The sequence below is a fragment of the Pinus tabuliformis genome, chromosome 4_2 (genome assembly GCF_031772625.1).
Source record: "Pinus tabuliformis cultivar Carrire ecotype Pingquan chromosome 4_2, CPIR1, whole genome shotgun sequence".
Classification (NCBI taxonomy): Eukaryota; Viridiplantae; Streptophyta; class Pinopsida; order Pinales; family Pinaceae; genus Pinus; species Pinus tabuliformis.
In genome coordinates this window covers 704,327,219-704,471,397 of record NC_142304.1, presented here as the reverse complement: position 1 = coordinate 704,471,397, position 144,179 = coordinate 704,327,219, and the positions used below count along the sequence as shown (strand labels likewise).

Sequence of the window (144,179 nt, the reverse complement as noted above, 5' to 3'; positions counted from 1 at the left end):
ATGGGAATTAATATTATAAATTAAAAAGAATATTATTAAATTAATCGATAATAAATTCAAGAGATTAATATTAAAAACTCTAAAATTTATATTCCTTTAAGTTGATATAATATTTCTTATAATGATTTCTAGATAAATTTATCAAAAAAATCACATGTAAAATCGACTTAACAAAAACCTAAACCTACTAAATCTAAAGAAAATTGAATTCCAAAAACTTAACAAGGAAAACTTCAAACAACTAAACTAGGCTAAACTATAATATATACTTGTTTAGGTAAATGGTTAGGTAATGGTTTCATCAATTCCATAACTAGAAAGGGTAAATGGTTAGGTAATGGTTTCATCAATTCAACTTTAATGAGTGGGAAGTATAAAGTGAAGGTATCAATAATGTTTATAGTTAGGTGATGGATGGTGGTTAGGTAATGGTTTCATCATTCAACTTTAATGAGTGGGAAGTATAAAGTGAAGGTATCAATAATGTTTATAGTTAGGTGATGGTTCCATCCAATCATCCTTACCTTAATCAATGGAAAGTGTACATAAACAACATTATCATTCATGTCGAGTGAATTATGGTGAGTACAATATAAACATCATATCGATTATTTTTATTTTTGTTGTACTATTATCTTAAGTGAACATAATCCTAAAGTGAATATTGGAAAGAGAAAGTAGGTGAGATCCTATGAATTTAAGAAAAAGTAACATTTCATTATGTTTTAAAAAAAATTAATGGTTTTTAAATACAAATGTTAAATATTTTGATTCTTTTTAAATATATGATTGTTGTGAAATTGAGTATTATTATGTAATTTTGTTAAAAAAATTATTAAAATTTAAATTTTGTATTTATCACATTATTATTTTTAATTAAAAATTTAGCTTTAACACTTTTGAACATCTCCCTTAGAGTATAATTCTGGTACTTAAAATTGTAATAATTCAAAATTCTCAATACATAAATCTTTATATTATATTATGAATTTTCTAAAATATATCAATATTTCTTTTTTAACATATAATTTTTTTCAAATGAATATTTATTATATGAAAAAATATTGTAGTTAAAGCTAGTAGTAGATTACATAGTTTGATTTGAAGAGTTTTCTATAAATTTAATCATTTATTTCAAGTAACAAAGAATAGATTACAATATATTGAGAAATAAATTTTTTTGGTTAGCCCACACGTGTTTTATTTCACAAAAACCTTTTATAGACGTGTAATACAAAAATACATGAAGTTAACTATAAACATGAAAACTACCCACTTCTTCCTTCTCATCATCAGAGTGAGGGGAGATCTACTTCTCAATGTCCATTGGGTCTCTTAGTTGGTAGACTATCTCTTCCTATTTGATCTTAACTTGGGATGAATGCTTTATGTACCTATCATTTGATAAAATTGATAAAATTTATTTTCAGATATTAAGTGACATGTTATAAAGCATGTCACACTCTACTTCAACCCTTTTCCTTTACTGGACTAACAAGTTCATGGTGTTTCCTTGCTAGCTGATGCACAAATGCTCATTTCTAGTGAATTTATAGGACACTGAAAGCATTCTCCTTCTAATGGATTGAATGAGGTTCTTGTGTTTTCTCATAACTATTTGAAACTACAATGTATCTGTGTTACCTATGTTGGCTAAACCTGCAAAATGGAGTTGATGTCAAATTGATAACTAATACTAGAATTTCTATTCAAATGGACAAATAAGAGGAAAACAAATTGCTATGAACCTAGAAGGTGGAGCCCAGAGTAATAATAAGAATATCACTGCATACAAAAAATAGAGACTCTGTCCTAGAATTGAAGTAAGATGAGTGAATTACCCACCCTAGAGCCAAGGTCCAAACATGTTTCCTCTATAAAGGTTTTCTCCTAAACTTCACTAAAATTCAAAGCCTTAACATTCACAAACCTATCACTGGGGAATTTTGAAGGGAATAAACCAAAAAATGGTGTAATGAGTAGACAACTATGACCAATACAATCTCAACAACTAAAACTAAAGAATCTAAAAAATGGATAAGATTTCCCTAGTGCCAAACCTTCAAATTCAACCATTATCAACTTACAAGCTTAAAAAATTGAGACACATAAAACAACACATATATTCCATTCTTTGAGAAACACCTAATCTTTCCTAAAATTATTTATAGGGAGTGAACTAAAGGGAGAAAGAAATTTGCAAAGAACCATTATCTGACAAGCCTAGTGGCCAAATCAAAAAGGTCCAAAAAATAGAGGCCATTAATTCCTCAACACCCTATCTTCAAACTTAACCACTATGAGGATAAAAACATTCCAATACAAATAGAAAAAGTAAAAAAACCACCCAAGACCAAGCAAATTACTTGTTAGATAGTCAGGCGCACCTATATACCGAGTGAAAGTGCACCCATATCCAAACCTTGGCCAAACCATTATACCATGGAGTCTATACCAAACACCACCCATGCATTCAATTACCATGAACAAGAATTCAATATGCACACAACAAGGTGTGTAATATGTCATCAGTTCACCAATCCCAATATCACTACAATGCATTGTAAAGATTTGGATCATGATTTATTAAATGAGAATGAATTGCATAGTTAATGATCTATTTTTGTAAGATTAGTTTTGTTGTTCTAATAACAATTACATATTTATAAACATGTGCTTTCTTCTTTCTTTTTGTGCTGAGGTTTCCTTAGTTGTTGGTGCTTACAAATAGGTGAATTTCCTTAAGTTTAATAAGACATTCATGAGCAAAATAGATTCAAAAACTATTAATGAACAACAAACATGTACAGTGTAGCAAACCATCAAAGAGACACATTAACACAATGTTTTGATGAAGGAGTTCACCCCTCTTGGAATACATCTCCTTGATCCATCTTCCATGGCTTGGGCCTCTATATTATCTCAATGTGGCAAAAATGTTGTTTACAAAGCTCTATGGCTCCCGATACCTGCACCAATATGTTCAAAAGGTTCAAATTAGCCTAAAACAATTCTTTTTGAGCTCAATTTGGTCGAAAATTGAGCAAATTATGGCTCAAACAGTCTTTCCTAGAAAAGCTCCAATAATTCTAGAATAACTCCAGTTAGCCCCGCCATTTTTGGAGTTCCCACCGAATTGAGAGGCCCGCCAAACTAACTATCACTCTTAATTGTGCAATTAATTAGATTAACCACAGATTAATTACGTGTTAATATTGTTTTGGTGCACTAAGCGCATTTTATAGGCACGGTTAGGTTGTTGACTGCTTGCGGCCTTCATATGCAGTTAAATATAAAAACGTGGCAATGCTTTTCAAATCCTACGCGGTGGTTTGTTGGTATGGTATGGAGTTCAGGGGGGGAGGTCACAGGTTCAAAACTCACCTCCGCCCATCCCATATACTTTTTACATATTAAATGTATGCAACATATATATATTTCAAACCATATGTATAAATATTGCGTTATGAATTTATCGTTAACATTTATATAATTTGGAACTTTGGTTAAATGTGGATTTGCGAATTTGAATATTAATGTTTAATATATATATATATATATATTCTACCTTGGATCCAACTAGGAAATTTCACCTTCACACAGCCAAACTGGCGAATCCGGAGGTGACACTTATCATAGACCCATTGGGCAAAAACTGAAGAGGATTCCCCTTGCTGACTAGACTGCTGACTGGACTATCGTATCATCATTCTATCATATTTTGCAAATTTTTTAGTTGTTTAGGAAAACGAACAACATGCCTTTTCTCCTTCATCCAGACTCTGTCTTTAGTGAAATGAATTGCGTTGTGATCGTCTTGACGAGACAGACACATTCGTATAGTTTTTGAGCCAATATGAGAAATTTGATTTTTGAGCTAAACACTGAGCACTTGATCATTCCTCCCCACTAGAAGCCTTTTGGACCCCAAAATATACTATTATCTGACAAGTAGATGAGGGTACAGCCCCCTCATCTTTTCAAGCTCGATCCAATTGGATTTTGACGAATTTGTTTCCTTGAGCTCCTCTCTAAGAAAATCGACATTCACTTTCCTTGAGGACCCTGTTCTATACCTGTACTTGTCTTTTCCCTTTTCAAGCTGATCTTGCACTGTTTGTTGCACCATTTTCATTCGTTCATAGAAACGCATGGTTTTGTCCATGTCGCCATCAAAAGAAACATCCTTCTTACCAAGAAGACATAACAAAATATAATGCAAATGGATGACAAATTTCACTACTTGGTTTTCTTGACTCAAGCCTGATTGTACATCTTGAAAGCATGAAATTTTCTTAACATAACTTTAATGTAAAACACAATGACGCCTTAATAAAATAGTTACATAACAAATAGGCCTAAAAGGAATAACAATTAATTTGTTGCTTATACCTCTTTTGTAACTTCAAACCAAGTGAAATTTTTGACAAGTATCCATCTAATGAAAGTGCATGGATCGCTGCAACTTAATCTTTACACCATGAAAATCTTCTGAATGAAATAATATGGTGAAGTTGCTTGCATAAACCTGAAACTCAAATGAACCTTTCAAGTTTGAAAGAGCATAAAAAAGAATTGGACTGATCTTTTGGTTTGAAGCAATGCATGCCTCTTGTTGTTTTCCTCCCCACTGGAAGACTTTTCACACACATGACAATGCATGCCAAGGAGCTTCGAAAGAAGAAATGTCAACAAAAACTCTCCTCCAACATTGGGTTTCTCCCAACAAACCTCTTATCAAAATGATGATCTTTGGCGTTGACCAATCAACAATGGCTCCAACTTGGAGAGGCTTTCCTTCAACTTACCTCCTCCGATATCATGGCCCAAATGCATCAAAGAAGTGAAACCCAACCTGTACTTTGATATATTCAAAACATCAAACAATTTTCCTTCATATATGACATGTGTATAGGAAGACTTTCTAAACATTTTTATGTCACCCAAGTGGACAATTTCTTCAAAAAATGACTCTGTTTTTCCATAATTCAAATACATGTATGTAATAGAAGTGCTACAAAGAACATACAACATTAAAATCCATACAAACCATTCTTGTATGGTGTTGTGTATATTCTTGCACTAACTTCTTGTTACAACTTTGGTTTGGCAAAAACTACTCCTTTTGTCCTCTTTCTTGAAATACTTACCATTCCTCTTTGGAAACATAACCATCGGTGCACAAAATCGCGTAATGGATGATTGAATGAGCCCATTGTTCAACAAACTTTTGTATTGCATTGGTGCCTCTACACTTTGCAATTTCATCAACCCTTGCATGCTAACATCACAAAGAGAAACTTCTTGCTGCAAAGATATTTCATGTGAAGTTTATTTCTCCTTGAAGGACATTTCTTTCACATCCTGAAATACTTCATCACTCTGATGAGCTGAACCAACCAAATTAGAATTGAAACTTGCATTACATGCAACAAGATTTTCATAAAAAACATCATCATTTGGCTTGAACATGAGAAGTACTAAACTTTTACTTGAATTCACTAGTCTTTTTACCTCCCTTGCATTGACCAAAGAAATGTTCAGCTTTTTGCGATGGGCTCTCACTATATACTCCACACCATCCTTGAACAAGTGGTACTTGTTTTCATGGTGGTAAAAGATTGCTTTCCGGTCATACAAATATGGACTACCCAACACCACACCTGAAATATCAAGCAGTACCACATCTAACTCTACTTCATCAACAAAATTTCTAGTGATTGCAAACTTAAACAAACATTTTCTTGTAACATGTAAACTAGTGTCTCTTGTTATCCATCCCAAAAGGTATGGTTTATGGTGAGGTACAGTTTCAAGATTCAATCTGTTGACTAAGTCTTCAAAGATTAGATTTTCTTGTGACCCACTATCGAAGAGTGTGTCAATCTTGGTGTGTTTAGATATGACCCTAACATGAAATAACTCAATTTGTTTCCTTTCATCTGGAGGAGTAGTAGTGTTACAATTTTGTGAATTAGTGCTTGCAATATCTTGTTTCCCTTTTGATTCCCATGACAGTGATTTTGTTTTCATCACCTAATTCAGAACCTAAATCTTCTTGAGTGATAGCAGTGGTTTTCTATTTCCCTTTATTGTTGAACTTATTTGGTCTCATTTCTGGATGCAATTTCTAGCAGTGGACTTCATCATGCCCCTCTTTGGAACAATGTTTGCATTTGATTTTCTCCCCTTATTTATTCACATTTGCATTCTTCTTTCCCTTCCATTTTCCTCCTTTCTCTTTCTCCTTACCCTTAGGTGGATTTTTATTACTATCCTCTTCATAAGTGTTCTTTCCTCTAGATTCAAGATGTGTGGCTTGCACACATACCTCATCTAAATTGTTTGGGTTAAACATAAGGATAGTATGTTTCAAATAGGAATGTAAACCCCCAATATATTTCAACAGTGTATCTTGGGAATTCAAATTCACTCCTAATAACAAAGTCCTTTTTCTAAACTCCTGTGTATAATCTTAGACTGTTTGGCCTTTAAGCTGCCTAAAATTCTGCCAACTCATAATGGATTTTTGCATACAAGCTAAAGGATAAAATTGTCTTTTAATTACAGAAACAAATTCAACCCAAGTGATGGAAATCTTACCATGGATTCTCATTTCTTCTTGAGTCTTTGCTTCCCACCAAACTAGTGCAATTCCTTCTAACCTCAATGAAGCCAACTAGATCTTTATGTTGTCTTCTTGAAGGTTCTGAAGTTTGCAGTATACCTCCAATTGTCAAATCCAATTGTCCAACTTTTCTGCATTCACCTCTCCATTGTACATGGGAAGTTCGAATTTTATGTCCAATTTCAGTAATGGAGTTTTTCTTTTTGCAGTTTTGGAATGAGTATGGGCAGTTTCAGTGGTGGTAGTGGAATATGATGTTGTGTAGATGATAGGGAAGATTATGAGGATGGTGGAGATGGAGGTGGCTTTCCACCATTCCCTTTGGAATCCTTCTTCTCATCCTTTTTGTCCTCTGAGGTTCCTTCTCCATGTGGAGGTTTAGAACTCTCTCCAACCATTTTGGTGTTCCTCTCTTCATAGAGGACTTTAACCATCTTAGTCAAAGTAAAGAAATATTTTTTAAACTCTTCCTCTTCTGAAGAGGGACCTTCAGGCTCTCTTTCTCCAGACATAATGGCTATGGATTCGGGCTCATAAATTTGTACTGATTGTACCTCTTCATTCTCAGTTGAAGGGAAAACTTGAGGAGCTTCAAGCGTAGCTAGATTTAGAACTTTGGGTGGTGGAGATTGTGGCCTTGTGGCTCTCCTTCTTCTGGGCATTACCTCTGGAGTTGCAACCAATAGCTTCCCTTCTCCTCTCTACAACTTTAACCTTGTAAAAATCACAATTTTGCAACCATTAAAATCCTAATTGCACAAACTCGAGCAATTCAACCTTGAGATCTGATACCAACTTGATATGTTTTTGTATGATTAGTTTCTTTGCACTAATAACAATTATAGATTTATAAACATGTGCTTTCATCTTGCTTTTTGTGCTGAGGTTTCCTTAGTTGTTGGTGCTTACAAACAGGTAAATTTCCTAAAGTTTAACAAGACATTCATGAGAAAAATAGCTTCAAAAACTAATAATGAGCATAAAACATGTACATTGCAGCAAACCATCAAAGAGACACATTAACACAATGTTTTGATGAAGGAGTTCACCCTCCTAGGCTACATCCCCTTGGTCCAACTTCCATGGCTTGGGCCTCTGTATTATCTCAATGTCACAAAAATGTTGTTTACAAAGCTCTATGGCTCCTGATACCTACACCAATGTGTTCAGAATGTCCAAATTAGCTTAAAACACTTCTTTTTGAGCTCAATTCAGTAAAAAATGATCAAATTATGGCTCAAAGAATCTTCCCTAGAAAAGCTCCTCTAATTCTAGAATAACTCCAGTTAGCCCCGCCATTTTTGGAGTTCCCGCCGAATTGGGAGGTCCACCAAACTAATTGCCACTCTTAATTGCAAAATTAATTATACTAACTACATATTAATTACATGTTAATCTTGTTTTAATGCACTAAGGGCGTTATATAGGCACGGTTAGGTTGTTGACTACTGACGGCCTCCATATGCAATTAAATATAAAAACATGGAAATGATTTTCAAATCCTGCGTGGTGGTTCATTCGTATGGTATGGAGTTCGGGTGGCGGAGGTCACGGGTCCAAAACCAACCTCTACCCATCCCATATACTTTTTCCATATTAAATTTATGTAATGTTATAAAACCAACTCACAAAAAGATAGAAAAGATAGATCAACGCCTTAGAATTCAACCTCTTCGAGGGGGCAACCTCCTTTACATTACACAAATGAATGATTCCTTGATGATCCAAATAACAAAACCTCCTTTCTATATATAGGAGTCTAAGGAGTCATAATATAACCCAGCCGACCTAACAATAATAATATAAAGGCACAAAAATAACAATAGAGGGATTCTATGGGGCACAATAATAACAATATGGGGACAATAGGGGCACAACAATATTAATAAGGGATACAACTACAATAGTAATGGGGTAATCACTAGTATTATAGGGACCTAACATGCCCCTCTCCTTCAGAAAAGTGTTGTCCTCAATGCTTGAGTAGTTCTGGATGCTTCTATATAAAATTCTCATCCTCCCATGTGGAATCTTCAGTGAATAAGTTCTTCCACTTGATGAGATACTCTGAAATTGATCGACTTCGTAGTAGTTGAGTTCTTGTTTTTGTGACTGCTTTCGGTTCCAATATAATTTTTCCTTCCTCGTCAAGTTCTAGCAATATTGTTTGAACTAGGAGCTTGTCGCCTATAACCTTCTTTAAACATGAAACATGGAAAACTGGGTGCACTCGAGAAGCTGCAGGAAGCTCCAATTTGTATGCCATAGTACCAATCTTTTGCAACACCTTGTACGAACCATAATACTTTGGTGATAATTTATTATCATTCTTAGCTTGCTTGAGGGACATTTGTTTATATGGTTGTAGCCGTAGGAATACCCAATCACCTACATCAAAACTTCTTTCGCTACGATGTTGATCTGCCTATTGTTTCATTCTATTCTGAGCCAACATGAGGTTATTCTTTAAGAGTTGGAGGACTTGTTGTTGATGCTCGATGTGATGTTCCACTGCTTGAACCTTAGAATTTTCTCTTAAATATGATGTGATGGATGGTGGCTAATATCCATAAAGTGCCATGAATGGGGTTATTTTTTTTGCTGTATGGAAGGAAGTGTTATACCACCATTCAGCCAGAGGCAACCGTTTGACCCATTGTGTCTATTTATCAGATACAAAGCAATGAAGATATCCTTCCAAACATTTGTTTACTATCTCAGTTTTCCCATCAGATTGAGGATGATAAGATGAGCTATGAGCTAACTGAGTACCAAGACAAGAAAATAATTCTGTCCAAAAATTTCCAGTGAAAATGGGATCTCTATCACTTACAATAATCTTTTGGTTTCCATGTAGCTTTTGAATTGTTTCCATAAATGCAGTAGAAATTGTATTGGCTTTAAATGGATGTGATAATGCACAAAAGTGTGCATACTTGGTAAGTCTGTCAACTACCACCATGATGACACTCTTTCCCTCAGACTTGGGTAAACTTGTGATAAAATCCATTGAAACCTCCTCCCAGCGTTGGCTTGGAATGGATAAAGGTTGTAATAGACACTAGGTCTTAATTGTTTCAATTTTATTTTGTTGGCAAACCAAACATTATGCCGCAAAATTTTGAATATGCGATTTAAGGCCATCCCAAAAAAATTCCTTCTTAACCCTATGGTAAGTTTTTAAAAATCCTGAGTACCCTCCTAAGGGAGAAGTGTGCAATTCCATAAGAATCTTTTTTTTGAGTTGGGAATTCTTATAGAGGTATAAGCGATCTTTATACCATAATGAATCATTTTGCCAGCCAAATGTATCCGATGTACAAGAATCTTGTTGTAACTTTTGAATAAGTGCCCACACTTCTTCATCATTCTTCCATTCCTCCCTTGCTTCGTTTATCCAATCTAGTTGGACAATAGAAATGGCACACAACAATGCTTCCACATCCTCATCCTTTCTTGAGAGTGCATCTGCCACCACATTTTGCTTCCCTTTTTTGTAGATAATTTCAAAGTCATAACCCAACATCTTTGTGACCCACTTTTGTTTCTCTTCAGAGGATAATCTTTGTTCTAAAAAGTATTTAAGGCTATCATGATCCGTTTTTACCTTGAAGTCTCTTCCCATTGGGTAGGGTCGCCATTTCTTAAGTGCATGTAGTATTGCCAACATTTCCTTCTCATAAATAGCTTTGTGTAAAAACTTTCCCTTGATTGGATGACTTTCAAAAGCAATGGGTCTTTCATCTTGCATTAAAACAACACCAATTCCATTTCCTGAAGCATCACATTCCACAATAAAGGTTTTTGTGAAGTCCGGTGTAGCTGAGACCGGTGCTTGGCACATTGCCTCTTTAAGATGTTCGAAGGCCTTTGTTGCTTTTGGAGTCCATGAAAATGCATCTTTCTTCAATAATGTTGTTAGAGGTGTTGCTATTCTCCCATAATTCTTAACAAACTTGTGATAATACCCTGTCAACCCTAGAAATCCTCGCAGATGCTTTATGGATGTGGGGATTTTCCATTTCTTAATGGCTTTAATTTTGCTAGGGTCTACCTTAACTCCTTCATGAGATACAATATGACCCAGATATTCCACCTCTTGTACTCCAAAGAAACATTTGGATCTTTTTGCATATAATTGTTTCTCCTCCAATAGTTGTAGCACCCTGTCGACATGTTCAACATGATCCTTCCAAGACTTGTTGTAGATTAGTATATCATCAAAAAATACTAACACAATTTTTCTAAGGAAGGGTTTGAAAATGGAATTCATCAAACCTTGAAATGCAGAAGGTGCATTGCTAAGGCCAAAAGGCATGACCAAAAATTCATAATGACCCTCATGAGTTCTAAACGTTGTTTTCGGAATGTCTTTAGTCTTCATTCTGATTTGATGATATCCTGAATGAAGATCCAACTTGGTGAAGTAAATTGATCCATGCAATTCATCTAGTAATTCATCAATGACAGGAATGGGAAACTTATCTTTAATAGTGAGCTTGTTGAGCTCCCTATAATACGGACACATGCACTATGATCCATCCTTCTTGTACACCAATACTACTGGAGCAGAGAAAGAACTTTGACTAGGTTGAATTATACCAGCCTTTAGCATTTCTGCAACCATACATTAAATTTCACTCTTTTGGGCATAGGGATATTTGTTCAGCCTGATGTTTGGAGGAACACTTTCTGGAATCAGATGAATAGCATGATCATGATCACAAATAGGTGGGAGACCTTTGGGAGTCTCAAATACTTGGTCATGTAATTTTGATATATCATGTAGTATTTCTTCCTCTTCTTCATGAGTCATGCTAGAGCTTTCAGGTTGCTTACTAGGTGTTTGCATTTTTCCTTGGGACATCAGTTACCGATAATAATTCTCTACTATTCCCTTTGAATTCCTTCAAAATAATTTTTCAAACCAAGCTTAAGCAAAAATTTAAAAAAATCTACACACCTTTTTTCACTTTGTAGGAGCTCGATATTGCCTCTGATGTATCTCTGTAATTTCATATCATCCAATTCTAAAATTGTCACCTACAGTAGCCCTCTGTGTCCTCTTTCCAATGCCACAAGTCTGATCCAAATTGGATTCTCCAAGGAAGAGTTATACCAAATCTCCCATAGTGACCTGATTATAGACTAGTTCAGTAGAGCAAACTTGTATGACATGCCACGTGTCCCTATTTCGACCTTTGGCTTTGAAAAATTTATACAAGAAACTATAGTCTGTCCTCTTTCTGTACCTTCTTATGAAATTTCAATCCGATGCTCAGAGAGAAAGTTATGACGATTTTCCCCAGGTCACCTATTTGGAATGTAATTCAGGAGTCTGAAAAAAGACCAACTTCCTCAGATCATATCTCCGCAAATATAGCGTGAAAAGCTCTGAAATTCAGACTCGAGGTTCAGTGCGATTTCATATCAAATGGGTTTCATTTTTCACTTCTGAAATGTCGCAGAAATAAAGTTATAGTGAAAATTCCACGATGACTTATTTGGAGCAGCGAAACCCTAGAATCCAAAGCTCTGATACCAAATGTTATGAAACCAGCTCACAAAAAGATAGAAAAGATAGATCAACACCTTAGAATTCAGCCTCTTCGAGGGGGAAACCTCCTTTACATTACACAAATGAATGATTCCTTGATGATCCAAATGACAAAACCTCCTTTCTATATATAGGAGTCTAAGGAGTCACAATATAACCCAACCGACCTAACAATAATAATATAAAGGCACAAAAATAACAATAGAGGGATTCTATGGGGCACAGTAATAACAATATGGGGACAATAGGGGCACAACAATATTAATAAGGGATACAACTACAATAGTAATGGGGTAATCACTAGTATAATAGGGACCTAACATGCAACATATATATATTCCAAACCATATGTAAAAATATTGCGCTACAAATTTATCTGTTGACATCTATATATTTTGGAACTTTGGATAAATGTGGATTTGCGGATTTGAATATTAATGTTTAATATTAAATTATATATATATATATATATATATATATATATATATATAGTTAAAAACTATATAATATAAATAATAATTATATATAATATATAATAATATTTAAATAAAAACAAATTCAAATTCCATCTTGGAGCCAACTAGGCAATTTCACCTTCACACATCCAAACTGGCGAATTCAGAGGTGACACTTGTCACAACCCCATTGGGAGAAAACTGAAGAAGATTCCCCTTTCTGACTAGAATGCTGACTGGACTGCCATGTCATCATTCTGTCCTATTCTGCAATTTTTTTAACTGTTTAGGAAAACGAACTGTAGGTCTTTTATCCTTCATTCGGACTCCGTTTTCAGTGAAACAAATTGTGTTGCGATCGTCTTGATAAGACAAACGCAACCGTATAGTTTTAGAGCCAATATGAGAACTTTGATTTTTGAGCTAAATACTGAGCACCTGATGAGTTAACCAAGATACTTAGGCGATAAGATTGACTCATCAACCCATTTTTTTTTACTGAAATTTGAGCATATTATATTAGTAAACTATGTTTTTTTGGTTACTTTCTTGCATATTTGTTATGTTGTTGTTGAATCATCCTTTAGAGTCTTTGGTTTTATTCATGAATTACAAATAACATTCTAAACGAATCCACATTAGAAAGCAAACATACCAAAAACAAATAAGTTCAGAGGGTTATAACGACTTCCACATAATAGATTGTGTCTTAAAGTCTCTTATATCCTTTTTACTTTGTGCAATAGGATATATCCCCCTCACCAAATTCAAGAAGGATTACTACTACACCCAGGATAGTTCCTAGGAAATAATGTCAAAAATGAGGGCCCCTTTATTATCATTCTAATTTCTCAGAGAGGTAGTCAGAGAGATTGTGCAATTAAATGTTAACTTGGTGAATGTAAAGGACTAGTGAGTTGTTATGTACTTAGTGAGGATAATATGGGGTACCTTGGGAGGCACCCAAGGGAATAATGAATGTAATGTGGCTATAAAAATGGAATATGCCCACTTTGTAAGTAAAAATAAATAATATAATAATAACATATATTTGGTATAAGAACCTTAGGAATACTCATTAGAAAGTATACTATATATGAGTATCATTTTATTAGACGTGTTCAATCGTATTGTGTTGTAGCAAGCTTGCCTTGTGGAGTGATTCCTTCCATAAGGAGTATTTGATGGTGTTACCTTACCTTAAAGGTTACTCTCTCTAAATTCTTAGTGTATTCCATGGTGAATGTTTCATGCTTATATTGGAAATTTTCATGGTGGATTTTCTCCTATATCTTTGAAGTTTTATGATAAGTGGTTTTAGAGTGCTTTCTTAGGCAGAAAGTGGGAAAATTTTGGGGCACATGTTTGGAAAAAAAAACAATAGTTATTTTTGTTAATTTTTTATGGGAAAAAGAGGAGGGAAAAATTCGAAACTATTTTTCAATAATTTAAATAATCCAATCCATTGAATGGATTCTTCTTGAAAAAAATATTAAATTAAAAAAAAAAATGTCTCAAACAAAGTTTAGGAAGTGTAGTTATCCACAATTGAAAATACGCATTTTTTAGAGCTTTCATAGGTGTGAATTTAACTTGTTGAATTCGTGTCAATTTCAAAAAAATTGTGCATAATTTTAATAATATAATACAAGGAATGAATTTCTCTCACAAAAATATCCAAATTTAAAAAAAATAAGTCATCCAAAATGGAGTCTAGGAGGTGAAGTTATCAACAATTGAAAATCAACAATTTTTTTAGGGTTTTTGCAAGTGAAAATTTCACTAGAAGAATTCAAACAATTTTTGTATCTAGTGATGACCGTGAGTTTTGTAGATTGGACATATTTTGATAGAGATAATATATTTCAATAAAACCATTTCCAAAAGATCTAAAGAACTGGAAAAATTTCATAGTCTGGGTTCTAATGATAAAGCCAAGGTGTACAACACAAGTTATGGTTAATTTACATCTCCGGCCTTGAACCCTAACTACATAAGAGAGCTGCATTGAAAAGTAAGTGATTCTCTTTGAAATTCCGGTTATGGTTTTGGGTTTTAAATATCTATTTTACAAGAAAAGATGATGGTCTTAATATTAAAGAAAACATAAACATAATGAAGTCTAAAGGGATGGAAATTGTGGGTATGAATGTATTTAAAAGATGATTAATTCATATGGTGGAACTCAATTAACCATATTAATGCATGGGAAATTATGGATGAAAATTTTGAAAAACAATTCGAGATAAGTGGTCTCATGTTATGAAGAAGGATAAGAAAATCACTAGGAATTTACTTTCACATGACAACTTCATATCATATGCTCATGGATGTATTCAACAAAAGAGTGCCATTTTTTGTATTAACCCTTATTGCAAGCATAATTTCATTAATGTTAACTTGGCTGAATTTTGTATGTTCCCACAAAAAATACTCAAAGCATACAAGTTGATGGTAAAAATATTCAATTTTTTAAATATTTGAAGGTTTCCCTAGATAAATATGTGTTGAATTCAGATGAAGTGGATATAGTTTTGGGATATCCTTGGATGGAATCATTGGGTAAAATTAATATTAATGTGAAAAATAAGTTTTTGAATCTTTATACAAGAAAAAAAAGATCACATTGTGGGATATGTCTCTTAGTAAACCAAAAGAGTATAAAGGGCTATATAAAGAAATGGAGAAAATAATTGTAGTACACAATAACATATCAAATGAACAATCCACAATTGAATTAGAAGAGATTGTAGAAGTACTTAAATAAAATCCAAAGGTAGGGCATGAAAACGAAGATGAAGGTAATGAACTACATGTTGAAGAGTTACATAAAGAAGAATCAAATGAAGAACTAGAACTCGAGCTAGATGATGAACCTATAGAAGCATTTGAAAAAAAGCACTAGGAGGGTTTTAAAAGGAAGAAAAAACTAATGAATCACATATTGAAAAATCAAAGAAAGAAGATCCAATAGCAAATGTTTCTATATATCTCCACCTATACCACTCTCATAAACAATAGTCATAAAATCAAGGGTGTGAGAAACTTACTATGGATCAACATGGAACTAGAAAAGAAATTGGTATGGAGGTAGAGCAAGGAATAAAAGTAATACATGGAGATATCAAAGCAGTGAAATGAAGACGTGGATCCAAAGGAAAAACCAGAATCAACATCAAGGAAATTTTATAGTTGGACCACACCTCCACATTTCACTAGGATGAACAGATGCTTGTGCATGATACCAATTGGCTACATTTCTCGATAGTGTTACACTAAAAAATGTCACCATGACTATTTACAGTTAGTATGGCTCTATCAACAGTCATGCTACCCTCTTAGGCAAGTCTTATGCCTCTGCTCTCCATGTCAAACTCCAAAAAAGAGAGAAAGTCTTTCTAAATGTATTTATCTCTAGGGACGCAGGTTCTCTCAACTTTACCTGCGGGGATGCACCCAATGTTCACAAGAGCTGCGTCTTTGGACGCTCTGTATGTAAAGGGGCAGGTGCGTCCCCCTGTAAAGGTTAAAGTGCGCAAGTTTCATCTTTAAAAAGTTACTTGTGGTCATTTCTAGAGCATTCTAGAAGGTTGTTCGACGTGTATTGAGCGCCTCCAGATGGTTCATGCACTCCTACCAAAGAGGAACTTATCCCATCAATAAGGGAGCTATCCCATCCAAAGAGGGGATTATCCCATTGATGGTGGACCTGATTAACTTCCTCTTGAGCACTATACATACAGGCATTGGGCCAGAAGGAGGAGAGGTTGGAAGCTATACATTTCTAAGGGTAAATGCTGCAGGAATTAGGACTCCCATTTAGAAGCTTGTGAGGAGAGATTGCCATCTTTGCTTGTTCTATTTGGAAGTGGGTGAGCTTTGTCAAAGTAAAGGAGAACTCTTGATGGACCCTGGGAGGGACTTGCACAACACCAAGGCTCAGGTTGTATTTGTTCCTTTTGTTACCTATTAATGCAAATGAGTCCATTCTTCTCAATAACTTGTTATTTATGAGTTGTTTCATGTACTCCTTGGTCTATGTGTTAAATATGTTTTATTCTATGAGATTATCAAGTGCTATTTAATCGTTTGATTGTTAGTGGATGCAGGTTTCAAAGTGAAGGAGGAGCTCATCCGGATCAGCGGAGCTGGACTGCTACAACAGCGTTGGATTACAGATAGGATCTAAACACTTGATTTCCCATATAGTAAATGCATGTTTAGAGAAGGATTGCTCTTGTTTGTCTTGTTTGTCACTAGAGAGTCTTAGGCTCCTAGGGAGGTTGGTTGTGTCCGCACAATCGACTCTTTCCGCCTGACAAACAGGCCTATTCATCGGACTGTGATTGATGAGGGAGCCTCTACGTGTATTATGTCGATTCAATGTTGGAGATCTCTTGGTTCTCCTTCGTTGAACCAATCCCCCACCATCCTTAAGGCCTTTGATGGCCGTGGGTTCCGTCCGTTTGGTATTCTACAGGAATTGCCTATAGGGGTAGAAGGTAAAACCGTTAGTCTGGATGTGGAAGTGGTTGATGCCCCTCTAGACTACAACCTTCTTTTGGGTCGAAGTTGGTCATATGCTATGACAGTGTTCGTTTCATCGGTCTTCAGAATAATTAAGTTTCCACATAACGGTAAGATCGTGACTATTGATCAGCTGACATACTTTTCATCCGACCCAGCCTCTTCAGAGAGTATCCAGCATGTTGGTAAGATGACAATCCCTTATAAGGACGTTGGCGTAGGTTTAGTTAAAGATTCTGGTTTACTGGGAACTTTTCCTCTCCCTCCAATTAGCGTAGACCCTTCATTTGCAACAATTCATATCATTACATCAGAAAACATTATTTATGATGATCCTTGGATTGTCCCATCTGAATCTGAGATAGACTCATTCGGTGATGCTATGCCTTTGAGTCCATATGAAATTGCTTATGAAGCTATCATGTCTTTTACCGACTCACGTTCAACCCAAATCGACCAAATGAATGTGGTCAGTGAAGAATCACTTTTCACCTCAACCTTAGAATGGATAGCGTTTCCCGAAGTCGTGTCATCTGACGAACAACTTCGCGAAATCCTAAGTGTAGACGATCTACCATGGGAAGATCTCCATCACAGATCTTTGTTTTTACCTAAGGATGATGCATTTGAAAATGATTTTTCATCTATTTTTACCGCTGAATATGTCAAAGATGCTCAGGATCCAACGAAACATTCTGATTCAGAGTTGAATTTAGAGAATATTTCTCGCACTATTCCCATTGATATTTCAGTGAAGCCCGGAATTGAGGAGAACATTCATATAGGTGCCGCATGTACAGAAGATGAAATCCAAACTTACAAGGCCCTATTCCAAGAATTCCACGACGTTTTTGCCTGGTCTTACGAGGAAATGCCGGGAATCGATCCTGCCATTGTTGTTCATGAAATAAAGACCTACCCGGATGCTAAACCCGTCCGGCAACGGTTGCGTCAGATTCACCCTCGAAAAGCGGCTGCGATTAAAGCAGAAGTCGAAAAGTTGTTGAAAGCAGGTTTCATTTATCCGATCCCGTTAACGGATTGGGTATCGAATATTGTTCCAGTCAACAAGAAACAAGGAACAATAAGAATCTGTATCGACTATAGGGATATAAATCGAGCTTGTCCAAAAGACAACTTTCCTACGCCCTATATCGATCAAATTATTGATGATTGTGCCGGAAGTGAAATGTTTTCCTTTATGGATGGTTTTTCGGGCTATAATCAAATCAATATTCTACCTGCCGACCAACCAAAAACAACCTTCATTTATCCATGGGGGACATTTGCTTATTGCAAATTACCTTTTGGGCTTAAGAATGCCAGGGCCACTTTTCAACGGGCGATGTCTTACGCATTTCATGACATCAAGCACATTGTGCAACCGTATCTCGATGATTTGCCTGCTCATTCTTTACGTCGAGCTGATCACCTTATCCACTTACGAGCAATCTTTATGAGGTGTAGGCATTATCGAATTCGGTTGAATCCCAACAAGTGTGTTTTCTGTATAGAAACAGGTCGATTGCTGGGATTTGTTGTTTCAAAAGCCGGCATTCGCGTCGATCCCTCGAAGGTCGAAGCTATCATCAAATTGCCTCCTCCTTCGAGTTTGCGCCAACTCCAAAGTTTGCAAGGGAAAGCGAACTTTTTACGCCGATTCATCCCAAACTACACCGAGGTCACTAAAGGTTTTACACGGTTGTTGAAACAGAACGCTCAATTCTTTTGGGACGAGATTGCCCAACAATCTTTTGATGCACTTAAACACGTGTTGACCCATGCACCGTTGTTGCATCCTCCCAACTACAACCAGGACTACTTCTTATACCTCGCAGCTTCGCATTCCACCATTGGAATGGTGTTAGTTCAAGAAGATGAATTCGGAGCGGAACATGTGATATATTATCTTAGTAGGACCTTAAATCCCACTGAGCTAAAATATTCGCATGTGGAGAAATTGGCCCTGGCAGCCGTTCAAGTTGTCCAGCGTTTTCTTCACTACATTCTTCTCCGTAAAACTACAGTTATTTCGGATTGCAACCCTATGATTTACATTTTGACAAAACAACTGCTAGGGGGCAAGTACTCTAAATGGATCGTTATCCTGCAAGAGTTCGACTTGGAGTCCGAGAAGTCCAAGTCTAAGAAATCCTTAGTTTTTGCGGAATTGATGTGTGATTTCCCTCGTGCTGACACAGAGACTGTGGCAGAGGAGTCCATTGCGGACGAATCTTTGTTTCTTATCAGTACTGTAGATCCGTTGTACGGAGATATAATCATCTATCTCCAAACCCAAACCTTTCGGCCTGAAGCTTCCAAGGCGGAACGTCGAAAAATTCGGTTTCAATCCCAGCAATACAAAATTATTGGAGATACACTTTATCGCCGGGGGGCAGACTTAGTTTTTCGACGTTGTTTAACTCACGAAGAGGCTGAGAGGGTTTTGAATGATTGTCACTCTGGAGCATGTGGCGGTCATATGTCTGGGTATGCCACAGCTCAGAAGGTGTTGCGCGCTGGCTATTTTTGGCCATCTATATTTAAAGATTGTATCATTGTAGTCCGGAAATGCCACAACTGTCAAGTGTTTGATCGCAAGATGCACGCACCACCTGCTCCTCTCCACCCTATAATTGCCGTTGGTCCATTCGCCAAATGGGGTATCGACTTTATTACTTGTAACCCTCACTCGGCCGGGGGGCATGCGTATATCATCCTCGCGGTTGATTATTTTACTAAATGGGCCGAGGCGATGCCTACATTCGACGCAAGCGGCAAAACAGCTGCAGTTTTCGTATTCAATCATATTATAACTAGGTTTGGTGTCCCACAAGCAATCATTACTGACCATGGGAGCCATTTTCGAAACATCATGATGACTGAGCTTACAAGCCAGCTTGGTTTGCACCACGATAGCTCTACTCCTTTTTATCCGCAAGCCAACGGTTTGGTTGAGTCTATCAACAAAGTTCTAGTTATCATGATCCGACGAACCATTGGTATTCATCGGTCGAATTGGCACAACATGTTATTTTCAGCGCTATGGGCATACCGAACCTCAGTGAAAACTTCAACAGGGTTCACTCCTTTCCAGCTAGTTTATGGCTTGGAAGCTGTGTTACCCATTGAATGCGAAATCCCATCACTTCAAATGGCTGTCGAATTACTTCCAGCTACTTCCGAAGAGGAGAAACGTTTATTGTACTTAGCTAAATTAGATGAGACTCGACGTGACGCTGCATTGGCAATCAAGACTCACGCGAAGCGAATGAAAGCTCAGTATGATAGAAATGTGACCCCTCGAAGTTTTTCGGAGGGAGACCTAGTGCTATTATATGATCAAGCTAACGATAAGCTAGGTGCTGGAAAATTCATTCCTATGTGGCATGGACCCTACATTGTAAAGCGAAAGCTAGCAAAAGGGGCTTATGAGCTGGTAGATTTTGATGGGGACTCTTTGGGTAAACCCAGAAATGGACTTTACCTAAAGAGGTATTATGCTTAAATGGTGGGTATGGAGAATTTTTAGTTAGGTTAGGTTTCCTTTCTAGCTAGTATGTTTGTTAGTTAGTCAGTATGCTTAGCTTAGAGAGTGTGTTTTTCATCGTTATTCTGACTTATCTTGGTTTTACTCTTGATATTGCAGATGTCGACGCCTCTCCAAACATACATTGGATTTGCTGATGGTGCTTGTCGTAGTACACGGAATATCTCTTCCGCAGCTTGGGTTATCTATTCACCCTCTGACGAGTTAGTTTCTATGCATGGGGTAAGCCTCGGTCAAACAACGAACAACATTGCAAAATACAGTGCAGTGGTTGAATTATTATCCCAATCTATTTCATTTGGAATTCGACGTTTGATAGTGAGGTTAGATTCTGAACTTGTTGTATTACAGCTTAATAGAGTTTATGCCATTAGAAATCCTGTGTTATTAAGGTTGTTTTGAGAGTGCGTCTCTTGGAACGTGAATTTGATTACATTGAATATCAGCATATTCCAAGGTCTTTAAATACATTAGCAAATGCAATTGCTTCTCGAATGTTGGACAGACATTTACGATAATCATGCAAGTAAATTTAAAAACATTTCATCACATATGTTAAACAAGATAAGCCAGTAATAGTGATATATATATATATAGATAGGAGTGTGTCAAAAAATATACATCGTCTTCGATCATAGGTTGAAAAACACCTTATGATCGGCAAAAATGATAAAGTACAAAAAGTCAAAAATGTCACATGTGTCTACAAAGTGACTAGCCAATCACTGGTGGTGCTCCCTATACGACACCACTGCACGGGCTACCTTACACAAAAATCTCCTAAACGGTCCAGGGACTGCGACTACATAGCGCTGAAGTCTGATAGGAATATCATCTATGGTAGTCTCAGGCATGTCCGCTGTCAGACGCTCTAGATCCTGCTCCAACTCAGCTAGTGACTCTGCAGCCGCGTCCTGTGGGGCCGGTACCGGTGCAACTGGATGTCTCCTCTCAAAAGGCAGGAGGTTGGCTGGGCGCTGTGGTCCAAAATCTGCATTTTGAAAATTTTTACTATCAGTTTTGAGACGATATATATAAAAAACAAAAAAAATACATAATTTGAAAACTTGTGAAAAATAAAGTACCTCTGTCATCCCATTGTTCTCCCTGTGGAAGAACCATGTCCGGATCACCTCGAAAATCTACTCCGGCATACGGGAAGTCTTGGATCGAAAAAACCTGGTCCTCTAACCAGTGAAAATAACTATCAGAGAATCGAACAATTGCCGCGCCCTCGTCAGGATGCCGGGCCATCACCGTAACCCATCGTATCAGCTTTGGCTCCCGAGGACCCAAGATATCAACAGTGAGTTCCTGAGGGATCAACATCAGAACTCTCTCTAAGGCAAAGCTCACAACTAGAGGCCCATATCCAAAGGTCTTCAGTCGTCCGTTCTTTGCCCTAGTCAGTTGGCTCTTCATATTAGCCAACACAGCATCACACCAGTTGAAAATGGTGCCTTGGTAACAGTCAATCGCCATCCGCATTTGGGACCCCGAGGCAATATGTAAAGCGGCTGCGCCGCAAATTCTGGTAACCGTGAAAGCTATAAATTTGAGTTCACGCAGAGAGATGTGTTTGATTTCCACGCCTTTCGCATGGTGTGCATTGGGTGTGCACCAATCCGCCCGGAGACTAGCAATGGATTGGCCACCCGGCCTAGTCCCGACTAGATTGAGTTGCTCGCCTCTATTTGGCAAGCCAGTGAGAAAGTATATGTCAGAGGGCTCTATCTCAAGCTGGTGCCCTCCGATGTAAAAGCATTGCTCTTAAACGTTCCATCTCTCAACCAGCCATTCTAAGAACCTCACCTGAGCCCTCATGCCAGGTATGGCCCAGTATTTATATAGCCCGCATGCTTTTAGGGCATCAATGGAAGGTTGATGTTCAATTGCGGCTAAATCAACGTCCTCGTGCTCTATTTCTCTCCAATCCAACATGGTGAGTGCCCTACACACCAAGAAACAATGATTAGAATTGATTTGGGGAAATTTAAATGGTTGATGGTGGAGTTTGGGGTTTCAAATTCCGCCTTTCGCGGGGGACGCACCCCGCGTTTAGAACACAGGGCGTCGGGACGTAGCTGGCCTGAAGGTGGGCTGCGTCCCCCGACCTTTTTCCTGTACAGGAAAAAGTCGGGGGACGCAGGTCACCTGAAGGGCACCTGCGTCCACCGCAGAGCGCACTTTGAAACCCAAAACCCCCCAAAAAATCAAAACTAAAACCTAAAACACAATTTTAATCGGATGAAATTGAAGAGTAGGATGTTGTAAAATACCTGGAAGAGACGGCGTTCGATTCTGATGGTCGGATTTTCTGCAGCGACCATGGGAAGTTTCTTGCCAAAAGCCCTTTTTTCAACCTCAACAGTAAAATGGTAAAAATGACATGGTAAAAAGTCTTTTTATAGGTTTTTTGGATGAATTTGTTCATTTTTCACCATGGAAGGATGTTTTCCGATGTATTTTTTCCTATCTTAAACAGGTATGAGTAATGTGTTGTTTTTGTGCAGGACAAAGGGATTTAGAGGGAAAATTGTCATTTTTCACGAACCAAAATATCAGAGTCATCTTTTAAGCCCTTTTTTGACTCCTAAAAAATGAAAAGATTGCCGAGCGTTTCTTTTACACTCGTTAAAACGGAATTAAAAGACGGTCCCCTTATAGCTCTTTTCTGACCGTAAAATCAGGAAAAGATTGCCGGGTTTTTGTCGTTTCAAACTCGATACGGAAATAAAATGACGTGTCCTTGATCGCTTTTTACTTTTCAAGTCAGTGGCACTAATTATGAAAGTACTCCTTGGTCGCAAGATCAAGCGGTTCCCCCAGGTATTATTTTATACTTTTTCGGGCTTGAGGGACACAAATTTACGAAAAAGTTCAACTTGGAGTCTTCTTAAGTTTTTCAGACTCTCTAAAATTGAAAAACGCTGAGTTTCTCCTATACTGGGCTCGTTAAACATTTCACAGTAAAGGACCTGTTCAATTACAAACAGGAACGAACTGCTCCTTCCTAGGGTTCGAATCAAAACTAGGTTGGACTCATCCGAAGGATGAGCTTATAATCAAGCATATGTTATCCTCCTCAAGCTTGTTAAAAATAAAGAGGTACTTGCTAGAAATGGTGGGGGAAAAGAGAGAAGAATGAGCCTATTTGTTACCTTTTGTCTCAGAAGAAACTTTATTACCACTCTTGAAAACGACACTTTTCATTCACCTGGGTTGGGAAATCTTTTACCTCACAGTTGATCAAACCACTTTGAAAGTCTTCAGCCGGGTTCCGGGGATTAACTTTGAGTTATTCATCACCAAGCCATCTGTCGTGTCGCTATGTGTTCAAGAGGTCTGCAAGCAAAAATTTCATCTGCAAAGTACTTGTCATCCATTTGACCATCCCTGAGTCAGTCCTTACAACAACATTTCTTCAACTTGAACAATGATTTCGTGTTGTGGGCTTGCCTGCAATGGGTCGCTTTCTATCGACATCAACACATTATCTAGAGAGATGGCTTAGAAATCGTCAGTACCTTGAAGTCTGCATGCATCAATGGCAGGTTTCTCGCCTTTGACGTCAGTTTACATCATTGACTTTCGATCGAAGGATTCCGTGAAATGTTCGACATCAACTCATTCATTCACATCTCATGGATTGTACTGGGTACTTTGAGAACCATTGACATTACTGGTGGTCTCTCTCACGCTTGTTAACAGTTTACATCATCGACTGGTAATCAAGTGGTTTCTACCATGTTCGACATCAACTCATTTATTCGCATGGCTAGAATCGTACCAATTCGGGAAGTAGAAATGAAGACCCTGGATCTAGTTTCCACCATCCAGGCTGCGAGGAGTTTTGTATTCATTATCTAAGTAGACTAATCATAAACAGATGGCTGCGTCCATACTGTGTCTACAAAAGTCTATGATTATGATGTACTGCAAGATCATTCCTGTATCAGAGTAGTTAGTCTGTTAGTTAAAGTTTTAATCCGAGTATGGGAATGCCTACCTCAGTGATGATATAATCTTATACATGTATTTTGTGTTGAAAATTGTAGGTTCTGACCAGGCTCTCCACGAGATAATCCTTGAAATGATAAAGCGCTTCACCCTTCCTAGATAATACAAAACCCTAATCTATTACAGGCTTCGCACTTTAGGGGGCAATCTGTTACACTAAAATATGTCACCATGACTATTTACAGTTAGTATGGCTCTATCAACAGTCATGCTACCCTCTTAGGCAAGTCTTATGCCTCTTGTTATAGACATTTTTGTGCCTAGCATCATGGAGCATGAAATGTCAATAATCACAGGGATCCTCAGTCCCTAAACATGTTGTTCTTACCCCTAAAAGAACAAGGTCATCAAACAACAGCACTTCCAATCAGTTCTCCACCTAAAAACACTTCAAAACAGGCTTATTTTGGATCATGTCAGCTGCTCCACTGAGCTTCTGCGCTGGAATGCAACTCTCCCTCCTTGTACCTGCGCTGGAAGTCAAGATTAATGAAGGCTACCTGCGCTGGGCGAGATTGGCCAAGTGGCATAGTTATCCTGCAAGGTGTCAACTGCCCAGGAAGCTTCCAAACTGACACTTGGTTCATGAGATTCGCCCTGTGATGAGTAAGAGGTACTTGATCACCATGTGTAAGCAAGGATCTCCAAGTGGACTCAAGAACTGAAGATTAACTGAAGAGGGAGAGGACACAAGGCAGCTTCATGTCAGTCTCAAGCTGACTCATCCTTTCTTCTTCTCTCCTATATATAGAGCTCTTCTATGAGGTCTAAGGAGGCTGGAATTTTGTGTAAAGCAAGGAGGTGCTGTTGGTTTACAGTTAGAGTTATTGGGTGATTGTCTTACTAGAGGTGAAGAGGAGAGTTCTTGCTGCTGGGGAGGTGCTGCTGGATTGGAGCCATCATTGGTTGTAACCTTCTCAGAACCCTGTTACTTCTATCAATAAAGTTTTGCATGTTCTCCTATATACTTGTATTGCATTGATGTATTGTATTTACATGTATATTTGATTCATCCTAATCCATGCTTCAGTTATGAGTACATGTATCTTGTAGTTTGCTCTCTTGTTTGTGCAGGATCTGTGTGTAGCTGGACCGGCAAAGAGAGCAAGGAGCTGGGAACAAGAGACAAAGAGAGAGGACAAGGATCGACTAAGCGAAAGACACCAGGTTGGTTAATCTTTCTTCATTCTCTCTGTACTTTCATAAAGGAAATCATCAAAACTTTACTTTCAGTTGTTGCTAAAGACTGTCACCTTTAGAGTAGGGATAGGGTCATCCGCATCGGATACTTTTCCCCACAACAAACTGGCGACTCCACTGGGGAACCTAGTATCTTGTTGGTGTTTGTAGTATTTTGCTATTCATTTCTTGAAGAAAAGAGTACCAAATCGAAAAGCTTTTGACTATATCAAAAGCGAAGTAGAGGGACTGCTACTCTTGCTCATTTGCTGAGCAAATTCAAGATTTAAAGAGCTAATCTACAAAAGACTCTTTACTCTTTGTGATAGATCTTCATCCTCTTGATCATCCCTTAGCCTGTACTTGACCTATAGCTTTTTATTTCAGCAAAAACAGTGCATTTTTGAGCTTTTTATGACCCGGAATTCTTTGCAAACGCAACTCTCGTGTGTCAGTGCAGGCTGTCCACAGGCAGTTTGCATTACAGCGCAGGTGCTCCCTTCGGGAACTGCGCTGAGAGTCAAACTGGCAGACTAGAACCTGCGCTGGTCCAGTTAGCCATAGTCTTGCTCAGCTTTCCCTTTGTGTCTTGGCCCTGTTTTCACTGAGTTTTAGCTGATTGCTTGCTGGTCATTGTACTTGCTGTAGACCACTTCTCCTTGACATTATTCCGCCTCAGTTGTGTGATGAAACTGTGAATGTTCTTTCCGTATTTCTTGTTTCAGTTACAGTTTCCCATTGTGAAAAGCGAACCAGTATAGCTGTGACCTCTTAGATCCTGAACTGTAAAAGTGTCTTTGTGATCTTAAGAGCTAGTTTTAATACTGTTCATGGCTGTTTGAGTTTGTTTGCTTTTCATTTCATGGTTTGAATCTATACATTTCCTGTGTTTTAAACAAGTCTATCATAAGGTGTCTTTTTGATTGTGGACAAGCTTGTTTATTTCTACTTGAAATTAGATTCAAAATTATACAACAGTTTCCTTTCTGTCTAGCATCAACATTAAGGATAACGAAAAGAAATACATGCATTGTGCATTTTGCATTTGACTGTATGCTTGACGATTTAGGAAGATGTGCATTTTAGTGTGTGTTCTTTGATCTGTGGAAAAAGTTGTCTTTCTTTTCCCTCAAGTAGATTAAGGTTTTCAAAGTTGAAAGATTGAAAAGATTTGCTTCTCATTCTTAGATTGCATATAGGAAGTTGTATATATACATCTCGTGGCGAACCTGAAAGGCAAACTGTTAAGAAAGATCAACATTAAAATAAACTCAATTTACATAACAACGCTTTGGAATTTAACGCAAACATCTAGAGGTCTAGGTAGAGACGTGTTCCGGCGTCGTTAAACATAGTGACTGTCGATCTCTACGAAGGTGGGTGATTCCTCCTGAGAGTCGGTGGCACTAACACGGACTTGAGCTCCCACGTACCGTCGCGTATATTGGGAGACCCCTATAGGCTTTTATCCTTTATCCTTAGGAAACCGTGTCGGTCGCCCTACTGATCGCGATGCAATGAACATAGCATTCACGAAGATCGACCACCCGTACCGTAAAACGTATTCTGTGGTTTCGCGAAAGGTTTGGCACACCCTCTGCCTAGATCTCCAGAGCAGTTTCTTTTGGCCTTTTTCAAACTCTATAACTGAAAAGTCCAACCGAGCATTTGTCACTTCGGGCTCGTTAATACATCGAAGGCAACTAGAGTCATCTTTAGCTTTTTCTCGACTCTTAAAACATGAAAAAGCAAGTTTGTGTCTAAAAGCGTCGTTAATAAAATTTATTTTAAGCGGAACATAATCACCTGTTATTCCCACGTTGATCTTTCAGTTGAAAAGTATGGAGCCCACCAACCAAGGAAATAACCTTGGCGGAAGTCCAAACCCTTCTCCTCTTGGGGAGATGTTGGTGCGCCTCATATGGCTACATTGTCACTTCCAGGATTGACAATCGGCCTCCCTGTATGGCTCTTTTCAACTAATGTGGTCCAGATCGCCACTAATCCTGAGCAGTCGAATCAACAGTCAGAACAATCTAAAACTACCCACCAGCCTTCCACTTCTTATGATACTTCCTCTGATCCTTCATCTTCCCAAGGTAGAGCTGGCAAAAGTCAGCCTCCCAAGGAGAAGAAGGAAAAGAAGAAGAGAGAAAAGAAGCAGAAGGAGCCTCTGGCGAAGGCGATTGGGGGCAAGCAGAAGAAAGCTGACAAAAACCCACACACTGCACCGACCGGGCCTAAATCGCCATGTGTCATTTGCAAAGGGATCCACTTCCATCGTGATTGTCCTTGTATTCCCCGGATACTAAGGGACTGGTCCCCAAGGTTGCACAATCCGGTAGCATCAACCTCTGGTTGTCATGTTGATTGCAATCCGTCGACTAATGAGAGTGAAGGACGAAGAAGGGGACCAAGATCACCCTGTCTATTGTGTGAAGGCAATCATGCCATCCACAAATGTCCATTCTTAGATGAGGCAAAGAGAGTTTTGGAAGATCGTCCGGTATCACCGTTACGACTTCCTCCTGGATACCAAAAACTCGTGCCTAATCCCTCGATAGTTGAAAATCCAGCTGGCCCGCTCAAGTGGTCAGCTGAAGTGTCGGTCATTGAGAATGAACCTACTGAATCTAGACCAGACGAAAGTCTAAAGGTCGAAACGGAAGTTGACCCGGTTCTTCCTTCAGAGGTTCTATCGTCCAATGACTCCGTCATTGAAGACCCGTCTTCAAATGACACCGTCGCCGAAGAGTCATCTTCATGCGACACCCTCACTGAAGAGAATAAGGATGACACCATCCAGGTTCTTTTCATCAGCACCGACTCCGATGAGCGTCAGGGCAATGCACCCATTCCTTTATCGCAGGAAGGAACATCATCAGAGTCATATCCGGCCGTATATTCGGTCCCACCACCAAGCAACCTGGTTGTATCCTTTGATTGGAATCAACTAGGCAGACCCCGGTTACCAGCCAGTGTACCATTCAGAATCATTGTCCAGATCTATAGAATGATCATGGCTGGTACTATCATTGATGAAGGGGCGTCTGTGAGTATCCTTTCCTCTGTTGCTTGGAAAGCACTGGGTTCCCCAGCGCTTTTACCTGAGTTGAGAAATCTCTCAGGTTTTGATAAAGGAACCAGTCGACCATTAGGGATCCTCCCCAATGTACCTGTTACATTGAAAGGGAAGACCATCGAGATGAACGTGATGGTCGTCCAAGGACCTTTGGATTATAACCTACTCCTTGGATGTGACTATATTTATTGCATGGGAGCGATAGTCTCCTCACTCTTTAGAGTAATGTGTTTTCCACACGAAGGAAGGGTGGTCAAGCTCGTAGACCAACTTTCGTTTCCGGGATCTCGCATCGCAAATAGTCAAATACCATTCCTAAATGGTCTGTTCACTCAAGATTCGCCTCCACCCCCAGTCCTTCTTCCCGATGAGTGCGAGTGATTCGGAAAGAAAGACTGGAACCCAGGGGGCATGCACCCTGGTCTGCTTCGGGCAGAAGAAACCCCGGGTATAAGGAAGAATTTCCGCAAAAGAATATGACTAGTCCGTACCCCGTCCATGGAAGGAAGTGGGGTTGTTCTAGAATAATATTCTTTTGTCAAAGTTATGTGAGTGAGATAATTGGATTCTCGCTCCCCTTGTCTAGGTAATAGGGACACCGAAGATGAAGACCGTTTGCGGTAACAAGTAGTAACCATCTTTGAATTCAAGCCTCGCCCATTAAAACGAATGTTTTGAAGGATAAGCAAGGGCAGCCTTCAAAGAGATTCTATTGCTACAACGGGTGGTCACCATCTTTAGTAACCCAACATTAGACATCGCCGAAGAAAGAGATTGATTTGCGGCAGCAAATCGAACCGTCTTTGGAATAATAAGAAAGAGGCAAGCCTCCCTCAATAATACCAATGTTTTATCTTTGAGTAGTGTTCTTCCATTGTCACAAATAGCTGTTTGTTAAAAGTGGGCCGACGGGAAGCCTGAGTACTACGTAAGACCCCTTAGAATAACGAGAAGACAAGTATCGTTAACATTAGATTGGCAAGATGACAAGTAACTGTGAACACCCAAAGAAAAGCAGAGGTAGGGGAGAGGAGGGGCAGCCTCAAAATTCTATCCTATACCTGGGGGCATGCAAACCTTCTGGAGTGCAAGCTAGGGGCGGTTATTTATCTGGTTTTAAGATTAGCTGTTTCCAAACTTGCATGAAAGAAGCCTGTGGGGCAAAAGTAAAATTTGCCAAAAGTGAGCATAGCTGTGGTAAGGCATAAGCTCTATAAAAATTGGTCCTTACGGGAGGCATTCTTTTTATGACTGGTATATCGAGCAGTTTTAGCATATAGTTCATGCTCGTTAAAAAATAAACGCAAATTCGAGCAGTTTTATGACTGAATTTATGCTCGTTAAAAAATAGAAAAGTGTGAGCAAAAGTTTCCCCCAGAGTTCAAGCTCATGGAAAAAATGAACCGGTAAATAGCCTTTTGAGATCGTAAATTCATTAGCCATAAGAACCTTGATCGTGTTTTCATCCATCACCTCCACTGTTTATTTGGCCGATCATTCACTTCCATTTGTGTGTTTACCTCTTTTGAGAAACAGCTGCGAAGAGTGATTCCACCTAGCCATCCTCGTAACACTGCCGTGATTGGAAAATTCCAATTTGTACCTGGAATCAATTGCTATCCCTGTTTATCACTCGTTCCTCAAAAGACGAGTCTTCTTTCAGCTCTTTTCACTGACTCGTAAAATATGAAAAGTTTGCCCAGTTTTGGCCTTCCAGCTCGTTAAATGACCGGAACGCTATCCCTCCTCTAAATTTTAATCTTTTTGGACCTGAGGGATTATTGCACAAAAGGATCGAGCGCTTGTCTTGTTCGGCTCGTTAAAAGTACCGAACAGCCATCCCTTCTGTATTGTTTTATACTTTTTCGGACTTAAGGGATTTGTTGACGAAAAAGAAATTATGGAGTTGACTTTCCGTACCTTTTCAGACTCTCTAAAAATGAAAAGGACCGAGTTTTCTTTGTCGTTAGACTCGTTAAAATGATTAAATAGCGACAAACTTGTCTTTAGACGAGAACGAGTTTCCCTATCGCTAGGCTCGTTAAATCATAGCGATGGGCTTGCCCGAAGGGCAGGTTATAGAACAAGCATATGTTATCCTCCTCAAGCTTGACAAAAATAAAGAGGTACTGGTCAGAAATGACTGGGGAAAAATTGGGAGAACATCAAAGTTTAATGGTAGCAAGTCACTCTTGAACATGACACTTTTCCTCCGTACCACATCGGGTTGGGTTGTTTCATTCACCGGTCTCATCACCATGGTCCTCGCCAAACCATCCACATTTGGGGTAATGCTACCGATCCATCGCATCAGTGTTGTTATATGTTCAAGAGGGGTCATTCTGAAAGTGTCAACCGTGTCCCATCCACTGCCATACATTATCCTTCATCCATTCATGATCGCCACCCTGAATCATATGTCACAGTTTGTTTTCACCTCAACTAAAGTCATTAGCTCCGTTCCGTGTCATTGCTGTGGGATTCATTAAGGCCCTCCTTTGATGGATCGCTTCTTGTCGACTTCAGCTCATTATCCAAGAAGTTGATCTAGGAACACCCCCATCAGTACTTTGAAGCTTGCATGCCTCAATGGCAAGTTTCTCACTTCCGGCGACAGGTATACATCAATGACCTTCGACCAGAAGGTTTTGCGTGGCGTTCGACACCAAGTCCTTTATTCACGCCACGTGAATTGTACTGCAGTACCTTGAGGGTCATCGTCATTATTGGTGATTCCTCTCGTGCTTGTTAACGGTTTTCATTATTGACCGGTAATCAAGCGATGTCTTTCCATGTTCGACTTCAGCGCAATTCTCACATGGATCGACTTGTACTTAGAGTGAAGATCGAACGAGTTTGAAGACCCCGGATCTAGTTTCATCCATCCGGGCTGCGATATATATTCAGGAAATATAAAAGCATTTGTCATGTACATCATTGCAACAGATGATCATCCTATTCAAAGGATGATAATTTCAGCAGAAAATTATCAGTCTACCTTCAGACGATCGTCTGTCATATGTACCAAAATGTATTTATAAAAGCTGAGCATGGGAATGCCCGCCTCAGCTAGATCATGAAAATAGAATGAAAAATAATGTATTGTATTGTATTGTATTACAGGGCGCCTCCTCAGCACTGGAATGAACTTCGGACCCTCTAGATAAAGCATTTCACCTGATAAACGGCCTCATACTTTAGGGGGCAACTGTTATAGACATTTTTGTGCCTCGCATCATGGAGCATGAAATGTCAATAATCACAGGGATCCTCAGTCCCTAAACATGTTGTTCTTACCCCTAAAAGAACAAGGTCATCAAACAACAGCACTTCCAATCAGTTCTCCACCTGAAAACACTTCAAAACAGGCTTATTTTGGATCATGTCAGCTGCTCCACTGAGCTTCTGCGCTGGAATGCAACTATCCCTCCTTGTACCTGCGCTGGAAGTCAAGATTAATGAAGGCTACCTGCGCTGGGCGAGATTGGCCAAGTGGCACAGTCATCCTGCAAGGTGTCAACTGCCCAGGAAGCTTCCAAACTGACACTTGGTTCATGAGATTCGCCCTGTGATGAGTAAGAGGTACTTGATCACCATGTGTAAGCAAGGATCTCCAAGTGGACTCAAGAACTGAAGATTAACTGAAGAGGGAGAGGACACAAGGCAGCTTCATGTCAGTCTCAAGCTGACTCATCCTTTCTTCTTCTCTCCTATATATAGAGCTCTTCTATGAGGTCTAAGGAGGCTGGAATTTTGTGTAAAGCAAGGAGGTGCTGTTGGTTTACAGTTAGAGTTATTGGGTGATTGTCTTACTAGAGGTGAAGAGGAGAGTTCTTGCTGCTGGGGAGGTGCTGCTGGATTGGAGCCATCATTGGTTGTAACCTTCTCAGAACCCTGTTACTTCTATCAATAAAGTTTTGCATGTTCTCCTATATACTTGTATTGCATTGATGTATTGTATTTACATGTATATTTGATTCATCCTAATCCATGCTTCAGTTATGAGTACATGTATCTTGTAGTTTGCTCTCTTGTTTGTGCAGGATCTGTGTGTAGCTGGACCGGCAAAGAGAGCAAGGAGCTGGGAACAAGAGACAAAGAGAGAGGACAAGGATCGACTAAGCGAAAGACACCAGGTTGGTTAATCTTTCTTCATTCTCTCTGTACTTTCATAAAGGAAATCATCAAAAATTTACTTTCAGTTGTTGCTAAAGACTGTCACCTTTAGAGTAGGGATAGGGTCATCCGCATCGGATACTTTTCCCCACAACACCTCTGCTCTCCATGTCAAACTCCAAAAAAGAGAGAAAGTCTTTCTAAATGTATTTATCTCTGGGGACGCAGGTTCTCTCAACTTTACCTGCGGGGACGCACCCAATGTTCACAAGAGCTGCGTCTTTGGATGCTCTGTATGTAAAGGGGCAGCTGCGTCCCCCTGTAAAGGTTAAAGTGCGCAAGTTTCATCTTTAAAAAGTTACTTATGGTCATTTCTAGAGCATTCTAGAAGGTTGTTCAACGTGTATTGAGCGCCTCCAGATGGTTCATGCACTCCTACCAAAGAGGAACTTATCCCATCAATAAGGGAGCTATCCCATCCAAAGAGGGGATTATCCCATTGATGGTGGACCTGATTAACTTCCTCTTGAGCACTATAAATACAGGCATTGGGCTAGAAGGAGGAGAGGTTGGAAGCTATACATTTCTAAGGGTAAATGTTGTAGGAATTAGGACTCCCATTTAGAAGCTTGTGAGGAGAGGTTGCCATCTTTGCTTGTTCTATTTGGAAGTGGGTGAGCTTTGTCAAAGTAAAGGAGAACTCTTGATGGACCCTGGGAGGGACTTGCACAACACCAAGGCTCAGGTTGTATTTGTTCCTTTTGTTACCTATTAATGCAAATGAGTCCATTCTTCTCAATAACTTGTTATTTATGAGTTGTTTCATGTACTCCTTGGTCTATGTGTTAAATATGTTTTATTCTATGAGATTATCAAGTGCTATTTAATCGTTTGATTGTTAGTGGATGCAGGTTTCAAAGTGAAGGAGGAGCTCATCCGGATCAGCGGAGCTGGACTGCTACAACAGCGTTGGATTACAGGTAGGATCTAAAAACTTGATTTCCCATATAGTAAATGCATGTTTAGAGAAGGATTGCTCTTGTTTGTCTTGTTTGTCACTAGAGAGTCTTAGGCTCCTAGGGAGGTTGGTTGTGTCCGCACAATCGAATCTTTCTGCCTGACAGATAGGCCATATTATATGGATTTTTCCCAGTTTTGAAGAAGAAACATGCCAAGGGGGTTGGAATGTAATGTACCTAGGGAGGATAATATGGAGTATCGAGGGAGGTACACAAGGGAATAATGAATGTAATGTGGCCACAATAATGGAATAGGCCCACTTTGTAATTAAAATGAAATATTATAATAGTAATGGGAATTTGGCATAAGAAAATTAGGAATAATCATGAGAATTTGTAAATACAAATGAATATCATTGTATTGGAGGCGTGTTAAGTTGTATTAACAAGATGGCTTATGAAGTGACTCCTTCCATAATGAATATTTGATGGTGTTACCCTAACTTAAGGGACCTTCTCTCTATATGCTTAGTGTATTTCATGGTAAATGTCTTTGGGATCTTTGGTGTTTTGGGATTATAATGGAAATTTTCATTGTGGATCATCTCCTATACCTTTGGAGTTTTACTACATTATCTATTTTGCAATTTATATGCAGGAAAATAGGTATTAAAAAAATGGTTTTGTATTTGTAATCTTAAGGATAAAAATTATGAAAATAATTTGAATATGTTCCAATGTTGGCAAGGTTTCTTAAGGGGATAACTTTAAATACTATGACTAAAAATCATTCAACTTGAAAGTAAATTTCACACTCTGACTGAAAATAAACCTCACATTTTGTTGAAATGGTAAATTTCTTAGATTAAACATAAATCACAGTTGTTGGAACTAAAATCACTGTAAGAGGAATTGAAAATAACTCACACGTGAATTGAAATCACTTGTGTTAGAATTGGATTCACACTTGCATAAATGAAATTCAAACTTGTAGAAAAGAAAATTATACTATCCTACCAAATTGTTAATATGACACTCAATTCATGATTGTGTAAAATCTCACAAGTTGTAGAAATCAATATATATATATATATATATATATATATATATATATATATATATATATATATATATATATATGAAAAAAATTACTTAGGAAATCATAGATAAAGTACTTAGGCAAAAAAAGTAATAATTGTGATTGTGTAACCTACAACAACAATTTGTTAATCACATATTTGTAAAGAAAACTAAGACATATAATATTAAATCTACTAAAGTATAAAAGTACCTATCTTGGGAGGGGGGCATGCCTCCTAAGACAATGTACTTAAAGCGAAAAATGAGTAACTATCCAATTAAATCATCACACACCTTGACAAGGAATTGAAAAACAAATATACACAAGTTATGTTCTGTTGATGGGACAAAGTGTACTGCCAACGACTAAGGGGTATCCTTGGTGTGAAGTCCCAATTAGTTCTCACATTGTTTGGGATAGGAGCCCCATCTGGTATGTGGGCCCTGCTACCACCATAAATGTTTTTTGCTCTTGGTTATCAAATGAGAAGGTGCCAGAGTGGGGTGAGAATGAAGTGCTTGGGCAGCGAAACAAAATCAGCCCAAGATTGACAAATTGCAGAAAGAGGTTTAAACAAGTCACAACAATGATAAGAAGAGATAAACGATGAGAGTGATTAGTGAGATAAAACCCCATCGGACATAATAAAAAGGAACATGCGAGAGGTCAATTGTTCAGTAGTTCACAATAAGTCATCGACATGGTAAGGGACAAGTAAACACAGATTCAAAAGCGAAACATACATGAAACCACTATGTATTAGAACATAACATCTTGCGTATATGAAAGCACACATACAAATATGGTGAGGTACCAGATAGCTAATACAACCACCATGAGTGAGCATGGGAATCAATGCCAAAGATAAAAGTAAATATCTTATTAATATGCTGCAACTTAAAATACATATCATGCAATTGGTCAATACCAAATTGTTAGAAAATTATATATTACGGAGCAAAGGAACACATAAAATATTGCAGAAATATAAACACAGAAAACACACAAAACAATAGAGACAAAGATATACGTGGTTCACCCAGTTTGGGCTACGTCCACCCCGAACAGCCAGTCCTTCCTTTCTATTATCCAGTAAAATTGTTAAACACACATGGACAGCAAGAGAGATATGAAAGATAAAACATGCAATACATTTTTTATTAACATGAGATATACATTTATAGTACAATATGTGACTCTTGGGTTTCAGATCCCAAGGTCTCTTGGACTGCTTTGGTCTATTTGGCTTCCACACTAACCCATTTAGGATTAGGTGTCCAACATTCCCCCCCTTAATCCGAAGGGTTATGTATGAGTCCAAGAAGAGAGCTGTAATACAAAATGTGCAAAAAATACATGGCAGCACTAGGCTGAATGTGCTCTATGAAATGTTGGTATAAAGGGCAGTGGTTTAAGGATGACCACCAACACTGGAACGCTTAGTGCAGTTCCCGGAACTCTTCCAAAACTGGCAAGAAACTGAAGTTTTCTGCTAGAGGAAGTGATCCTATTGTTTTAAAGACGGAAACCTTCAACCATAAAAGGGAGGTCTCACCCCGCATAAAAGGTAAAACTTCAACCTGAAAGGGGAAGTCTCAACCTGTGATGGTTTAAGGATGACCAACAACTCTGGAATGCTTAATGCAATTCCTGGAACTCTTCCAAAACTGGCAAGAAGCTGGAGTCTTCTGCTAGAGGAAGTGTCCCACATTGCCAACTGAAGGCATGTTCAGGCATCTTTGTCTCTGGCTACAACTCTGAAACTGGTGTGGCAGGTTGTGGCTCAGGCTCGCTTGATGTGACTTTGAAGCTTGTAGATGACCATCATTTCCCCCCCTGTCAGATACAAGGTGAGATGATGGAGAAAACTCAGCTGCAAGATTGTTCAATACTCTGGAACAAGTTCTAACATGTGTTTGGAATATCTTCTTGGTTGTTGATGCCCATTGCCAAGAAGCGATCCATCCAAGATGAATCTTTGTTCTTGCAGGACGTTTGTTTTTGAAGCATCTGTGTGAAGAATGGCTGGTTTTATGACAGTGCTTACATGGATGAAGATCAAAACAATGATCTTTCAGATGGCCAACTCGATCACAGTGTTGGCATTTCTCAATCTGTTGTTGTTGTTGTTGCTGTTGAGGTGAACTGTCATGAGGAACAGGTGAACTGTCATGAGGAACAAGTGAACTGTCATGAATAAATCCAGCACTTTGAAACTGAATGGGCTTTGAGTAGTCTGGAATATGAAAGGACAAGTCCTTGTCATATCCAAGACCAATTCTGTGCTTGTTGTGGACAAGCTGTTCCCAAGGTCTGATGATGGGCTTGTGAAGTGCAAACTGAGTTTCTACATCTGCATTTACAATTGCTTCTTTATTTGAATGAACAGTAACATTATTGTCTTGTTGCTGATGGGTGGTTGTATCAATGTTCTGAACAGGTTCAGAATGATGTCTATTTTGATGTAGCTTTTCTTGCTGTAGCTGTGATTCAAGCTGCAAAAAATCAATCTTTTCCTGTGCATTTTGTAGACATGTCTGAATTTCTGAGAGAAAATCCTTACTGATTTTGACTGTCCCATCAAGAGTGGAATGAATTAGGATATTCAGTAACTTTAATGCATCTTCAAGTCTGGTTATTTCCTTCATCATCTTATATATTAAAGAAACTGATCACGACTATCAACCAGAAACAATCACTCACAATTCAATGTCATTGCAATATCCTTTATAAATGTGAGCAAATGAGGAGCATGCAACATAAAAAATTACAATCAGCTCACCAAACTCTTTATACAGCAGTGGAATCAAGGAATGTCAAGCTCTATAACACTTAGCCCATCAATTCAACATCATCATCAGAGTCTATCCATCAGCGTATTCAGTCAATAATACTTGGTAATGCAAGACTTATTTCTGAAACCCTAGAATGTGAAATCATACTCCACTTCATCAATACATGTCTATAGATCAACAATGTCAGCAGTACCAACTCAATAGATGCTTTATCATAGGCATTTACAAAGAATAATGTGTCAATACTGTCATATCAAATCTCTAAATCTAATCTCTGTTTAATGCAAACAGTTAACAACACTCCTTGCATCAAACAATACAATCGGCATACTCCTCCAAGGATATTATAGATCCACGCATCCAAAAAACTCTGTGGGTCCTCGAAAAACTGCCTGTGTGCCGCACTGCATATTATTCATTTCAAACGCCATTTATAAGTAAAGTGGTCTCTCCAGAATCCTTGTGGAAGGCATAGGTAGATATCACTTTTCCTCCTCTATTAACGCTAACAATGATATGTGTATACACACCCAAGTGCTTGGCAAATGTGCAAAAGTCGAGAAGAAAAACTACTAATGGCAGGATCATATGATAGTTTCAAATACCACTGGACAACACGCATTCAATATTTAAAACACCGCACATTCAATATTAAAACATTGCATTCAATATATATCACTGTATATAACCATGCTACCAATATATATCACCGTATATATATCACTTTAAAATATCGCAAATGCAGTTTGATACCACGAACGCAAATCCAAAAAACAGATGTTTAAGAGCAGCGTTTTAAAAAGGAGTGTATCATTTTAAGAACTTCGTGTAGCCCTACAACAACAATGTACACGAAGATGCAGGGTCTTTATGCCACGAAGAAACAAGTACGCTGCATTTGGACTTAATACACCTCCCAAGACATTGTGCAAAGCACGTACTGTGCCAATAACCTTGTTTGAACCACTCAAACTGCCTGCAAGAACATCATTATGACCTGCAATATATTTAGTTACCGAATGGAATACAACATCTGCGCAGAGTGCTAACGCTTTCTGGTTAACAGGCGTTGCAAAAGTACAATCTATACAAACCAATACACCATTTTTATGACAAATCTTGGAAACCGGCTCAATATCAATACATCGAAGATAAGGGTTTGTATATCAAATGAATTAAGCCATCATTCTTCGAACAGCACTGGGAGCCAAAGGTTCAATGCGTTATGGATGCTACGTATTCATGCTCAGAGAGAATAGAGAATTCGAATCCAAGATAACAAATTCTGAGAAAAACTATGCCTGCATGTCCACCAATATTTCTCCAACCAACGCTTATGCCAAACTAACATACATACTCAACGACCAGTGCACATAGATTAAAAGAGCAGGTTTGATCACTCAATGCAGGTATTCACACCAGCATATTGCGTTCAACTATTCAATTTTGCATTCAACATACCATGTTCACCCCTAAAAAGGACTTCGCTAGTTGCATACAGCACATCTCTTTTGGGTCAAGCCATTATTGTTGGGAACCAAAATAACTCGAACAATGACAGACGTAATAAAGTAACCATCGATATGCTAGCACACAAGCATTCCAATTGATTCTGCATGTGCTTCAGAGCTTGGATTAACTACTACTGATGACCCTAAAGTACAGTAATAATCTACTCGGTAGACGATGGATCAATGGAAAGCTTCATGGTAGGTGGAACATGCACATTTAAAACACATTCAAAGTTCAAAATGATAATATCACTGTGCATTCAACATTCAAGTGTTAATACGACTGCGCATTCAAACTTTGTGACCTTGCCATCAGCCCGGAGCACCCAGATATGGATCTTTGATGTAACACACAGCCCCAAGAAAGCAAACTCGGTGACACCCGTCCAGCTACTTGGAAAGGTAATTCTTCAGAGAAACAGTGCTTACTCCGCCCTTTGCACACGGACCTCTCCAGGCTACATATTAGCAAAGTCGCTTGCAAATATAGCTATGTAGGAGTATTCACACAGGGCTTTGCACCCAGTGTTCTATCTTTGAAGCTTGTAAATCTAGCTCTGTTGTGAATCAACACAGTGGTTAATTTCACAGACAAACTACAAACATTCAATCATCACACAATACACCCAAACATGCGAGAACATAAACATAAGGAACGCTCCACACATTCAATAATCACACAATACACCAGTCTACCACCGCCTAGTGCTGCAGATCCAACGAATAAGCTCCGTAAGTCTCTCAATATTGATTCTCTGCAAGAAAGAGGCGAGGAGGATGAAAGAAAGTTGCAGGAAAATGGAATGAAAAGTAACGCCAAAGAATGTCTGCAGTCGCTCAAGAGGTTTTTAAATATTAGAGAAATTTGCTTGGATAAAAGTGGAGCAACGGATCCTGAATTTCCAGATGGAGCAGTTGCCAAGACGTGCGCGGAATGTAGAACAGACAGAACGCCGCTCTGGAGAAATGGCCCCGACGGACCAAAGTCTCTGTGTAATGCTTGCGGTATATACAATGTTTAGAAAAACGCAAAGAACGCTGCTACCAGGTCAGGGAGGTGTCAGTGCTGCAACATGGGCAGAAAATAGGAGTTACAAGAGAATCTAAAATGTCTATGAGACCAGCAGTGTGAAGAGGGAAGCGTATGGAGGCCAGTGGCGTATATGGAAGCCCAATAGTTTAAATTCACAGTTTTGTCAGGGAATAATGGTAAATCGCAGCACTATTATACCAGTGCGTAGACTCTGATAGGCCGCAGGTAGGAATATAATGCCTAGTTGCAGATCTGATGCGCTCAGCTAAAATAAATGGTCAGGTAATGAAGACTAGGCTAGCATTATTCAAGGCAGCTCAGACTAGTTGCTAAACCGTGAGAAAACTACACAGGCCACACATCATGGCTCTGATACCATGTTAAACACACATGGACAGCAAGAGAGATATGAAAGATAAAACATGCAATACATTTTTTATTAACATGAGATATACATTTATACTACAATATGTGACTCTTGGGTTTCAGATCCCAAGGTCTCTTGGACTGCTTTGGTATATTTGGCTTCCACACTAACCCATTTAGGATTAGGTGTCCAACAAAAATGAAGAGACACAACCTACAACAAATCCGCTGTAATATCCTCTGTTTTCTCTCACAGTCTCACCTCTCTATTTCTCGCCCACAGAATACACATCTATCACACAGCCTCAAATACAATGCCCTCATACAAAGAGAGGGGTTGCCTTCTAGGGAAAAAACCCTAAACTAAACATAAGTTCTACCATCAGATCATCTGCCTAATGAACAACCCATATTGACTAGAAATTACTATACTTTTACAAGGCAATTTTACATTTATTTTTGGCTTCGGGGGCACTGCCCCCGAGGCCCCGCCGAGGGACCGCTGGCCCCCGAACCCCCCAGCCGGGGGGGATGGGCCCCCCCGCACCCCACGAGGGGGACAAGTCCCCCCCGCACCCCCCCGTGTGGAGGGGTGTACAAAACTTCCTAGGGTATACATCCGGCTGAAACAAAGACCTCTGAACAATCATGCTCCACACACAACAATCTCCCACTTGGAGAATGATTGTAGCAACTCCACCGCTGCTTCATTTGTTGGACAATGACTCCTCTTTGGACCTGGATGTTTCTCATATTCATTGTCATCCTTGAAGAGCAATTGAAACTGAGCATGTTCTCAGTTTCTCCCTGGTTACAACTTTTGTTAGCATATCTGCAGGATTCTGGCTAGTGTGTATCTTTTCCAGCTTCAACTCTCCATCCTCCAACACTGATCGTATGAAATGATACTTGAGTTGTATGTGTTTAGTCCTGGAATGAAATGCTGAGTTCTTTGCAAGATGAATGGCACTTTGACTATCACTATATAACGTGCCCATATCATGCTTCTTACCCAACTCACCCATAAACCTTTGTAACCAAATCATTTTTTTACTAGCCTCTGTAGCAGCAACATACTCTGCTTCTGTTGTTGAAAGTGCAACAACACTTTGGATTTTTGAAACCCAACTGACATCTGTTCCTCCAACAGTAAATACATATCCTGTAGTGCTCCTCCTATTATCTCTGTCACTTGCCATATCTGCATCAACATATCCTTGTAGGGAGATGTTTGAACCACCAAAGCATAATGCTTGATTTGTGGTACCTTTCAAATATCTGAGAATCCATTTCACTGCCATTCAATGTTCCTTTCCTGGATTGTTCATGTACCTGCTTACAACTCCCACTGCATGTGCAATATCGGGCCTTGTGCAGACCATTTCATACATTAAGCTTCCAACTGCTGATGCATATGGAACTTTAGACATATAATCCATGTCTTCTTGGGTCTTTGGGCACATTTCCTTGCTAAGTTTGAAATGGCTAGCAAAAGGTGTACTAACTGGTTTTGCATTGTGCATGTTAAATCTTTTCAACACCTTTTGTATGTACTCATTCTGAGACAATATTAATTTAAGATTTTTCCTGTCTCTAGTTATTCTCATACCAAGGATTTGTTTTGCAGCTCCCAAATCCTTCATTGCAAATGAATTTGCCAATTTTCTTTTGAGGACATTTATTTCCTGCATGTTAGATCCTGCAACAAGCATGTCATATACATACAATAACAATATAATATAGCTACCATCATATTGCTTTTTCAAATAAACACAATGATCATAGTGATATCTAGTATAACCTTGTTCAGACATAAACTTGTCAAATTTTAGATACCACTGCCTTGGAGCCTGTTTTAAGCCATACAAGCTCTTCTTCAACCTGCACACTAGTTTCTCCTTCCCTTTCACCTCATATCCTTGTGGCTGCTACATATATATCTCTTCCTCCAAATCCCCATGGAGAAAGGCTGTCTTTACATCTAACTGCTCAAGATGCAAATCTTCAGCTGCTACAAGACTTAAAATAGTTCTGATTGAAGTCATTTTAACAACAGGAGAAAATATTTCATCAAAATCAATACCTTTCTTCTGTGCAAACCCCTTCACCACAAGTCTAGCTTTATACCTCTATTTTCCTCCATCTTCTTCCTTCAGCCTGTAAACCCATTTATTCTGCAATGTTGTTTTACCTGCAGGCAACCTGACTAAGTCCCAAGTCTGGTTATGTGCTAAGGAGTCCATCTCTTCTTTCATGGCTTGCTCCCACTTCTTCCTGGTTTCTACCTGCACTGCTTCTTCATAACATTCGGGTTCACCAGAATCAGTCAACAATAAATAATATAATGAAGGAGAGTAACGTTCAGGGGGTCTACTTATCCTGGTAGATCTTCTAACACCGCTTTCGGGTGTTTGGGGTGCCTATTGCTGTTGTGGTGGTTGTTGTTGTTGTTGTTGTTGATTATTATTATTTTCAGGCACCTTTACTTTTTCAGTGATTTCGTCAAGAACTGCGTATTCCTTGTTTTCTTTTTCTTGCTTATTTTCCTGCAACTGATTCTTATACAAGACCTTTTCATTGAATATTACATCTCTGCTCCTAATGATTTTGTGATTTTCATAATCATATAAGCGATAACCAAAATCATTAACACCATATCCAATAAAGGTACATTTCTTTGACTTTGCCTCAAGCTTTGTTCTATTTTATTTATCAATATGGACAAAGGCCTCACAACCAAAAGGCTTTAAAAAGGAGTAGTTTACCTTTTTACCTGTCCATGCTTCCTCCGGAACACCACCATCCAAGGAACTTGAAGGCCCTCTATTTATTAGATAAACAACAGTATCAACAACATCTGCCCAAAACTGTAAAGGCAATCCTGCATGCAATCTCATGCACCTTGCACGCTCCATGATTGTTCTGTTCATCCTTTCTAACACACCATTTTCTTGTGGTGTTCTTGGAACTGTCTTCTCTCTACGAATTCCATGCTCTAAACAGTACCTATCAAACTCTTTGCTGCAATATTCACCTCCATTGTCTGATCTAAGACACTTCAATTTCTTTCCTGTCTCAATCTCAACCAAAGCTTTCCATTTCTTGAAAGTATCAAATACATCAGATTTATTCTTAATACAATAAATCCAAGTTTTTCTAGTTGCATCATCAATAAAAGTAACATAATAACGAGAGCCACCGAGAGATGATACCTGAGCAGGTCCCCATACATCTGTATGCACAAGCTCTAATTTTTCATTCTTCTTTTCTTTCCCAACTCTGAGAAATCTGACTCTCTTCTATTTTCCATAAATGCAATTCTCACAGAAATCCAAATCAACATTCTTCAAACCCGGCAACAAATTCCTTGAGTGAAGAATCTTCATCCCCTTTTCACTCATGTGTCCGAGCCTATGATGCCATAATGCTGCATCTTCTCCTTTGGAAGTTAAAGCATTAACAGAGTTAGAAATACCATTGCATAAATACAATGTACCAACCTTTTAGCCTTTTGCTATTACCAGGGCTCCTTTGGTGACCTTCCAAGCTTTATATGTGAAAGTTGTCACACAACCTTCACCGCCTAACTGCCCTGTTGAAATCAGATTTTTCTTTAGATCTGGAACATGCCTTACCTCATTTAATAGCCATTGGTTTCCATTCTGCTGTTTTACAAGAACCTTACCCATTCCAACGATTTTACAGGGTTTATCATCACCCAGACGAACTTGTATAAAATCTCCTTGAACATAGTCATGAAAGTATTTCTTATCAGGTGTGGCATGGAATGAAGCCCCTGAATCTACCACCCAGGAATCAGTAATATTTTCGAAAGAAAGAATCAAAGCATCTTGTAACACCTCACCTGTCACATTTGCTTCATGATTGTTTTCTTGCTGTGCATCTCCTTCTTTTCCCTTCCGAGATCTACAGTCTTTCTTTAGGTGTCCTTTCTTTCCACATTTCCAGCACACTATCCCCGATCTGGACTTGGATCTGCCTTTCCTTGATTTACTGCGATATCCTGAGCTCTTTCCTCTTTCCATTTTTCTTCCTCTAGACTCTGCACTCAAAGCATTTCCCGATGTCTCACCGGAGCTTTTCCGTCGCATTTCCTCGCTAAGGATAGCACTGACAACATCATCAAACTTTAAAGTACTAGATCCAGAAACGGAGTTACTAATGGCCATTACCAAACCATTCCAACTTTCTAGTAATGAGCACAAGAATAACAGAGCTCTAACTTCATCATCAAAGTTTACCCCTACAGAACTTAACTGACTTGTAACTGTATTAAAATCATTTAAATGGTTTGCAACAGATCCACCTTCCGATATATTCATATTAAATAACCATTTCATAAGAAATACCTTGTTTGAGGCCGAGGGTTTTTCATATAGTTTCGACAACGTCTTCATCAAACCCTCTGTCGTGGTTTCCTTCGAAATGTTGAAGGCGACTGACGCAGCAAGGCACAACCGTATTGTTCCGAGTGCCTTTCTATCGAGAAGGTTCCATTCTTCGTCTTTCATACCCGTCGGCATCTTTGTTTTTCCGCCCAATGGTAGGTATAGATCTTTCTGATACAGATAATCTTCCATCTGCATCTTCCACAGTGAGAAGTTTTGGCCGTTAAATTTCTCGACCCTAAACTTACCATCTTCCGCCATTGCTCCCACTCGAACCAGGAACCCTTCTTTCCTGCGAGTTTATCAGCCAAATAGACCTTCGGCTTTGATACCAGTTGTTAGAAAATTATATATTACGGAGCAATGGAACACATAAAATATTGCAGAAATATAAACACAGAAAATGCACAAAACAAGAGAGACACAGATATACGTGGTTCACCCAGTTTGGGCTACGTCCACCCCGAACAGCCAGTCCTTCCTTTCTATTATCCAGTAAAATGAAGAGACACAACCTACAGCAAATCCGCTGTAATATCCTCTGTTTTCTCTCACAGTCTCACCTCTCTATTTCTCACTCACAGAATACACATCTATCACACAGCCTCAAATACAATGCCCTCATACAAAGAGAGGGGTTTCCTTCTAGGGCAAAAAACCCTAAACTAAACATAAGTTCTACCGTCAGATCATCTGCCTAATGAACGACCCATATTGACTAGAAATTACTATACTTTTACAAGGCAATTTTGCATTTATTTTTGGCTTCGGGGGCGCTGCCCCCGAGGCCCCGTCGGGGGACCGCTAGCCCCCGGACCCCCCAACCGGGGGGGATGGCCCCCCCCGGACCCCGACGGGGGGGACAAGTCCCCCAGCACCCCCCCGTGTGGAGGGGTGTACAAAACTTCCTGGGGTATACATCCGGCTGAAACAAAGACCTCTGAACAATCATGCTCCACACACAAAATTAATAGTGGAACATGGGTTGTTCATACCATTTCCCGATGCCAAACACTAGCCCTACTACAAACCAACTCTCCTAGCTACCAAGAGCTGAGTGGCCTTAGCTCTCAAGCATAAATCAACTATCTATATTGGCCTCAACTCAAGTGCTAAAGTCCTTGGCGAATGAGGCCTAAGGGATCATTTATAGAGGTGAGGTGACTGTTCACCTACCGTGACCCTTGGCCTCTGTTATGACCTTTCATCTACCCTCATGACTCTTGAGATTGCCCACTTCTTCTTCAGGCCACAATGATTATTACATGCCCAGTTCAGACCTAACATAGTGGCTGATATAATTTTGGGTGATATTTACATCATGATGAAAGAGATAGAGAGAAAGATGTGGAGGGTTATTGGAACCCCTAGAATGCTTGATGGCCAAATCTCACAACGATGCAGATGCTTGGTCCTGAAATCAATTCGTTTTCTTGCCACTATGCCTCACTTGCCTTCATCTATCTTCTGGTGATGTGCCTTTGAGTTTATTGAAAGGTTATTAGAACTTGGAAGGGACCACCTGGCTTACTAAAGGAAAACCTAGTTATGCAAGCTCCATGAGAAACCCTAATCCTTTTGTGTAGACCACTATTTGTTTTGTTCCTTCTATCTACAGGAAAATAACATTACTGAGACATAATTTCAAACAAATAATGATAATGGAATTACAACCAACTAATTTTAAATAATGGCATTAATAAATAATTAATCTAGACTTCTGTGCGGTTAGTTGTTGTGCCACAGTATTATAAATGCATGTGGCCTTGGGGGGTCTTCTTGGACTTCCTCAGATGTATTCTCATTTAATCTCATTAGATTGCTGGGGTTTGATGTTATTGAAAACTCATCAATTGAAACAAAGAAGAGCCATTTGAATCTGTTCCTCCAATATTGCATCAAAACTCAACACCGCAATATGCAACAGATGAGTTTCCTTAGTTACTAATGGCTAGGCATCAAGATCTGCTTCAGCTTAGAGAACAAAACACTTCATTTTTTCAACATGTCTTCAAATTTTCAACCTATGAATTGTTTCATGGTTGAGTCCAAGGAAGTTCCAAGAGTTTGCTAATGACAATAGGCCACTATTTGCCTGAAACGTCTTCCTCCACTACAAAACAGTCGTTATCTTTAATTAATTATCTAGATTCTAATGCAAAATTCTTTGCTGTTGTACATGAGGGCTCTTAGTTCGGTTCTGAACCTGATCAGTGCTCTTGTAGCCCAACACTTTTAATTCTAAAACAGAACTCCAATGCATCGAGCCTTACTTCTGCTACTTCACAACTTAATTTAACAATGTCTTAAGGGAGGCATAATAACGTCTCAAAATAGATTAATATAGTATCACACTTTCAGAAACCCTGACACAAATGCACTCAAATTTGCCTCACATCATCATGCAAAATTAAGCTCAGAAATAGTCCAAAATCTGTCATAAGAAAACCCTAAGTTCCTTCAAAGTACAAAGAGCTGAAAAATGCATATAAGCCAAAAAACTTGGATTGAGGGATCTAGAACAAGTTGAAGGCCGAAATAAGGCCTCAGAAACCGTGAGCATAGGAAAAGAACCTTTTGCAATGTGTTTACATGATCTTCTAGAGTTTTATTTTAGATAGCTCCAACGTTTGTCTTAGTCTTTGGTTCAAACTAGCCCTGTTACTGAGGGTCAAAATTCTCAGAAGGTATAGCCTTGGATGAGCCCTAAACAGACCCTCATAAAGCACATACCCCACCGTCAAAACAAGCTCTTCTTGACACCATATTGGTTATGTTTCCTCACATCACAAAGAAGATACCTTTGATGAGTGAATAGCTAAATACATGCTATCCTTAGGTCACAATTATGGTTGAGAAGTCGCATAGTCGCATTTTACTAGAAGTCGCAATTCCAATGGTCTGCCATGCTTGCGATCCTGCGACTTCCTATAGGAGACATTTAAAAATTGATTGCATAGTCACATAATAGGAGGAGTTGCATCAACCTCTATTTTATTCGGGAGAAATTTTATGACCTGGTGACTTGGGAGAGGTCACAGAGTCGCTTTTGAGGGGAGTCACACTATCCTGGAGACAATCTGGCTGCGGCTATGTGACTTAGAAATCTGGCCAGGGGTCGCACTATTGCACCCCTCATGGTAATATTTTCCATTCACACTCTCTATCGGCTTGTCCGAGGCTTTATAATGTGATTTTTCAACCGTTACATGATAGAGTGATCTAGTCGAAAATCTGGTGAGGAGTGATGATGTGACATCTATCCAAGTCACATTGTGGGAGTGTGATCATTCGAGTCACACATGGAAGATAAGACCTCCATGAAAGTAGAATTTAGAAGGTTCAATCTTGAGTTTTCATTCACAAATGAGAACAGGAATGTGATTTTCCAATAATGAAAGTGAACATCGTGATTCATATTCAAACGTGGAGACATTCCACTAATACTATTGTACCAAACTTCACTCACTTCCACTGCTGATGCCTGGTTTTCACATGTCGTTGGAGAATCACCGTAATATTGGTCTATAAATATAGGATATGAAATATTTTCCATATGCACATTTTGGTATCTGATCCCTTGACGATAGCCATAGCCACCCTGCCAAGTCTTAATCCAGAGCCCATTTGTGGTGTCATGAAGAAAAACCCCATCTACTAAGCCATTAGCAACATGAGTTTCAGATTTTCCCTTACCCAAGCTTCGAATGTTGATTCCATAGCCTAGTCCATAGTTGACATTTCAAATTACAATGTCAAAGGAATCACTGACTATGGAGATGCAATCAACCCCGGTTCCAATGAGGTTGTTGTTAACCACAACATATGTGGAAACTGCAATGTGAATTCCATTAGTGTTAGGACTATGTTCAGATGTTGTCACCTCCAGATTGTTTTCTTCTACCATAACATAGTTCTTGAAAGTAATGTGTACTTGTTGGTTGTTCTTCACAATCAAGTTCCTCACCACCAGGTAGTTGTTTGAATCAAATGTAACTGTCATTGGAGCTGATCGACATGGATTTTTTTTGTTGATCTTGCAGGATTCTGCCCACCATTTCTCCCCGCTTCCATAAATCAACCCTCCGCCCCCAATTATTAGAACATTTATTCCATGGAAGAGTAGTCAGTTGTTAGATTTCAAGTCTTCCCAAACGCTTGGATCCTCAGAGGTGATGATTGTTCCAGAAATCTTGACTGTGAGTGGATATTGACAGGGACCAGAGAAGTTGAGGGGCTTGACCAGGTAAGCATTTCCTCTTGGAACTAACAATATTGAAGGGCCTGATGAACATGATTCATTACAAGTTTTCATGAAAGCCTGGGTATCATCGGTGTATCCCTCTCCTACAGAACCAAACTCAGCCACATTCACTACTAGATGATTAGCAGTGAATATGTATGAACCAGTTTCCATCCCTAGCTTCTTGAGTCCAGACCTATAAATGCCACTGTGACTGCTCCTTATTAATTAAATATGTGCCCAATGCAGCTCTATTTAAATCCCTACAAAGAAAATGGGATAAAATTATTGAAACCATGAAAATAATTTCATCTAGAGGTGATAGTAAAATTGCAACTAAATTATACGAGTAAAAAAAGAGCTGCTCAAGTCCAAAAATCAACACAACATTTAGGCACCTTAATGGACTTATGAATTGCAAGCAAATTATGTGATGCCAAAAGCAATGGTGTGATTATCTATTTAAGGGCATCGAGTAAGATGGCAATTTGGGGAATCTTAATGCACTCGAGGGGATGAGGATCAATACAGAGAAGGGTTAATGCCATGAGGTATTATCACAAACCTTTATGAATATGTGTGATTATGCTTCAGGGTGAGTCAAGAAGAGCTTAAAATGACATGCATACTTCAATCACATGTCTAGCGTTACAAGGATGCAAGGGTAGTATATACTCTTTGCAAGCCCTAATGCACATGCTGGGGTGAACGATCCGCCAAGGGCTTGAGGAAAATACGCTATTTATGACTCCCATAATGATACCATGTGATGTCGAGGAGAGTGAACCCCTAGAGGTATGTGAATTTGGTGACAACACGAGTGGGAATCACTCTTCTAACAATATAGGGTGTCTCCCAAACCCTAATATTGTCACTCACATGGGAAGCCAACTTGAATGCATGATTATTCAAATATAGGACATCCACTGATCGCGACGTGTATCATGCGAATATGAGCTTTAAAATCACGAGATACTCTTAACACATTAATGAAACCACTAACCTTCGAAACCCTAATAGCTTGGGGTGAGTGGTGGGGAACCCAAAATTTTGAATATGCCCAAAAATCTGGGTGGTGTTGTAGTGGCTACAACATGTTCTTAATCTAGAAATCAAATTATAGAGGATTGTTTCAATACATATTTTTGTTGATCCCTTTTCTTGCAAGGGATCAAATTCAACTTCATAGGGACTTACTAAAATCCATCTACATTTATGTAGAGATCATACTCCTCTACTAATTCACTTAAATATTGAAAATAACTCAAAGTATAGAAATTTAATCATTCAACACAATCCCCTATGAGTGGACTAGGTGTTTTTCAAAAGAAATAAGGAAAAGAAAATAATATAAATATATATCATCACTGATTCATTTCACTGTACACATCCATTCAATACAATATGAGTACATTTTACATGAGAACATAAAATAAAGAAAATGCCCCATATTTTCAGATAACTTGATGAGCCTCATCATTGAGTAATTATATGGGTCTTAATTGGCCTTAATTCACCTCCTAGCTTAGTCAAACCAACTATTCTCACACCTTATTGTATACTTTTGATTATATTTTGTTTATGAAATGAGTTAGAGTTGGATATGTGGCTTTGTGGTCTAATGTGCATGTAATGTAGGTATAAAGGATAAAAGCAAGGAACTATGGCAAAGACCTTGGTAAAACTAGAATGAGACAACGGAAAGTAATTATAGGAGGTAAATCCTCCTCATTTACTACCCCTCCATTCGAATATTTCTTCACCATCTCGGAGTGCAAACAACCATCACTTTGAAGACTAGAAGATAGTCGAGCAAGTGAAAAGGATAGAAACCAATTTTTCTTGAATTAGAGGCCAAGCCTCCCTAATGCGAAGAAATTTGTTAGGGACTTCACATGTATAAATAGAGAGGTTTAGGACCTCAGTAGGATTTGAGACTTCTATTGTAAAACTCTATTTTATTTCTGAGCTAAAGACTTGTGACAGTTTTCTCTGTAATCCATGGTCTTTATAATAATAGTGAGTTTTGTTTAAGCCAGCTCTGAGTTAACTCCGAGGGCTGAAGCTCTTGGGTTAGGGCCCGACCCAAGAAACCAAAGCTCCTCTTTGTTGTACATGTATGCTAGCATAGAGTTATGTTCTGTTTATTTTCTTAAGTAGTTGCACTTTCATTACATCAATATAGCATAGATCATGCATGGTTTTCCTGTTCATCTGCTTAAGTAGCTACATTTGTTGTAGTTTAATTTCATTTATGCCTTCTTTCAGTTCACAGGTTAGTTAGAGGAAAAATATCACTATCAGGTTGTGCGCAGGTGTCTTGACCTCATCTCCTCCTTCTGGGACCATGACTTGAGGAAGGGACCCTTCAGCAGCCCAAAAAACACAGGTCTCTGGTTCTCGCATGGGCTATGGAGTTCACTGTTTAAAGTAGTTATTTGTCTACCCGAACTGGTTTTCTTTGTCATTTTCATTTGAAACTGCCTCCAGCACGTTCCTCATGAATCGCTTCCTCACCGTCCGATCACCAGCAAACCTTCACAATCATTGTCTGATTCACTATTTTGTCCAACGATTCCCTCGCATGGAGTCCACCACATACTCTATGAACTTTAAGTACCCACCATTGATCTTCCTCGCCTGATTCGATGGCTATCGCATCACTTGATCACTTTAGGTGCTTTAAACCCCCATCGTCAATCTACCTTGCCTGATATGATGGTTGTCGCTTCACCCGATCGCCAACTAGCTTGGCCAATCTCCACCGTTGATCAGCCTTGCCTGATCTAACGGCTATCACACAATCTCGTGTGGATTAGTGCATGAATTTTATTAGCCTAAGAACACGTGAGAAAAGTGGTTTTCTTGTGCTACGTGTCGCACAATAAGGCTAATCGTGTGAAATTTCCAAATATTGCTTACAGCTTGAAGGGTGTGCGAGAAACTACTTACCACCTTAGGAATTCGTTCCCTCATTTATGCATGTTTCTTTTCCCTATGATATGACCTCCATTGTCCATCTCTTGACTTCACCCGCATGATAAGATCTTAACCGTTCATCAATCTTGTTAACCTCGTTCATTCATACACTCACCTAACCCCTCACGACACGATCTCCGCCATTCATCTGCTTTGTTCCCTCGTTCATCCATCCATTCACTTAAGCCTTCATGATAAGATCTCCACCGTTCATCCTGTTAGTTAACCCTGTTCCCCCATCTATCTATGTAACCTCCTGTGATCCAATCTCCATTGTTCATTTTCCTTTCACCCGACTGATCCAACGATTCTTATGCACTATTGCTCCCTCACATCCTCCTTTCACTGATTTTGACCTTTGATTGCTTTTTCCGCTTGAAACCCAATTTAGCCTAAGTTTCTTTGTTACACCTTAGTCTAGTTTTGATGCTCTTTACTTCTAAAACTTAGATAATTAGCATTAAGTTAGTGTTAATTTAGCAATTCTGCTTAGCATAACTGTTTAATAGGTTAGTTAGGTTATGGTGTAATTTTAGCATTTCATGTTGTTTTCTTCATTACTGCAGTAGAGTAGCTCTCTCTTAGAATAGGTTTGCTATCCTTCCATCAAAGAATTAAGATTCTTCTGACCCTATATAAGTCTGGCTTGGAACCCCTGGGGTATCTCTCCAGATGTGCAATGACAATAGGCAATATCTTCACTTTTACTTGTGCATATAGCACTATCACCTCCAAGTTTTTATGAACCCCAGGTTGATAAGTAAATCTGGTAGCCCTGGGAGTTTCAACATTATTGTTACAATACCTAGGCTCATCAATTTTTGGCATTGTTGCCCGGGAGGTGTCTAAGTAGAAGTAATTATTTCTTTCTTCTATTTTCTAGTCTCCAACTTTCTTTTCTTCTACTTGTAGTCTTCAATTTTCTTCCATTAGTTTATTTCTGCAAAAGTAATCTAGTAGCTTCCTTTCTTTCATTTGCCATTAGCTACTTTCCTTCACATTATGCAAGTACTTTCTAGCTTTAAAGAAAATATTCCAAAATCCAACCCAAAAACATTTCCTTTCATGCCTCATAGGAATAGGGACAATTCAGGGAAATTCTTGTCAAATACCCCCACTTCATCCAACAGCCAACCTTCTTTCTTCTTCAGTGACGGTAAATTAGAAGACCCTTTAGGTGCGCAACCTTACCTATTTGAGAAACCTATAGAGGAAGAAGAAGAGGAAGAACCCATTCCTACTAAACCAATGTATGGAAACCGAAATGACAGAGGAAATAGAGAGAGAATTGAGGGTGCCTTCCCTATCAGAGAAACCAATGGGGACGCTAAGATGAAGAATATAAGCCCCTCTGCTCTACCCCATTTCCATGGCCGGACCATAGAGGACCCTGACACCTTCCTATTTGAGTTTGTTTTTATATCATGCCGAATGTATGACTCTACTAATGATGAGAAAAAGTTAAAACTATTCCCATCTACCCTCAAGGATGCAACATTGCACTGGTTCATGGGTTTACCTGGAGATAGCATCACAACTTGGGCTCAGATGCAACAAACCTTTAAAAACAAATATAGGGACTACTGTAGGTCAAAGGATACTAAAGAAGATATTTTTAGGATGATGATAGGCCAGGATGAATCCTTAGAAGACTATGAAGAAATATTCCAGCTTAGTTACAAAAGGGCCAGGTGCACACTTGACCCTGAGTCACTAAAATTGGTCCTACTTAGAGGTGTAAGGGAGGATATTCTAGATACCTTACATATGATAGCAGGAGGAGATGTCTACCAATTACCCTATGAGGATATTAAGACTCTCTTTAGAAACCATTCTAGGGCAGCCAAGAAAAAGGGTAGGGGTAGTCAACCTATGGCCAATACATCATCCTCCAACTTATCCATCAAGGGTGAAATTGGAAATATGCTGGAAGAATTCAAAAGTGATATGTTGGAAACCTTGGCCTTACAATTGGACACCATGAACATCAAAAGGAAGCAAGAGGAATCATAGAGATCCTTGGCCATCTTTTGTCCTAGATGCACCAGGAGGCATCCTAGGAATGAATGTCCATTAAACTATATTAAGATTTGCTCAGTCTATGAAGAAAACCACTCCACAGACAAGTTCCCTTCTTTACCTGGACTCAAATTTGTATATCAAGGAGCTGAAGGGGTCACTAAGAATCTTTTCTACATCAACCAAACGAGACCTCCTTGGCCTAGACCATACCAACATGGTATGCAAGGGTCATCCCATGCATATTACAACCCCAACCAAACCATAGCTATACCTTCTTGGGGACCCCCTTCTCATCCTTCTTATTAAACACCCCCTCCTTGGTCCTATGCATCTCAGTATGAATCCCAGCCAGCCAATGAATAATTTCAAATTTATGTTCAGCCACAACATCAATGGAATACCCCACACCAGGGGTGGAGGCCCCAATTCAACAATGTTCCAGCCCTATTTCCTCCACCACCTACCCAACCACAACTCCTGCACTCTGCTCCACCCAAGAAACCCCAGATTCCTGGCCAGCCAAATCCAAACCCAAACAATAAGCAGGCTCAACAAGAATACAGTGGAGAGACATCATACCCAACTTATGTTGTAGAAATCCAGGAGAGCAACCTAAGATCTAGGAGAATTCTCCCTGATAACTAACCTCCCTCTCCACATAGGGAGGTTGAGGAAAAGAGAGAGGAAAGCAACCTTAAAGTAAATCCACCTTTTCCTGAGAGATTAACCCAACCACTCCAGCCTAGACCAGAAGAAACTGAACTTCTAGGAGAATTGAAAAATCTATGTGTAAAGATCCCCCTTCTCCAGGCAATCAAAGATGTTCCCATTTACAATAAGCTAATTAAGTAGAAGTGCTTCAAGCATCCAAGAAGAAGAAAAAGGGATGCCCCTACCATTAATGCCATTGGGCAGTTGTCTGACTTAATGCTGGGGCAGGTAATATGTCCAAAATATTTAGACCCTGGAAGCCCTATAGTAGATGTCCACATCAATGACACCATTGTCCCACACACTCTGATTGATCTTGGGACTGCCATTAATGTGATGACCAAGGACAACATGCTCAAGCTCAACCTCCAAGGGTTTGAGAAAGACCACAACAATTTTGGAACTTGCAGACCATTCCACAGTCACCCAAGAGGGAATTGTGGAGGATTTGATGGTCTCCATTGACTCCTGGGAGTACCCTGTGGATTTCCTAGTTCTCCAGCCTAAGGCTAAGCTTATTGGTTACCCTCTCATCCTTGGAAGGCCATGGTTGGCCACAACTAATGCTTACATTAGTTGCAGAGCTGGGAATATGACCATCAAGAATGGGCATCTGTCCAAACAATTAGTCCTATACCCTCATGCTCAACCTACGTTAGAGCATGATTTACCTTTATGGTTAGAGGAGGAGGAAGAAGACGATGTTTATTCTGCCCAACTTTATGCTTTGGAAGCAATCATAGGAGGAGGATAACAAGATGAGGATGACTTAATTAAACACCTACTCCAAATTCCAACTCCTAGTTCACTTCCATTAGAAGAAGAAGTAAGGGAAACCCAGAGCAATCATCCAATTGACTTATGCTTGGTCAATTCCAAACCACTCCATGTCAAAACCATAGAATTTGGCCTAGAGAGAACTTTTAAAATTAACCCATCTCTTTCTGCTTTAGAAGAGGAAAAGCTATGCAATAGGTTGAGAGAACACCTAGAAGCCTTCGCTTGGAGTTATAAGGGAATGAAGGGAGTGAACCCCTCAGTGTGTACTCACCACATATACATCAAAGAAGGTTGCAAGCCATTCAGGCAACCACAAAGGAGGATGAATCCAGCCCTTAAATACATAGTCAAAGAGGAACTGCAAAAACTACTAGACGCAGGATTCATTTACCCTATGTCTGATAGTGAGTGGGTATATCCTTTAGTGTTTGTTATTTAGAAAAATGGTAAGTGGAGGATTTGTGTTGATTATGGGGAGTTGATCAAAGCCACAAAGAAGGATCATTTTTCCCTACCCTTCATTGACCAAGTACTAGATGGCCTGGCAGGGAAGAAGTTTTTTTTCCTTCCTAGATGGATTCAGTGGGTACAACTAAATACAAATCTGCCCAGAAGACTAGGATAAGACCACATTCACCTATTCTTGGGGTAATTTTTCCTATAGGGTCCTTCCTTTTGGCCTATGCAATGCTCCTGCCACTTTCCAGAGAACAGTCTCAAGTATTTTTGTTGAATTAGTACATGATACAGTGGAAATCTATATGGATGAATTTACACCTTATGGTTGTGATTTTCAAGAAGCCCTGACTAACCTAGGCAAAGTATTACACAAATGCATTGAAATGAATCTTTCTATGAGTCCAAAAAATTGTGAATTCTTAATGACTGAAGGGACTGTTCAATATCTCAGCAAGGACTGCAGGTGGACCCAAACAAAATAGCAATCATCCAAAGGGTCCCACCTCCACAAAATTAGAGAGATGTCAGGAGTTTCTTAGGGTTAGCTAGATACTACCGAAGGTTCATAAAGGACTTCAGCAAGTTGGCCTCTCCTTTGTTTGGGTTGTTGGCCAAAGATTCTGAGTTTATATGGTCAAAGAGCTATCAAGAGGCCTTAGACATTCTAAAGGGTAAGTTAACCACTGCACCAATCCTTAGAGGCACAAACTGGGCCCTCCCTTTTCATATTCATGCTGATGTCTCACACAAAGCCATAGGAGCATCCTTAGGTTAGGAAGAGGAGAAATTGCCCTATGCCATCTATTTTATCAGTAAGAACCTGTCAAAGGCTGAGCTAAACTATGTTATGACCGAAAAGGAACTCCTAGCTGTTGTGCATGCATTAAACAAATTTAGGCATTACAGTACAGGTTATCAAGCATTTGTGAATATTGATCATGCTGCAATCAAATATTTAATGAGAAAACCAGATTTGAATGCTAGAATTATAAGATGGTTGCTTTTATTACAGCGGTTCGATCTAACTATTGTTGATAAACTTGGTAAGGAAAATGTTGTTGCTGACTTTCTATCTAGGATGAATCTGCTTGCATGTGAAGAAGGAATTGTGGATTACCAGTTACTAGATGAGCATTTGTTTGCTATTTCAGTTCCCTCCCCATGGTTTGCTGATATAGAAAACTATTTGGTATCAGCACAGTTTCCACCAAACTTTCCCTCCAAAGAAAAGAGAAAGATAGTCAGAGAGAGCACCCCCTTCACCTGGATTGGTGGCAATTTGTTCAAACTTGGCCCAGATCGAATCTTAAGAAGGTGTGTAAAGGAAGTGGAAGTCTTTGACATCCTTCTGACCTGTCATGATGGGCCTTGTGGAGGTCACTTTGTAACAAAGAGGACAACATTCAAAGTGTTGCAAGCAGGATATTATTGGCATATTCTTCATCAAAATGTGAAAAAGTATATTAGTCAGTGTGATCGGTGCCAGAGGATGGGAAATCCTACTCTAAGAGATGAAATTCCCCTATAACCTCAAGTGACTTTCCAGCCATTTGACATGTGGGGCATGGACTTCATTGGGCCTATCAACCCACCTTCAAAGCAAAAGCAACACATCATTGTGTGCACTGATTATTTGACTAAATGGGATGAAACCAAGGAAATTAAGGTAGCAACAGAAGAAAATGTGGCTAAGTTCCTAAGGGAGAATGTATTCTACAAATTTGGGTACCCTAGAGAGCTAGTCACAGACCAAGGCAGCCAGTTTACCTCTAGCATGATTGAAGAACTGCTCAGCCATCAAAAAATCAAGCATAGGACCTCCACCCCTTATCATCCACAAGCTAATGGGCAAGTGGAGGTGACCAACAAGGCACTGGAGAACATCTTAACCAAGGTGGTGAGCAGCAACAGGAAATATTGGGTAGAGAGACTAGTTGAGGCCACCTGGGCCTATAATACAACATGGAAGACCACCACTAGATTTACACACTATGAGCTGGTTTATGGGAAAAAGGCTTTGCAGTCCATTGAGTTTGAATATAACACATTGAGGATGGCAGCCCAACTAGATTTGGATCTCAATCATGCACAGAAAGAAAGGTTGTTACATTTGAATGGCTTGAATGAATTCAGAATGCAGGCCCTCCTACATATAGAGATAGTTTAGCTTCAGAGGAAGATCTGGCATGACAAGCACATCAAGGAGAAGCAATTTCAAGAAGGAGACTAAGCATTGTTATATGATTCAAGGTATAAATACTTCAAGGGCAAGCTAAGGACAAGATGGCTTGGACCTTATGTGGTGGAAAGATGCCATGACAATGGTTCAATACAAATCAAAACTATTGATGAAGAAGCCATTCCATTTCTAGTTAATGGACACTGATTGAAAATGTACAAGAGGCCTTTATCAAAACAAGAGTTCATAGACAATATCAATAAGACAGTGATGATGGTGGAGCAATTTCTAGCTCCTCCCTCATCAAGACACTGAAAAAGAAAAAAGAATAAGGATTCAGGTGAAAACCTCCATGAGGCACTTGAGTCCCATATTTGGGTTGAAAACCTTGTGAGGCGGCCCAGGGCAGATATATAGGGTGAAAACCTCTCTGAGGTAGCCTAGGTGTTTTTAATATATATATATATATATATATATATATATATATAGTAAAAACATAATTGTTATTTGTAGGTGGGTGAAAAAGACAAGCAAGGAGCAAAGAGAAGATCCAAAGGGAACCTTGCCTCACATATATTCATCTCCTCCACTCCTTACCATTCATCCCTCCATCAATTCTATTGTTTTTCAATTCATTGCTTCAATTCAGGTGAGGATTATGTTTTCTAACAAAATCACCTCAACCCTTACTATCATCCCTGCATCCACATACACTCCTACTTCCTCTATCCATTCATTATAGCATCCTCACAGCACCATCCAAGAACATGATCAAGAAATTCTAAGGGAGACATAAAACATTGCCAAGTGGCAATCCAGGAGCTCCACATCAGCAACAGCATCAAATCCAGGAGCTCCACAGCAGCAATAGCTTCAGATCTTCAGTCACAGACACCTGCAAAAGCTAATAAAGCATCAGCAGACAACATAGGAGGAAGAAGAATGACCATCAGCAACACCTCTGATCTTTGACAACTGTAGCATGGCATCAAGACCATAGGTAAGTATCCCACTCACTCATATGCATCATTTGATCAAAATTTTTAAAGGTTAAGAGGTAGTTGGTTTATAGGTGAAAAGGTGGAAAAAAGGAAATTCTTTAATAAGTCAAAAGAGAATGCAAGAGTCAATAGGTACAACATTGTTATGGCAACGATTTGAGAATGCTTGAAGAATTAAGATTTGGGTAGAAACACTAGTTCACCAAAGCATCAGCATACACTATTTCTTGATGCAATCACTCATAGACTCCAGTAGCAAAGTAAAGGAAGGGAATTCCCAACAATTGGCCCACCATGGGTTGATCAAAATCCTCATTAACGATGCCCTCTAAAACCTCAGGATCCCTATAGAATGGTCAATATTTAGAGACTTACCAGTAGAGGATGACATCAAAACCCTCACCTATAATGTTAGTCCTTCTATTAGTAAGGAGGAGGAAAAACAAGAAAAAGAAGATACAGAGCTAGATGGGGATGAGATGGGTGAAGAAGAAACTAATATAGAGGAACATGCTAAAATAAGAGAAGGAGGATGATGTTGAAACAAGAGGAGGAAACAAAGGAAGAAATTGATGGAGATGTGAAAGAACAACAAAAGGAAGAAGATAAGATAAATAGAGAGGACAACTACAGGAAAAGAAAGACCAAATAGCATATATAGCAAGCCTCTCCTTGGAGGCCATCCAGTGTAGGATGCCAGCTAAATCCTATGCTATTTACTTCAGAGAACAACGGTTGCAATTTCAGATTAAAATACTAGCACAAAGGAGCACCATGCCATTTCAGGACTGGAGACAGTTTATTGATCTTTGTGATCAAAGTGCACTAAAGGATGGGGCCAAAATGGCTGAGTTTTACTTCCACAACATGACCCTCATAGACATGAATATTTGGGATCTTAATGTAGAGCTAGGAGATCTACAATTAATGGCTTTGGAATCATCGATGAACCATAAGAAGTCAAGGGCTGTAAAGATGAAAAGAATATTGGCCAGAGATAAAAATGGACCTTTTTTCATCAGAGCTAAACAATCAAATCCTAATGGCCCTAATCAGCACCCATAATCTAATTGCAAATGATCCTCAGCTGGCACCTAGATATATTGCTGCCCAAGAGCAAGCAATTTCTTATTTTGAGGATATGTTTAGACCGCTAAGATATGATAATATGCAGGCCTACAAAAGGAGATGGAACAAACTACCACACAACTTGAAGATCAGAGAACATCACTCCCCTCAAAGGTTGAAAGAGGCACTCAGTAGGACACCTATGTATAAGAAATCAATACAAAGGTTGAAGTTCAATTTGATAGGCCTAAAACTCAGTCCACCACTACTCCTAGGAATGCTAGAAGGGAGAAAAGAAGAAGAGGAAAAGAGGCAGTGGGAAGAATTAGAAAGGAAAGCAGGCTTCTATAAATAAGAAGAAGAGACCACAACAGAAGCATGGGATGCCAGAGAGGCTACTAGAGCCATGAAGGACATGGACATTCACTAAGTTGCTCAGAGGATGAGAAACACTTTCAGAAGGGGGTGATGATGAGCCTCATCATTGAGTAATTATATGGGCCTTAATTGGCCTTAATTCACCTCCTAGCTTAGTCAAACATACTATTCTCACAATTTATTGCATACTTTTGATTATATTTTGTTTATGAAATGAGTTAGAGTTGGATATGTGGCTTTGTGATCTAATGTGCATGTAATGCAGGAATAAAGGATAAAAGCAAGGAAAATGCAGGTATAAAGGATTAAATCAAGGAATTATGGCAAATACCTTGGTAAAACTAGAATGGGACAAGGGAGAGTAATTATAGGAGGTAAATCCTCCTCTTTTACTACCCCTCCATTCGAATATTCCTTCAGTAGCTCGGAGTGCAAATAACCATCACTTTGAAGACTAGAAGACAACCGAGCAAGTGAAAAGGACAGAAGCCAGTTTTTCTTGAATTAGAGGCCAAGCCTCCCTAATGGGAAGAAATTCGTTAGAGACTTCACATGTATAAATAGAGAGGATTAGGACCTCAGTAGGATTCATGAATTCTATTGTAAAACTCTGTTTTATTTCTGAGCTGCAAATACTTGTGGCAATTTGCTTTGTAATCCATGGTTTTTATAATAAGAATGAGTTTTGTTTAAGCCAACTTTGAGTTAACTCCGAGGGATGAAGCTCTTGGGTTAGGGCCCGACCCAAGCAACCAAAGCTCCTCTTTACTGTACATGTATGCTAGCATAGAGTTTTGTTCTGTTTATTTGCTTAAGTAGTTTCATGGTTTTCTGTTCATTTGCTTATGTAGCCTTATGGTTTTCACTATTTATTTGCTTAAGTAGTTGCACTTTCATTACAACAATATAGCGTAGATCGTGCATGGTTTTCCTATTCATCTGCTTTAGTAGCTGCATTTGTTGTAGCTTATTTTAATTTATGCCTTCTTTCAGTTCACAGGTTAGTTAGAGGAAAAATATAAATATCAGGTTGTGCGCAGGTGTCTCGGCCTCATCTCCTCCCTTTGGGACCATGAGTTGAGAAAGGGACCCTTCAGCAGCCCCAAAAAGATATGTCTCTAGTTCTTGCATGGGCTATGGAGTTCGTGGTTTAATGCAGTTATTTGTTCACCCACACTGGTTTTCTCTGTCATTTTCATTTGAACCTCCTCCAACACGTTCATCATGCATCGCTTCCTCACCATCCGATCACCAAAAATCCTTCACAATCACCGTCCGATTCACTATTTTAACCAACTACTACATCGCATGTAGTCCACCACTTACTTTATGAACTTTAAGTCCCCACCATCGATCTGCCTTACCTGATCCGATGGCTATCACATCACCCGATCACTTTAGGTGCTTTAAACCCCCACAATCAATCTACCTTGCCCGATCTGACGGCTGTCGCTTCACTTGCCAACTAGCTTAGTTGATCTCCACCATTGATCAGCCCCACCCGATCCAACGGCTATCGCGCAATCTCATGCAGATTAGTGCACAAACATTATCCACCTGAGAGCGCATGAGAAAAGTGGTTTTCGCGAGCTATGTGTCGTGAAATAAGGCTAATTGCATGAAATTTCCAAATATTGCTTACAGCCCAAAGGGCACACAAGAAACTACTTACTGCGCTAAAAACCCACTCCCTCATTTCCACACATTTCTCTTCCCCACGATATGATCTCCACCATCCATCCCTTGACTTCACCCACGTGATAAGATCTTAGCCGTTCATCGCTCCTATTAACCTCATTCGTCCATCCACTCACCTAATCCCTCGCGACATGATCTCTGTTGTTCATCTGCTTTGTTCCCTTGTTCGTCCATCCATTCACTTAAGCCTTCGCGATAAGATCTCCACCATTCATCCTGTTAGTTAACCCTATTCACCCATCTATCTACCTAACCTCCTATGATCCAATCTCTACCATTCATTTTCCTTTCACCCAACTGATCCAATGGCTCTAATGCACTATTGCTCCCTCACATCCTCCTTTCACTGATTTTGACCTCTGATTGCTTTTTCTGCTTGAAACCCGATTTAACCTAAGTTTATTTGTTACACCTTAGTCTAGTTTTGATGCTCTTTACTTCTGCAACTTAGATAATTAGCATTAGGTTAGTGTTAATCTAGAAATTCCTCTTAGCATAGTTGTTTAATAGGTTAGTCAGGTTATGGTGTAAGTTTAGCATTTCATGTTGTTTTCTTCATTACTGCAGTAGAGTAGCTCTCTCTTAGAATAGGTTTGGTCTCCTTCCATCAAATAATTAAGCTTCTTCTGACCCTATAGAAGTCTGGCTTGGAACCCCTAGGGTCTCTTGCCAGATGAGCAGTGACAACAGGCAGTATCTTCACTTTTACTTGTTCATATAGCACTGTCACCTCCAAGTTTGTACGAACATCAGGTTCATAAGTAAAGCTGGTAGCCCTGGGAGTTGTAGCATTATTGTTGCAATACCTAGGCTCATTAGAACTCTAAAATGAATTCATTCATTAAAGATCATAAAAAGTCATTAGAAAAAATTCACAATATTTCGTTGATGATTTAAAATTCTAGAAACCACAAATGATATGCCCTCATATAAATAGATCTCTATGAGTCAAAAATAATACTAAAAATTTTAACTTTTGAATAGAGTAAGTGCCTAAAGCACTTAATAAAATCTTGCCACTTAAATGTAAAATTAAAGGTTTTCATCCCCAATGGAATAGGATTGGGCTCTTGTGGACCAATTAATAATGGTAACAAAATTGTAGAAGGATTAACTATTGGAATGAATCCTCTCTCTTTGATTTTCCTACATCATCAATTGTTGGAGTATAGTTGGCTTTGTGTGTCTGTTAATCTAACCATTAAGGAAATTATTATGGATTGACAATTTCATTTAAATGTTTCCTTAGCCATTCTTCTATGTACCCCTTCATTAGTGGGACAATTATATCTTGCTTGAATCGACGAGTGTATTTCTTATTCTATTTATTTGGAATATGATTGTAGTTATTCAACACCTGATTGATGGTGCTCATTTCCATTAATTAATGTTACCAATCATTAATTAATCTCATCCTCTGGAAAATCGGCTAAGTTTTCAAATTCATTTACCCATGATGTTTCCATAACACTTAATTCTTCTTGCAACATGTCTTTTGGAATTAGCATAGAATCTCTAATCATTATAGGTCCTTGTAATTCATCAAAAAAAATTATATCCTTGAAGAAATTATTGTTCCTATTGTCATCAATATGTACACATTCGGAAATAACATCTTATAGTATTTTTTATCCTCACATATCATCCAACCTTGATTTGATTGATATAAGCCTTTGCTCACTCTTTTGGAAGATGTTAAGAATCACAATATTATTGATGAATATCATCTAGTCATTATTAGCAAAATTTTTATCATATTATAGATCCTTTGTCAAATATTCTGAAAAAAAGGAGAAATTACTATGAAAAAATTCTCAAATATAAATAAACCTCCCATGTTTCCTTGATAATGCCTAATCATTTATTAATATTCACTATGACATAGACTCTAATACTATTTAGTAATTTTTCTTCTTTATTGATCTAATGGGATGTGTCATATGTAGTTGTTGTTGTAGATTTTGGGCCTTGAATAGCCAATTGAAAATAAATCTCATTGGACATGAATTTTTCGGAAACTATGTTGTTATTGATGTCAATGCCATGGAGAGTGTAGTTGGATGCACAAAGCAAACAACTTGGATCAGTTAATGCCAGGGGAATTGAATACCACGCGGTGCCTTTGATGTCAAAATTAGGGGGAGTCCTAAGTGGATACATGTCCATGTTAAAGGGAAATTACTCAAGCCACAAGATAAGAGTACATGTAAGAGGTCAAGTAGTAGAGGAGAAACAAAGGTGTGATCAAAGGAAAGAAAAGTGTAGTTGGATGCACAAGGAAAATCCTTGGATTAGCATGAAATATCTTGGATTAGCAAATCAACATATCTTGGATCAATGCATCTTGGATTAGATCGACATCTCTTATTATTTAGGGGGTCCAAACATGCTTAAAGCTTAACCGAAAGGGGGTTCTAAAATGACATTATACCTATGGTGAACTCCAGTATTGCAGAAATAATGCTACAACACCTAGGGCTCTCTACTTTATTTTTATCAACCCAGTGGTTCGTAACAAACTTGGAAGCGACGGTGCTATATGCACAAGTACTTGCTCTTACTGCAGGCTGTCACTTGATCAACAGACACAAGTTCACTAGGAGCTTAAGACAACTTCTATGAGCTCTCAGAAGAATCTTTTAACTGTGATGGAAGAAAGCTAACTCAAAAGAGGTTAGTCTACTTGCAGAAAGAAGATGAAAACTGAAAGGAAATGCAAACCCTAGCAAACCCTAATTTTACCCACTAACCCTACTTTTGCAAGAAAATAGATGAAACTACTGAAATGGATGCCATTGACTACTAAAAAGGTAAAATGCATGTATTCAAGCTACTTCTAAAGGAAAATGAGGAAAAAATCATCTTTTTGTACTTTTGAGCATTTTCATGTAGAATTATTACGCTTGTGTTTTAACTAGTTGTGACTGTGCAGAGGTTTGGTGGCAAAGGGAGATGGAGTTGGCTTTTGCAGGATGTTGGGACGGTGTGGAGAGGACCTAAAAAGTCCCTAGTACCCTTCTGAATACTTCCATTGTGATCAGACTTCGAAAAATCACTCGCATGAACTTCTACAAGAGGTTGTAGGGGATCTACAGAATGTTCTACAGGAGGATCTATAGGAGGAGGCCAAAAGTGGTTTTTGGATGTTTGAAGGTGGAAAAACGGTGGGAGAAGGGAAATGAAGGCTGGATGGAGGTGTCAAAGGGTCTAGGACTCTGTCAATGAAGATCAGAAATGAAAGAGATGGTTGGATTTGTTCAAAGGTCAAGAAAGCAATTTTGCACAAAAACGCAGAAATTAGGGCAGTTTGGGAAAGTATGGCGAATGAGTGGGGGAAATCTTGAGAGATGGACTGGAGTAGGTTATGTGATGGGAGAATGATAAACTAGAGTGTTCTACAAGTGATCTGCACACTTACTTTTCAAAATTGCCCCAAGCAAGAACTAAAAAAACAGAGTTTTACCTATTTTAACCTAATTTGACCTAAAACCCAGAAAAGTGTTGAACATAACTTTATGGATAGCAAGTTATGCAAGAAAGCCATGGAAACTGAACAAGAAAGGATCTAATCATGTGAGTCCAACTAATATCAACTTCTCCAACTCGAAATCTCACACTAACAATTGCATTAGAAAGCAAAAATAGTGTTTTGGTGGTAGCAAGAGTGCCTTGATCTCAACTCATGGTCCCAAGGAGGGAGAAAGGAGATCAAGGCCTACTTGGTAGCCTTTTTGGATATTTTTCTATTATTGTAGCAAACTATCCAATAAACTTGAAGCAAGAACAACTATTCTAATCATCAAAAGCAACCTAATTAACAAAGCAAGATTTAGCCCATGGTGCTCTGGATTGATGGTGAATTGATGGTGAATGGGTGCGCTGTTAAGGCACTCCTTGCGATAGGTCACCGGTTCAAATCCCCTGTGGGTACTTAGGTTAGTCTAATAGATAAAAAAAAAAACAAAGCAAGATTTAACCTAAACAACATAAATTATTTCATGAATGCAACAAAAAGCATATAAATACACAAAGGAGGTGCTGGGCACTTGGGTTGGGCCGAAACCCAAGAGCTACAACCCCCTAAGAAAGATCAGTGCTGGTCCAAAGCTGGATTCATTTTCATTGATCAAAAAATAATAGTTACATCACAAAACTTTCTGCAAAAAGAGCTCGAAAATTAGTTGAGTACAAAGCTGCACTAAAGTGCGAAAATAGACTATCAAATGGCTAACCTACTGAGGCTTGAAGCCTTCTTATTTATACAAGTAAGGACTCCCAATAGTCCTCCTAAACTTTAGAAACTCGGCTGCCTAAAACTGCAGATAACAACAACTTCACTAGACCTGCTCAGTTGCCCCTTGGAATCATCATTTGTGGGCTCTTGTACTCCGAGCTGTTGATGGAGAACTTGAGGAAGGGGTCATTAATGAAGGAGACACCCCTCCTATAAGTCCTCCGCCATGTTTTCTCGATTTTGGCTACCAATCTTCTCATAAATTCCTGGTCTTCATCAAAAAATGTCTTAAAATCTGCAATAAACACTCATTAGACTATGTGGCAAAGTGACTATCCCCATTCACTCTATTGACATTTATATATTCAAAAACATGCACAAAACTATGGAGAATGGTGGATTAAATGAAAACAATAGGCATAATAAGCCCATATAGTTACCCATTTCTGGGGCTCATCATCACCCCCTGCTGAATGTGTTGCTCATCCTCTGAGCAACTAATCCAGTTCTTCATCTTTGATAGCTTTAACAGCTTCCCTGACATCCCAAGCCTCTGAAGTGATGTCCTATTCTCTGTCATGAAAACCTACTTTTCTATCCACTTCCTCCCATTGCTTCTATTCTTCCTCCTCCTTAATTCCTTCCAATAGTCCTAGCAATAGTGGAGGACTATATTTTAGACCAATCCAGTTGGCTTTCAAGTTTTTCATTTATTGTTTATATAAGGGCACTTTCCTCATAGCTTCCCTCATTCTAGTTGGGGAGTGATACTCCCTGATCTTTAGGTTATGGAACAAGGTATTCCATCTTCTTGTGCAAGCATGAAGGCAGTTATCACCAAACAGTCTCTCCATATCTTCAAAGTGAGAAATAGCCTATGCTTGCCTTTCAACATAGTCAGGTGCAACCTGAGGATTGTTTGCAAGATTCTGGTGGGCATATATGAGATCTAATGGTTCTGCTGGTTCTGCCCTTATCATGAGGGGCTCACTTAGCTCCCTGCCATAATCTTTTGAATTTCTGTTGCTCTCTTTTCCTCATGGCTCAATCAAGAAGACATAGCCATGAGTTGTAGGTCTCCTAATAGAATTCATGTTAGGAAGTGCCAAGTTGTGTAAATAGAATTCTGCTAACTTGGCTTTATCTTCAGCTGAGCTACTATCACATAAATGCATAAACTGGTTGTAATTTTGGAATGGGATTGTGCCCCTTTGGGCCAATGTTTTAATTTGGAATTGGAGCCATTGGTCTTTAAGATACAATGCATAGGATTTAGCTAGTTGTCTGCATTACAAGGCTTCCATTTCCCAGCTGGCCATGCAGGCCATTTTGGCTTCTTTTTCCTATAACTGCTATTTCAAAATTTGCACTTCAGCTGCTGCTTGAGACTCTTTTCTTGTAGCTATTTCATTAGCATTTCAACATCAATCTGTGGCTCTTCCTCTTGTTGTTGTTTCTTTGCTGCTTCATTGTCTACCAGGGGACCTTTTTGCTATTGCTGCCCTTCCAAGATTGGCAACCTGTCTCCCTTTTGAATTTCTTGTTGTTGTAACTGCTATTTCAGTAGTTCATTTTCTTCTTATAGTTGGACTCTTCTACTGCTTTCTATGTACCTTACCATGGCCAGCTTCCCTTTCAAATCTTTTAGTTTGTCTTCCATGTGCCCTAATTCTTCAACTCCTTTAGATTTAGAAATTTGCATCCAGGTGTGAGTTCTAACCCTTTATTTTTCTAATTCAAAGAAAAGAGGCACAATGAATTTTTGTGGGATGATATTCCCACCTTCTAGCAGATTGTAATAGGAGCCTAAATTAGGTTGAGGGCTTGGTTCAAGTATTTCTTTGGCCTTGCCTTCCCCTTGTGACTATTCTACTACCTTCTCTTCCAATTTCTCAGTTTCTTTCAGCTTGGCTAGTGTTTCTTGTAGAGATGTCTCAACTTCCTGTAGGATTTCTTTGGAGTCCATCAACTTGATTCTTTCCTTCCAGGTGGATGTTTTGGGACTCCCTCTCTCATAGGTGATAGAGACCTTGGAGGGAGATTCCTCCTTCTTCTCGGTAGGTGCATCCTCAATGACAATTGGTTCTTTTGATGGTGGCTGGGGCTTGCCCACCTTAATCCTGGTGCTCCTTCTGGCTTTGAAATACATAGAGGTTTGCCTTTTTCTTTTTCCCTTTTGTTTTGCTAGAGTGCTTAATGCAGCAAGCACAATTGCTGCTTTCTTTTCCAATGTTTTAGGGGATGTTTCTTACTGTTGTTCTTTTCCTTCATCTCCTGCAGTCTTTCCTGTGTCTGCTATTTTTGATTGTGTCTCTACTATATCTAGTTGTGTCTTCTCCTTTTCTTGCTAGGTCCCTGCCTTGCCTGTGGCAGTCTTCTTTTGGGCTTTCTTGGGCTTTTTCTTCTCAACCTTTGTCATTTTTCTCTTCTCTTTTTTTGAGGCTATCTTCTTTTCTGCCTTAGGCTAAACAGTAGTTTTATCAAAATTTTCCTCTTCTTTCTGTTTCTCCTCTGTTTTTCCTTTTGTTTGAATGTCTTGTGCTTCCTCATTACTGTTCTTCTCAAGTTCCTCGATTTTCTCCTCCTCTTCACTGCTAGATGGACTAATGTCCCCAGTCAAAGTTTTGATGTCATCTTCTTTGGACATATTCCTGAAAATTTCCCAAGCTATGGGGATGGTATATGTGTGTAGGGCATCTTCTACCAATAGTTTGATGAGCCCATGGTGGGCCAGCTGGTCTGGGACCCTTGCATTTAGCTTGGTGCCACATTCTATCAAAGACAGGAGGAGGAAATATGGGAGACTGAGTTTTCTCGCTGGAGGTAGGTCCATCCCATATCTCAATTCATGCAATAACCTGAATTGATAACCATAAATTATGCTGAACCTCCCTTCACAAGTGATATATTTCATTATCTGGTAGTTGACTTCACCCCATGGAGGAGGTAAGCTTTTCCTTCTGACCCCATTTTTATCCTCTATAGGGTGCTCCTCAGGCTGAAAAAAATGTCTTCTTAGCAACCTGTCCCAATTTTTTTCCTCCTTGCTCTAAGGGAGCCCAAGTGGAAGACCTGTGATTCTACTGATAAAATTAGGTGTAATCTCTAGGGTTAGACCCCTAAAACTGACTATAGCATGTGTTTTTGAATGGGGTCTTAGGGACATCAATATTTCTTTAGTCACCTCCTCATCATATCCATGAATTCTTTCAAAGAAGGGCATCCAGTTTTCCTTGGTGAAAAGGGCCACTACTTTGGGTTGCTCATGCAATTTGTTGGAGTTCAAAGGTTCTTTTCTCATGAAACCTCCTGGCATGGTGTTTAGTGATCTCTGAAAATTCTTAGGTGAGAAAGAAGGAAAAACGAAAACAGAGGGATAGTTGAATTTTGTCTTTTTCTGAAACTAGAGAGGGAATTTTCCCATGTGTTTTCTCCTTACAACATCAAATGGCAATATTTCCCTTGTTTCAAACTGATTTTATCCTGAATTTGATTCTCGACCTTTGGAAAGAAAAAACAATTTTTTTTTACAGGATAGAGAATAGATAACACAGGGTTTTTTTCAGAGAGTACACAGACTTGCAAATTTGGTTTTTTTCTTCACGGCTGGTTTCTATGGTTGCATATTTTTTTTGTACAGTAGAATGTGAGAAAGAAGAAGACAAACTTTGAATGTAGAGAAGGAAACATAGAAACTGTGTAGAAATCAGGAAGAAACACAGGCAGACTTTTAAGCTTCACTTTCCGTTCTTTCAACCTAATACTGTGTTTTTTAATCCACCACCTTATATAAATATGTCATATGCAGAGCGGTTTCCCAAGCCTAACTCTTTTCAAGCTCTAATTTTGACAAAAATCATGAGTTTTCCTTCTGCAGAGCTGCTCTCTGCCCTTCCTGTAGAAATCTTTTGGCTCCTGTAGAATGCAGCAGTGCTCCTGTAGAACCTGATAGGTGGATGGTTTTTTTAAAACTAGCAGAAAACTGGTGGAAAATGACTCGTTCGCTGCTCTGAAGGTGGTAGGTGAGTACTGCAGTCAAGAATATCTTGAATGAAGAATGAAACAAAGGGTGGCGGAGGCTCAAACCGCACTTTCCTTTAACTATTGGCGTAATCTATGGTGAGGAGGTGAGGTGGTCGGATGGGTATGTTATCCCCATCCGGACCATTGGTCCTACGTCACAGTCATAATGGTTCTACATGCCACCTGACCGCCATCACCTCCCTTACTCCCATTACATGCCGCCACCACTACCAGTTCCGAATGTTTTCCCCTAGAGTTGACATGCCACACGTGTTGACTGCGTATCTGATTGGCAATTTAAACTTGACAAGGCTCATTTGAATTCCACGAGGGGGTGTGAATTGAACGAGGGTGGTCATTTAGTTGGCCACCGATTCCATTTAATCGTGACCATCCCATAGTCCATGCAGTTTTGAAATAATATTCATGCAATCGAGGAATAGTTTTAGGCACTTAACTGCATAGTCGCTGCTGTGTTATGCATGCTTCGGACTTTGGCACTTCATTTCCTTGTTGCTGTCATTACTGGTGCTCTGCATTCTCAGCCTTTATCTTATGTTGATAATCTCTTGTTCAAGCTCTACCCTTGCATGCTTCATACGTCCTGCTGTGCTGACCATGTCTCTGGAGTATGTTTTTCAAAGGGATCAGCTGCTACAGGAATCCAGCAGGATTTACTATAGTTGCTTCTTTTGAAATTCAAGCTAATACTTGAGTAGGGCTAAAAACTACTGAATAAGGTCTCGACTGAAAAGAAATAGCAGTTGGAAGGTATTAGGTAGGAATGAGTAAGAATGCTGCTGCTTTTATTTGTCATCATTTTTTTTGGGTTTACAGAATGAAAGAAACAAAATTTCTGTATGTGGTTGTGCAGGGACAAAAAAATCAGTGGAAATGTGGGTGTACAGGGATGGAATGGCGAAATAGGAAGATGGATGGTGGCAGGGAGGTTCACAGGCCTCATAGACAAATTTCCAACCCTCAGGTCCTTCTCTGAGATTGATTTTGGCCTTTCTGTAATTCTACAGGATCCTCTAGTAGAATACACAGAGTTTCCTGTAGGATGCGAAATTCTCAGAACAAATGGGACCAAGGCTTGGGAAATGATAACGACAATGGAGGGATGGACTGTGAAGGATGTATGCAGCCTGGCCATGTCTTTTTATTCTTGTGTGACCCTCCTGCAACTTGCAATGACCTTCCTGTACCCTGCAATTTATTCAAAAGAAGTTAGGTTTATTTCTTTTTTTTTTTTCTCTCTCTCTTTTTTTTTTTTTGAGATAGCTGGGGCACCTCTAGAAGGTTTTCACCCTAACTAGTTGCCTTGGGTGCCTCCAAGAGGTTTTCACCCAAAGATCTTTTTTTTCTTTAGGGCGTGGGTGGAATGGAGACAGGGACCTGTAGAAATTTTGAATAATATAACACTTATTCACATAGATTATCCTGATTATACACTATTGTGGAATGCATGCATAATACATAACCTCCTCTACGTTGATCATCAATTTTGCAGAATTAAAAACAATGAAACATCAATTGCATGCGCACATTAACACAGTATGTAACCGGGGAAAGCATACAGCTGAAAACCCCCAACTATCTGTATATTATAATGATAGAGAACATGTAACAATACATAGTACAATACTCCTCACAAGTACTCAGTACTATCTCCACCTGCTACACACAAACTAGCTCAGATCTGAATCAAGTCACAGGTTCAAATCCCCTCCGTTGTCTGCCTACCTCAAATGCGCAATCCAAAGCAAGAATAGGAATGATCCAAGCTCGTTTTCCCTTGGCTTGTACTGCGCAATCCTCATTGGAAATCTCCATCATTGATTGTGCAAATCTCATGCACAACTATAGTCACAACTGATAGTAGTCTACACCTCTAACACTTGTCTCCACTGAACTATCCATGCACTGAGTTAACTGATGTATTCTGTAGTTTCTTTATGAGTTAATAATTAGTGAATTAATTAATAATTAATTCACATCACTCATCACTAGTGTATTCTGCAGTTAGACTAAATAGAACTAGTTCAACCAAGTCAAACTGAACACAACTCCATCAACTCCTCAATCAACTCCACCAAACTCAATCACTTGAGTTCTAACTGAAGTCCATCATGCAATAGCTCAAATGACCCATAAGAAAAGCGTATTTCCTTCTGGCAGTTGCATGTGCCACATCCGTAGCTCGAACTGAAGTGCTCCAAGAGAATAAGATAATGTTTATAGTCCAAATATTATTAAGAGCTAATAATATTTGACTGTTCTATTTTTAGCCTGGCAATCTAAAAATAGACTCCGCCCATATGTCTAAACATAGAAGTCCATCTATTTTTACCAACATGACCAATCATCCACAAATAGAATCCTGCAACTCATAGACCATGATCCATATGTCTAAAAATAGACTTTGCGCCAAAAATAGCCTACGGGCCCACTTAGTGAAGGTGACTCCTTTCCACTAAGCTCCATCATCTTGTTTCATTCTCAACACTCCCTCTCAACAAGATATTTATTGTCTGCAACCCTTGTCCTGCCTCGGTGGTATTCGAATTTGCTCCTGGTGAGCACCTTTGTCAAGATATTAGCATCCTGATCCTCTGTTGGAATGTATGAAAGTAACATGATTCTCTGCTGCACACAATCTCTGATATGATAGTACCTTATGTCAATGTGCTTGGATCTATCATAAAATACTAGATTAGACGAGAGTTTAATGCAACTCTGGTTATCACAATAAATCATTGTAGGCTCCAAGTGTGACCGGAACAACTCGATCAGGATCTTCCTCATCCATATAGCCTCGCATGCAGCCAAACTTGCTGCCATATACTTGGCCTCTGTTGAACTGAGTGCCACGGATCTTTGCTTCCTGATGTACCAAGAAACTACTGTCGACCCGATACTCAAAATCCATCCAGATGTACTCTTTCTATCAGTTGGACTCCCTGCCCAATATGCATCCGTGAAGCCACATAGCTTCACCTCATCCTCATATCTATACCACAATCCATATCCCGATGTGCCTCTAAGATAACACAATACATGCTTTCCTGCCTTCTAGAAGAGCTTGGTTGGCTTAACCATAGCTTGTGAAAGCTGGTTAACAGGATAGCATATATCAGGTCGTGTATTGACCAGATACATAAGCGACCCCACCAACTGTCGATAAACAGTGGCATCCACTACCTCCGCTAAAGTAGCATCCTCCTTCATCCAACCTCCAGGAAGAGGAGTATCAACAGGCTTGCAGCCATGCATGTTGAACTTCTCCAGTATCTCCCGAGCATACTTACCCTGAGAAACAAATAGTCCATCACTGTGCTGCCAAATTTCCAATCCCAGGAAATAATGAAGGAGGCCCAAGTCCTTCATCTCAAACTCCCTATCAAGATCCTCCTTGCATGAAAGTATCAACAACTCATCACCTGTCAAAATCAAATCCTCTACATAAAGTACAATGATAAGAAACTTACCCTCCACCACAATCTAGTATAGGTTAGGATCCGCCTCACTCTTTGAGAATCCAAGTCCGATGAAATAACTGTCTATTTGTGTGTACCAAGCACGTGGTGCTTGTTTCAACCCATACAACGCTCTCTTGAGCCTGCACACATGCGACTTGCTGCTGAAGATATCGAAACCTTTGGGCTGCTCTATGTACACCTCCTCCTCAATGACTCCATTGAGGAACGTAGTCTTCACATCCATCTGATGAATGTGCCACCCCATCTGCGCTGAGAGAGCAAGAATCCTCTGTATGGAAGAATACCTTGCAACAGGTGCAAAGGTCTCCTCATAATCGATCCCCTCTATCTGTGAGAAGCCTCGGGCAACAAATCTTGCCTTGTACTTCTCCACACTCCTGTCAGCTTCTTGCTTCACTTTGTAGATCCATCTCAAACCCACCACTGATTTCCCCTCCGGTCTTGGGACAATCTCCCATGCACTGTTTCTGACAATCGAATCATACTCTTCCACCAAGGCATCTACCCATGTGGGATCCTCCACAACTTCCTCGAAAGGGGATGGCTCAGTAACAACACATTTTCTCACAAGAGCCATGTATCTAGTGTACCGATCAGGTGACTGTCTCTGTCTGCATTGTCTTGTAGGTGGTCGTACAACCTTCTCTGCATCTTGACCTAGTCGCTCAGCTTCTGTAGTGCGCTTTCTCCCTCTGATGGTTGGCACTGCATGAGTGGTCTCTTCCACTCCATGAACTTCATCTTGTGGCTGATCCACATCTTGAAGCTCATCTTTAGGAACTAATAGGTCCTCATCTGCATGCAAGTGTGGCTCCCTCTCAAGCGAACACTTCATGGCTTTATCCTCCTAGAATTTGATATCCCGTTGCACAACAGTCTTTTGACTGTCTGGCAAATACACACGATAGTTGTGGGGCGTATCAGTGTACCCCACAAATATCCCAACCTCTGCGGTCGGCTCCAGCTTCTTCCTGGAATCCTTCGTCACATGCATGTAAAAGTTAGAACCAAAAATCCCCAAATGAGAAATATCAGGCCTCTTACCAGAATAAGCCTCCTCGGGTGTACTCATGCCAAGTATCCTGTGGGGACAATGGTTCTGCACATATACTGCATTATTGCATGCCTTTTCCCACAAGTGAAGGGGTAGGCCTTGATCATGCAACATCGCCCATGCAACACCCACGATTGTTTTATTCTTTTGCTCAGCAACCCCGTTCTGCTGTGGGTTATGGGGAGCTATGAGCTCTCTTTGAATCCCTTCTGCGCTGCAGAGGTCCTTGAACTCACCAAACATGAATTCACCACCATTGTCGCTCCTAAGAGCCTTCATCTTCTTCCCTGATTCCTTCTCCACCAGTGCTTTGAACTCACAGAATTTTGAGTATGTCTCGCTCTTCTTCTGCATGAAGAAGATCCAGCACTTTCGAGAGAAATCATCAACAAAGATCACATAGTACCTGTTCTTTGCTGTCGAAGCTACTGAGAAAGCTTCACACACGTCTGTGTGAATTCTCTCAAGGATCATCGTGGTGCAACTATCCTTCTCGTGAAAGGTGGCTTTCACAAATTTTCCCAAAGTACACCCCTTGCACTGATATGACTGCACAAGAGTGCCTTTAGGAAGCCCAGTACTAATCTGCTGCAGTATCTTCAATGCTCCATGGTGAAGGTGGCCCAATCTCCTATGCCACACCTCGCCATCATCCCGACTCACCAATCCTTCTGCCTTGCATGCCATTGCTGTGCAGCCATCTACATGCAATTGATAAAGGTTCTTGACTCGAACCCCTATCTTCCGGGTTTCTCCAGTTTTCTTACTGCGTAAGAAAGCCTTTCCCTTGTTGAAAACAACATCATATCCCTTGTCTTCTAACATTGCCACAGAGATAAGATTCTTCTTCAATCCTAGAACATGCATCACTTCCTTCAATACGAAGGGTTTATCAGACTCCCTCTCAAAGGAAATGGTACCGATACCGGTCGCACTGTATCTAACATCATCGCCCATCTCAATGTGCACACCAAGATCTTTCTCATCCAAATCTGAAAACAAATCTCGATCTCCTGTCATGTGAAAAGACGCACCACTGTCCAAGAACCATACCGATCCCATCACACTTGATACCAAGCATGCGATCAATGAAAAGTCCAGCTCAAACTGTGAGGCTAAGGCCTCTCCCGCTGTAGATCCAACAGCTTGCTTATTTTTCTTCTTCTGCGGACAATTTGTGGCATAATGTCCCTGCTGGTGATAGTGAAAGCACTTCACCTTAGACATGTCCTGCTTCTTTCCTTTCACACTGGAATGAGAAGCTTTCTTGTTCTTCCCCTTCTTTGCTTTGGCAACCACAGCGCAATTTTCTTCATCAGATGCATTTGATGAAGATCCGTCCCTGGTATTCCTCTTGTTCTCCTCTTGCACAAGATCTGACCAAAGTATCTCCCATCCTAGAAGTTTCTCCTGACCATTGACAGAGTCCTGATAGGAATGCCAACTCTTCGAAAGACCAAGGAGAGCCAAGCTCACCAAGTCCTCATCATCGACAGTCACCCCCACACTTCCCAGCTCATCCCTGCATTGAGTGAACTTCATGAGATACTTGGGCATACTGTCTCCTTTCTCACACTTAATGTTTCTGAGTTTATCCTTGAGCGCCAACTTCCTTTGGTCACTCTTGCTTTAGAATAAATCTGTCAATGCTTTCCACATCAAGTATGGAGAAGCCTTTCCATGCAGGCTGGACACAATGTGATCCTTCACGCCCTCCAACAAAATGCTTCGACACTTTGTTGTCTTCTTTTGCCAAGCCTCAACGTGAGCAGCATCAGTAGGCTTTGGGACCTCAACCTCTATGAACTCCTTCAACCCATTTTCATCTAACACCGCCTCCATCTTGTATTTCCATGCAATATAATTCGAGCTGCCTTCAAGGGCATACTCCAATCGCAATCCGTTGAAAGACATTTCAATTTTGACACCAAGAAAACACTGCTGCAAATTCGAATTCCACTAGCTAAAAACTCAACCGCTTCTGATCTAAAATTCGTGAGAACAAAGTATTTCTCGTACAGAGATTGATTGTATGGGCTTTTACCAAATATCTCACCTTCCAAAAGAAGGATGAATCCAGAGGCTACCTGGCCCGATTACAGACTCTGCCTGAAGAAATAAAATGTAATCACTTTCTGAATAATAGATCTGATGATCAACTCTTCTCTGATACCATGTAGAAATTTTGAATAACATAACACTTATTCATAGAGATTATCCTGATTATACACTATTGCGGAATGCATGCATAATACATAACCTCCTCTACGTTGATCATGAATTTTGCAGAATTAAAAACAATGAAGCATCAATCGCATGCGCACATTAACACAGTATGTAATCGGGGAAAGCATACAGCTGAAAACCCCCAACTATCTGTATATTATAATGATAGAGAACATGTAACAATACATAGTATAATACTCCTCACAAGTACTCAATACTATCTCCACCTGCTACACACAAACTAGCTCAGATCTGAATCAAGTCACAGGTTCAAATCTCCTCTGTTGTCTGCCTGCCTCTACTGCGCAATCCAAAGCAAGAATAGGAATGATCCAAGATCATTTTCCCTTGGCTTGTACTGCGCAATCCTCATTGGAAATCTCCATCATTGATTGTGAAAATCTCATGCACAACTATAGTCACAACTGATAGTAGTCTCCACCTCTAACACTTGTCTCCACTGAACTGTCCATGCACTGAGTTAACTGATGTATTCTTTAGTTGCTTTATGAGTTAATAATTAGTGAATTAATTAATAATTAATTCACACCACTCATCACTAGTGTATTCTGCAGTTAGACTAAATAGAACTAGTTCAACCAAGTCAAACTAAACACAACTCCATCAACTCCTCAATCAACTCCACCAAACTCAATCACTTGAGTTCTAACTGAAGTCCATCATGCAATAGCTCAACTAACCCATAAGAAAAGTGTATTTCCTTCTAGAAGTTGCATGTGCCACATCCGTATCTCGAACTGAAGTGCTCCAAGAGAATAAGATAATGTTTATAATCCAAATATTATTAAGAGCTAATAATATTCGACTGTTCTATTTTTAGCCTGGCATTCTAAAAATAGACTCCGCCCATATGTCTAAAAATAGAAGTCCATCTATTTTTACCAACACGACCAATCATCCACAAATAGCATCCTAAAACTCATATACTATGATCCATATGTCTAAAAATAGACATAATCTAAAAATAGACTTTGCACCAAAAATAGCCTGCGGGCCCACTTAGTGAAAGCAACTCCTTTCCACTAAGCTCCATCATCTTGTTGCATTCTCAATAGTACCTGCTCCACTACCAACACTGATTTACCCAGATTCTCAATGAACTCCTGCTTGGAAAGGGGCTTCCTGTAGATCTTCAATCTATGCCCATTGACGAGCATGGGGATGGCTTCTTCATCAATGGTCTGGATAAAGACTGAACCATTGTCATTGAATTTTTCTACTGCATATGGTCCCAGCCATCTTGTCCTCAGCTTGCCCTTGAAATCCTTGTATCTCGAATCATACAACAATGCCCAATCTCCTTGTTGGAATTGTTTTTATTTGAGGTGTCGATCATGCCATATTTTTCTTTGAAGCTGGACTACCTCTGAGTGGATAAGGGCCTACATTGTATGTTCATATAATCCATTTAGCTGAAGCAATCTTTCCTTTTGTGCATGGCTGAGATCTAGGTCCTGTTGAGCTACCATCGTTAATGTGTTATATTCAAATTCTATGGACAACAAAGCCTTCTTCCTATAGACTAGCTCATAGGGTGTGAATCCTGTGGTGGTTTTCCAAGTAGTGTTATAGGCCCAGGTGGCCTCAACCAATCGGTCTACCCAATCTTTTCTGCTGCTGCTCACTACCTTAGTCAAAATCCCTTCCAAAGCTCTGTTAGTGACTTCCACCTGTCCATTTGCTTGCAGATGATAAGGGGTGGAAGTTCTGTTCTTAATCTTGTGATGTGTGAGTAGGTCTTCAACCAAATTGGACGTAAACTGACTCCCTTGATATGTGACTAATTCTCTTGGATAGCCAAACTTGTAGAAAATATTTTCCCTAAAAAACTCAGCTACTTTTTCTTCTGTTGCTGCTTTGATTGCCTTTGTTTCTGCCCATTTTTTTAGGTAATCCATGCACACAATGATGTAAGACTTCTGTTTTGAAGGAGGGTTGATAGGACCTACAAAGTCCATGCCCCACTTCTCAAATGGCTCGAAAGTCACTTGAGGTTGCAGGGACATCTCATCCCTTGGAGTAGTTTTCCCCATCATTTGAGATCGGTCACATTGGTTGATGTATCTCTTGACGTCTTGATGAAGAGTGGGCCAATAGTAACCTGCCTGCAGAATTTTGAAGGTAGTTCTCTTTGCTGCAAAGTGGCCCCCACAGGGCCCATCATGACAGGTTAGTAGGATGTCAAAAACTTCCTCCTCCCTGACACATCGCCTCAAAATCTGATCTGGGGCAAGTTTAAAAAGATTTCTCCCAATCCAAGTGAATGGGGCACTTTTTTTCACAATATTGCTCTTCTCTTTTGAGGACAGGTGTGGCAAAAACTGTGTTGAAACCAAATAATTTGCTATATCAGCAAACCATATAGAGAGTACTGAAATAGAAAATAGGTGTTCATCTAGCAGTTGATCATCCACCATTCCTTCTTCACCTGCAGGCAGATCTACTCTAGACAAAAAATCAGCAACAACATTTTCCTTACCTAGCTTATCAACAATGGTCAAATCAAATTGCTGCAATAAAAGTAACCATCTAATGATACGAGCATTTACATCTAGTTTATTCATCAAATACCTAATTCCAACATGATCAGTGTGTATGAATGTTCGATAGCCAGTGATGTAGTGTCTGAACTTGTTTAGGGAATGAACTACAACCAGGAGCTCTTTTTCGGTTACAATGTATTTTAATTCTACCTTGGACAGGTTTTTACTGACAAAATATATGGCATACAGTAGCTTCTCTTCAACTTGTCCTAAGGTTGCTCCTATAGCTTTGTTTGAGGCATCTATGTGAATGTGGAAAGGTAGGGCCCAGTTTCGACCTCTCAAGATTGGGGCAGTGATTAGCTTACCTTTCAAGGCATCCAGAGCCTCTTGATAGTTGCCAGTCCATATGAACTTAGCATTTTTTCACAAAATACCAAACAATGGAGAGGCTAGCTTACTAAAATCCTTAATGAATCTTCTATAATACCCTACGAAGCCTAGAAAACTCCGAACATCTCTTACCTTGTGAGGAGGTGGAACCATTTAGATTATAGCAATCTTGTTAGGATCCACCTGTAATCCTTGCTAAGAAATTGTGTGACCTAGCACGGTCCCTTCAGTCATTAGGAATTCACATTTATCAGGACTGAGGGACAGGTTCATTTCAATGCACTTCTCTAAAACTTTCCTCAGGTTAGTTAGAGCTTCCTAGAAGTTAGAACCATAAGGGGTAAAGTCATCCATATAGATTTCCACTGAATCATGAACTAGTTCAGCAAATATGCTCAGTACTGCTCTCTGGAAAGTGGCAGGAGCATTGCACAACCCAAAGGGAAGGACCCGGTAGGTAAAGGTACCCCATGGACAAGTGAAAGTGGTCTTATCTTGGTCTTCCGGGCTGACTTGGATCTGGTTGTACCCACTAAACCCGTCTAGGAAGCAAAAGAACTTCTTCCCTGCCAGGCCATCTAACACTTGATCTATGAAAGGAAAAGGGAAATGGTCCTTTTTGGTGGCCTTGTTGAGTTCTCGATAATCTACACAGATTCTCCACTTCCCGTTTTTCTTTGGCACTAGCACCAAAGGAGAAACCCATTCACTGTCAGAGATGGGGTAGATGAATCCTACATCCAACAACTTTTGCAGTTCTTCTTTGACAATGTCCTTAAGGGCTGTATTCATCCTCCTTTGAGGCTGCCTGAATAGTTTACAATCTTCTTTAATGTAAATGTGATGAGTATAGACTGAAGAGTGGACTCCCTTCATCTCCTTATAGCTCCAAGCAAAAGCATCCAAATGGTTGTTCAATAAGCTACACAGTTCTTTCTCCTGAGAGGTGGATAGGGATGAGTTGATCTTCAAGGTTATTTCTGGGCCAAATTCCACATTCTTAACTCGGAGAGAGGTCAGATCAGCCACACAGAGATCAACTAAAGCATTGGCTTGGGTTTCTTCCACCAACTCTTCTAATGGCAATAAACTGGGGGGTGGATTTTGAATCAAATTCTCAATAAGATCATCCTTGGTTTGAGGACCCCCCTTGGTAGCTTCCACTGTGCATAATAGTGTGGAGTAGACTTCATCCTCATCTTCCTCCTCCATCTAGAGAGGTAAGTCATATTCTAGCAGAGGTTGGGCAGGAGGATATAGGACTAGCTGTTTGGACATATGCCCATTCTTGATGGTCATGCTCCCAGCTTGACAACTGATGTAAGCATCTGCAGTAGCTAACCAAGGTCTTCCTAGGATGAGAGGATACCCAGTGAGCTTTGCCTTTACTGAAGAACCAAGAAGTCAGTAGGGTACTTCTAGGAATCAATGGAGACCGTGACATCTTCCACAATCCCCTCAGGGGTCACAGTGGAGCGGTCTTCCAACTGCAGTACTATTGAGGTCTTTCTTAGGGAACCTTGAAGGTTGAGTTTGAGCATAGTGTCCCTGGTCATTACGTTAATGGCAGCCCCTAGATCAATCAAGGTGTGGGGGATTATGTTGCCATTGATGTGGACATCGACTACAGGACTCCCAAGATCCAGATATTTTGGACAGATTACCTACCCCAACATCAGGTCAGACAACTGACCTATGACATTGATAGTTGGGGCATCTCTCTTGTGCCTGCCTCAGTGCCTGAAGCACTTCTCTTTGATCAACTTGTTGTAGATTGGTACATCTTTTATGGCTTGGAGAAGTGGTATTTTTACACATAATTGTTTCAGTTCTCCCAGAAGTTTAGTTTCTTCTGGGGTCAGTTGTGTGGTTCCAGTTAGTCTCTCAAGAAAGGGTGGAATGCTTTTTGGTTCACTTTCCTATTTCTCTTCCTCATCCTCCTTAGGAGGAGGTTGGCTATCTGGGAGAACCTTCCTAGATCGTAGGTTAATATCCTAAATCTCCACAACATAGGTAGGGCATGTTGTTTCTCTAGTATATACCTGTTGGGCCTGTCTATTATTGGGGTTCGGGTTCGATTGAGCATGTATTTGGGGTTGTCTTGGAGGAGCAGGAGGTAATGGTTAAGGTTGAGCAGGTGGTGGAGGCAAAAGAGCGAGAGGAGAGTTGTATTAGGGCCTCCACCCCTGATGAGGTGCATTCCACTAAGGTTGTGGTTGAGAATAAGACTGAAACGAATGAGCAGCTGGTTGAGGATGGTATTGAGATGGATACGACCAAGGAGGGGGTGTGGACCAGGAAGGATGAGCAGGGGGACCCCAAGAAGGCATGGAAGTGGCTTGATTGGGGTTTTAATGAGTTTGGCATGTCCCTTGCATTCCCTGCTGGTAAGGTCTAGGTCCATGTGGCCTCTTTTGGTTCATGAAGTAGAGTGGTTCAGTGGCTCCTTCAGCCCCTTGGTACATAGCTTTAAATCTGGGCAAGGTAGGGCACTGATTCGTAAGATGGTCTTTTTCACAAACAAAAAACACTTCTACAGAGTGTAATGGACATTCGTTCCTAGGATGATTTATAGTGCACCTGGGACAAAAGATGGCCAAGGCCCTCTCGGTTTCCTCTTGCTTCTTTTGGATTCACAAGGTATCCATTTGCATGGCAATAGTTTGTTTCATCTCACTTTTGAAATCTTCCATTTGATTTGCAAATTTGTTTTTAAGGAATGAACTGGATAACGGGGTACTGGCTAAAGGTTGACTTCCCCTGCCTCTTTTTTTGGCTGCCCTAGAATGGTTTCTAAACACAGTCTTTATGTCATCATAAGGTAGCTGGTAGATGTCTCCCCCAGCCAGAAAATGGAGGGTATCTAGAAGGTCTTCAGGGACTCCTCTGAGCAAAACCAACTTCAGAGATTTGGGGTCAGGTGTGCACCTGGCCCTTTTATAATTGAGTTGAAACCTCTCTTCATAGTCTTCTAAAGATTCATCACTTCCCATGGTCATTCAGAAGAATTCTTCCTTTGTATCCTTTGACCTATAGTAGTCCCAATATTTTTTGTTAAAGGCTTGCTGCATCTGAGCCCAAGTTGTGATACTGTTTCCAGGTAACCCCATGAACCAATGTAATGCTGCATCCTTGAGGGTAGAGGGAAAGAGTTTCAACTTTTTCTCGTCTTCTGCATAGTCATAGGTTCAACAAAGAACAAAAATCTCAAATAAGAAGGTATCAAGGTCTTCAGTAGTCAATCCATGGAAGTGAGGTAAGGCCGAGGGACTTATGTTTTCATCTTTGTGTCTCCATTGGTCTCTCGGATAAGAAAGGAACCTTCTATTCTTTCCCCATTTCCTCTAACGTTTCTCTTTTCAGCCATGGTCTCAGGAGGAATGGTTTCTTGCTCTTCTTCTATTATAGGATCTTCGTATATCTCTAGAGGTCCATCTATAGGTTCTTCTGGATCACTGCCACAAAAGAAGAGAGAAGGGTGACTTAGTGATGTGGTGGGGGTGTTGGGTAGGAATTTTCCTGAATTGTCTCTGTTGCTACGAGGCATGAAAGGAAATCTCTTTTTGGGTAATTTTTGTGTTTTCTTTGTGTTTTTTTTTGTGCTTTTTTTTTTTTTGCTTGTACCTGCAAAACTGAAATGGATTGAACAACAAATTGCAACTAACTAAAATAAACCTTGGTGAAATGAAAATTGTAGAATTGAAATGAAAGCAGGAAATGACTAATCTATTTTGCTGAAATGAAATTGCAGAATTGAAATGAAAGCAAGAAATGACTAATCTATTTTGCTGAAATGAAATTGCAGAATTGAAATGAGAGCAAGAAATGACTAATCTATTTTGCTGAAATGAAATTGTAGAATTGAAATGAAATCAGGAAATGTCTACTCTATGCTTGCTGAAATGAAATTGCAGAATTGAAATGAAACAACTACTCTACTCTTGTTGAAATAAACTACTTAGCAGAAGTTTGCAATAGAAAATAGAAGAAAACTAGTAATCATAAGATACTTTGATGCTTCCCCGACAACGGCACCAAAAAGATGGTGAACTCCAGTATTGCAGCAATAATGTTGTAACTCCTGGGGCTCCCTACTTTACTTTTATCAACTCGGTAGTTTGTAACAAACTTGGAAGCGACGGTGCTATATGCACAAGTACTAGCTCTTACTGTAGGTTGTCACTTGATCAGCTGGCACAATTTTGCTAGGAGCTTAAGCCAATTTCTATGAGTTCTCAGAACAAGATTTTAACTGTGATGGAAGAAAGCTAACTCAAAAGAGGCTAGTTTACTTGCAGAAAGAGGATGAAAACTGAAAGGAAACGCAAACCCTAGCAAACCCTAATTTTACCCACTAACCCTACTTTTGCAAGAAAAGAGATGAAACTACTGAAATGGATGCCATTGACTACTGAAAAGGTAAAATGCATGTATTCAAGCTACTTCTAAAGGAAAATGAGGAAAAAATCATCTTTTTGTACTTTTGAGCATTTTCATGTAGAATTATTATGCTTGTGTTTTAACTAGTTGTGACTGTGTAGAGGTTTGGTGGCAAAGGGAGATGGAGTTGGCTTTTGCAGGAGGTTGGGAAGGTGTGGAGAGGACCTAAGAAGTCCCTAGTACCTTTCTGGATACTTCCATTGTGATCGGACTTCGAAAAATCACTCGCATGAGCTTCTACAGGAGGCTGTAGGGGATCTACAGGATGTTCTACAGGAGGATCTACAGGAGGAGGCCGAAAGTGGTTTTTGGAGGTTTGAAGGTGGAAAAACGGTGGGAAAAGGGAAATGAAGGCTGGATGGAGGTGTCAAAGGGTCTAGGACTCTGTGAATGAAGATCAGAAATGAAAGAGATGGTTGGATTTGTTCAAAGGTCAAGAAAGAAATTTTGCACAAAAAAGCAAAAATTAGGGAAGTTTGGGAAAGTATGGTGAATGAGTGGGGGAAATCTTGAGAGATGGACTAGAGCAGGTTGTGTGATGGGAGAATGATAAGCTGGAGTGCTCTACAAGTGAGGTGCATACTTACTTTTCAAAACTGTCCCAAGCAAGAACTAAAAAAACAAAGTTTTACCTATTTTAACCTAATTCTGACCTAAAAACCAGAAAAGTACTGAACATAACTTTATGGAAAGGAATTTATGTAAGAAATCCATAGAAACTAAACAAGAAAGGATCTAAGCATGTGATTCCAACTAATATCAACTTCTCCAACTCGAAATCTCACACTAACAATTGCATTGGAAAGAAAAAACAGTGTTTTGGTGGCAGCAAGAGTGCCTTGATCTCAACTCATGGTCCCAAGGAGGGAGAAAGGAGATCAAGGCCTACTTGGTAGCCTTTTTGGATCTTTTTTTGTTATTGCAGCAAAATATATAATCAACTTGAAGCAAGAAAAACTATTCTAATCATCAAAAACAACCTAATTAACAAAGCAAGATTTAACCTAAACAACAAAAATTATTTCATGAATGTGAGAAAAAGCATATAAATACACAAAGGAGGTGTTGGGCACTTGGGTTGGACCCAAACCCAAGATCTACAGCCCCCTAGGAAAGATCAGTGCTAGTTCAAGGCTGGATTCATCTTCATTGATCAAAAAATAATAGTTACATCACAAAGCTATCTGCAAAAAGAGCTCGAAAATGAGTTGAGTACAAAGCTGCACTAAAGTGCAAAAATAGACTATCAAATGGCTAACCTACTGGGGCATGAAGCCTTCTTATTTATACAAGGACTCCTAACAATCCTCTTAAACTTTAGGAACTCGGCTACCTAAAACTGCAGATAACAGCAACTTCACTAGACATGCTCGGTTTCCCCTTGGAATCACCATTTGTGGGCTCTTGTACTCCGATCTATTGATGGAGAACTCGAGGAAGGGGTCATTAATGAAGGAGACACCCCTCCTATAAGTCCTCATCCATGTTTCCTCGAGTTTGGTTGCCAATCTGCTCATAAATGCCTGGTCTTTGTCAAAAAATGTCCAAAAATTTGCAATAAACACTCATTAGACTATGTGGCAAAGTGACTATCCCCATTCACTCTATTGACATAAATATATTCAAAAACATGCACAAAAATATGGATAATGGTGGATTAAATGAAAATAATAGGCAGAATAAGCCCATATAGTTACCCATTTCTAGGGCTCATCAACCTATAAGGATTCCCTACCACCACCCCCCCCCACTCCACCACCCCCTCCACCACCCCCTCCCCCTCAATTTAAATAGTTATCAATACCCTTGAAACCACTTATGGTGATACGAAACTAGACAAGGGCGATGTGGCATTAGAGAATCCAGGTGAAATAGGTCTACCATCGGTTAATAAATAGAATATTTATGTAACAATTGATAACACCATTAGTTAGAGTTCCATATATGGTTCTTCCCATCGAGCTCCTAAACAATCAGGAATATAGGAAAGTTCTTCAATAAAAAAAACTCTCTAATCTATATGATATATGATATGATAAGCCCTAGTCATAGGTCTCAGTCATGAGGTACTTAAGTATTGGCACCTAAGAGATCAGTGCCCATGGAACATTGGGTGTACAAAAGTTAACATATTTTACCCACATCCAATAGACATGTATCTTGGTCAAGCCTTTGGTAATAGAGTACTAAGGAATAACACCTAAGGTTCAAAATCTATGGGGCCGCTAGAAAATTGAGTGTGCAAAAGTCACAAAGATTTCCTGATAACTTGATATGGTTGGAACTCAATAAAACCCCTAGTCACAAAGCTATAAGGTATAACACTTAAGGGCTAAGGTCCCTTGGGCCCCTGAAAATTTGGGTGTACAAGAGTTCACATATTTTACTGACACTCAATATGGTTGGCTCCTAGTTAAGCCCCCAGTCATGAAGCACTAAGATATAAAATCTAAGGGCTAAACGCTCCAATAGGCCCCCAAAACAACAAATATGAAAAGTTAACAAATTTTATTGATACTCAATAAACCAATATTTAGGAAATTCCAAGTGACAGAGAAATGACATAGAATACTAGGTGGAATAAGTGATGTGGTAGTGGAGGACATGTATCACCCAATTTTGGTGTTTTTGGATTGTTAGCTATGTAAAGGAGAGTGGCACATGACATGTGTCAATAGGGCTATGTGGAAAAGGCCACGTCAGCATTGTCCATGTGTCAAACTATAATTGGTTATTGGAAGAATGAGGTGGTAGGCTAAGCGGAGCCTAGAGCCGTGGAATCCTAGGGTGGTGTTTTCCTATTTGATCACTTGATAGCTCTAGATCCATCATTTCATAAGCCTAGGAGGAAAAATAGTTACTCACAACTGAAAAAAGAAAAAAAAGAAAAAAAAATAAATAGAATCACCATACCCCCAGAGCCTTGTAATATCAGGGTGGTTTTTTTAAAAACATCTCCCAATTGCTTGATAATGTTTGGCCCATAGCCATAAGGTCTAGTCACAAGAGTTGACATATAGAGAAAAAGGGCTTAGCACCCCAGAGAAACCAGAATATCAAGGTAATTCTTTGAAAGAAGGCTTTAAAAACTCTTGATAGCCCAAGGTCACAATATGGAAACCTCTTGGTCATGGTGTGTGGTTCTAAGTGCTTGTTGCCTCAATCCTAGGTGTTAAAGGAGATTTCAATCTAAATGTCTACACATATGGTTAGTCCATTTCTAAAATCATAGGGTTTCGAGGTTAGATGGAAGGGAGAATAAAGAAAAAGGAAAATTGCTTGCATGAACACTTGGTCAAACCTTTGAAAAAGGTTGGACAAAAGGGAGCTCTAAAATAATTTCACAAGCACTGGAAGTGTAACCGCCCTGGTGAAAATTCCATGTAATAAAAGATAATAAAGACAAAAATCATAACCACGGTTGATGGGATACTTATTCCAAGCTGAATTTTGAGAAAAACATCCTAGTGGGTATTCATTTGGTTTATTATGGCTAAGGAAATTGGCAAAGGCAAAGGAAAAGGATTTGGGAAGGGAAAATGGCAATTTTGGCACATTTATTTATGAAAATAGTGAAAATTAGGAGAGAATGGAGGTGAAAGGTCACTGGTTGCACGTGAGGAGGAAAATAATGGAAAATGAAGAAAAAAGATGCCTCATTAATAACATGGATTCTAAGGATTAGTTGGTACCTTTTGTCAGTTCAGTTTTGGAGCTCTCTCATTATTCTCTCTCTCTCTTTCACTCTTGGACACAGAGAGTTTTCTTGGAGCACTTTGGCATTAGATCAAGAAAGGTAAAAGAAGGAAAGAAGAAGGAAGGAGAAAGAAAGGAAGAGAAGGATCAAGTAGCTACAATATGATTCTTTGCAAGTATTGATTTTCATGTCTGATTTCATTGCTAGATTTGGCATGCATGGTATTCCATGTGGTTCTTTTCTATCATGGCATGGGTTTGCTAGGTGTGAAAGCGTTTTCAACTTAGCCTTCCTATTTCTAGATAGCCTTGATGAGATGGGTTCTCATCACTGGCGTCTCACTCAACGAATCTATGACATATCATGTGTGTTCGTGTCATATTAAACAATACCATTAATTTGACTACATATTGGAAAATACCTCTAAAAATCACATTATTTAACCCCCTACCAATATGAACCCAATACAAATTCCCAATTAAAAAGAACCCCACTTTCACTAGATATTGTAAGTATTCATTTTTTCATTAACACTTTTTATACCCATTTATATTTTTTCATTAACTTTGAGCTCCATTTTTTATATTTTCCAATATAAAAACCATTTACCCCCTATATATCCCCCAATATATTATGTCATTTTTTCCTCAATATATATCCCCCAATATGAACCCATGTGGTATGATATTTCTCCCCCAGTGAAGCCCCTGTGGTTCTCATACTTTGGTTGAGCTAGATTGCTGGATCGAATTGAAGCTGAGTGAGGTGGATCTATGAAATGAAAAACACATGGTCTAGTGGTCCCTGAACCAGACTATGAATCATAGTAAATCCACTGGCCTAGTAACCTCTAAGCTAGACTATGGGTTGCAGTAAAGCTAGGAATGTGTGCTTCGGTGGGCCTAGGAATCCTTGCCAGAAAATGGCAAGATATACAATAAAGGCAAGAGATTGATTGCTCTCCATTGAGCCTAGTAGTCCTAGGATGAGACATAGGGTAAATCTTGGAGAGTGGGTCTCAGTGTAGGGCCTAATGATCCTTGGATCAAACTATTGATTATGGTAAAGCCTCAGAGACTAGGAGCTACTAAAATTCTTCACGATTTAGGTGGAGAACTCCAATAGCATTCATGATTGTTTGGTTCTTTTTGGTTGGTTATGAGCCCCACATTCATTCTTGTAATATGGCACGAGGGTGATTGGATGAAGAGGGATTTGGATCAGCCAATCTATGGTCGGGTAGAACGTGGTACTCATGTTATCACCTACTGCAAATTATGTTGTTAGTTGTCAAAAGAGTGCAAAAGAGCATCATGGTTTGAAGTGATCTTTCAAGCCTCAAAAGGACTCAAAGTCTAAATCTGACCCTCTCCATTGAAAAGTGCTCTAAAAAATATATCCAACAATATGTGGAAGTCCAAAAATTGAATCCTGGATCAAAATTTCTGGGCTTCTGAAGTTCAAGGATGAAAGCCTCAAGGAAACAAGGAATGTCAGAAGCCTAATATCAGAGATAGAAAATCAGAGGTCCAACAACATGGCATATTGGTGCATCAAATATCAAAGCCTGATATTTCAGAGTTCCAACATCATAGAATATTGGCGATTGCAATTGAAGGTCCCAGTAGTCATGCATATCAATGATCAAAGATCACAAATTAGAACCATAAGAACATCAGCGTAAACATGTCAGAGGTGTGATATTGGAGGTCGCAGTATCGAAGATCAATGGTTAGCACATCACAACATCAAGTAGATTGTCACATCGACAATCGGAGGATGGAAACTCTTAAAGGTGTGAACCTTGAAAAGTGTCGATATTGTAAAATCACTGGGGAACCCAAAAATAAATTTACAAAGTATTTCCCCGCAAAACCAAGGGTGAATGGGCCCTTTTCTCTCTCCTCCAGTAAGACGCGTGGTAGCTTCTGGTTGGTTTCGATAAGCTACACATGGCAGCACAAGATTGGCTTCGCTAAGGACACATGGCAAATGATGTCAACTTACAGAAGGACACGTGGCAATCTATTTTGGCATTTTTAGGGGGCATATGGGAGCATATCTGAGTGACAAATTTCACCACTCAGGAAGCACCATGTGGTAGTGATGACATCACATCAACAATCTCATATCAGAGGTTGATGGATATCGACACATTACAATAATGCACACTTGAAAAACACTGATAAAGGGGCTTTGATATAGGGTTGGCATGACGTTGCAAGAAGATTCAAAGAACTAAAGGCATGGGGCTAGTGCTAAACGCAGAGGGCTATCGATGATCATAGAAATGAGCATGTCGCAACTCCCAAAATAAAACCCCAATTGGAAACCATCAATAAGGGAGCACTGATATATTAGGCTATTGCATGGTCACTAGAGCAACTCAAAGGAAAGGGGTGCGAAGGTATTTACAAAGGAAAAAGGCCCCTAGGATAGGAACAAAAGTCCCTAGAAGCTTAAGGCTAAACATCTGGTCATAGCCCGTGGTCACATGAAGACAAATAAAGAAAGGGGATAAAACAAAGGGATACAAAGGATCCTAGAACTCGCTTGATTTGTAATGCGTTTTAAGAATAAAGTTCCAATAATAAGGACATCTGATATAGAAAAGCATCAACATTATTGGGTATATCAAGCTCTGAGAGTGTTATATAGGAAGTTTAGAGAGATGGATGAGTTGGAAACTTCGATTTCCAAAGCAGCGTAGAGGCCATTGCCATTCATCGCTCCCAGCTCTAGAAAAAGGGAAATTCATTTAGTTCAGATGGAAAGCAACAGGGGGAGCGGCTAGGTAATAGAAAGAGACACATTGTGGTAGATACATGGCTTGATCAAAGGCCATCACAGCAAGTTGCATGGAGATAGTTATCTAGAGTCATCATTAATTTTTCCCATGTTTTGTATTCTTTTATTTTGTTATGCTTTATTTAAAAAAATGAATCATTTTGTTGCAATGATTTGGGAGACAGAGACTTAACATGCCAAGACAGCTAGTTGATTAGATAGTTGGAGCTCAGGCTAAAGATATTTTTGTAACCATTTCCAAAGCTTCCCCTCTCCTTATAAAAAGAGGGAAGAAACAATTAAGAAAGGATCTTGAATTTTGCAAGCAAAGGGATCGAATTTTTTGGTTCCACAATGGATCTACTTGCCTATTCATGAGAGATTTGAGCAATAAGTGTTGAATGTATATTGATTGGTGATTTTTAACGATCTTGGAGAATTAATGAAACTATTCTATTGTTTCCTGTCAGAGCAATAAGCAGTATGTTTTCCTCTTTGTATTTCACTTCATGTGTGTTTTTATTCTCCTGAAATTGTGTAAAGAGGCTGCTCTCATGGTTATATGTATGCTGCTGAGGAGTAATAGTCCATGTGTTAATTAAATATTTACATGAGTTATTTGATATATTACAGTACCTTTATGATCACATATTTACTTCTGTTGATTAGTGATAAGTGTGTCCATGAGGTATAGATTATGAGATATTAAATTTCACTCCACAATTTATGCCAATTCACCTCCTCATTCTTTCATACTTTTGTTGGAGCTTGATGCTTAGGATTCTGTGTTGTATCCAACACTTTTCACTGAATTCCCTTCTTTCATTCCTCCTCTTCATGTTACTACAACGCCAATATTAAGGCTTCCTATTGTTGTGTGTCGACCACCAGACTTAGTCATTTCTCTTTGAGATTAACTAGATCTACCCCATGTGTATTCAGATCCATGTATTTTCTTGAGTCTACCTTAATGAAAGACTATTGAACCAGGCCCCCTTTATGATATTTTTCATACTAAGTGACAATTGCAATGCAAAAAAGAGCCCTATTCATAATATTCAAAATAACTCCTTTCTTAGGATGTCCTAGGCACTGGTCTACAATGAACCCAGAGGTTGTTTGTAGGATGCTTCTATATCTCCTGAAGCACTTGTGCGACAGGTGACAAAAAAATCTAAAACATCCTTTTGGCACCACTATCGAGGAATTTATTAGATAATTTTCCCCTTATTACGACAAATCTTTACATTTCCTCCATTATGTGAGCAAGGGAAGTGTGGGTTGAATATCTCTCACCTTGGCAACACCACTGTCTCAATTTCATTGCAAACACCTTGGCAACTCCACTGTCCATATTTTTATCTGATCATTATGGCTTATAAGATGCCCCATACTCATTCAGATACCTCTCAGCAAAGAACACCAATTGAATCTGACCGAGAAAGAATCATATTTAGAAGGATTTGGAAGGAAAAAACCCCAAATACTAGTGCGTCTCTTCATTTCCTGAAACATCCTCATCCAGCTCACAGAATTCCATAATTCATTGCTCTCATTTTCCTCCTAGATTTCTGGTATATCCTTCAGAAAGTGGTCATCTACTCAGTACCACCTCCCTAGATTTCAAAGAAGAAGAAGTTTCAATCGACATCCCTTCTCTCTCATTTCCTCTCCTCCCTAAAGTTGAGGAGGTTAAAGATATAATCTAGAGTAGCCCTACCCAAAGTGTGAACAATTTCCCATTCCACGTCAGTCAGTTGTCTCACAATTAGTCATACCGCAGAGACCATCAATAAATCAAGCACCACCCCCTCTGATCCAAATGGTTTTCCCAGGCTTCTTGTTAAAAAAATATGCTCCATTAGACTAGCCTCAACCTTTGAAATTTATGCCACAAGACTATCTTAAGCTCCTGCACAAGTTTAATGAAGAAGTCGATATATCAGTGAAGAGACATATAGAAATTTTATGTGCCTTTGCAGAAAATTTGAATGTCATGCACTAGGACATAGTCTTGAGGCTTTTCGTCCAATATTTGGATGCTTAAATTAGGAAATGGTTCAAATCCTTGCCAAATGATTTTCATACCACTTGGGAAGAAATAGAGAATTCCTTTTTGTAGAAATGGGGAGAGAAGAGGGACGATGGATACATTCTTACTGAGTTCAATGTTATGAATAAGAAGCATCATGAGGATATCTAGGATTTTATAAAAATTTTAATAAATTGTACAATAATCTACCTACTGAGATTAAACCTCCATAGGCTGCTATCCAAGGCAGAAGCAAATTTTAAACTTATGCTCTCAAGGTAGAAGCAAATTTTACCTCAACCGGGAAGTCAAGAGGCAAATATGATCCCAAAGCGAAGAAAAAGGGAAAAGAGGGGACAAATTCCTCAAGTCAAGGAAGGGAATCCCAAGAATAGAGGATGGAGGAGATGGATAGGTTGACAAAGAACTTATCAAATAAACTGACAAAAATGGAGCCAGAAAATACAAGCCTTCAACAACAAAACTTTTTGGCTGCCAATCTAGGTTTTAATCTACAATATAGAAGGCCTCCCCTATAGATACTATAAAGGGAGAGGAAAGAGCAACAAGATAACATTCAACTTCCACTATACATAGAAGATGATATGGAGGAACAAACACCAGTTGCTAATGAAGTTTAGGGGAAATTGTATTCCTCTTTCTCCGATGAAGAACAAGAGATCAAAACATATGAAGAAGAGGAGGAGGCGCTTGAGGCAACAATGAAAGTTGACGACATTGATGACTACTGCAAGAAGTTCACTAATTTCATGTAGGCTCAGCTGCATAAGAAATACAATTTGTAGTCATCTAGAAAGAGATCGAGAGGGAAAGACCAAAATTAAGGTACTTCTTCCCTAGAGCCTCTTAAGCAAAATGACAAGGGGAAGGGTCTTTTAGAGCCGATTATTCAAAAGAACAAGGGGTCCTCAGACCCAAACTGCCATAAGCCTGAAGGCCTCCAAGAAGAGAAATCACCTCCCCCTTCCAGACCCATCTATGAAAAAGAAAAGGAGCCTTGTAGAATTTAACACAACATAAAAGGGCCCTGCAATATTCAATTTTCAAAAGGAGATTGAGAAAGTCAAGATCGCTATCTCATTATCTAAACTCCTGAAACAACCCACCTATAAGGCCCAAGTTTCTCATTTCATGTTTCCATGTGCTTCATTCCAACCTTCTGATAGTTTAAATCTCCAAGAAGAAATTCCATTGGTCATCTTTGGACCCCATGTCGAAGAACAAGATCCCTCCACACCACCTTTTTATGTTACTCTAGTGGTACATGACCTCCTTCCCATAATTTTCTATTGGACTCAGGTTCTTCTTATAACTTGATGCCACTGTCAGTAATGGATTAACTAGGTCTAGAGATAACCAAACCATATAAATATCTCTACTATTTTGACTCCAAGAGGGTAAGGTGCTTAGGTATGATAAAAGACTTGGTGGTGAATTTGACCCAGATCCCAGTGAAAAGTGTAGTGATGGAGATTGTAGTAGTTGATATCCCTGCAAGGTTTGGTATGCTTTTTCTAGATCTTGGGGATCAAATATTGGAGGTTCCCTCAAATTAGATCTTACTTATGCTACCATCCCTATATTTGGTGGAGAATAAAGGCGACTATATAGGGAATCAAGATTCGTTAAAATAGTCATGAGAGTTGATTTCCAAAACAATGCTCCAATGTAGGGAAATGAGAGGGATCTCTCCAGCTTAATGCTAGAATAATATTATTTCATTTTAGAAGAAAAAAAGATGTAGCCTACAACTAGACTAGATCAACAGCTCAGTGATTGTAGCAAATTACGGAAGTTGTATTTCAATGGTGCAAATTCTAAAGAAGGAAATGGAATAGGAGTATTGTTGATATCTCCAGAGGGTAGCCTGATTCCCCTCTCATTCAAATTGGAATTTGAGGAAAAAAATAATGTGGTAGAGTATGAGGCGTTACTACTAGGCTTGCAAGCAACAAAGAATTTCAACATTGAATGCTTGATTGTGTTCGGAGACTCAGAATTGGTGGTGAAGCAGATCAAAGACCAATGTCAAACTAAGCAACCCCGACTAAGGGATTATAGAAATGAGGTTTGGGATTTAATTGACTACTGATTCCTGGCTTTTAATGTCCAATTCTTACCTGGGGAAGGAAATCACTCGCCAATTCCTTCGCTATAGCTGACAATAATTTCAAGCCATCGCAAAATCCACTCCTCATATATGAAATTGAAGTTAGGTATAGACCCTCATTGCCTGACAATGTGAAACACTGGCAGGTGTTCAAATATGATGAACATATTAGGTGTTTCATGGAATTCATTGGGGAATTCTCGAATTCGGTGATTGGCCAAGAAGAAGAATAAGTAACAGAGGAACAACTAGCATCTTCGGAGGAAACTATCGTAGGGCACATAGTTTTGTAGCTAAAGGGAAATTCCATTCCCCATGGTCTAGTTCCTTTGGAGAGAAAATTCAAATCCAACAATGTGGCTTGATAACCTACTGAATAGGGAGTTGATGAAGAGGTGGAGGATTGAAACATTAGCTCAGATAACGAACCCCTCATGATCAAGTTGTTAAAAGGGATCCCCTGAAAATATAAACAAAGTTACTTAAATCTCTTTAAAACTTATAAATATGTATTTTCTTGGTCATATGAATATTTAAAGACTTTTTATACCAATGTTATTCAACATAAGATTCCCTTAAAGAATGGTATGAAGCCTTGTAATCAGAAACTCAGACAGATCAATCACCTTTTACTCCCATACATCGAGAAGGAAGTGAGGAAGTTTCTTCAAGCCAAGATCATTGTACCATTGAGGTACTCAAAATGGGTGGAAAACATGGTTTATGTTAGGAAGAAGAATGGTGAGATAATATTGTGTGTGGATTTCAAAAACCTTAATAGAGCTTCATTGAAAGATAATTATCCATTTCCTAAAATGGATTATATATTATAGAAGGTAGTTGGATCAGCTCAGATGGATTTTCAAGGTATAATCAGGTAGCAGTCCATCCTGATGATCAGAAGAAAAATACATTCACTACACCTTCAGGGGCCTTCATGTATGCAAGAATGCCATTTGGCTTTATAAATGCAATGGAAACCTTCCAGAGGGCAATGAATATAGATTTTATGGGGGAAAAAGACAAATTCATAGTAGTCTACCTGGATGATATCACAATTTTCTCTAAAACTAATCACGAGAATATTGAAGATTTGAATCTCACTTTTGAGAAATTAAGGAAGTATGGGTTGTCTGTAAATCCAAAGAAATCCTAGTTCGCTCTGAGGGAAGGAAAACTGTTGGGGAATATAGTAACGCAGGAGAGAGTGAAGATTGATCCTAAGTAGGTGGAAGCCATCAGTGACATTTCCCTACCAAGAAACAAAAGGAGGTCCAAGTGTTCCGGGGAAGGATTAAATTATTGAGAAGATTTATGCCTAATTATGCAGAGATAGTGAAAGGCATCACAGAGATGTTGAAGAAGGAGAATGAAGGAAAGTGGAGTCCAAATTCTTGGGAGTCCTTCTCTAGGATCAAGAGATATTTTGCAGAAGCTCATGTGCTAGTTAGCCCGGATTGTTCAATTCCATTTTACATCTTCTATTTTTCCTCCCCTCATACTATAGTCATTATGTTATCACAAATAATAAGGAAGGTCACGAGAAACCTATACCATTCTTCATCCAAGTGCTGCAGGAGGTTGAACTAAAATTTAGTATCTTGGAAAAATAGGTTTATGCCCTGGTCAAATATTTGAAGGCCTTCAGAGTTTATGTTTTACACTCTAACATTATGGCTTATGTTCTAACGAGTGTTGTTCCAACAGTTGGTGCAAGGGGACAATGATGGGAAAAGAGGTAAGTGTTGCCAAAATCCAAGAGTATGATATGGATATCAAGTCCACTAAACTCATCAAAGGGTAGGGATTGGCCAAAATCTTATCAGAGTCCAATTTCCAAGCCTTGTGGATTAACTTGTTGATAAAATAAGATGAAGAGGGGATACAACAATTGTTGATCAACACATCAACCCAAAAAATTCATATCAAATATGAAACATCTACTTGATATAAGGATGTCATTTATTATGTTCTATTCTTGAGGTTCCTAGTGAACATGGATACATCCAAGTATATAGCATTAAGATTACAAGCCCAAAAATTTGTTATACACATAGGGGAACTATACTGGAAAGTCCTGACGGAATTCTACTTCTGTGTTTGGTAGAAACAAAAACTCAAAGGGAGATTGATGATTTCCATAGTGGAGTTTGTGGGGGGAACTATAGCTGAAATAACATTTTGCATAAGATATTGAAAGCAGAATTATATTTTCCTAAAATCTACAAGGAAGTTCAGGCTTATGTTCGGGCCTACCAGCAGTGTCAAGTGTTCATTGAGAAGCAAAAATTATCCCCACTCCTCTTAATCCATGTTTTTATAGAAGAGCCTTTTAGAGAATTGGGACTGGACTTTATCAGAGAGATACACCCCCTTTCTAGAGACCAATAGAAGTGGATACTCATGGCCACATACTATTTCATAAAATGGGTGGAAGTAATCCCAATCCAAAATACAACTGACACTGTGGTCATAAAATTTTTGGAGGAAAATATCTTGGCCAGGTTTGGGTGTCTTGTGAAAATTGTGACCGATAATGCTCAGGCTTTTAAGTCTACAAAATTTTTCAACTTCTATTAGAAATCAACATTACAATTGGCCACACTCCTACCTACTATCCTCATAGAAATGGACTAGTTGAGTCTTCCAACAAAACGATAGTGAGGATCCTGAAGAAAATAGCTACAAAAATTTGGAGAAATTGGGACTCCCAACTAAAATTTTCCCTATGGGCTAACAAGGTCACTCCAAAAATATCCACAGGGAAATCTCCTTTTAAAATGGTCTATGGGGAAGCAGTCATATTCCCTATACAGCTCACTATGCCAGTTGTCAAGATGCTACAAGATGTGGAAGAAGAACCAAACTCCTTGACTCGAGCAATTAATCAACTAGTGGAGCACCGGGAGAACAGAGAGAAGGTAAACCACATGCTAGTTAGCTACCAGCAGAAGATGAAATCTTTGTTCGATAAGAAGGCTAAAGAGAAACCTCTCCAACCAGGAGATATAGTTTTGATGTGGGACATGAGAAGAGAAGACAAAGGGAAACATGCCAAATTTGATCCCTTATGGTTTGGACACTTCACGATTGCTGAGACAAAGAAAAACAATACTTTTTTTAAAGAAAACTTGAAGGGTGAGATGCTTGAGCTGCTTGTAAATGGAAAATTCCTCAAGCTTTACTTCTAGCACTAAGAGGTTCATTTCTCACTCATTGTACATACTAGTGAGCCATTGTAAGATATCAGCAACACTTTCAATTCTTTATATTTTTGTTTTTGTTTTTATATACTTGAATAAAATGACCCCATGCCAATGTTGTGACCTACTGCAAATTATGTTTTCAGTTATCAAAAGAGCACAAAATAGAAGCATGGTTTGTAGTAATATTCCAAGCCTCAAAAGGACTAAAAGTATAAATTGGTCCCTCTCCATTGGAAATTTCTTTGAACAAGCTTTCCAACAATATGTGGAAGTCCAAAAATGGACTCCTAGATCAAAATTTATGGTCTTCTGAGCTTCAAGGATGAAAGCCTCAAGGAAAGAAGGAATGTCAAAACCCTGATATCGAAGAACGTAAATTGGAGGTCCAAAAACATCACATATCGGCACATCAAATATCATAGACATGATATATCAGAGCTCCAACAACATAGAATATTGGCGATCATAATCAGAGGTCCTAGCAGTCAGGCATATTAGCGATCACAAATTAGAACCGCAAGTACATCGGTGATCGACGATCACAAATTAGAACTGCAAGCACATCAGCGTATCTCATGTCAGAGGTGCGATATCGGAGCTAGCATTATTGGAGATTGGTGGTCAACACATCACAACTTCAAGTAGATTGGCACATTGGCGATTGGAGGATCAAAACTATTGAACGCGTGAACCTTGAAAAAGTGTTGATAGTGTAAAATTGCACGGGAACCCAAAAATAAATTTACAAAGGATTTCCTCGAATAACCAAAGGGTCAATGGGCCCTTTTCTCTCTCCCCCAGTAGGATGAGTGGCAGCTTTTGGTTGGTCTCGATAAGCTACACGTGGTAGCACAAGATTGGCTCTAATAAGGACACGTGGCAAATGGCGTTAGCTTGACATGGCAGTATGGAAGGACACGTGGCAGATGATGTCAGCTTGACATGGCAACATGGAAGGACATGTGTGTTGTGGGGAAAAATGCCTATGCAGGATGATCCTATCCACCTAAGGTGTGACAGTACCTTAGCAACAAACGAATACAGCTACTTCAGTTTCTTCCTTTATGAAATATGAAAGAGAGGAGATTGGTAGACTTACCGTTATCTTCCGGTTGTCCCTCGATCTAGATCCTCTCCCCTTTGTGTGTTCACAGCTACTTGCCTCCTCACTTTGCTCAAGAGAGCAGCTATTTGATTCCCACGAGATCACAAGAGAACAACTACCTGTGACAAGAGAACAGCTACTTGCGACAAGAGAAGGACACAATACAAAGGCAAATATACATATTCATAAATGATTTAGGATTAGAAGTAAATCAAATACACTAATGAAAATCATACAATAAACACCAGCATATAGGAAAGAACCAAGAAGCTTTATTGATTGATAAACAAGGTTCAAGAAGAGATACAACCCAAAGGGTTCCAACCCAGCATCTCCTTCCCAGCAGAATGGAATTCCTTCTTCAACCCCTTTCAAAGCATAAACACCCAATGATCCAACCACAAACCAACAACAATTCTTTGCATTCACAATATTCCAGCCTCCTTTGACCTCATGAGAGAGATCTATATATAGGAGTTTTGGAGAGAGGATGAGTCAGCTTGAGGCTGGTATGAAGCTAACTAGTGTCCTCTCCCACTTCAGTTCTTGAGTCCACTTGGAGGTTCTTGCTTCCACTTGGAGATTTGGAACCTCTTACTCATCATTAGTCGAATTCCCTGATCCAAGTGTCATTTTGGAAGCTTCCTGGGCATTGACACCTTGAGAAATGAATCTGCCACTTGTCCAGTTACACTCAGCGCAGGTAGCCTTCTTTGCAATTGACATTCAGCGTAGGTAGATAGTGGAGCAGTTGACATTCAGCGCAGATGCTTAGTGGAGCAGTTGACATGATCCAGAATTGCCTTGTTTTTGAGTGTTTTCAGGTGGAGAACTTTTGTGAACTGCTGTGGTTTGCTGGCCTTGTTCCTCTAGGGGTAGGAACAACATGTTTAGGGACTTTGGATCCCTTAATTATTGACATTTCATGCTCAGTGATGCAAGGCACAAAAATGTCTATAACAGTTGCCCCCTAAAGTATGAGGCCGTTTATCGGGTGAAATGCTTTATCCAGGGGAGTCCGAAGTTCATCCATTTGCTGGGAGGAGACCTGTAATAAGATACAATACAATACATTATGATTCATTCTTCTTTCATGATCTAGCTGAGGCGAGCATTCCCATGCTCAGCTTTATAAATACATTTTGGTACATAGAACAGACGATCATCTAATGGTAGACTGATAATTCTGGCGAAACTATCATCCTTTGAGTAGGATGATCATCTGCTGCAATGATGTACATGTCAAATGTCTTTATTTTTCCTGAATATATATCGTAGCCTGGATGGATGAAACTAAATCCGGGGTCTTCAAACTCGTTCGATCTTCACTCTAAGTACAAGTCGATCCATGTGAGAATTGCGCTGAAGTCGAACATGGAAATACATCGCTTGATTACCGGTCAATGATGTAAACCATTGACAAGCACGAGAGGAATCACCGATAATGATAATGACCCTCAAGGTACTGCAGTACAATTCACGTGGTGTGAATAAAGGACTTGGCGTCGAACACCACGCAAAATCTTCTGGTCGAAGGTCATTGATGTATACCTATCGCCGGAAGTGAGAAACTTGCCATTGAGGCATGCAAGCTTCAAAGTACTGAGGGGGTTGTTCCTAGATCAACTTCTTGGATAATGAGCTGATGTCGACAAGAAGCGATCCGTCAAAGGAGGGCCTTAATGAATCCCACATTAGTGACACGGAATGGAGCTAATGATTTTAGTGGAGGTGAAAACAATCTGTGACATATGATTCAGGGTGGCAGTCATGAATGGATGAAGGATAATGTATGGCAGTGGATGGGACTTGGTTGACTCTTTCTGAAGGACTTCTCTTGAACATATGGCGACACTGATGCGATGGATTGGTAGCATTACCCCGAGTATGGATGGTGTGGCAAGACCATGGTGATGTGACCGGTGAATGAAACAACCCAACCCGATGTGGTACGGAGGAAAAGTGTCATGTTCAAGAGAGACCTGCGACCATCAAAGACTTCTTGATTTTTTTCCCAATTTTTCCCCAGTCATTGCTGACCAGTACCTCTTTATTTTTGTCAAGCTTGAGGAGGATAACATATGCTTGTTCTATAACCTGCCCTTCGGGCAAGCCCATCGCTATGTTTTAACGAGCCTAGCGATAGTGAAACTCGTTCTCGTCTAAAGACAAGTTTGTCGCTATTTAGTGATTTTAACGAGTCTAACGACAAGGAAAACTTGACCCTTTTCATTTTTAGAGAGTCTGAAAAGGTACATAAAGTTAACTCCAAAATTCCTTTTTCGTCATCTAATCCCTTAAGTCCGAAAAAGTATAAAACAATACAGAAGGGATGAGTTTTCAGTATTTTTAACGAGCCGAACAAAACAAGCGCTCGATCTTTTTGTGCAATAATCCCTCAGGTCCAAAAAGATTAAAATCTAGAGGAGGGATAGCTCTTCCGGTCGTTTAACGAGCTGGAAGGCCAAAACTCGGCTATCTTTTCATATTTTACGAGTCAGTTGAAAAGAGCTTAAAGAAGAGTCATCTTTTGAGGAACGAGTGATGAACAGGGATAGCAGCTGATTCCAGGTACAGGTTGGAATTTTCCAATCACGGCAGTGTCACAAGGATGGCTAGGTGAAATCACTCTTCGCAGCTATTCCTCAAAATGGGTAAACAATCATATGGAGGTAAACGATCGGCCAAATGAACGGTGGAGGTGACGGTACACAAACACGACCAAGGCTTTTATGGTTGATCAGGTTACATACTTCAATGGTTATTTACCGGAATGGGTTTATTTTTTAACGAGCTTGAATGCGCCGCTAAAACTGCTCAAGCTTATGTTTATTTTTTAACGAGCATGAACTATGCTGCTAAAACTGCTCAAATCTTGCTTTTCTATTTTTTAACGAGCATAAATTCCGCGGTAAAACTGCTCGATATACCAGTCATATGATAAGATTGTCTCATGTGATATTGCTATTTTTTATGGAGCTTCATCTCACTACGCTTTGCTCCTCATCCTTTCGTTATGCAAGCTTGGAAATGACTAATCCTACGAGTTTAAAGGGTTAGACCTACAGGTTTAAAGGGAAGGACCTAAAAATTTAAAAAATAAATAGTCGCCCCTTGCAAGCACTCCAAAAGGTTTGCATGCCCCCAGGTATAAAGTATGATTTCAAGGTTACCCCTCAATTTGCAGATAAAACATTTGTTCTACCGGGAAAGGCCTACCTCTTTCAGGCTACCCAAAGATAGTTTCGTTCGGGATCCAAACAAAACACTTCCTCAGCAATGTCTACCGAAATAGACAAAGGTGAGCGACGGGTCCCGTCCTCTCACATAACTTTGACAAAAGAATCTTATTCTAGAACAACCCTCTTTCCTAGACGGATGGGGTACGGACTAGTCATATTCTCTCGCGGAAACCTACCTTATACCCAAAGTTCCCCCTGGGTTCCAGTCATATATTCCCGGATTACTCACGCTCATCAGGAGGACGGATTGTGGGTTGAGACACTTCTTGCGTGAATAGACCATTTAGGGATGGTATACGAATATTTGCGATGTGTGATCCGGGAAATGAAAGTTGGTCCACGAGCTTGACCATTCTTCCTTCATGTGGAAAACACATTACTCTAAAGAGTGAGGAGACTATTGCTCCCATGCAATATATATAGTCTCGTCCAAGGAGTAGGTTATAATCCAAGGGTCCTTGAATGACCATCACGTTCATTTGAACGGTCTTCCCTTTCAATGTTATTGGCACATTGGGGAGGATCCCTAAAGGGCGACTGGTTCCCTTATCAAAGCCCGATAGATTTCTCATCTCAGGCAAAAGCGCAGGCGAACCAAGCGCTTTCCAAGCAATAGAGGAAAGGATACTCACAGATGCCCCTGCATCAATAACTGTACCGGCCATTACCATTCTATATATTTGGACAATAATTCTGAATGGTATACTAGCTGGCAAGCGGGGTCTGCCTAGTTGGTTCTAGTCAAAGGACACAACCAGGTTGCTTGGTGGTGGGACCGAGTAAACGGTCGGATAGCGCTCTGATGAACTTCCTTCCTGCGATAAAGGAATGGTGGCATTGCCCCCTTGATCATCAGAGTTAGTGCTGATGAAGAGAATTTGGACGATGTCGTCCTTATTCTCCTCTGTGATGGTGTCATTCGAAGATAGAGCCTCTGAAGGAAAAACCGGGTCAACTGCCGTTTCAACCTTTAGACTTTCGTCAGGTATGGATTCAGACGGTTCATCTTCAATGACAGGTGCTTCGGCTGACCACCTGGGCGGGTCAACCGGATTCTCAACTAGCGAGGGACTTGGCAAGAGTTTTTGACATCCAGGAGGAAGATTTGCTCGTAATATCGGGCGATCTTCCAGAACTCTTTTCGCCTCGTCTAAGAAGGGACAACGGTGGATGGCGTGATCGCCTTCACACAGTCTGCAGGGAAATTTAGCTTTCCCGCTCTGTCCTGGAGCTTCACTCCCACTAGTTGACAGTGAACAATCGACATGGCTATCAGAGGTCGATGCTACCGAATTGTGCAAACGGGGGGACCAATCTCTTAGTATCCGAGGGATACATGGACAATCTCTATGGAAGTGGTCTCCCCTGCATATGACGCATGGCGAATTAGGCCTTACGAGTGATGTGTGTGGATTTTTGTTAGATGACGCTTGTTTGCCCCCAGTCACCTTAGGCTCCTTCTGCTTCTTTTATTTCTTCTTCTTCTCCTTCTTCTCCTTAGGAACCCGGTTCTTTGAATGACCAGTTCCTTCAAGCGAAGAGGAAGGAGGAGAGGAAGATGAAGTGGAAGGCTGGTGGGAAACTCTTGTCTGATCTAACTATTGACTCGACTGTTCAGGAATGGTGGCATTCTGAACGACATTGGTTGAAAAGAGCCAAACTGGTAGGCCAATTGTCAGTCCTGGAAGCGACAATGTGGCCATGTGGGGCGCACCAACATCTCCCCAAGAGGAGAAAGGACTAGGATTTCCATCAAGGGGAACTCCTTGTTTGGTGTGCTCCATCTTTTCAACCTAAAGATCAACGCGGGAATAAGGGTGATTGTTCCGTTTAAAATAAATTGTTAACGATGCTTTAGACACAACTTGTTTTTTCAGTTTTAAAGAGTCGAGAAAAAGCTAAAGATGACTCTAGTCTCCTTCGATGTTATAACGAGCCTGAAGTGACAAATGCTCAGTTGGACTTTTTCTGTTATAGAGTCTGAAAAAGGCCAAAAGAAACTGCTCTGGAGATCTAGGCAGAGGGTGTGCCAAACTTTTCGCAAAACCACAGAATACTTTTTACGGTACGGGTGGTCGATCTTCGTGAATGCTGTGTTCACTGCATTGCGATCAGTAGGGCGGCCGATACGGCTTCCTAAGGATAAAGGATATATGCCTATAGGGGTCTCCCAATATATACGCGATGGTACGTGGGAGCACAAGTCCGTATTAGTGTTATCGTCCCTCAGGAGGAATCACCCACCTTCTTAGAGATCGACAGTCAGTACGTTTAATGACGCCGGAACACATCTCTACCTAGACCTCTATGTTGAGCGTTATGTTGCAAAGCGTTGTTAGGTTCATTCAATATATTTTAAGTTGATCTTTTTAAAGTTTGTCTTTCAGGATCACCACGAGATGTATGGTACAAATTCCTAAATGCAGTCTAAGATGATAAGCAAGCTTTATAATCTTTCAACTTTGAAAATCCTAGCTACTAAGGGAAAAGAGAGCGACTATCTTTTCTCAAAGAGCAATCGCACACTCTAATGCACTCTTCCTAAATCCAACATGCAAACTTATCAAAATGCAAATGCACAATGCAGGTGTTTGTTTTCACTTTCTTAGTATAAATGCCTACAAAGAAAGCTTTTTGTACAACTTCGAATTTGCTTTTAAATGACTGAAACAAACAAGTTTTCTTTTTCAAAAATCAACAAGGGTAGAAGAGATTACAATCACTTCGCGATTTTCGAAATGAATACTCGTTTTGACATTCAAAAGTGACAAACTCAAACCAATAAGCAAAAGCAAATGACAATCAAACTGCAAACAACCAATGAACTCTCTCCTAAGATCACAATCAATCACTCAATCAGATCTGAATCAAGGCTACAGGATGACTATTTCGCTCATGCAAAGGAAAACTGTAAATGATGCCACAAACACATAAAAACACTTACAGTCTTTTTGTACAAAAATGAGGCAGAATTCAAGCAAAGAAAAGGGGTAACAGAGGTGGTACCTATGCTGGTTAAAGGCTGCAAAAACAGAGATCAAAACAGGGCAAAAGACAGCAAGGAACCCCAGCTGCACAAGGCCACACTGGTTCAGCGCAGGTGTAACACTGTCAGTTTGACATTTAGCGCAGGTAGCCTTCACGGGACCTGCGTTGAAATGTAGACTGCCTTCACAGTGTCTGCGCTGAAAGGAGAAACTCTCGTTTCTCTTGGTTTCCGGGTCACAAAATGCTCAAAAATCAACTGTTTCAGGCCAAATCAGAAACAAAAGCAAGGTATAAACAGAGGGATGCTTTGAGAGGGTACTAAAGACTATCACAAAGGATCATCAAGTCATTTGTGAGTCCATTGTTGAGATCATAGACAAAAACCCAGTGAAGGATCAAAGCAGCAACATTCTACTTTGCAAAGCAGTTCGATTGTTGTTGTTGAGTCTATGAAGTAAACAATGATGTAAACACAAACAAAATGACTAAAACAAATCTCCCCAGCGGAGTCGCCAATTTGTTGTGGGGAAAAATGCCTATGCAGGATGATCCGATCCACCTAAGGTGTGACAGTACCTTAGCAACAAACGAATACAGCTACTTCGGTTTCTTCCTTTATGAAATATGAAAGAGAGGAGATTGGTAGACTTACCGTTATCTTCCGGTTGTCCCTCGATCTAGATCCTCTCCCCTTTATGTGTTCACAGCTACTTTCCTCCTCGCTTTGCTCAAGAGAGCAGCTATTTGATTCCCACGAGATCACAAGAGAACAACTACCTGTGACAAGAGAACAGCTACTTGCGACAAGAGAAGGACACAATACAAAGGCAAATATACATATTCATAAATTATTCAGGATTAGAAGTAAATCAAATACACTAATGCAAATCATACAATAAACACCAGCATATAGGAAAGAACCAAGAAGCTTTATTGACTGATAAACAAGGTTCAGGAAGAGATACAACCCAAAGGGTTCCAACCCAGCATCTCCTTCCCAGCAGAATGGAATTCCTTCTTCAGCCCCTTTCAAAGCATAAACACCCAATGATCCAACCACAAACCAACAACAATTCTTTGCATTCACAATATTCCAGCCTCCTTTGACCTCATGAGAGAGATCTATATATAGGAGTTTTGGAGAGAGGATGAGTCAGCTTGAGGCTGGTATGAAGCTGACTAGTGTCCTCTCCCACTTCAGTTCTTGAGTCCACTTGGAGGTTCTTGCTTCCACTTGGAGATTTGGAACCTCTTACTCATCATCAGTCGAATTCCCTGATCCAAGTGTCATTTTGGAAGCTTCCTGGGCATTGACACCTTGAGAAATGAGTCTGCCACTTGTCCAGTTACGCTCAGCGCAGGTATCCTTCTTTGCAGTTGACATTCAGCGCAGGTAGACAGTGGAGCAGTTGACATTCAGCGCAGATGCTCAGTGGAGCAGTTGACATGATCCAGAATTGCCTTGTTTTTGAGTGTTTTCAGGTGGAAAACTTTTGTGAACTGCTGTGGTTTGCTGGCCTTGTTCCTCTAGGGGTAGGAACAACATGTTTAGGGACTTTGGATCCCTTAATTATTGACATTTCATGCTCAGTGATGCAAGGCACAAAAATGTCTATAACAATGTGGCACTTTGTTTTGGCATTTTTAGGGGGCCTATGAGGGCATATCCGTATGACTTGTTTCACCACTCAGGAAGTTCCACATGGAAGTGATGATGTCACATCGACAATCGCATATCGAAGGTTGATGGAATTTGATGTATTACAATAGTGCACGCTTAAAAAACATCAATAAAGGGGCCCCAATACAGGGTTGACACACAGTTAAAAGAAGAGTCAAATAATCAAAGTCGTAGGGCTGGGGTTAAACCCAGAAGGCTATTGGCGATTGGAGAAATGGGCATGTCGCAACTCCCAAAGTAAAACTCTGATTGGAAACCGCTGATAAGGGAGCTTCGATATGTTGGGCTAGTGCATGGTCACTAGAGAAACTCAAAGGAAAGGGGCTCTAAGATATTTTTAAAGGGAAAAGGCCCCCAGGACAGGAACAAAAGGCCTAAGTGCCTTAAGGCTAAACATCTGGGCGTAGCCCCTAGTCATATGAAGAGAAATACAGAAAGAGGCTAAAACAAAAGGGGCCAAAGGATCCCAGAACTTGTCTATTTTGTAATGGTTTTTAAGAATAAAGTGTCAATAATGAGGATCTCTATTATAGAATTATGGCAACTTTATTGGGTATATCAGGCTCTGAGAGTGTTATATAGGAAGTTTAGAGAGATGGATGAGTTGGTAGCTTCAATTCACGAAGAAGCATAGAGGCCATCGCCATTGATCGTTCCTAGCTCAAGAAAATGGGAAATTCATTCAGTTCAAACGCAAAGCAACAGGGGGGCCAACCAAGTAAAAAAAAGAGGCACATTGTGGCAGATACATGGCTTGATTAGAGGCCATCACAGAACATGTCATGGAGATATTTAGCTAGAGTCATCATTCAATTTTTCCCATGTTTTATATCCTGTTGTTTTGTTATTATGTTATGCTTTATTTAAAAAAAAGGGATCATTCTGTAGCAATGATTTCGGTGACAGAGCCTTAACATGCCAAGACATCTAGTCTACCAAATAGCTAGAGCTCAGACTAAAGATATTTTTGTAACTATTTTTAAAGCTTCCCCTCTCCTTATAAAAAGAGGGAAGAAAAAATTAAGAAAGTTTCCCGAATTCTGTAAGCAAGAGGATCGAATTTCGTGGTTCCACATTAGTTCTACTTTCATGTTCATGAGAGATTTGAGCGATAAGTGTTGAATGTATATGGACAGGTGATTTGGAATGATCTTGGAGGATTAATGAAACTATTTTGTTGTTTCCTATCAGAGAAATAAGCAATATGTTTCCCTCTTTGTCTTTCAATTCATGTATGTTTTTCTTCTCCTAAAATTATGTAAAGACGCTGCAGGTTTCACTCTCTTATGGTTATATTTATATTGTTAAGGAGTAATAGTCCTTGTGTTAATTAAAGATTTACATGAGTTATTTGATAGCTTATAGTATGTTTATGATCATAGATTTACTTATGTTGATTAGTGACAAGTGTGTCCATGAGGTATAGAGTATGAGATCTTAAATTGTGCTCCACAATTTTTGCCAATTCATCTCCTCATTCTTGCATACTTCTGTTAGAGCTTGATTCTCAGGATTCTATGTTGTATCCATCCCTCTTCATCGAATTCCATTTTTTCATTCCTCCTCTTCATGTTACTACAACGCTAATATTAAGGTTGCCTATTGTTGTGTGTCAACCACCAAAATTAGTCATTTCTCTTTGAGATTAACTAGATCTACCCCCCGTGTATTTAGATCCATGTATTTGCTTGAGTCTACCTTAATGAAAGACTGTTGAACCAAGCCCCCTTTATGATCGTTTTCATACTAAGTGACCATTGGAGAGCAGCAGAAATCCCTTTCATAATATTCAAAATAACTCCTCTCTTAAGATGTCCTAGGCACTGGTCTACAATCAACCCAATGGTTGTCTCTAGGATGCTTCTATATCTCCTGAAGAACTTGTGTGACAGGTGACAGAAAAAGCTACAACAAGTCCCATCCGTAGTTGGTTTCTACATTCATTAAAGGGAAATTCATTCCCTTTTCTTTTGATGTGTAAATGTACTATTTTATATGTGGATTATATGGCTTATGTATTCATGGTATTTATTTTGTTGGTTATGAGCATGTATTTTGGCAGTGATGATATATGGCTCTCCCCATGTTTTTATTTGTAAATGAATAAACAATGTATCTATGGCCTAATAGATGGTAGTGCAACTAATGATGTAAGGGAACAATTATTCTTAGTGATTCTTAGATAAGTACGAGACCCCTATGTTTAGAATTGTTGTTTATTCTTGTAGATTACATATTTATGATATGTTTGAGGAAATCCCTGTCATGGCTAGTAGGGGTCCAGTCAAGCCCTTGTTCGAGTAATTGCATTTGTATCATCCTTACCTTGTTATCATTCTGCTTTAAGGTGTCATTTAATTATGGGAAGTGACCTAGGCTCTGGGCCTGAAAAGGTGGCTCGAATCCCGGGAACGTTGGCACAACACTAAGAAAAATAATCTGGATGCTAGCATGCCATGTTGTAGGAGCGTCCAGAGCCCTCTGGACACTAGCATGCCGATAGCATGGGAGAGTATGGGAGTTAATTGGTCTAAAAGCTCAATGGGACCCAAGGGCTGGTTTCTAGAATGTTTAGGATGGCTCTCGGGAGTCCTGTAGCTAATGTAGAAGGTTTGTATGTTGTGTTTCCATCGATTCCACTTCCTTAAGGTCACATAGGAGGTTGAATCCCATCATAGTAGCCTCTCGTCACATGTTTACCCCAGTTCGTTGGTTACTTGGGTAGATGTGGGAGGAGGGTTTTACAGAGTGGTATCAGAGCATGCTTCACCCCTTGGACTGGATGGGCAGTGTGTTGGTCATGCATTCAAGTCATTTTCACACGTGTTTTCATCCTTGTGGTCTATGTGCTTGCTGCACGTGCATGATGTCAATTATGGTTGTAGTAATGTCGACATCTGAAAGAGGATGTTGTTGATGGGAAGGGTGTATTCATGAGTGTATGATTGGTTACATGGTTTTATATGTTTCTTACATGTATCGTTCTTGTATGCTTTCTTTCATGTTGCTACCTTTTGTTATAAGTATTGTCTTTTTATGCTTGATTATATGTGTTTATGCATGTGTGTTATCCATGTTTATGCTTGTGTGTTGTCTGTGTGTATGCTGGTGTATCGTCTATGTTTATTATTATGTCTTGTCCATGTACATTGGTATGGTTGATGTAATCATGCATGAGGTCATAGTATGTGTAGTGATATAGTCATGCAGTGATGACTGGACTCTAGCTAGAATGATGTTATGTGTTCGTGCACTTAGTTGTTATATGTTTATATGCTATTACGATTATGTTTATACATGTATCACGTTTATTTGGATGATCTTGTAGATGAGATATCCTCCCAAAATTATACTAAGGTACGTTGGTTTATTATGATTTGATTTAGATGACATATTATGCCTTGTAGGAAAAAGATCAAAATGACTAGAAATTTGGTAGACTACAAAGACTGTCCATATGAATCAGATGAGAAATGTGGTGGGCATTCTTCTGATTAGGAAGACACATTGAGAATATTGAAGGAAGAAATAAGGAGTTTTAAGGCAGATAATGACAATATCATGCACACACAAGAGAAACAAGAAGAGGTTAATACAATATATCTTCAAAGTTTGTTAGAATTGTGGAAATATGGGCCACTGCGGATCAACCATGGATAGGAGGACAAAACTAATGGCACATGTAACAGCCCTGGTGAAAATTTCATGTAATAAAATTTAAAAACAATAACCATGGATGAATGGGACACTTATTCCAAACTGAATGTTGGGCAAGACATCCTAGGGGGTGTTCATTTGGTTGTTTATGGCTAAGGAAATTGGCAAAGGAAATGGTTAAGGCTTTAGAAAGGAAAAATGGAATTTTTGGCACAATTATTTATGAAAATAATGGAAATTAGGAGAAAATAGAGTTGAAAGGTCACAGGTTGCATGTGAGGAGGAAAATGAAGGAAAAGAATGGAAAATGAAGAAAATAGAGACCCCATCCATAAAAAGGCCTCTGAGGATCAGCTGGTAACATTTTGTTAGCTTAGGTTTGGAGCAATTTCATTATTCTCTCTCTCTCTCGTACTCTTGGACACTTAGAGTTTCCATGGATCACTTTGGAATTGGAGCAAGAAAGGCAAAGAAGGCAAGAGGAAGCAAATATCAAGCAGGGAAAGGCGAGATCAAGCATCTACAATAGGCTTCATTGCAGGTATCGACTTTCATGTGTATTTTACTTGCTAGATTTGGCATGCATGGGATTTCATGTCTTTCTTTTCTACCATGGCATGGGTTTTGCCAGGTGTGACAGTATTTTCAGCCTAGCCTTGCCATTTCCTGATAGCCTTCACAAGATGGGTTCTCTCATTCGGTTTATGTGGGATGGCCTGATTGGATTCGAAGATGAGTAGGGTGGATCTCCAAATTGATAAACACATGGTATAGTGGTCCTTGCACCGGACTGAGGATGCATGAATCCATTGGCCTAGTAACCCCTAAACCGGATTGTGGGTTGCAGTAAAGCCAATTTGTGTGCCTCGGTGGGCCTAGGAATCCTTACCGATGAATGGCGGGATATACGGTAAAGCCAAGAGGTGTATTTTCTCTATGTTGGGACTAGTGCTTCCAGGATGGAATGCATGGTAAAGCCTGGAGATTATGTCTCGGTGTAGGGCCTAGTGATCCCTTGATCGGATTGCAGATGCACAGTAAAGCTTTAGAGACCATGAGGCACTCAAATTCCTCATGGTGAGGCGAATAACTCCTGTGGCATCCACATTTACTGGTGATTTTGATGTGTTTTATGAGTCCCACATTCATGCTTGGAATATGGCATGGGGGTGATTGGCTGAAGATAGACTTGGCTCAGCCAATCTATGGTCGGGTGGAACGTAGTAGTCCCATCACCGGTTGGTTCATTACATTGATTAATGAGAAATTCATTCCATTGATTTTCATGTGTAAATGTACTAATATATATATATATATATATATATATATATATATATGGATATATGGGTTTTGATTTCTAATATGTTCATTGTAATTTTGTTCCTATTATGCTAGTTAGATGTATATTTTGTGACGATAACTATTTATGGCTCTCAGCATGCTTTTACTTGTATTTGAATGGGTATGGTATCTATGACCTAATAAGTGATAAGGCATCAAATGAGATGAGGAAACAATGGTTCATGGCGATTCTTAGATAAGTATGATATATTTGCACTTAATTATGTTGTTTACACCTGTAGGTTACATGTTGACAATATGTTTGATGAAATGCTTGTCATGGCTAGTAGGGGTTTGTTTAAGGTCTTGATCAAATATTTACTTTTGCATCATTGTTTCCATGTACTTTACTTGATTTTGAACTTTCATTCCATTCTGGGCAGTGGCCTGGCCTCTTAGCCTGAAAATGTGGCTTAAATCCCATAGTCGTTGGAACCTAACTGGAAACTTTAGTCCATAGTCACTGGCAGGTAGGCCTATAATAGTGACTTTAGGTATCTAGTCGCTCCATTTCCCATAGCATGGGAGAAACTATGGCCTAAGAGGTCCAGAACAATAGTGGGACCCAGTGACAGGTTGTCTGAGTGGCTGACTTGTCTCTTAAGGGTTATGTTGGTTACGTTGGATGGTTGTGTGTGATGTTCCATCGATTCCACTTCCTTAAGGTCACCTAGGAGTTCAAATATGATCATAGTAGCCTCTCATCTCATGTTTACCCCGTTGACATGGTTGCTTGGGTGGATGTGGGAGGAGGGTGTTATAAAGTGGTATTAGAGAATGGTTCAACTCTCAGACTGGATGGGTTCAATGTGTTAGTAATGCATGCATGTCAATTGCATGTGTGTCTCTTACACTTATATACTTGTTGCAATTTCTTGATGTTGGATTAGGGTTATAGTATTGTTATTATGGAGAATTTGATGTTGATTTTGTGAAGAGTATTTGACATGAGTATGTGACTGACTGTATATGCTTATTTGTTGCTTACATGTTGATTTTATGTCACCTACTTGCATCCTTGTATGTTAGGTTACATTTTTAATATTTTGATTACATGTATCAGTCTTGTAGATTGATTGAAAGAATTGATCGATTATGTTCAACTACATGTGTTTATGCATATTTGTAGTTGGCTAGGCATTGCTTATGCATATTTTCAGTTGCATGTAGCAATGTGTATAATGGAGTAATGGTTGTTGTCATGCATGAGGTCATAGCATGCATTGTTGATATGGCCTTGCATTGAGGACTGGATCCTAACTAGAGTGATGATTATGTGTTGATACAATTACTTGTGAATGTCTATACATTGTTATGATTATGTTATACATGTATTACGCTGATTTGGTGATCTTGCAGACAAGGTATCCTCCCCAAGATATACTAAGGTATGCTGGTTTATTGTGATTTGGTTTATCTAACATATTATGCATTACAGGAAGAGAAAGATCAAATGGCTAGCAAGGTGGTAGACTACATAGAATCTCCCTATGCACTGGATGAGTAGCATCTTGTGGGGCATACTTTTGATTTGGCCGATACATTGAGAATCTTGAAGGAAGAGATAAGGAGTTGTAAGGTAGATAATGATCAGATCATACTGGCACAAGAGAAGCAGGCAAAGGTGAATGCTATACTTCTTTAGAGTTTGTCAGAACTACAAAAAAAGGACTGCTTCGGATCAGCCATGCATATGAGGATGGGACTAATGGAGCATATGGCAATAGATATCCTAGTAGACATAGGTCAGATAGATCTGACACATTGAGGTTTGGAAGGTTGTTGGACACTCCGAAAAGGATGGGCAATGAGTACAAGTATTATTCTAGTTCTGGTTCTGATAGACATCATGATCATCATCGCTATCATCCTTACAGGAGGAATGATCGGGGATACTTATATTCAAGAAAGAAAAAGCACCTACTTTTGATGGATATGTGAAGAAGCCAAAAGATGTAGAGGCTTGAATACTTGGGATGAAAAAATTCTTTAATTTGAATGAGTACACAGATAACATGAAGGCTAGAATAGTTATCTTCAACTTGAAAGGTAAAGCTGACATCTAGTGGGAAGATGTTAAGCAGGTTAGAGACATCATGACAGATGACTTGAGTTGGCAAGAATTCAAGAGGATTTTCAGGAAGAAGTACTTGTTAGAAAGGTACTATGATAATAAGGCTAAATAATTCTATGAGATAAATATGGGATCAATGATAGAAGAAGAATACACGAACAAGTTTCTGGAACTATTGAGGTATATATCGTATATTACCAATGAGAAGCCTAAAGTTTAGATATTTGTTAGTGGTTTTCCATTAGAATTTAGAGATTGCAATTGACTATGATGAGCCTCGAACACTTGAGGACATTATTGGGAAAAGGAAACATTGCTATGAGCAATCAAAGTGAAAGAATGAATCTCAGCATGGATGGAAGGGAAAATACAAAGGTATGGGTAAATGGCAGCCTAATAGGACAAGGCCTCAACAAGCATATGGGAAAGAAAATGTGGCTCCGCAAAAGAGATTTAATGTAGCTAGATAAGGACATGGGTCACAATAGCAGCAGCAACAACAACATAGAGGTGAGGGCATTGGTTGGTTGGTGTGTTGGACATGTGATGAGGAACACCTTAGGAGAGATTGTTCGCAACATCAGGGTGGAAGACCTCAGATATACAGTGCATGGGAGGCACATATTGTTGGGGACATTGGTCAGATTATTCCACATATCTATGCAGCAGTGGACAATAGGTAGGAAGAACACCAGGAATCTATCATTGAGATGGATGATAAACTTTTTGATCAACTTATTTCTATTTTGATTGACCCTAGATCTCATTATAGCTATGTTAGTCTTGACTTGGTGGATAAGTGTGGTTTGAATAAGGAGTTGCACGTAGAGTCATGGTTAGTGCAATTGGCTACAGGTACAATGAAGCAAGTTCATCATGGGGTAAGAGCTTGCGCATTTGACTTAAATGGTATGCCTACAGCAACACATTTGAATGTGTTACCGTTGGGATCATACAATTTGTTATTGGGCATGGATTGGTTGTATCTACATAGAACCAAGGTTGACTGCTATGACAAAGCTATTGAATGCGTTGATGACAACGGAGAACCAAGAGTCTTGCAAGGTAAGGAGAAAGCCACATCAGTTAGGATGGTGACATCTATGCAAGAAAAGCATAGCCATAGGAAAGGGTGCAAGTTATTTGCAGTACACATTTCTAGCGATAAGGGTAAGGAGGTTGAGGATGCAGATGTGTTGAACATATATCCAATGTTGCAGCAGTTTTAGGATGTATTTCCTGAGGAAATTACATAGTTGTCACTTCACATGGAGGTAGAATTCTCTATTGATTTAGTGCCAAGGGTAGCTCTAGCATAGAAAGAAACTTACAGGATGAGCACACCTAATTTGGTTGAGTTAAAATTATAGTTGAAGGAAATTTTGGATAAGGGATACATTAGGCCAAGTGTATCACCTTGGGGTACACTAGTCTTGTTTGTGAGGAAGAAACATGGTACCTTCAGATTATGCATTGATTACAAGCAGTTGAAAAAAGTGACCATCAAGAACAAATATCCTTTGCCGAGGATTGATGACTTGTTCAATCAACTGAAGGGAGCAACAATGTTCTCGAATATTGACTTGAGATCCAAATACCATCAAGTACGCATCAAAGAGGAGGACATTTACAAGATTGCGTTCAGGACCAGCTACAGGTATTATGAGTTTGTTGTTGTTCCATTTGGATTAACTAATGCTCCAACTACATTCATGTGTTTGATGAATAGTGAATTGCGTCCATTAAGTTTTTTATTGTGTTCATTGATTATATACTGGTATATTCTAAAAATGAGGAAGAGAACATCGAGCACTTAACAATGGTATTGAGGTTCTTGAGAGAGCATCAGTTGTGTGCTAAGCTTAGCAAGTGTAGCTTCTTTCAAACTGAGGTACACTACTTAGGGAATGTGGTCTCTTAGGAGGCCATTGCAGTAGATCTAAGAGAAGATAAGGGTCATCATGCAGTGGGTAGCTCATAAAAATGTGGATGAGGTGAGATCTTTCATGGGTCTCGCAAGCTATTATAAGAGGTTCATCAGGAACTTCTCACAAATTGCTTATCCCATTATATAATTGAAAAGGAAAGGTAAGAAGTTTGAATGGACAAAGGAGTGCGAAGCTAGCTTTGAACATCTTAAGAAGTTGTTGATGCATGCACTAGTACCATTGATTGCAGATCTGGACAAAGAGTTTGTGGTATACACAGATGCTTGAAAGAGAGGGCTTGGTAGTGTCCTTATGCAGGATGGACATGTGGTATGTTATGAGTCCCGAAAACTAAATGAGAACGAGCAGAACTACACAACACATGATCTTGAGTTAGTAGTGATTATACATGCACTGAATATGTGGAGGCACTATCTTCTTGGCAGGCAGTTTTTTCTTATGAGTGATCACATTGGGTTGAGGTATTTGTTTGACCAGCTGAATCTGAATTTCAGGCAGGCTAGATGGTTGGCCATGATTAGCGAGTTTGATTTCGAGATCAGTAACATCAAAGGTAAAGAGAACACGGTGGAAGATGCTCTCAGTAGACGAGTACATGTACCTCACTTGGTAGCTAGGAGCTCCTATGGAACAGATTTACAGGATAGGATCTTGTAGGCAAGACAATAAGATGTCAGGTATATGGATATTATGCATAGGTTGTAGCAGGGTGATAGTACAAGTATAGGTATAGGTCATGGTACAGGTACAGGTATAGGTATAGGTGTAGGTATAGGTACATGTGGTGGTACAAGTATAGGTGGTAGTATAGGTGCAGGTGCATAGGGCATGGACTATTGTCTTATAGTAGATGGATTGGTCAGGTTCTGAGACAGGATATATGTATCAGATAGCAGTGAGCTCAAGAACGTGATCTAGATGGAGTTTCATGCGAAACCATATTCAGGTCATCTAGGTTATCATAATACATTGACTACAGTGAAGAGATATTATTATTGGCTGAATTTGAAGAGGGATGTAGAAGAATTTGTAGCGAGGTGTTTTGAATGTCAGTGAGTGAAATCATAGTGCAAACATCCAGGTGGACTACTACAGCCAATTTCAATTCGTGAATGGAAATGGGAGGTCATCTCCATGGACTTCATCACAAGGTTGTTGACAACAATGAAGCAGCATGATTCCATCATGGTCATTGTGGATAGGTTAGCAAAGGTTGCACACTTCATTCCAATGAAGTCTACATTCTTAGCGAGTGATGTGGCACAAGTGTTTATCAGAGATGTGGTTATACTATATGGTGTTTCAAAAACTATTGTGTTAGACAGGGATGTGAAGTTCACTTCCAAGTTTTGGAAAGAGTTGTTGGCTTAGTGGGGCCTGACCCAAGTTCGGAAGTGATTTAGCCAAGAAAATCCCAGTACTACTGGCCCTTTTGGCAACAGTCCGCGGAGCGCGGATTAAGATCTCATTCAAAGTAGTATGGGAGGGTGCTAGAACCAGGTTTCCATACCCTGGGGATGTCTGATATGTGGTGATTGGTAGTGATTCAACCTTCATGCTTACTAGGCTACACGCACTAGCGAGCCCTTGCATCCTTCACGCAGCTCTAGCCATAAAGTGACTAGTGTTAATTACCCAAGTCTTCCTTACTTAGGTTATGTTAACTAATTACTTAGAGGTTTTTCATAAATAAGTATTCATACCAATGTTTATCAAGTGCGCGCATATAAATAAATAGATACCATTAATGCATAACACCAAAATATAGAACAATGAAATAGATGCACAATATGCTGAATCAAACTTATCTTTATTAATAATCCTTTTCAAGTTTAGTTCAATACAGATCCAACTTTTCCCTATGCACTCAACTGCAGGGGTCCGCGCACTTAGATGCAGACTCTACTAGGCCTCTGTGCACTCAACTGTAAAGCCTCTTCCTACTACTATGACCCAATACACTTCAGTTCCACTTCTATCCTCTAACCATGCCTTCGCATCTGTCTATTACTTTCTTACTTGCCAGAAACTAACTTTACACTTAGAGCCTCACTCTATTTATACAATCCCATGGTCAGCGGACCATGGGTAGGCCGACACAACTTTACATTATTTTACAATTCTTACAGTGGACAACCATATGACTCATCCTAGACTTTTGTGCTCCGCATCTGTACCTCGTGGAGTCTTTACATTACATTGACCAAAACTCAGGCCTTAAGCCCCAAAACCTCTTGTGGGGGGGATTCGCTACCCAATAGGCCCCCAACACAATCATCATGACTCGTCTCGAGTCACTGTATGGTGATCCTGGCACGAAGCCCTTCCAACTATGTCTGGGTTGCACGAAGGTCCACAATGCACTGCTCTGCCATCTACTAGATCTTCTCTACTTGCTCGATTGAATGCTCACTTTTAGAGTCAAATCCCTGTCTTAAAGCATGCATCACTTTCATCTGTGCAAGTTTTCCTTCAATGTCGGCCATGATGAGGAAGGCTTCATCAATCCAAGGCTGGACGTGCACTTTAAGTACTTCCTCTTTTTGGTGTGCGACATCCACTTGTTCCTTCAATGCCTTCGCCTGTTGTAGTTTCGCGAGCCACTGGGTCAGGACCACTGTCTGCGCCATCCTGCGCACATTATCTTATTGCATTTGAAGCTCCCGCGCCTCTATTTCCAAGCGCTGTATGGTGGGGTACTCCTGTAGAGAAGTGAGGACCACGAAGGATTCTTCCAACATGATTATACAGGTCTGCACTACCTGTCCTATTTCCTATAGCACCTTTTGGATAGCATCCGTGCGTTGTTCCTGAGCCTCTGGGGGTGTGGATGACTACGCCTTTAATTGTAGTTCAACAATCTGAAGGTTGAGGTCCAGCTAGATCCTCATTGCTTCCTCCTTTGCCTTGCAGAATCTATTGGCCAATTTGTGAATCCGCACTCCTATTGGAAGGTCTATCGCAATTTCTAGCTCTGGGGCATGGAAACATGCTTCCTCTACTATCTGCTCGAGCTGTTGATACTATGCTAACGCTTCATCGCATTGTAGGCTAAGCTGCTTGATGTTGATTTTTTGTTCACTGAGCATTTGCACTGCGCGTCCTTCTCTAGCACGGAGTTCTGCTGTCGCTCCGTCCTGTAGCTGGTATAATATATCCCGCGAAAGGGCAGCCAAGTTTAGGCCAAGTCCCTTGATCTAGCCTACCGCAGCTCTATCCTCCATGTTGTCCGCTATCAATGCTCCTTCCAATAGTGCGACAGTGTTAGTCATTTTGGCTTGCAACAACTGCTCCATTGCCGATGTACCTGCAGCACCGTAGACGACTACCATTCCTTCCTATGGGGGTCACACCTAAAGTTGTTGCAGTTGTGCCTTAAGGGCTCCCACAACATTCTGATACTCTGTCATTTCTTTCTGGAGCGCTTACCTCGTGAGCTTGCGAACTGTGTCGCCGATGTCATATAGGTCACCCTCTATCAATGTAATAGGTTCACCATCTAGTTTGGAAGCCTTGGTCTTCTTCCGTGACCCTGTTTGTTCTGTATTGCGTGGCCGTTTGAGTTTTGTAGATGTTGTGCTTGGGTTCATGTCTTCCGTCCTGTCTTCTATCCCCTGTCCTATGGTCAAGTCTGGGCCTCTTTCCTCCTGCGTTGTGTTGGCCCTGGTTGCCGGTGCTTCTACTGCTCTTTCAGCGGCCTTGGTCTTCTTTGCGGTGGCCTTCACTACCTCGCGGGAAGCCCTTACTTCCTCGACCAATTGCTCATTGCACTTCTACTGTGCCATCAGCTTGGTGGCATCCTTCTGTTTTTATATTGTTGTCTCATCGTGTGCCGCTAGATCCGGGGTGTGCCACTCGAGTGGCCATGAGTCGAGCATAGCGAAAACAACATCATCAATCGCGATGAAAGGGAGTTTGGTCCAGTTCTGCTCTGGATCCTTCAATTCCTTGACATACACATTGTGCATATCTGTCTTAGAGTCTGCAAAGGTCTGTAGACTGTCATACACTGTGGGGGATAGGCGCGACATTTTTTTGATCCACATCCGGACGCTTGCCTCCATGAGTATCTAGAAGATCTTGGTCTTGCGGATTTGCGTGGCATCCTTTGTCACCCAGAGCGACGCGTATTTTACCACCTCTGGCAAGTTGTGTTCAAGAGGAGGAAACTGACTGTCCTCCTGCAATTTCCCTGCAATCAACAAGATGGATAAGACCAGTCATGCTTAGTGGAAGGTCTTACACTGCTCTTGGGCCTCCTTGCAGTTCATCAGAAATTCTCTGCAGAGGAACTATGCCCAGTTGAACTGTACCCCCTCTGTGCATTGTTCAGCCAATGTGACGATCGTCGCTGGTACCTCATTGCTGCTACATTTTCTTATCACCTTCCCGGCCAACAACTGGGTGGCTACGTGCACCCCTTTGTCCCAAATGTTATTAATTATGTAGCCTGTCTGCTTCTTTTCCAACTTGTATTTCTTCTTCATCGCCTCTGCGAGTGCCAAATATCCGCTTTTGCCAGCTATTTTCGTGGGGTCCCTTCCCATACAGGGAAGTCGAGAAATCCTGTAAATAAGCTCCATCATGATAGGAATAGGCTTCTCCAGCTGTTATCACTTAGAACTATAGTTCATGTATATAAGGTTGTCCATAAGTTTCATATAAAGGTTTTCAGTTTTGTGAATAGGTTTATTGGTGTATGTCAATTTGAAATTTGAATTTCAAAAGGTATTGATGTGAATTCATGTAAGGAAAAAATCATTAGATACCCTCCATCATTGTTAGTTAAAGCATGTCATGTCATTAGTACTTTGCGCAGTTTCACAGCGCATGTTTGATTGGTCAGTTTAGTTGCGAAATGATGTTTTCGTTTTTTCGCAGCGTTCTATTTGTCAGCCATTTAGTAGCGCATCTTGTTAAGTTTGAACTGTCCGCGCTACGAAATCGGGGTTTCAGGGTTTTTTGTAGCGCTCTTCCTTTGAATGTCAAATCCGAGAGAGGTGAGTCATAGGTCCGTTCATGTTTGTCAGTTTACGTCCTCTCCAGGTCATGATAAACCATCATTCCGCCATAAGGTCCAGAGTCATGCATTTGAGTGTCAGTTTAAGGGATTTTACAAGGGATGGTTATATCATAATGGGTTTTTCATAATGTGTAAACATGATTGCTGTATGAGAAGCCCAAGTTCTTATTTAAAGGGATCATTGCAAGCGAGCCTGCACTCCAAAGTCGAGTTTGTTTTCGCGCTACAGCTACCATTAGTTCCCTGTGTGAAAATATTCAAAGCAAGATGGAAAAGAGGGAACATCGATCCGGTAAGTGTGTGAGGACAGAGCCGGAGGGGTTAGATGTTACTCTCAGGGATGAAGGTGTGGCAAGAGCCTTTCGAAATGCTGGTTGCTGAGGTCAGCGAATCTTAAAGGGATGACTCGAGGCTAGCATGGAGATTATATAAAGCCATTCAGATGTTTAAAAGGTGACAGGTGTGAGTATTTAAGGAAAAGGTGAAATTTTTGTCTTTTGTTAAAGTCTTCACTTTATATCCGAATTTTTAGGGTTCTGGTAGGGTTACCGAGATTTTGAGTGGTACACCTGTTCAGTTTACAAGGTGGCCAGATCATAAGGTTTTTTCTATCATGCGTGATTATTAAAGGATTAAATGGCTTGAAGCATAATCTTTAATGCATGAAGACTAATGGGAGGCAGAGACCGTGAACATAGGGCACAGATTCTTATCAGTTGATGAATCATCCACATATCAGGCATCCGAAACTGCTCATTCAGTGAATGTTCTTCCAGCATGGCTCGGCTATCATTGAAGTGATACAGGTGTCAAATTTCAAGAAAGCATCAATGCACACGAGGAGATAGACTTGAAGTTTCAATGGGAATGGAACCCTCTGTTTTCACAGCGCAATACCTTTGTAATTAATTAGTTTGTTTAGATATGGATAAGATAATTAATGATAGGATTCCGAGCTCCCTTCATGCTTGTTGAGGAGTCTCAGGTAGTAGTATTTTGGTTTTGCTATATATAGAAATGACTCTGATGTAAAAAAGGTTGGACATTTTATACAAAAACAGAGTTTATTTGGGCCAATGTAAAGACTTGTTACAGTAATAGTAAAACAGTGGTTATTTCTTCTCAAGATTCTCGATGGATTATTTTGTTCAAATGTGATGGTGGTGTATTCTCTCAATGTTCTTTTTGCAGCCTTGTTATAACATAATCACTCAGAATTCATTTCTAATGCTCTGACTTCCTGTATGTTTGGCAAGCTGTGGTTTAGGTGAAACATGTTTGCCTTGAATTCCATGAAATGACTGTGCTTTTGTTTATTAAATGTGTGAGACTCCATAGCCCAATGAAGACCAATTTGATATGTGTTCAACCAGCTGTTGTTTTCATGAATGAGTGAAGAGTTAGCCATCTTTTGTTGTGATTGATTTCTATTAAAAGCCTGTGAGAGAGCCCTCTCTGACTAGGAAGGCTAATTCCTAGTCTAAAGTCTGGTTGAAAGAGTTACATAAAATCTTACTTGGTTGCAGCCCTTAGTAGTGATTTTGTGATAACACCAGCCATAAGTACCCATCGTGCACTAGGCAAAGCAGTTTCCTAATGACAAAGATCGTGATTGGTGCCCGGTGAAAGTGTGGAACCCATAGTAGGTGGAGTAGCCTAACCTCCTCCACACTGCGTAGCCATTTTTGTAGCTCGAGCACCATAACTGACCCCTCCTTTCTCTGTTTCATGAGTTGGCTAGTCTCCAAATGTGGGAACTTTCCACTGTCCGTGAGGTCCCAATCTTCAAATTTCATCATTGGCACGCAGCCCAAAACCGATCATTCAAATAGAATTCCATCTAGGAGGAGCCGGGTTTGGAGTGCGCTCTTAATGACATCTAAATCTTTGGGTACTTTTACTCTCCCTTTCCGCAAAGGGACATACTTGGGCAGTTTTGCTGCAGCGCGCACTGGCTAAATGTCTTCCTCCATTTCTTCATCTGCCTTGATTTCTTCTACAAATGCTTGGAGATCCTCCTCCTCGTCATGTATCTCAAGATTAATAGCCTTGCCCTTGTCTTCCATAGACAGTTTACCAAACCGCGGATTTTGTAGAGACATACGGACTGGTCCTGCTGCCTGTGGATCCTTTTTGGGCCTCAGCGTCCGGGGCGATTTAGGAATTTCCGGTGCATCACCCACCGAAAGTGTAGGGCTTTGTGTAGCTCCCTCATTTGTTGACATCATTATGTTTAGGAAATCTTGTGTCTCCTTCGGCAATGTCTCAAACGCTGAACTTGCTCTCAAAGCCTCCAAATTCGTCAGGTCCATACCCAATTGATAGCGCAACAACTGAATTCTCAAAATGCCAAGGGTTGCTCGGTGGAGAGCCACCTGTGATTTTTAGGCCTTTTTGAATTCAAATTCGACTGTTCCCCCCTCATTCATCACATTAATGCGAGATTGGTGGCAGATCGTCCCAAATCTAGTTCTGACTTCTTGTCTTAATTGCCGACCTCTTGCTCCTCGTTGTCTTAAATTGGACATCTTATCATGAACAGTGACACCAATGGTCACTTCCCAGCCTACCCGCATGGCAGCACAATCCCCTCTACATGGACGCAACCCCTTTGACATACTGATCCTGCGTGCAACCTCCTTATTGTGCAACTCCCATACAAACTCTTTTATAGTCCCGTGCTCTCTTTCAACTGCTTGGAGCGCTGAGATTGTGCTTCCTACTGATAGTCAGCTGGTCACATCACTTGTGCGAGGTTTCAATTCACCTTCCAGGTTGTTCCATGGGTACCCCTCAATTACCCTTGTGACAATCATCACTGCACATTCGTCCTTACGTGGTGCGCTCCCCTAATTACTCTGTTTGGTAAGGTGTGATCGCAGCCATGGTAGCAGAGCCACAAGTTATCAACGACAATCTTCTAATGAAGTGGTATGGCTTCCCATATCTTTTCCTGTCATTCTATCAACACGACATGCTTGCGCAATCTCGATTTCCAGCTTTTTGATTTCCGCATCCCTTAACATGCTTTTCTGCCTTAGTCGTACCCGATCTTCTTCGAGTTCGCGAAGCTTAAGGTTCCCTCGCTGAATGGCCTTCTAAATCTTCATATGTTCGTCCTCACTCGGCTGCATAATTCCATCATCCTGGTCCTCGTGTACTGCCCCAATTATGGGAGCTATTGCGTGAGGATTCCTTTCCTCCAAAACTATGGCCTCAACTCTGCTCGTCGGCTATGGAATCATTTCCCCGCTCAAGTTTTTGTACATGGCCCTATAGGCCCATCAGACTGCTGATACGTGCAAGTCCCAATCACTTTAGCTCACCTGGTGGACCTTGTTCAGGATTCAGCATACCTTCTTGAATGCTTCTACGTGAGACATTTGTAGTGTGCGTCACTTCCCCTACTGTTGCGTCCTGTTCTGATTTTTGATCCTTAGTTTGGGGTGTGTTTGTGAGGACTGCATAGCACATGTCTGTACCCATTGACACAGGTGGGTGCGCAAGCTGCTCCATCCTGATTGCCCGACTCTCGTTCGAAATTAGGGGCTTCCAAACCATATGCACATCATCCTTCTACATCCAAGCTAGTTCTCAAAATCTCCTTGATGTGTACCCCACCATCGTGCAGGGGTTGCGCATAGTGCTGACTTCAATGCATCAAACCGCTGTTGTTTTGGTACTGTGCTTTCAAATTTTCTCAGGAATTCATCGACCGCTGTCAGTCCATCATATGTCGGTAGCTATCGTGCCTCTATTTTCATGCAATGCAGTGATCTAATCATCATGTTGCAATTCAGTATTGTCACTTCGTGCAACTGATTCTGCCAGTGTTGTACTTCTCCATCTAAATTTGAGGTGCAAGAGCTTTCATGCTCCCACGAGATTCTCCCATCTTTACTTGGATTCACCCAATCCTGGTCTCCCACTTTTATCTTGTAAATACAATCTATCTCATCGTTGCTTTCATCATTGCGCATTGGTTCAGTGTGGCACACTCCTTCAGTTGGGTCTAGCGGGACTACTACGCGTAGTGACTTTTTCTCAAAGATCATCTTCTGCTTCTTCAGGTTGATGACTCCATTCACATCGGTGGCCTAGTCTATTCCTAACAACATGGGATAGGTATTGTTGTCATCGACAATCTCTATCACTTCAAAATTCGTTTGTGTGCTCGCACCTTCAATATCAACTGTTACCCCTTGCAACCTTCCCATGGGAAAAATCTTCTGTTGGTTGACCATTTGTAATTGAATAGGGGACCACTGCAACACGAGCCTGCCCATATGTTCCCATGTTTGCTTCGGTAATACATTCGCGTCTGAACCTAGATCTAGGATTACCTGATCCATTTCATACTCACCAATCTGCATAGTCAACCTCCTCTCCCTTCCAGTGCGTAATGCATGCTTCCCCAATTTCTGGACTACGTGCAGTTCCCCTGACCCCACGCACCTGGTGATCAGTTCCTGTAGTCCTTTAACTACCTTGTTGTCGCGCAGTAGTTTCATGCATGTCTCTAGAAAGGTAGTAAGCATTGAAGGATCCATTCCTAGCTCTGGTTGATCCTTATTACCTGAAGCGGAGGCCTTCGCGAAGCTCTTCTTAACTTCCATGAACGTCTCCTTTGTGTGTTCTAAGTCAAACTCAAGTTCCTTTGTAGGAGCCTTATGAACCCATGTATCTTCCTCATGTTGCTTCCCCTTATCCTTCCCCGTGGTCACACCACTTCTAAGCATCATGTTCACTTTCAGGTCTTCTTCGCATGGTTCAAACCTCATCATTTGTATATTCTAAGTCGAAGGAGGCTAGAGTACCCCTTTTTCACGCATCTGTGTGATCAACATAGGAAAATCTATTGTTTCATGATCAAACTGAGCATAGTACGAACAGGATATCCTCATCGGGTTGGTACAATCGCGGGCATAGTGCCCTGGTCCTCCGCAATTGTAACAAATTAACTATCCATGGCCCCTTCCTGGTCCCATTCCTCCTCGTCCTCGACCTCGCCCCTGAAATCCAGCACACGCCATCCCCGTAGCTAGGTCGAGGGCTCACGTTTCTCTCTGCATTATATAGGTTGGGGTCTGATCCATCATTAACTCTTAACTGTGACAAGTGCGCTCGCCATGGCCTACTGACCTACAGAAATTACAAAAAATTTGCTGGGGTGTCAGTGTATACTTCTGCAACAAATGACAATTATCCGTTGTGTGTTTTCCTCCTATCTGATAGATCGCACACCATAACGTGGGTGTCGCACTCGGCCCTACCTATGCCTCTGGTCTCAATGGCATTGGCCCCCCTCCTGCCAAGTAGTTCGCAAACACTGGACAACGATCCTTGTCATGGCCCCGGCCTTTGCATTTTATGCACCATACTTCCTCATGCACCTCTAGTCGTGGTGCCCTATCCTGCTTCAAGCTTTGCATTTCCAAACACAAATTCTACAGTTGCACGTGGATTTCCTGAACTTCCAACCTAGGTTCCTATATCGGGGTCTCATGTAATCTCATCACCATCTCCAACTCTTCGACCTAGGTAGAAAGTTTCTGCTGTGACAGCGCTTTCCTCAAGTGTGGTGTCAGAGATGCTATAAACCATGTACGATGCTGTGCATCCATTAGCATCATATTGGCCTCTCGGATCGTACTCTTCAGCCTTTGGTCTAGATCCCAGGGAGTCTCGCCTGGAAGCATCCAAATCTCCTTAAACCCGATGATTGACTGCATCTCTAATTTAGGCCTCCTAAATTCTCTATTCAATGAATTTTGGATCTCTCCTATCCCAGCATTTGGGTGGTTGTGAGTGAAGGTTTTAACCTCTTACAGAAATTACCTGCATACGAATTCTAAATCACAGAAAAATAAACAATGCGAGAGCATAACACATAAAACACATATATACAGAGATTTTCCTCTGGATCCAAAAACAGAGACTACCAGCTTGATTTTTCATTATATTCCTTTCAATGTTACAATACATATTTATACATGCCGAAGCATCCAATACCATGGACCGAAAACCATTGCGTCCAAAACCATGGACTGAAAACCATAGGTAGGTTTTCCCAACCTAATATAGGGTCCAAATTTTCTTTTTCTCGGGGCGCTGCCCCTGACCCCGTAGAGGGGGGCTACCTGCCCCCCTCAAACCCCCCAGACAGGGGGGGCTGCCACCCCCCTTGTGACCTCCCTGCTACGCAATCGGTGCAACGAAGGGGGGGCTCCGCCCCCCCTCTAACCCCCCGGTTCACTACGTGGGTTTGTCTTGGAAAGAATATAACACAACCCAACAATATCCCACTTGTTGTTTTCTTTCCATAGGAGAGCTTAGTCATTTTTCCAGTCCTGAAATGCCCACTATTTCTCTACACCAAGAGAAATTCTCAGAGCTCACAAATTTTGTCAATGCATCTGTAGTATTCTTCAAAGTGTCCACCTTTACCAGCAACACCTTTTTGTCTTCTATCATATCCCTCACAAAGTGATACTGAACATCAATGTGCTTTGTCTTTGAATGATAAGCAGGGTTCTTTGCCAAGAAAATTGCACTTTGGCTGTCACAGTCTATCCTTATATCTCCCTGTACCAACCCCATATTTGAACACATCTATGCAACCAAATTGCTTCCTTGCTTGCATGAGTGGCTACCATGTATTCTGCCTCTGTAGTTGATAGTGCCACTATAGATTGTTTCTTACTCATCCAACTGACTGCACCTCCAAATAGTTTAAACACATACCCACTTGTATATATTCTCTAATCCAGATCTCCAGCCCAGTCTGCATCAGCAAAGCCACAAATATCCAACACTCTGTCCAATCCTGGTCTTCCTTGGTAGCACAAACCATAATCACTAGTGCCACGCAAATACCTGAAAACCCGCTTCACTGTTGTCCAGTGCTCCTTCCCCAGTTTTGACATAAACCTACTCAATACTCCCACTACATGTGCAATGTCTGGTCTAGTACAAACCATTGCATACATCAGGCTACCGACTGCACTCACATATGGAACACGGGACATGTCCTCTTCCTCTTCTTGTGTCTTGGGACACTGTTCAGCAGATAACCTCACACCTACAAGAATAGGAACCTTCACTGGTTTACTATCCTGCATATTAAACCTCTGTAGTATTGTCTTGACATACTTCCTCTGGTTTAACTAGAGCTTCCTCTTTGCCTGATCTCTTTTATTTCCATGCCCAAAATATAGTTTTCAAGACCAAGATCTTTCATGTCGAATTTGGAGGAAATTGGGTCTTCAAATCCTGGATAATTTCTTTTTCATTTCCAACTAGCGACATATCATCCACATACCAGACCACATAAATAACACGGTCACCAATTAATTTAAAATACACACAGTGATCTTCTTTGCTTCTGGTGAAGCCAAGTCCCGGTATAAATGTATCAAATTTCTGATACCACATCCTTGGTGACTGTTTTAGCCCATACAGAGACTTCTTTAACTTGCATACCAGTTCTTTCTTACCCTTCACCGCAAAGCCTTCAGGTTTCTTCATGTAGATTTCCTCTTCCAAATCCCCATGAAGAAATGTTGTCTTCACATCCATCTGTTCTACCTCAAAATCAAAAGCAGTAGCAACAAATAAAAGTAACTTGATAGAAGTTACCTTGGCAACAGGAGAAAAAATATCACCAAAATCAATTCCCGACACCTGGGAATAACCTTTTGCTACCAACCGAGATTTTTATTTCTCCACCTTCCCTTCTGCATTCGTCTTCTTTTTGAACACCCATTTGCTGCCAATGGGTTTCCTTCTAGCCGGCAACTCCACCAGATCCCAAGCCTCATTTTTGTGCAAAGTTGCCATTTCATCAACCATGGCCTCTTTCCAGAGTTTTCCATCCTCTGAATCTACTACTTCCTTCACAGTTCTGGGATCATCATCAGTAACAGACAAAGCAAAATTTGAACTTAAAGTAGAAGGACTATACCTTTCTGGCTGCCTTCTTTCTCGAACTGATCTTCTCACAGCTGGAGTTTGTGGCTCTTCATCTTCTAATTCCTCCATTGCTGCAAAGTCTGATTCTTCCTCCTTTAGCTCAAACTCTATCTTCTCAGGTTCCTTTGATTGGACTTCATGTTTAATAACATCTTTTACCTCTCTGAACACCACATCTCGGCTATACACAACCTTCCCTATGACTGGTTTCCAAAGCTTATAACCCTTTAAACCATCCTTATACCCAATAAAGATGCACTTTTCAGATTTACTATCCAACTTGGTTCATTTCTCCTTTGGAACATGTACATATGCATCACATCCAAATACCCTCAGATGTGAAAGAGAGGGTTTCTTACCAGTCCATACTTCTTATGGAGTCTTATCCTCCAACGCTAATGAAGGTGACCTGTTGACCAAGTAACATGTAGTATCCACCGCCTCTGCCCAGAATTCTTGTCCTAACCCGACACCACTGTGCATGCTTCTTGCCCTTTCCATCAACGTCTTGTTCATTCTTTCAGTGACTCCATTTTGCTGAGGTGTATATGGAGTAGTCTTTTGCCGTGCTATACCACACTTCTTACAGAATTCTTCAAATTACTTGTTGCAAAACTCTCCACCATTATCTGTCCTCAGCACCTTTATCTTCTTCTCTGTCTGATTTTCCACCAGAGCCTTAAATTCTTTAAACCTGTCAAAGACTTCAAATTTCTTCTTAAGGAAATATATCCATGTATTCCTTGAGAAGTCATCTATAAATGATACATAGTACACAGACATACCCAATGATGGAACCTTCACAGGTCCAAACACATCACTGTGCACAAGCTCTAATATCTGTTTCGCCCTCTTAGCACCAGAGGGGAAACTCACCCGATTTTGCTTCCCATATACACAATTTTCACAGAAATCAAAATCCAGAGAGCTATTACTCATACCTTCTACCATACCTTTACCATAAAGTATTCGAAGGCCCTTCTCTCCAATATGTCCAAGCCTTTGATGCCACAGCATGGTCTTCTCTCTAGAGACCACTAGATTTTCAGCTCCACTTTCAGGAACCATAGAACTGTTGCACCCATCAACAACAGTGCTACCTTGCAGTTTGTACAGAGTTCCAGTCCGAACTCCCCACATCAATACCAGTGCTCCCCAAACCATCTTGCAGGTATCCTTCTCGAACACTGTTTTTACACCTACATCATCCAACTTGCTTACATAAATCATATTTCTGGCCAATGCAGGAATATGCAGAACACCCAGAAGTGTTCTAACCCTTCCACCTTGCAACTTCAACTTTACTTTTCCGCGACCAATGATTCTAGCCTTCCTATCATCTCCTAAGAGACATCACCACCATCGTATTTCTCATACTCGTAGAACCACTCTCTATGGGGAGTGAAGTGAAAGGATGCACCTGAGTCAATCAACCATGCCTCATGATCTACATGTGTACTTGAAGAAGCTAAGTACACATCCCCTCCTTCATCTGAGGTGGTTCTCGCCTCTATAGAAGGAGCATCATCAGATCCCTTTCCTTTATCAGGAGCTTTAGATTTATAGTCCCTTTTGAAGTTCCCTTCCTTTCCGCATTTCCAGCACACCACCTTTACAGGTTTTACTGGAGATTTAGATCTCTCTCTAGATTTAGATCTCCCACTCGATGACTTATTTTTGTTTCTATTCTGGGACCTTCCTCGCACAGAAAAGGCATCACCATTTTGGTTCTCCATATTTTTCTGTCTCATCTCCTTCATCAGCAAGGCTGAGACTATTTCATCAAACTGCAAAGCAGTTGCATTGCTACCTATTGCAATAACCAGACTATCCCACGAATTTTGTAGAGAACAAAACAAACTAATGCACTTATCTTCATCTAAAATTTTAATATCAACAGAAGCTAACTGACTTACCACAGTATTAAATGCGTTCAGATGCTCTATCACCGAGTCTCCATCCTTCATCCTCAAGTTATACAACTTTTTCCATAGGAAAAGTTTATTCACCAGAGACTTAGATTGGTACAAAGTCCGTAACTTGTCCCACAAAGCCTTTGCCATAGCTTCCCCTGATACATTCAACAATACTGAATCTGAGACACACAATCGTATTGTGCTCTTTGCCTTCCAATCCAGCTTCTTCCATTCTTCATCGGTCACTCTTGTTGGTTTAGTACCTGGATCTACCATGATCCACTGATCTTTATCCACCAACAGATCCTCCATCTTGAGTTTCCACAACTCAAAACTCTAACCATTGAACTTCTCGATCTCTATCTTTCTGCTGCTTGCCATCTTCTTTCACCACCATATTCGATCTCGTTATTATCAGATTCAGATTGCAGAAGAAGATCGCCACAAGACTGCTTTCACATGTCCTGCAGGTTTCTTCCAATGGAAGGTTGTTCCTTTCGGATTGAAGAATGCTCCTGCCTTCTTTCAGAGAAGAATGGATCATATCTTCAGTAAATATGATTTCATTGTTGTATATATTGATGATATTCTTGTACATAGCTCAGATTTAGAATCTCATTTGAAACATTTACAGATATTTCTTGATGAGGCCAAAGCACATGGTCTTGTTTTGTCAGAAAAGAAAATGATCCTCTTTCAAGAAAATATTGATTTTCTTGGAATTCATATCAGTAATGGGAAAATTCATATGCCTGAGGGTTGTTTGAACAACACTTTCATAATTTTTCATATAGACTGATTTGTTCATATGACCAATTGGGATCTCTATTGGCTTTCTGGGTAGGTTGTGATTTAGCCTCATACATCATCAACACTTCTCTCCAATCATGAGACTCATTCTTTGTTTTCTTGGAACCTACCTTTTTTTGACTCTACTCTTTTCTAGCTTCTGAGTTTGCCATTGTCAATCTTGGAACTGCTACTGCTTTCTTTTTGACATTGCAAATGATTTTGTCTTCACTTATTGTTACAGGCAGTACTGAATTAATAAATGGCATTCCTAAAAATAGACTTGCATAAGCATCATAATGTTGAATAGCATAAATTTTTATAGTAACCCCCCCAAGTTTCAAAGAAATGTTATCGACATAATGGGTAAGGTTTACAGATCCGCCAATAGTTTCTGAAACAATTATATGCTGCAAAGGCTTCCATAATCCTTTGAAAAGAGATGGTCTAGCAAGATTATTGGAACCCCTAGTATCAATGAAAGCATCAACACTAATCCATTCACCACGGACTTGGACTTCAACGGGAATGTACAAAAGATTATTGGACTTGACCATATTTTTGAGAAAAACATTTTCTTCATCTAGAGCAGAACTATTTACAGGGAGTGATGAAGATGAAGACGCAACTGTTTTAGGATAAGGACAGAAAGAACTCACAGGTGGTTGTGGAGACAAGAAATTTAAACTGGGGAAGGAGTTCTTCAAGTCTGCAATAGTAACATTTTCTATAGAAGGATTATCTGAGTATTATTCTATATAGTCGTCTTCTGTATAGTCTTCTGTATCTGTTTCATCACTATAATGATTTTCTTCAACTTCTTCAAATTCACTTGGTTCACTTTCAAAACCAGAATAACAAATATTCATCTTTTGGCTGACATCATTTAGAGATTCATTGTCAGATAATGAAGCATCAGTCAAAATATATACATCAGATACTTCATCATTGGAATCAACTATTGACCAATCCTTTGCAAATTCTTCAATTTCAAAATAGGCTTTCAATTTACTAGAGGAACTCTTGGGACATTTGCGAGCAAAATGTCCTTCTTGCTTACAAATGAAGCAAGCATTATCTCGTTTTGGTTGTTTCCTCTTTTTAACATATCTAAATTTTCTGAATGGTCTTCTAGGATTAGCAACCCTCTTTGGTCTGTATTTACCATATTTCTTAGTTCTTCTTTTTCTGAAAGGAGTCCAGGGTAATACAGAACGACAAACATTCAGATTTGGGGAAACATTATGAACCTGTTTTTGCCAGCACAAATACTTAACCTTTTCTTGACACTGGAATAGGAGATCTATCCAATAGATTTGTTCAATCTTTTTGCCTTGAACTTCAATATCTTTCATAATCATGTCTCCTAAATTTCCAGGTAACTTTGATAAGAAAGAAACTTTTTGAGTAGGATCATTGTTTAAGCTTGCTTTAAAAACTTTAGCCATGTATTCTGATCCAAACTGATCTAAATCTTTTAAATCTTTCAACTCCATTCTAGTTAAATCAGTAATGATTTGCTTTCTTTCATCAGTAGGTTCTGGGACAAATTGAGTAAGCAACAAAACTTCTAAAGTAGCTAGACCCAATGCTGCAACATTTTGTCTTTCTTCATTAGAACCAGCCATCCACCAATCCCACACAATACCTGCCATACGTTTTTCTGCTAGCAAGAAAATTGAGAAATTATCCAACTTGGATACTACTTGCATTTGGTACAAAGCACCAATCCATATTCTAATTCATTCGGCTAGATTTTTAGATTTATCTAAATCTAGAACATATCCAGATGAATTAGTAGCAAATAAATCTTCTTCTACTCTTGGATACTTTGGTTCTTTATACCGATTAGCTTTTTGCAGGGAGGGCATTATGAATGATGGAAATAGAGTAGCAACATTTTCAAAGGTAGCCAATTCACTTTTATTTCTATGAATTGTAGTTGAATTGGGCTTCTCTATTTTGAAACCGATTTGGCTGTTGCTAGACTCAGCTACTTCTTCTTGGGAATCACTAGTCTCCCATTTTTGTGGAATTTCCATAGTTTTAGAAAACTTTGGAGGCTGCGATTCTTTCTTTTTCTTTTCCCTTCTTCTTCTTTCTCTTTCTTCTCTATGTTGTCTATCAACTGTCTGTTCATCATGTAAAAGTTTAAGATTTGCCAGAATTAATTCACTTTGGCAACCCAAATCATCTAAAACTTCTTCTGCATGTGCACACCATGTAGTTATATAGTTGCCGATCTGATATGTCTCATCGAGATCATTTGTATTCTGTGCATTATGTTCAATCAGGGGAGCACAATCTGCACGAGTGATTGGTTGTCGAGAAGAGGAAGAAGTAGTGCAGAACTTTGTGCGAGGAGGCCATTTGCCACCCTTGACAAATCTGCGATTGGCATATTGCCATTCTTCAACAGGAGGAAAACGACCTATGCGATGCATTTTATTTACAGTGGGTAAAAAAGGCTTAGAATCTGGTATGTACAATGTAGTGGATGACATTACAGGCTCAGTCTGACTCTGACTGGCTTCTTGGATAGTAGACAAATTATGACTACTTGAAGGAACTTCAGTTGGAGCAATAGGAAACACATATCTTTTCTGCTTGGTAATAGGACGAGGTACCTTTGGCCTTGGAGGAATCAGTTTGACTTGGCCATTATCAATAGCAACTCGTTTTACTTTCAGTTCAGGCTTCTTTTCATCAGCTATAGATTTATATTGGAAATACCAATTTTGGGGTAATTCAGTAGGGTCATATAGTACTCCCTCAACTTGGGCATTAGATAGACCAACAGTAACACAATCTTTAAGTACAGGCTGTTTCAGCTTTGGATGTGCAGTATTCGTAAGCTGAAAGGAAGCTTGTCCTATCACAGAGAGATATTCACTTTCTTCTGCCATAGTTAACCCTTGAACCCCAGTTAATAATTTCCAACAATCTTTCAAATGTACATCATTCAGGCTGATGGCATAATCAGGATATATTGTTCCATATTGACAACCAGTAGCAAGGTTTCCCATAATAGTACCAATCCTAGCATGATCATAATTTTGATGACGGGTATCAAACAGTTCAACAATGCAAGGGGTATTTATTCCATGACGAAATAGTGGTGAAAGTCCTATCCTTATACCTCCAAAATGAAGATAAAAATATTTTCCATCCTTAGCATACTGACGGAACTTTTTAATTTCATCATCAGAAAATAATTTTAAAGCAAGGATTTGAGTAGAGGGTCCAGAAATCTTTATAGTTATCTCTACTTCTTTTAGAAAAGTCTTTCTCTTTAAAACAAAGGTCATGGGAAGCTTATAAATATCAGTAGCATGCAAAGCAGGAGGAGTCCAATTTTCAGGATTCTCAACAATCTCATGATTTTCATTTTCAGCAACTTCAGACTCATTAGACCTTGATGAAACTTCAGTTATGACTTTCCGATCTATAGAAGAGAATGAGCGTAATAGACTGGCCATATTGTATAATCTAAACCAGAGATTGACTAAAGAAAGCGTTTATCTACTCAGCCCAATGATCAACAGAGTTGCCTTTCGAAGGCTGCTGGCTTTCTCTAGAACTCTGTCTATAGATTACAGACTCAGGATTTAAAACAGGGCTCTGATACCAAAACAGGTGATGGACTCAGTAACTTACTTGAACCAATTGAAGTGGACGCTTTCAGGCAGATTTCCTCACATCAATCTGAGAAATGCGCGGACTATCGCGACCCTTTCGCTTCTCCAACGCGCCTTACAATCTCATTCCATGCGATGATCTTGGAACAGAACAGTCCTCAGACTGGCGGCCCAGCAGGCTTCAATATTAATTCAAAATAAGATTACACACCATAGATAGCCTCAAGTATGAGAGCTCTGATTACACACACACACACTCACAAAACACACGATGCAGAACTCTCTGAGAGTTCTTTCTTAAATAGCCTAAAATCGAATCTAACTTAGCTAAGACATGACATAAGATAGAAATAATTGAGGGTCCTGTCGGTATCTTTTTCCACCGACGGTGTCTACTCAATTTTTCTTTTTGTACAAAGATTCCTGTCACAACATGTGATCAACAGTATCACATTGCTGACAAGAGATTCTTTACCATGAACCTTGCGGACTCCTATCACTATCAAAGTCTGCTTCGAACTCTGAATCTGGTGGGGTCTTTATTCTTTGCCACGAATATGTTAAATTTGAAAGCGTTTCCTGTGGATTCTTCCATGAAGATGTAAGCCATGATAAATATTCCTTTTCCCAAGTAGGGTCATTTTGTACCTGAGCATCTTGATAGACATCGACAAATACGGTCTCTTTTTCTTCTCCAACTTTTGCTTTTCCTTTATAGTCATGGATTGCTATGGAAGATGCCTCTTTTTGTGGTGCATGTGAACTTTGGCCTGTGTCATACGAAAATTTTATGGAATCTGCAGTTTTCCGTAGACTCTTTGATGGAAAGAGATAATCATCTTTGTTCCATCTGTTCACATATGCGAATGGATCTATTTCAATCCCAAGGAAGGAATCTTTCTTACTTTTTCTAAAATCTGGCAAGGATTGCACTGCCAATTCAACCCCATCTAACAAATCCCACTTAAAAATTTGAAACATGCTAACTGATTGCTCGATAGCTGCTTGAACCCATAATTTGCACTGATGACTGACATGTCCTTGATCTTGCCACCCAACTTCAAATATCATTGCTGAACATACCTGGTTTGATAATAGCAAATTTATCAGACATACAGAATCTTCTGTCCAGCTCCCGGAGGAAACACTGATAGATATTAATGCCTTTTGATTAATCATTAACCTTAACACTCCTCTTTTTCCTTGCATTGGCTCCAGTGTTTTAATCATCGAGATCTTTTCTGGTAATTTCAATGAGTGGAATTCTTGAAGCCACATAGAAACCTTTTTTATTTGCTCTGGATTTTCAGCCAATGTAGATTCCAGAATGCTATCTGTGCCATACACTTGTGCGAACGGATTAGGTTCTATTGGATTGCGGAATTCCATACTCTGATAATCCCAAGGTTCTGTAAAAGTTCTAAGATATTGAAGGGTTCGCATTACACACTGGGAAGCTTTGATCTGAGCTTTCTTTTGACATCTGCCATTTTTTATTTCCCAATCAGCAAAAGGCTAAAACAATTCATATTGTGGAAAAGAATCTGTCGATACAAAATTTTCATCTACTTGTTGCAAAAAGGCTGCCTCTAATTCTTCAAACATATCAGGAATCTTGAGGGATTTTAAAAATCGTTCAACTAATCCATTCATATTAACTTCCTCAAGATCTAACATCTTTGCAGAGACATAAACAGCAACAGAGAAATCAACTCCACCGATTATTTGATAATAATTCAAAGTCTTTAAGACTTTGATCATTTCTGGAGTGTAATGGCTGTCCCATGTGTCATCAATCAATCTGAAATAAACTTTTACCTGTAAATTTGGTAGAGGATAAACCTTCACCAACTCTTCATTGAGATTAAGAAAAATACCAACATTTTTATGCTGCCAAGCCTGGCATTTTTGAATCCACTGATTTCTTCTTAATCGTAAACCAATGACCTTCTTTATCTGTTCAACAAGGTCAGGTAAGAGGAATTCTAATATCTTAAACCGCTGTACAAAAGTTTCAAAATTATCATCAAGAGCAGATTTATCTGAAATATCAAACATACTCTGTTTATGTACATGAACCTTATTCATTTCTCTTGTCAAAGCATCAGCTAAAAAATTAGAATTTCCTGGGATCCATTCAACATCAAACTCATACGTCTGAAACCACATTTTCCATGCTAACAATCTTCCTCGAGCTAGCTGTTTTGAAATCTTTGCATTCAGGAAGTATTTAAAATTCATGGAATCTGTCCGAATTAAAAATTTTGCAGGAGCCAAATAGATTTCAAACTTCTGGATTCCATTAAAAATAGCAAGGGTTTCTTTTTCAGCAGGGAAATAACCTTTTTGATGTTTCTGAAATTCTCCCGAGGAATATGCGCAAAGAACTTCTTCAATTTCTTCTCCTTCTCCTTTTCTCTCTAGAAGAGTGGCCGCCCAAAAGTTATCTGATGCATCTATTTGTAAAATCAAAAATCCATTACCTGGTGGCTTCAATGCTGACAGATATTGACATTCCTGCTTAAGCAGCTGAACTGCTCTGGTAGCTTCATCGAACCATCCACCATTAATGTATTGACAAATTGGAGAAGTTTTTTCAGAGAGATTTGGGATATATTTATGTACATAATTTAGAATCCCTATAAATCTCTGAATCATATGTTTGTTTGTCAACTGATCAGGAAATTCAGATAATTTTGTTAGAACATGCGGCTGCATCTGAATTTTCCCATTACTGATATGAATTCCAAGAAAATCAATATTTTCTTGAAAGAGGATCATTTTCTTTTCTGACAAAACAAGACCATGTGCTTTGGCCTCACCAAGAAATATCTGTAAATGTTTCAAATGAGATTCTAAATCAGAGCTATGTACAAGAATATCATCAATATATACAACAATGAAATCATATTTACTGAAGATATGATCCATTCTTCTCTGAAAGAAGGCAGGAGAATTCTTCAATCCGAAAGGAACAACCTTCCATTGGAAGAAACCTGCAGGACATGTGAAAGCAGTCTTGTGGCGATCTTCTTCTGCAATCTGAATCTGATAATAACCTGATTTCATATCAAATTTGCTAAAGATCTTACTTCCTTGAATTTTCTGCATAATAGTTTCTTGTCTAGGCATAGGATAATTAAAGCTTTTTGTTATTGCATTCAATGGCTTGTAGTTAATAACCATCCTATCCTTACCATGAACAATTTCTGAATGATTTCTAACAAGGAAGGCAGAACAGGAATAATGAGATTCAATTCTTTCAATCAATTGAAGGTCTAGCAATTCTTGAATCTGCTTTCTCATTTCTTTTTCTTCAGCAGGGGTGCATGGTATTAATTTACCAGTTACCCCATTATCATGTAATGTTATAATTTCCTGCTGTGGACTTTTTGTAGTCCAGAATGCCTGAGGGTTGTTTGAACAGCACTTTAACAATTCTTCATATAGACTGATTTGTTCATATGACCAATTGGGATCTCTATTGGCTTTCTGGGTAGGTTGTGATTTAGCCTCATACATCATCAACACTTCTCTCCAATCATGAGACTCATTCTTTGTTTTCTTGGAGCCTACCTTTTTTTGACTCTGCTCTTTTCTAGCTTCTGAGTTTGCCATTGTCAATCTTGGAACTGCTACTGCTTTCTTTTTGACATTGCAAATGATTTTGTCTTCACTTATTGTTACAGGCAGTACTGAATTAATAAATGGCATTCCTAAAAATAGACTTGCAGAAGCATCATAATGCTGAATAGCAGAAACTTTTATAGTAACCCCCCCAAGTTTCAAAGAAATGTTATCGACATAATGGGTAAGGTTTACAGATCCACCAATAGTTTCTGAAACAATTATATTCTGCAAAGGCTTCCATAATCCTTTGAAAAGAGATGGTCTAGCAAGATTATTGGAACCCCCAGTATCAATGAAAGCATCAACACTAATCCATTCACCACGGACTTGGACTTCAACGGGAATGCACAAAAGATTATTGGACTTGATTAGTGGATGGTTGGTTCTAATGAAGAAAGACAAAATGTTGCAGCATTGGGTCTAGCTACTTTAGAAGTTTTGTTGCTTACTCAATTTGTCCCAGAACCTACTGATGAAAGAAAGCAAATCATTACTGATTTAACTAGAATGGAGTTGAAAGATTTAAAAGATTTAGATCAGTTTGGATCAGAATACATGGCTAAAGTTTTTAAAGAAAGCTTAAACAATGATCCTACTCAAAACGTTGCTTTCTTATCAAAGTTACCTGGAAATTTAGGAGACATGATTATGAAAGATATTGAAGTTCAAGGCAAAAAGATTGAACAAATCTATTGGATAGATCTCCTATTCCGTGTCAAGAAAAGGTTAAGTATTTGTGCTTGCAAAAACAGGTTCATAATGTTTCCCCAAATCTGAATGTTTGTCATTCTGTATTACCCTGGACTCCTTTCAGAAAAAGAAGAACTAAGAAATATGGTAAATACAGACCAAAGAGGGTCGCTAATCCTAGAAGACCATTCAGAAAATTTAGATATGTTAAAAAGAGGAAACAACCAAAACGAGATAATGCTTGCTTCATTTGTAAGCAAGAAGGACATTTTGCTCGCAAATGTCCCAAGAGTTCCTCTAGTAAATTGAAAGCCTGTTTTGAAATTGAAGAATTTGCAGATGATTGGTCAGTAGTTGATTCCAATGATGAAGTATCTGATGTATATATTTTGACTGATGCTTCATTATCTGACAATGAATCTCTAAATGATGTCAGCCAAAAGATGAATATTTGTTATTCTAGTTTTGAAAGTGAACCAAGTGAATTTGAAGAAGTTGAAGAAAATCATTATAGTGATGAAACAGATACAAAAGACTATACAGAAGACGACTATACAGAAGAATACTCAGATAATCCTTCTATAGAAACTGTTACTATTGCAGACTTGAAGAACTCCTTCCCCAGTTTAAATTCCTTGTCTCCACAACCACCTGTGAGTTCTTTCTGTCCTTATCCTAAAACAGTTGCGTCTTCATCTTCATCACTCCCTGTAAATAGTTCTGCTCTAGATGAAGAAAATGATTTTCTCAAAAAGATGGTCAAGTCCAATAATCTTTTGTACATTCCTGTTGAAGTCCAAGTCCGTGGTGAATGGATTAGTGTTGATGCTTTCATTGATACTGGGGGTTCCAATAATCTTGCTAGACCATCTCTTTTCAAAGGATTATGGAAGCCTTTGCAGCATATAATTGTTTCAGAAACTATTGGCGGATCTATAAACCTTACCCATTATGTCGATAACATTTCTTTGAAACTTGGGGGGGTTACTATAAAAATTTCTGCTATTCAGCATTATGATGCTTCTGCAAGTCTATTTTTAGGAATGCCATTTATTAATTCAGTACTGCCTGTAACAATAAGTGAAGACAAAATCATTTGCAATGTCAAAAAGAAAGCAGTAGCAGTTCCAAGATTGACAATGGCAAACTCAGAAGCTAGAAAAGAGCAGAGTCAAAAAAAGGTAGGTTCCAAGAAAACAAAGAATGAGTCTCATGATTGGAGAGAAGTGTTGATGATGTATGAGGCTAAATCACAACCTACCCAGAAAGCCAATAGAGATCCCAATTGGTCATATGAACAAATCAGTCTATATGAAGAATTATTAAAGTGCTGTTCAAACAACCCTCAGGCATTCTGGACTACAAAAAGTCCACAGCAGGAAATTATAACATTACATGATAATGGGGTAACCGGTAAGTTAATACCATGCACCCCTGCTGAAGAAAAAGAAATGAGAAAGCAGATTCAAGAATTGCTAGACCTTCAATTGATTGAAAGAAGTGAATCTCATTATTCCTGTTCTGCCTTCCTTGTTAGAAATCATTCAGAAATTGTTCATGGTAAGGATAGGATGGTTATTAACTACAAGCCATTGAATGCAATAACAAAAAGCTTTAATTATCCTATGCCTAGACAAGAAACTATTATGCAGAAAATTCAAGGAAGTAAGATCTTTAGCAAATTTGATATGAAATCAGGTTATTATCAGATTCAGATTGCAGAAGAAGATCGCCACAAGACTGCTTTCACATGTCCTGCAGGTTTCTTCCAATGGAAGGTTGTTCCTTTCGGATTGAAGAATGCTCCTGCCTTCTTTCAGAGAAGAATGGATCATATCTTCAGTAAATATGATTTCATTGTTGTATATATTGATGATATTCTTGTACATAGCTCAGATTTAGAATCTCATTTGAAACATTTACAGATATTTCTTGATGAGGCCAAAGCACATGGTCTTGTTTTGTCAGAAAAGAAAATGATCCTCTTTCAAGAAAATATTGATTTTCTTGGAATTCATATCAGTAATGGGAAAATTCAGATGCAGCCGCATGTTCTAACAAAATTATCTGAATTTCCTGATCAGTTGACAGACAAACATATGATTCAGAGATTTATAGGGATTCTAAATTATGTACATAAATATATCCCAAATCTCTCTGAAAAAACTTCTCCAATTCGTCAATACATTAATGGTGGATGGTCTGATGAAGCTACCAGAGCAGTTCAGCTGCTTAAGCAGGAATGTCAAAATCTGCCAGCATTGAAGCCACCAGGTAATGGATTTTTGATTTTACAAACAGATGCATCAGATAACTTTTGGGCGGCCACTCTTCTTGAGAGAAAAGGAGAAGGAGAAGAAATTGAAGAAGTTCTTTGCGCATATGCCTCGGGAGAATTTCAGAAACATCAAAAAGGTTATTTCCCTGCTGAAAAAGAAACCCTTGCTATTTTTAATGGAATCCAGAAGTTTGAAATCTATTTGGCTCCTGCAAAATTTTTAATTCGGACAGATTCCATGAATTTTAAATACTTCCTGAATGCAAAGATTTCAAAACAGCTAGCTCGAGGAAGATTGTTAGCATGGCAAATGTGGTTTCAGATGTATGAGTTTGATGTTGAATGGATCCCAGGAAATTCTAATTTTTTAGCTGATGCTTTGACAAGAGAAATGAATAAGGTTCATGTACATAAACAGAGTATGTTTGATATTTCAGATAAATCTGCTCTTGATGATAATTTTGAAACTTTTGTACAGCGGTTTAAGATATTAGAATTCCTCTTACCTGACCTTGTTGAACAGATAAAGAAGGTCATTGGTTTACGATTAAGAAGAAATCAGTGGATTCAAAAATGCCAGGCTTGGCAGCATAAAAATGTTGGTATTTTTCTTAATCTCAATGAAGAGTTGGTGAAGGTTTATCCTCTACCAAATTTACAGGTAAAAGTTTATTTCAGATTGCTTGATGACACATGGGACAGCCATTACACTCCAGAAATGATCAAAGTCTTAAAGACTTTGAATTATTATCAAATAATCGGTGGAGTTGATTTCTCTGTTGCTGTTTATGTCTCTGCAAAGATGTTAGATCTTGAGGAAGTTAATACGAATGGATTAGTTGAACGATTTTTAAAATCCCTCAAGATTCCTGATATGTTTGAAGAATTAGAGGCAGCCTTTTTGCAACAAGTAGATGAAAATTTTGTATCGACAGATTCTTTTCCACAATATGAATTATTTCAGCCTTTTGCTGATTGGGAAATAAAAAATGGCAGATGTCAAAAGAAAGCTCAGATCAAAGCTTCCCAGTGTGTAATGCGAACCCTTCAATATCTTAGAACTTTTACAGAACCTTGGGATTATCATAGTATGGAATTCCGCAATCCAATAGAACCTAATCCGTTCGCACAAGTGTATGGCACGGATAGCATTCTAGAATCTACATTGGCTGAAAATCCAGAGCAAATAAA

The 144,179-nt window shown here is 39.6% G+C and overlaps 1 pseudogene; it reads right to left on the bottom strand.

The window, feature by feature from the left end:
* Nucleotides 1-48,536: 48,536 nt before the first annotated feature.
* On the bottom strand, nt 48,537-121,636 carry LOC149171444 (putative polygalacturonase At1g80170; annotated as a pseudogene).
* Nucleotides 121,637-144,179: the final 22,543 nt, after the last annotated feature.